The sequence below is a fragment of the Brassica rapa genome, chromosome A09 (assembly GCF_000309985.2).
Source record: "Brassica rapa cultivar Chiifu-401-42 chromosome A09, CAAS_Brap_v3.01, whole genome shotgun sequence".
In the NCBI taxonomy this organism is placed as follows: domain Eukaryota; kingdom Viridiplantae; phylum Streptophyta; class Magnoliopsida; order Brassicales; family Brassicaceae; genus Brassica; species Brassica rapa.
Window position 1 is genome coordinate 26,256,858 of NC_024803.2, and position 122,752 is coordinate 26,379,609.

Here is a 122,752-nt window from a genome sequence, read left to right on the forward strand (position 1 = left end):
TATCATGATCTTAAAATTAAAAAAGTAAAAAAGTAAAAAAAAAATTGTACTAATTGCAAAAAAGAAAAAAAAAAGAATTAAATGTTTTTAACGCTGTCAGCAAAACATTAAACTCTAAACCCTAAATATTAAACCTTAAACCCTTGGATAAACCCTAAACCCTTGGGTAAACCATAAACCTTGGATTAATCCTAAACCGTACATAAATAAAAAAAAACACCAAATCTTAAAAACACTAAGGGGTTATTGGTTGTTGTATTTTAATGGATTTGAAAATCCGAACTAAATTTAGTGTTAGTGGTTCTGTGATTTTCAAATCTGTATTAAAATCAAGTGTTATTGGTTTAATGATTCATAAATTCTATATCAAATCAAGTGTTATTCAATCGTACGGATTTACTAATATATTTGATTTTATAATGGATTTGAATGAATTTGTTTGGATTTTTTAGTTAAAAATAAAAAGACTCAAATCCGAGGGAAAACCTCCAGATTTTCATATTTTACTTGGATTTATAAATACTATATGGATTTGTAAATTAATAAAAATATATAAACCAATAACACCTCGTAAACCCTTAATCCTAGTGTTTTTGATTTAGGGTTTAGAATTTATCCAAAAGGTTATGGTTTATCCAAGGGTTTAGGGTTTATTCAAAGGTTTAGAGTTTATGATTTAGGATTATAGGGTTTAGTGTTTTGGTGACGATGTTAAAAATCTTTTTTTATAAATCTTCTTTTTTGCATCTAGTACAATTTTTTTTTTAATTTTCTTATTTTAAATTCATGTTATAAATTAACAATATTTTGTATCGGTTTTTTAAATATACTAAATATGAAATAATTAATTCTTACTGGTTGGTGAACCAAATAACTCCCATTAAAATATACTACGGATTTTGGAATACGTATATTGTCGATACGTAGCATTTTCCGTAATCCAACTAGACGGTTGTGGCAACTGAGACGCACATAAATTCTTGACATTTATCTTCCCTTACTGAGAGCTATATAGATTTATTGAAGTATGTTGTTTGTTGGTAAAAGTGGTTCATCTAGAGGTCAATTTCAGCAATCGCAACAGAAATCACCTTGTATATTTACAAGTTATATAATCAAATTCAACATCAAACTCGATCGAAAACATACAAGCATAATATATGTACACCAAGTCACCAAGCAGATTTCAAATACTTGGGGCACGGTTTTAGAACTTTACTTTTGGCCAACACGCACGTTGCACGTAGACTTTGTCATGTTAAATAGTACATGACTCGTATCTAAATTCAACCTTTAAATTACATCCTCCCAATAGCATCTACTAAATACCTTATCTACGTTTTTCCTCAAAAATTAAAGGTAATAAACATGTATCTATCTTAAAGGTTGCAGCCGGATAACGCGTTTAGAAAGTCAATATCTATCTAACTTTATCGGGAAAAGCTACAATAATAGAAAGTCATCTTCAAACTAATACCAAGTTTAGGTTATGTGGTCGGTCGACGACCCCTAGATACCGAACTACCGAAGGCGAGATGATCTCGTAGTGTTCGTCTGCAGTACTTACCTGTTGATTTCTCTTCTGATTAAAAAGATTGTCGTGAAGAAAAAGCTACGAAAAAATATCTACCTAAAATACAAAAACTAATTACTTTTTTTTTTCTGAAAAGAAGAGAGATTTGTTAAAACTATCTTCGATGGCTTTTTCTATTTTTCACTCTAAAATAAAATAACTTTATAATAGAGTTTAAGTTTTGTTCCAATAATACTCTATTTTAGAGTAGAGAATGAAATGATGAATAAAAAACAAATTACTATATATTTAGAATAAATCTAGTTTTCACTTTATTATAGAGTAAGAAATAAAATACTATTAAAATATTCTTACTATAAACAGTGGCAGATGTAGAACTACTATTAATCGGGGGCACAAAATTCTAATCAACTCATTTAAAAAAAAATGTTTCATTACTAAAAAAATTCCTTACAAAATTATCTTAGGAAATTTTATATTTTAGATATCCATTTATTATTTTTCTATTTCCAGGATCACTAGATAAATTCTTTAAATCATTTCTAGAGTTTTTCTTTTTTAGATGACAAATCATCTTTAGAGTTTTCAGACGTAAATGCAAAAAAAAAATTTAGGCTTGAAATATTTCCCATTAAAATTTTCTATGAAAAAAAAATTAGTACATTACTATAGTTTCTACGTTCTCACAATTTCTTATTACTTAAATCACATAAATCAAAATTTCATTTAGTTTTACGGTTAAACTTTTACCTTTTAGTTTCTCTCTTGAACCCGTCGATCTTTTTGTCTGCGGTGTTTAAATTTTTGTGATTAGGGAGAAGACATAGAAAAACGTGGGTGTAGTTAGTTCTGGGTGTAGTGTAATTAGGTAGATTTCAACTTCATTATTATTTCCTTTAGCTTTTGATTGAACTTTTTAAAACTGAACTTATATTTATTTTGGGCTACAATAGATTTATGTCATATAATAATGTGTTATAGATTGTTTAAGCTGAAAATATAAAGCTTTGTTTCTTGACCAATTATTACATAACTATATTTAATTAATATACATATAATTTTGTTTTAAGTAGTGGGGGGCACGTGCCCCCGTAGTCACCTATGTACATCCGCCCCTGACTATAAATTATATTTTAAAATAAAAAATAGAGTAGAGTCGGAGATGTTTTCAAAGAGGACGACAGTGAAGCAATTTAATTGAGAGCCACTCAATTGGATGATGATAATAAATGAGAGGAGACGACGACAGTCTTTTGTCTTTGTCACTGACACCAATCAATATTTCATCAATAATCTTTTTTGCATAAATACGTGCTGCTGTCCCATGGAAGGAGCAGCTTTCTACATTTAATGCTTTCAAACATCTTATTTTCTAAGTATAAATAATTCAGACACGTCCAAGTACATGCATGTAGTCTTATCGCTGTATTTTATTATATACACATCGTAGTTCAACAAATACGAACGTAATATACAAATAGTACGTATTTTAAATAGTCAACTATCGTGATGTTTATTCCCTTCATGCAAGAAGACGTTAAATAAAAACAGAAATTGGAATAGAATACTGAACTGTATATTTTCTGAAAAAAAAAGAAAAAAATTAATGTTTACTTTTTTTTGTACCATTATTCGTATTTACCATCACTAAAAAAACATTTTCAAATATATCTTATTCATTAAGTGACAAAATACTCGTATATCCTTATTCTTTATATATATATATATATATAATAATTATTTAAATTAAAAAAAATTAAAAAATTATGTTTTCGAATTTCAAATTCAAACTTTTTTATAAATTCTTTTGGAATTTTTTTCTTCAAAATTTCCTTTTGAAAATCAAAAATTATTTTAAAAATTTTTCATTTTTTTTATTTTTTATTTGTATATTTATTAAAATCTTAAATGTCACATTCCAAAAATCTTACTCATCCCTCAATTCTAAACCCTAAATCTATATTAGTTAATCTATGGTTATAAATATTTTTTACTCATTGTTAAAAATGAGGGTAAAAATTGTTAGTGTAACTATAAACATGAAAATAGTATTATAAATATGATATTTTTGGTAATTTCTCAAAAAGAAATGCAAAAGATGAAGAATTAGTATACACGCGTATTTTGTTTCTTAGAGATTCTTACTTGCGTACTTGCATATTTTGGGTTAGAACAATTAATTTAAGCGGTCAGCGAATATTGCAGCTTGCCATTATAATGTCAAAGGAGGACCACAAAATCTAATTTACACGTTAAATGTCATTCCAATGTCCGAGATTCTAGGTAATACGAAGAAATTCGTGGCCATATCATTTATAAATTCATTCTATATAATTTACACGTTAAATGTTTTATTTCTCGTCGTTCTTTGATCACCATTCATAACCCTAAATGTCATTCCAATGTCAAATTAGGGTATGAATGGTGATCAAAGAACGACGAGAAATAAAACATTTCTTAGCATTCCTAAAAAAAATCACCACTCATAAAGAATATTTTTTTCTTTTTATTTCCTACCATTTTTTTTTGTAGAGAAATAAAAAATAAAGTTATTCCTTGTTAAATATGGTATGAAACAACCATATTTTTTTATTCCTGCAATTTTATTCCTCTACGTTTCTTTTTTTAATCGTTCTTCTTGTTTCCAGAATGGTCACCAATCGGATCCTAGTTTTCCGAAGAGTTAAATATGAAAACAAAGATAAACTAGAACTCTGTAATTATTTAAATGTATTACATGGATGTAAGTATGTGTGAATCTATGATGTGTTTTTCCTACAACATCACCAATAACAATCACAAATGATCCTTTTCAAAAAAAAAATTCACAAAATTGATTATTTTTAATATACACCTAAGTATAATTGTCACGTCTCCCCACCTAAATACTCCCTCCGTTCCTTAAAGTTAAATATTTTAGAGAAAAAAATTGTTTCAAAAAGATCCATTTTTTACATTTTCAATGCATATTTTATTAACTAATTGCAAACTTCAAAAAAATTAATTGCACTAGTTGAATTTTTATTGGCTTAAAATTATGAAAAAAATAAATACAAACATATGTAAATTTAATGTGTTTTATTAAAACGTGTGAAAAATCTAGAATATATAACTTTAAGGAACGAATGTAGTAATATACTACCTTTTTAGTAGTTTTAGTTTTATTCAGTATCACCTCTGATTTGAAAAGTCGTATTATTATACACCCCGTTTTATCAAACAACTTGAATCTATAATTCACGCTTAAACAAAAGTAACTACACACTACAACAGAAAAACATGTAAATCATAGTAATTTGTTACAAATAAAGAAAATGTAAGAAACTTGGTGAGCATAATTTATCTTAAAAAGGAATTAAATAATTTGTTATCGAAATTTGAATTTAAGCTAAAAACAATAGTTTACATTTTTTCGAAGTCATACCAATACCTAACCTCTAGCCAGAAAAGACTAATGCACCGAAAGCTAATTTTTAAGTTATAATAACAAATTTTAATTATTCTAAAAGAAAGAAAAAATCCTTCACCCGATTATTCACGTAAACACGTGTGACATGGCGGCAATCGAAAACGATATAATAACATTAGTATATTCATAGTCCATACTTACTATATAAGAGCATATCCAAAAATATTCTCTATTTTAAAATTTTCAAAATTCTATATCTGAAATTTTAAAATATTAATTTCTAAAAATAAAATTTCAAACTTAACTTCAAAATTATTAGAGCTGTTCAATATGGTAAAACTGAACCGTACCGAACTGAAATAGAAAATATGGTTTAGTTTTGGTATATACCAAATAAACCGAATGGATATAATTTTATAAAAACCCTACGATTTGGATATAGTTGTGTATATAACCGATTAAACCGAATAAACCGAACAAAACCGATTATAAGTAAAAACACATAAATATGTTTCTATTTTATAACAATACATGAAAATCTATTTGTTACATAAGTTAAATTTGTGTTAATAACTATTACCATAATTTTCTAGTAAAAAAGAACCTTAATTTGTAAATCATTTCAACTATAATTAAAAAACAATAGATCGCAATTCAGACATCTTATTTTCTAAGTCTTCTTTTGATCTTTTTGCTTTATTTTAGTCTTCACTAAATTAATATGATGATTATAAATTTGATGGACAATAATTAAAGGAAAATTTTCACAATTGTTTTCTGTAAACAAACAGAGTTTCGTGTTCAATTAAAAAACATGATTTTAATGAACACTAAATAAAAAAGAGTAAAAAAACTTTTCTTTCATATTTATGTTTTGTTTCATATTTTTATTTTCAAAATTTCAAGCTTTTATTTTAGTTATAGATTTGATTATTTTATTTGATGGTAGAAGCATTTTTACTTTTTTGTTTATTTATTTGAACAAGTAATATATTTTTAATAAATGATTGTATTATCCAGTGCAAAAGTCTACTTTCACCCAAAAAGTCTCAAGTACGCTTAACCTTGAAGTTCTAAACGAATAGGTGATAGAAAATGTAAATGCATTTTGGTGATATAGGTAGCCAAATCAATTTTTTTAGGCTTCCAACATATATATCACAAACCGGGATGTTACAGTTTTCTAAAACAAATTTAGGGTAGGGTATATAATATATAATTGAATAATTTTTCAACATATATATCCGAATATTTTTATATAAAAGGGAATTTGAATATATTTTTTAGAATTAAAAAAGGGCAAATCTCCAAAATAACACATTTCTAAGTTTATATCACAAAAATAGCACTCAAAAACTAAAATGACCAAAATAGAATTTTATCTTTTGAAAAATTTAAATTTTATTTATTTTTTAAAATTTGAAATCTTATCCCCAAAATCCCAATTCCCAACTCTAAACCCTAAAACCTAAACTCTAAATCCTAAACTCTAAACTCTAAACCCTAAACCCTAAATCCTAAACCCCATCCATTAACTCTAAACCCTAATGTCTACACTAATTTACCATAGTGGTATAAACATTTATTTATTTCTTTTGATAAAACATTAAGTGCTATTTTTGTGACTTTTGACCTCTTGAGTGCTAGTTTGAGAACAAAAACTTGATTTAGTGCTATTTTTGTCTTTTTCTCATAAAAAATGTATTTAAAAAAAGAAGATTTAATTTTGTATGCATATAGAGTAGGGTATATATGGTATAATTGTCATGTGCTTTAAAATACAAATTATTTTGGTCATTTTGATCCTTGTTTGCTATTTTCTAATAAAAAATTGTTAAGTGTTATCCTAAAATATTTTTATTACATAAATTAGAGAAGTAGTTAAATTGACACAAACAAAACATATAATTACTTTAGCATGCATCGCATATCAAATTAACTTTATATAAATAATTTGTGAGAAAGATTATAATTGATGCACAATAAAGTCCAAAACAAATAATTCATAATTGAGAAGATTGGGTAAAGATGGCTGAATCTGAATCACACACCAAATGGAGCAAACGACACCAATTGGGTGTCAATGTCACTATTTTTTTTCCAAAAGAAGTAAAGAACAAAGAAGTTTCTCTTAAAGGGAAAATTTGTACCTTATTATAAATAAAAATAAATGCTTACCCCAAAAAATAAAAGAGAATTTGCCAAATTTAACCCACAACTTGATTTTAACCCCAAACCTATATCCAAACTTGAATTAAATGCAAAATAAACATAAAAACTTTGTGAAATTACAGCTCAGCCTCTTGTGATTAAAAAAAAAAAAACAGAAGTCATTTTTAGAAATATAGCCCCAATAAGTCGTCTGAGTCGTCTGAGATGTTGGAAGTAATCTTGACGACTTACAAGTAAGTCGTCTGGTACCAGTTTATCTTTAAAATAATTTATAAATTTTGTAAAAAATATTTTGATGAGTGAAAAATAAAAATCATGTAATTATAAACAGTTTTAAGTGATATAAATTAAGATATGATAAAATTGATTTGTTTTCAAAATAGATGAGTGGAAGTAGTGAATCATGATATTCTTTGCTTTAGGGGTTTGACAAACATATGTTGTAGTATTGTATGTATTCTTAGGGTTAGATTTTGGAAAACTGAAATATTTTTTCCAAAATTCAATAGTCAGATAAGATCTTAGACACGTTGACCTGCTTCACGGGATCGCCTATAAGGACCTGATCCACTCATGGCAAAGCTTATTTGGGCGGGGCTTTATTGATCTATTTTCACCTATATGTGTTTATTTATGTGTATAGTAAACACTTTTCAAGTTTGATTTGATTTTGTGAAGTGTTTAATTAGATAATTAAGTTTAGGGGTTATGTTTAGGGTGTGGACGACTTATATTTTAGTCGTCTGGTGAATAATTTTACCCAAACGACTTATATTTCAGTCATCCAAATATTTCCGCCTAAAGTTTTTGAAAAAAATATTTTCCTGCTTAAATAATTTAAACCGGACGACTTACTTGTAAGTCGTCTGGGAAGTCTTCTATTTTAGTTTCCCGCTAAAAATATTTTAGTTTTCCGCTAAAAATATTAAAGTCTTTTGGGTGACTTACAAGTAAATCGTCTAGGAAGTCGTCTGAATCAAAAATATTAACATACTTAGATTTTTTGTCTCCATATATAAAGAAAAAATTACACATTCGCTTTCATTCTCTCAAATGGCTGCAATAAAAATGTAATGTTCATTATTCTAAAACTCTTCAACCTCTCTCTAATCTCTTTGAACTTATAAAAACTAAGCTTTATATCAATTTATTGTTTGTGTTTCATGTCTTTCTCACTAATTTATCTTGTTTTTGCATGTTTTTAATCAGATGGTTCTCATCTTTCACTCATTTAAAGGTAGATTTATCAATTTTAGATATGTATTTTTGTGTGTTCTATAATGGTAGATTTATCTAATCTTCCACTAATTTTCTCTATTTTAAGTCATTCGAACATTTTTGGATATGCAGGTTTTTCAGATCTGGATTTGGATATGCAGGTTTTTCAGATCTGGAAGACGTCTGGAACGACTTACCTGTTAGTCGTCTAAAATATAATGCGTTAGACGACTTCCAGGAGGTTGTCTGGACTTCCTGGAAGTCGTCTGACGGAGTCTTCTCCCATGTCTATCCCTTTCAAAACAGATCTGAGTGTATTGTAAGTTTTTATGTCTGATTTTTCTTCATTTGGTAATTTTCTGTTGTATAAAGTTCTTACTTTTTTTTCCCAAGCTAAACTCTTCAAACCCACTCTAATCTCTTTGACTTGAAAACACCAAACATTATATGAATTTTTCAGTTTTGTCTCATGTCTTTCTCACTAATCTATCTTTTTTTTGCAGGTTTTTAATCATATGGCTCTCATCTTCCATTCATTTAAAGGTAGATCTATTAATTTTAGATGTGTATTTTTGTGTGTTCTATAAAGGTAGATTTATCTAATCTTCCACTCATTTTCTCTGTTTTTAAACCATTTGAACATTTTTTGATATGCAGGTTTTTCAGATCTAGATTTGATATGCAGGTTTTTCAGATCTGGAAGACTTCTGGGACGACTTACCTGTTAGTCGTCTAAAATACAATGTGCTAGACGACTTCCAGGAAGTCTTCCAGACGACTTCCATGAAGTCTTCCAGACGACTTTCAGGAAGTCTTCCAGACGACTTCCAGGAAGTCTTCTTCCATATCAAGTGGAGTCCAACCTTGTCTTTGTAGATAAATGATGTATAATAGTTTTGTTTATGGTATGTCTTGTGATTTGCATGTCTATTCTTTTATTTGTGATTTTTTTTGTAAAATCAGTAATAATGTTTCCGACGATGTAATATATGTGCTAACAATGTGTTTATACATTTACAAATCAATGAAATAATAAACTTCAATAGCCTTTTTCTTATCTTTGGATCTCTCTTATGCAATAATAAACTCCAATGGCCTTCTTCTCATCTTAATAAATAAGAATGTTGGTAGCCTCATATTGTTATAACATTTTAAGAAGTATTTTAGCCCTTCTTCCAACTCATAACAATAATCATCATTGGTGTCTATAACAATAATACTTAAGAGATGAAAACAAACAATAGTAACTAGTCAAAGCATATCACATTTTTTACAAGTTTGTGTTGAAAAACTTAGTCACATTTAATAAAACTTGGTTACCCAAAACGTTTTAGTCCCATGTTTCACACTTGCTCTAACCTTCCATTGACAACCACTAACACGACATGTTGCCACAAAGAGAGTTTCCGTTGACTTGTATATTCCAACATCCATCTTTCAACAACCATTCTCTATACACTGCATGTAACTGACGCATCATCTGAAAAAGTCAAAATAAAACACATTAGCAAACATAGAACAAAGAAAATGAAAGTTTATTAAAGATCGACGCGGACGACTTCAATCTAAATCTTCCATACGACTAAAATATAAGTCGTCTGGTCAACGCAGAGGTTATTTTTGTAATTGACTTTGAAATCTGTTATCTTAGACGATTGAAAAATAAGTCGTCTACATTTGTTTGGTTAAAAAAAACTCTAAAAAATCTAGACGACTTACATTTCAATAGTCATAGGTTAGTTTGCATTTGACTGGATTATTTCAGAAGTTTGACTTTTTTGGACGACTTACATTTCAGTCGTCTGTTGAAAAATTGAAATATCAATATTTTATTAAAACTCGACGACTTACAATGAAGTCATCATAGGTTAGTTTTGCAATTGAAAAAAAAATCAATATTTAATTACATATAGACGACTTACAATTCAGTCGTCCGTCCGACAACTTACATGTAAGTCGTCCAGGATTTAAGAGGTTTGACCAGAATCTCGGAATAAAATTTTGGACGACTGAATTATAAATTGTCTAGGTATAATTAAATATTAAAGTTTTTTTGTTTAATGGCAAAACTAACATACGACAACTTACATGTAAGTAGTCGGGTTTTAATAAAATATTGATATTTCAATTTTCCACCAGACGACTGAAAAATAAGTCATCCAGGAAAGTCAAAATTCCGACAAAATCCAGTCAAATGCAAAACTAACATATGACGACTTACGTGTAAGTCGTCTAGGTTCTTTGGAAATTTTTTTGTAACCAAACAAAAACAGACGACTTAACTTTCAGTCGTCTCAGAAAACAAATTTCAAAGACAATTACAAAAATAACCTCTGCATTGACCATACGACTTCCAGGTAAGTCGTCTACAGCCAGACGACTTACCTGGGAAGTCGTCTGGACGAACATATCTGGAAAAAACTCGATTTCATACCTTAAATTGGTGAGATAACTTCCTTTGCACACATAAGGTTTCTCCAAGCACACAGAATCTCAAACGAAAGTGACCCACCCAGAATCGTTAGCTTCTAGGACTATATGAACCATAAAAAATGTAGATTCAAAATCTTGAGTTTTTTTAGCTGAATGTGGAGAGAAAGTGAGAGAGATGTTGTGTTTTGTTCATAAGAATGGAGAAAGATGAAAGGTAAATCGATTTTGGGAGCATTAAGAGTTTCAAATTGGCCGTTCATGGTGGTTGGAGTATTGATGACAATGACAATCTTGTAATTACTTGAAGATGATGAGGGTGAGAGAGTAAAAATGTCTTTTTTGAAAAAAAGAAAAAAAATTGATGGTATTTTCGGGAATTATATAAACTTATAGAGTGAATATGGCAAAAATAATTTCCAAAAAAATGAAGGTTAGTTTTGTGTTTGACTTTGAGTTCTAGAGCAATTTTGCAGAAAACCCAAAAATAAATGTATACACGTAATTTTGATATGGATCGTTGTATAAACACAAGAAACCGAGAGTATATATGTTTCTAGAGAATTTCACTTCACTCGGTCAGAAACATCGTTCATGGAATTTATTTTCGCCATGTACTCTTCCTTACACGTGTTACTGGATTTAGGGAATGTAAAGTCTTATAAGCCAACAAAATGTTATCCTTGACCAAACCATCGATGAACAAAGGCATTGTTAACAAGTCAACTCCCCTCCCATTATCCAGTATATAAGACTGAATCATTGCTCAAAAAAAAAGATAAGACTGAATATTCGTATCATATATTTTACGTGCTAAATAGACGAAGTGCCATCATACCATGCCGCTCCATATTTGGGATACATAAGATATATTATTCCTTTTGTTCACTTGGAAACAGTCAAACAGTCTTTAGCACAGCCACACCGCGGTTGCTCCGTCGTCTACCCAAAGCCGGCCTTGAAAGTAAGCAGAAGAAGCACATGCTTCCGACCGACAAATAATAAGTAAATATTGCAGCCACATTTTACCATGAATATATGTTTGTTCGCTTGGTTGTGGTTACTTCTATCCGGTTCAGGGGTCATGAGTTCGAAACTCATCTATGCATATTAAAAGATTTTTTTTCTCTTTCAGATGTTTCCATTTATAGCCAAATAAATTATTTAGCTTCTAGCCCATAAAATGCTAAGACCGGTACTGCGTCTACCACATCTGTAACAACTGCTCCTTTGTCAACCATAATTCCACCACCGTACTGTAACAACAGCCACGACCCTGTTACTCCCTCGTCTACCTCAGCTCCACCTCCTATTCACAGTGACGACGGCCACTTTGACGTTGCTCCTGAAAACTCCGGTCATGTTCCAACAGCGAGTTAGCCTCATGAGGCTCCTCAAACACAACCATATGTTCCTCTCCAATCCGAGGATACCATGAAAGAAGAACAAACACCATCCGTTCTATAGGAGCGTGTTCAAAGTCATTTGTTTTAAAGTTATCTCTTCCTTTCACACCATCTGAGCCATCACCGCCTTGAAGCTATGATCCACAGTTGGTGCATAGCCAGATTCAGAATTTTTGGTCTTCAATGGGGGAAAGTACCAACCTTACGAAGAAGAACTCTTTGCTGAAAGTATCTTCTTCACTGAATCTCCCTGTTAAAAAACTGCCACCTACAAAACTAAAGGAAGATGGCTCACTCCATATTCCATAGGCTGCAAGGATGAACCCGGCTACGAGGAACTTGTATTGTGCTTCAAGACCAACTTTCAGGTGTGATGGCAAATCATCATTCCAACTAAGGTACTTCAGCTTGGCTCTGAAAACGTAGGAGAATATATAATTTGGCAATTTCATCGCTGTTTTTCTCCATTGGGTGGTCTTACACATGATGTTGTAAATAGGTTATGCGGTAGAAGATGCAAAATTGATAGTCGATAACTAGGAGAATCCTCTTAACTGTTCTATGTTCAACATAAATAGAGAAGATAGTGGATTATTCAGCATTGCGTTTGGCATGTTGGCGACTGCTTAATTTTTGTGGCTCCATGGAATTCAGAAGGCTCTTTAAAAGTATCTGAAATATCCACTGTACCAGTTTGGGTGACCCTAAAAAATATCCTAACCAGCTGCTACTCTAGACTTGGAATCTCCCACATTGCTTCAGGCTAGGTGAGCCCATGCTTACGCATAAGCCAAGGCTGGATCCCTTAAACATTGGAGAGGCTAAGATCTTGGTGGAAACAGAGCTCGACAAGAGCTTCCCCAAACAGATTACATTAGACGATAAGCTAGGTAACATATTTTTAGTTGTGGGAGTCTAGGTCACAAGGCAAAGAGGTGTCTACTAAAGGAAGAAAAGATTCCACCCACAAATGAAAAAAGATCTGAACACAAGGACATGGTCATCCAGGTAGTTGCTATAGACACTTTCTCGGATAATGATGATTCTTATGTACATCCGAATTGTGTCACTCCTAAGGTGCCAGAGAGTATAAAGGCAAAAAACATTACAAGGGAGCTGTCTGATCTAGCGATAGATTAGATTTTAGGACAAGAGCTTGGTCTTAAAAAAGCTGTCCTCACACCTCAACATGTTCCCTTTCAATTCGGGAAGCCAGGAGAGTCCTTGCCGGACATTTATACTTCACAGGCAACTACAAAATCCATGTCTCTTCAGGTAGCTATTTCTCAAAGGATAGCTCTGTTACTTTCGGTAAATCTCTTCCGGATATGAAGTTTACTCTATTTTCTACACTAGCAGGTACATCATCTGCTCACACTTCTTTACAAGCTATGGACGATGTTCCATCAGAAATTATCATGAATGAGGGTTCCACACTCTCAGAAAATGATCCTTTAAAAATGCCTTTTCTTTCAACCGAGTCAATCCAAGAAGTAAGTAACATGTATTTTTATATTACTGAACAAATGGATGAATTCTGAAGTATGACAAAAGTGGGGTCGGTTGATCAAAACCGACACAAAATTACCAAGATATGAGATGGATGACAGTTTGTGGAAGAGGAAAACAAGGCCTTAGAAGTCGAGGTTTCTATCAAGCACACTAATATCCTTCTTAGTTTGGTTAATCTTAAGAGTAGTACTAAATTTTCTTACGTATTAGCTCTTTCTCTCTGCTTTATGTATCAAACTTTCTCAAACTATATGATCTAACAAATCACATATTGTACTTTGTTTTAATTTTAATGAAAGCTTTTTACAAAAAAAAAATGATATTATAGAATTTATTGTGGAATTAAAATTCATGCCATCATGCTTTATAGTTTTTCTTGTTGCATTACAAATAGATTTGCTTAACCTCTCCAAAACGCAGATCTCGTGTAATCCATTAAATTATAGTTGGGTGAGAGTCATAATTAAAACATACAGTTGTTAAATTACGAGTATATCACAACCTAAACTTTTGTCGTAACCCTTAATCGAAGTTAGCCCAAGCCCAACTTGATTTGGCGGTCCAAGAGTCCTAACACCAACAATAAAGGCTCAACGAATCCCATCACTTATCTAGCTCACACAAACCGTGTGATTGCCTGCGTTGGACAACAAGACAAAGACATACAGCAACATAAGCCAATAATAAAATCCTTAAAAGGGAAGCAGTCCTAGCTACAGCTCACACCACACCAACGGCTAATAGATTTGCTATCCTCAATGATGATGTGGCCTAGCTCATTTAACCTCCTATAAATACACAAGTGATGTAATAGAAAACCTTTTAAGAAGGTTAATCAATAAGAAAGTTACCTCTTCAAGTTTATATTCTCTATGCTTTTATGGTATCATAAAGCCATGGATCTAAAGCCTTACACCCCACCATCTCTAACCGTGGTGAACTCTATCACAGTCAAACTTACAGACCAAAACTTCGTCTTTTAAAAAGTATAGTTCCAGTCGTTTTTGAGTGGACATCGTCTCTGTGGCTTCGTTACTGGCTCCATTCCGCAGCCTGCTCTGAACATTATGACCCCAAACATAGACGGCTCTGTCACACCTGTTCCAAACCCCCGACCACCAGCTCTGTTTCAGACAGACCAAGTTGTCCAATCCTTGCTCCTTGGTTCTTTGTCCGACCGACTTCACAGCATCGTCCTTGACTGCTCTACCTCTTGTGAGATATGGTTCGCTCTTGAGAAGCATTTCAGTAGACCATCAAACTCACATCTGCTTGAACTGCAACACAAGCGTGGTTTGACAATTTCAGCACCTTCCTACTTAAATTTTGCTTTCTGTGCAGCTTTTCCGATCCTTCAATTTTTGTCTGCATAAAGGATAAAAACATCATTATTCTACTCCTTTATGTAGCTGACATGTTGATCACATGAAGCATTTCTGAGCTCCTACAAGACCTTCTACTGGAACTAAACAAAAATTTCAGAATGAAGGACCTTGGACAATCTAAATACTTCCTAGGAATTCAAGCTCAGTTTCATGAAGATGGTTTGTTCCTATCACAACAGAAATATGCAGAGAATCTACTGTCTCTTGCTTTTGTTCTCCAATGCCTACCCCTCTGCCTATGAAACTCAACAGAGACAAAGACAAGCAACATAAAGAGGAATTATTCTCAAACCCTACCTACTTCTGAAGCCTTGCCGGTAAGCTCCAATATCTTACTCTTACCAGGCCTGACATACAATTCCCTGTGAATTTTGTATGTCAGAAGATCCATGCTCCTACGTCACTAACTACACTTACCTAAAGCGGATCCTACGGTACGTTAAGGAACCGTCACAATAGGACTTTCCATCAACAAGAACACCGCTTTAAGCTCACTGCCTACAGTGATAGTGACTGGACTGGCTGTTCTAACACTAGTCGATCTACCGGAGGATTCAATATATTTTTGGGGTCTTGCCTAATCTCTTGGTCATCGAAGAAACAACCTATTACGGAAGCAGAATACATATCTATCTCAGAAACAACTTCGAAATTACCTGGTTGTGTTTGATTAGAAAGGATCTTAGGATTTTCCTACCTTCAATTTTGGTTCTTCTATGCGATAACCTCTTGGCGGTCATGCTCACTGTGAATCCTTCCTTTCACTCGAAGACTAAGAACTTCCTGCGTGATCACCACTGAGTTCATGAAAGGGTAGCTCTGGGTACGCTCGAAGTTCATCACATCTCCAACAAATTCCAGATTGCGGACATTTTTAGAAAGAGTCTTTCTCAAGAGACTTTTTGCTCATTACGAAAAAAATTCGGTGTGCGCCTTCCCCAAACGCCAAGTTTGAGAGAGGCTAATATAAGTTAGCCCAAGCCCAACTTGATTTGGCGTCCCAAGAGTCCTAAAACCAACAATGAAGGCTCAACGAAACCCATCAGTTCTCTAGCTCACACAACCGTGTGACTGCCTGCATTGGACAACAAGACAAAGACAGTCAACAACATAAAGCAACAATGAAGTCCAAAAAAGGGAAAACAGTCCTAGCTACAGCTCACACCACACCAACGGCTAATAGATTTGCTATCCTCAACGATGATGTGGCCTAGCTCATTTAACCTAGAATGCTTTCCTATAAATACACAAGTGATGTAAAAGCAAACTTTGTAAGAGAGTTAATCATTAAGAAAGTTACCTCTTCAAGAGTTTATATTCTCTATGCTTTTAACCCCAACGTAATGTTACGATTTTTTAACGATGAATGGTAACTTTCGTCGTAATGTAGTTGTTACTATCCAACTAATGATGAAATTACGAGTAAAAGTAGATGGTAGGTGAAAACATATTTGTTGTGTGTGTGATTAGTTGTTTAGAAAAAGACATATATATATATATATATATATATATAAGTTATTTGTTATGTCCTTGTAAAATCCATTTCATTGTAAAATTATTGTTACATTTCTATCTGTCAAACACGAAAATTTACTATATAATGTTATTTCTCTTTTTCTAAAGAACCACAAAGAAAATCAAAAATGTTGCAAAGAAAAAATATGACATTGAATAGCAATATATACGAGTTACGAAGTTAGATATTTACACCTAAAGAATTTCTCAACTGAGTAGAGACATTTATATACAAGGCCGAAAATACACCACGCAAGAAACCGATTAAGATGTTATGTCCTTGCGTAAATGCAAGAATACAAAATTTGTTTGTAATGAAACGGAATGAAAACATTTAGTAAATAGATTGGATAGACTTCTCATAATATAGAGCATCTCCAACCCATAACATTATTTTAGTGTCAAAACCACACTATTTTAGTGTAATTTCAGCACTAAAAAAAATTATTCTCCAACCATAACACCAAATTTCATACTAAAAGCTATTTTATAATATTATATATATTTAAGTTTATATTTGTCATTTATTTAATTGTTTATTTTGTTAATAAATTAAGTGAATAGTATTTAGTTGGATGAATAGTGTTTTAGTGTGGTGAATAGTGTGACATCAAATTTGGTGTGAAGTTAGGGCATCTCCAACCACTAACACTATTTTAGTGTCAAAATCATACTATTTTAGTGTAATTTCAACACTAAAACCAATATCTTCTCCAACCATAACACTAAACTTTCCACTAAAACTATTTTGTAATATTATATGTATTAAATTATCTATTTATCATTTATTTAATTGTATGTTTTAGTAATAAAATACGTAAATAGTATTTTAATGGGATGACTCTAGTGTCACACCAAATTTGGTGTCAAATTTCAGTGTTGTACTAAAATAGTGTGATTTTTAGTGTTGAATTGGAGAAGATTTTTGTGTCAAAATCACACTAAAATGGTGTTTTGGAGCTGAGTTGAGTTTGTGATGGCCTAATGAAACACATCTCATATTGTAAGTAATTTGCCTCTTGTAAATATTAAAATATACTTCGAAAGCATCCGAGTCTCTTGCCGCGAGTGATGTTTTTGGTTTTCTCATTAGAAACTCTCAAAAGTCTCAATTTTCTCTTAGTTTTCATTTTATTTTTTTCATTGTTAAAATCTAATTCTGTTATTAGTAGAACTGGAAATGCATGTAAATAAAATATGATTGTTTCTAGAGCAAAGAAACATTGTATATCTTATTTTAGTAACAATAGAATAACATATTGTTTAGTTATTGTCAAACTAGGTTAAACTTTATTATAAAATACCCACTTGTTTCTAATCATATATGATGCTAAAAATGAAAGTACTAGTAATATTTTTCCAGTTAGCTTTATATATTTATTATTGTGACGTTAACACTTTTCCAACTTTGGCCTTTTCGATTTTGATATATGGCTCTCTGCAGTCTGCACACAACTTTTCCCTCTCTTTCATTACAGTTCACGCCTCTCTTGTCTCATTATATCCCAAATAAATAAATGAAGAAAATTAAATATGAAAACACAGAGAGAGAAGCGATACTGAAACGGCCTGCATCAATGGCTACCGCCGCCGCCGCACGATCAACGCCGGCGAAGCAAATCGCCTTAATTGACGGACTTCCCGACCACATATCGGAGATCTGCCTTTCCCTCGTATCCCGTCCGTCGCTACTTGCCGCCGTTTGTACACGGTGGCGCCGCCTCGTATACTCTCCCGAGTTCCCACCGTTCTCGTCTCTCTACGCGCTTTTCGTCGCCTCGAGCTCGGATCCGACTCCGGGTCTCCGTCGGGTTAACTCAGCAATCCGGTTAATGTGTTTCGACCCGGTTTCTTCCAAATGGGATCCGCTCCCTCCTCCTCCGCCTGAACTACCTCTTAACCGGATTATCTACCGTCATCCGTCGTATATCTCCTTTAATTTACCGATTCAGTGCGTTTCCGCCTCCGGAAAACTTGTTATCATCGCCGGGAGTAACCAAGAACTCTCTCCGGCGATCTCTCACCCTCTAATTTTCGATCCGATCTCTTCTGCATGGACCTCCGGGCCGCCGATAGGATCGCCGAGACGGTGGTGCGCAACCGGAGCTTGCGGCGGAGTTATCTACATCGCTAGTGGTGTGAGTTCGCAATTCTCGTCAACCGTCGCGAAATCGATCGAGAAACTCGATCTCACGGATCATAATCGCAGTAACTGGGAGAAACTGAGGGAGATGAGAGACTTACGGTTTAGCCGTGAAGCCATTGACGCAGTTGGATGGAGAAGGAAGCTCTTAATGGTGAATGTAAAAGGCGACGCAGTTAAAGAAGGAGCTATTTACGACGTCGTTAATGACGATTGGGAAGCCATGCCGGAGGAAATGGTGGCGGGATGGAGAGGTCCGGTGGCGGCGATGGAGGAGGAGACGCTTTATTCAGTTGATGAAAAGAAAGGAACAGTGAGGATATACGATGCCGAGAAGACAGAGTGGAGAGAAGTAAGGGTGGTGGAAGGTGGTGAAGAGTTGCTTAAAGGAGCTCAGCAAATAACGGCGGTAGCCGGAAAGCTTTGTATTATTACCGTTGACGGAAGAATTGTAATGGTGGATGTTATGACGGAGCCGGCGAAGATTTGGACCGTGGAAAAACCTCAAGGGCTTGAACCGGTTTCGGTTCATGTATTACCAAGGATGAGCCGACCGGATTTTGCTGACGTATAATGTTTGAAATATACTATAATTTTGTTCTTTTTCTTCTATACGGAACTCTTATTTTTTTATTTGATTATTTCTCTTATTCTGCGAGAAAAAAGTGTTATCTTGTCGTTATTTTACCTGCAAGTCAGATGCTTACTTCAGAAATTTCACATCTATAAAGTACATTAAATATAGTTATTTAAAATAATTTGTTAGAGAAATTAAATGTACTAACGAAAGTATTCTTATAACCGGCGACGTTAGTTTTATTTCATTCACTATCAATTGCTTTTTTGAGTTTAAAAAGTAAACGAGCATGAGATTTCTCGTGATCATTCTACCTTTATTACATGGAGATCGGTGAAGCATACCAGCTTGTTGGCCAAAAAAACAACTGACAATGCTAAAACGTGAAGGAGATTCACCAACTTGCAGGAATACAAGAGCAAGCGGCGTCCAATTTTATCCAACTAAGCAAGATAGATATACACATACAAAATATAAATAAGAATCACATATTCATCACTAAAGCCACCCACAAGGCCACAATGGGGAGCTCTTGATAACAATGGGTAGTTCTTGATTAATTTCTAGTGAGTAAAAAATAAAAATTGAGAAAAGAAAGAGAAAGAATATAATGAATAACTATTTTGAAAAACTATCACAATTTTTTAGCAAAAAAAAGAAAGAAAAACTATCAGAAATTTACAAGAAACTCATTCTACACTTGGCACATTGAATTGTTGATATTAAATCTATTAAAATTATAATACATTCGTAATTATAAGAATGGTTATATTCTAAATATTAAAATATAATTTTGAGGGACTAAGGTAATTTTCACCATGACACCACACTTGGTGTTGAAATTATACCAAATTTGATGTTTTGGCGTCATATATTTTTCATCTTCAACTATAACATCAAATTTTACACAAAAGACAATGTTATATATTATTTAATTTTAAAATTTTAATTATTTAAATTTAGAAATTATTATTTATTACATTTAAATTATATTTTTGTTAAAGTTTTGTAATTTTATGTTTCTAAAAAAATATTTGTTACAATTAAGATTTCATATTGTTAAAAATAAAGGTAGTTGAAAAAAATATAAAAGTATGTAAGATATTTAAATTTTGTTACCATATGATTTAAATGAGAATGTTCATTTAATTTGTTATTAATTGAAAATAAAATAAAATGACAAATAAAAATAAATATAACATGTTATTTTAATTACAAACTAGAGCTTGACCCGCGCACCCGCGCGGGTGTTAGTTTTTTATAAATGAATATTTATTTGTATAAGTGATAATATATATTTTAAAATTTATCCGTTTAATTTTTTTTTAATATGACATTTCTAAACACAATAGTTTTATAGTTTGTATTGAGTAGTTTTATTTTATCATGTAAATCCTAAATTATATCATCTATTTATTTAGAATATGTCGTGTAAAGTCACACAAATGTATTTTTATTTTTTATGGATCAAAATTTTATGATTATATATAATAAAATTGTTGTATAAACTGTTTTTGTGGATCACAATTTTATGACTATATATAATAAAATTGTTGTATACTATTTATTATGTATATGTGGAATTAGTAAAATAATTACCGTATAATGTATGTAATTACGAAATGTATATATGAAATTAATTATTTTCAAACACACATATGTATAATAAAAAAAGAAAAGACAAAGAATATTAAAAGTTAAGTTTATTAATTATTGTTGCCATGATTTTTTAGTTAGAATTTGATTTTAGAAATACATTAATTGAAGAAAAAAGACAAAAATCCTAAAAGGTAGGTTAATTAATAACTTCAGTGGCATGCCATTGTAAATATAGTGGAAAACTAAGGGATAATCTAATTTTGTACTCCTCTTTTAATAGATTAGATTTAGGCTAAATATTAAGATTAATTTAACTATATTATCAAATGAAATATAATAAAATACATTTTTAATATTTTGTGTGACGATTAGTGTTAGACCAAATATATAATATTATTTACAAAACACCAAACTTGGAATGATATTGTTTTTGGTATTTATTAAAGTTGAAATTACATCAAATTTGATATTTTGGTTTCGAAGATGGCTTAAGAAGAGTCTCCGATGGATGACGATGCTTTAATGCATGCATTATAGAAGCTATGCTTAACTTTTTTTTCCTTGTTCCGTTTCATGTTAGACTCAGTTCATGTGTATGGCATAAGTCTTATCACATAAGCGATTGATTAGGACATGAATTAATGCATTACATATTTTCATTGTTTATATATTTTATATATTGGCTTAGTGCCATAATTGATTTGGCAAATTTTTAGGACTGGTGCAGATTATGTTGTGGGTGTTTCTTGAATATAGTATATGGTTTGAATAGTTGATATTAATTGAATTAAGCCACCATTTAGAAAAATATCACACATTAAATTTGAAAATAATAACCAGGCGCTTGCGATCTGGTGATAAATTGCTCACGATTGTGAGTTTCGCCACTTAGATTCGAGTTTCAATCACCGTCGATTAAAATAGGATGAAAAAGGCAGCCCTCTTGGATGCGTTCGACGGGCTCTCTGACTCAGCTTCGGTGGACAGTCATTAGACGTTAATCAGATTTTTTTCCAGGACATCTGGATACTAAGGTCAAGAACTTTTTTTTTGGAAATAACTAATTTATTTTTAAAAAAACTACCTAAAACGCATAAATTTTATGAAAGCCAAATAAACGAAAACATACGATAGGTTTTATTTATGTACACTATTCTTTGTTAAAGCAGAGAACTGAGTAGAGGAGCTTGGGTAGAGTTTAAAATTATCTGATCCATTGGGGGTCATTGAGAGTCTCTTCGTGTTATTGTATAACTGAGATGTACAAGAAATAAAAGCTGTTGTTTTCTGTGCCCATCGTATTAACAGTGAACCATCTTGTAAACATCTACCAAGAAACAAGAAAGTCAGAAGAGTCGGAAGAACAAAAGCGGCATTGCATATTTCTCAAGTCTCAACAAACCAGTATAACACATTTAATTTTCGTTGACCCCAAACAAAGAAATATTTAAGTTGGGGTTTGTGGACGATTAGATTTGTACTTACAAAATTTAAACAAAACACTAATATTAATAGTAGTGGCCTATGCATTAACTTTAGTCGTTTCCGAAAGAAAAGTCATTTTTGTCTTCTATCATATGTCATGGCCGGTCCTGATATGAATTAGAGCAGCCTCATTGCATGGGACGCTCTCTTTGGGTTCTCAAGCATTATAATATTAGTTGTTATGTTATATTACGTCATTTTTCCGCGCTACGCACAGATAATATATTTAAATTTATTATATTTATCATTTTTATTTGTATGTGAATTTTTGTATATTAAATTATATATAAATAATTTTTAAATTTGATTTTTTTTATATATATATTTAGTTTGAAGTAAGTATTTCTATTATATGTAACATAATTAACTAATAAAATATAAAGAATCAAGTCCGAGATTTTAGAGTTATGTAAAAAAAAATATAATTATGTATTAACATAAATTATCTTAGTTTAAAAGATCGGAATCTCATCTCGAATAAATTCACGAAACGAAAAAGTACTCCAATAACCTACTTAAAATATAAAACTCCCTTTTCAAAAAAAAAGCGTACTTAATAATATTTTTTTTACGTGTAATAGTTGGAAACTCACAATTGAATATCGATCTAGAATATTATTTTAATATATCTAATGGTAAAATATTAATTGTAATAAACAAATTTTGAATTTTGTAATATTACATGAATTAGAAGTCTTTAAAATTTAAAATCTATTTTATTAACATAATATATTTTTATTCATTATTATTTTGACGTTACAAAATATTGCTTTAGTTTTATTTGTATATTAAATTTTTGATAATTTAATTTCTTTTTAACTAATTTTAAAATTATCAAGAATATAATATATTTAAAATTATTTATTTAAATATATCCAAATATGATGTCTCATTTTTATGTGTGTTTGCGTTGAGCATATTTAACTCGTAGTTTGTATATTTCATAACACCTTGTTATGTGCCCTTCTATGGTTTTAATAAATGTGTTGTCATTTATTTTTTATTACTACTAAAATGATTTTTTAGTGATCAGCGATAATGTATTTTTAACGTTATGTATTATATTTTATCGTATATTTTCTAACTTTTCATGCTAGCACTTTTTAAAAATCTTTTTAATTAGATAATAAGTTTAAAGATGTAAATAAAACTGTGTATGATGTAAATTTATATTTTTTAGTGTAACTGAGCACTATCAATTATAGAACTTATATTATGGTTTTATTTTACTAAATCTTTCTTGCAGTGTCTATTTTTTTGTTTTATTTTATATTTTTGCAATTTTATGGCCTTATTTTTAATTGGAAAGAATTGCTCTTTCCAATTTTTGTTTCATATACCTTAAAAGTTCTTGGTTAATTTTTTTTTGTTTTCTTTCTCTAATTACAATGTACAGTTCGACCGTTTTTTTTTTGGGATCACACTACTAATATCATGAGATAGAAAATCTTAAACTCCAGGAATGGAGTGAATATTTGTGCTAGAGAAAACTGATTTAGCCACTAATATAATGAGATATTATAATATTAGAAGGTATGAAAACTCTTCTCTGTTATCCTACGGTGGACGTAATTAAGTTGTTGTCAATTGATTCTATATTTGTGATAACTGGAAATACATCTTTATGTCTTCCTTACATCATCTTTAATTGATTTACGGTTCGACCATTTCTAATATACTGATAGTAACTTAATATTAGATGTTGATTATCTCCTTCCAATTATAAATGCACAAAATGAAAGAAATTCAAGGTGAACCACTTTACAACTTTGTCCTCATATTTATATAAAGTTAGTTTATAGATTACTCTATCTGTTTCAAAATGTAATCAGTTTTAATTAAAATCTGTAATATTTAAAAGTTATTACTTTAGAAAACTGTCATTTAATATATAAATTTAATCAATTACACAGTAATTTACATAATTTAATTGACCACACAATATCCAATAAATATAAAGTTACATTGAAGTATAAAAACAATTTATATAGTGAAAAAAAATACTCTTAAACCATTATATTATAAAACAAAGGGAAAATTAGAATTATATGAAACATTAGAATAGTAAGAATCAGAAAAGTTGAAATCTCAACGTCTATCACTTACGTTGGCAATGCCTTAGACCATCTCCAATGTATTCCTCTATTTTTTTTTCTGTAAAATAGAGAAATTTCATAATAAAGATGGATTTGTCTCCGATGTATATTTCTATTTTCTCTCCTAAAAAGGAATATTCTTGATATATTTTTTCTAAGTTTACAAATAATATTATTTATTATTTACTTTAGTATTTTATAAATTTATGATATTATTTACACTAAATATTTCTTTACAAACTATTATGTAAATAAAAAAATATAATTATATTTATATAAATAATATATTTCCCTACGGGCGGGAACACAAATATACAAATCATTTAAATATATTTAAAATGTTTAATTCATTTTTAGCTAAACATTAACTTAATTTTTATATATTTTTCACATAAAATTTGTCTATTTATTTTACAAATCATAAATTTAATTAACTGTTAAAATCATAAAATAGATTTTTTAAAGTTTTTTATAATTTAGCTTATAAGGATATGTGACCTCAATTATTTTTAACAAAAAACATCCTTTTCTTAATTACAACAAAAAACATCTAACAAATAGTTGTAGACTTAATCTAAATATAATGTTAAATTTTCTAAGTTTCCCTTCACTTTTATACACATTCACATACAAAAAGTATTATCGTAAACTAAGTTTGTCATCATCTACCTTTATCGTGGAAAATCATCATCTGTCGACTTAAAAACCATTTCTTTTCCCCCAAAAAATTATTTTATCTTATCTTATGTGTTTGCCTCTTGAAATTTTCCGACAAACAATGATGTTTATTTTGATTTTAATATATATAAAGATATTTATTTATTATATATTATATATTTACTTATTCTTATATACAATATAAGAAACAATAATGTTTAACTTATTCTCTAAATTAACACATATCATTTAATTTTCGATGATCCTGGATTGCTTTTGTTACAATAACAATAATGTGGTAAAGTCCAAACGAATATTATTAAAATTAGTTATATTTTTTTTCGAACTACGATTCATTAAAGTAAAAGCAAGTTTTCCCACCGCAAAAAAATGTCAAGTTTAGAGATAAGAGAGTTGATTTTGCCACTGCATCATCCTTTTCATTACATAATCTAGGGATATGATGGAAAGAGCAAGCTTTAAAGAAGCTGATCATGAGTCTGTAGCTTGGAGTATTCTAACTAACACCTGCAAATTAGTCAATATGGATGCCTTAAAATCGAAACAAAAATATGAACAATATTTTGTCATACACTTGTGCAATAAGTTGATCATGCTAATCGTTATCCCTATAGTCTCAATATACCTGTAGATATTATATATTAAAATTTGTATAAATTTATATATAATTTGATAGTAAATGTGACGATAATGCTTTACAATAATACAATATTTTCTGAATTATATTATTATCCTAAAATGTGTAAATAAGAATTATGATGTTAATATCTTAATGATAAAAATCAACTGATAAAATAAATCTTTATTAGAAAAGAAGAGTAAGCCAAACCCATGGTTACGTTTTTATACATGCAATAAAAACATAAATTATAAAAGAAAAGAAAAACATATTTATGGATATTAATTATTAAGTAATCGATTGAAGTTGAACTTGTGATCACTCTAATGCCATTGTGCTCACTCTAATTATTAATTATTACATTATAAAAGAAAAGAAAAATATATTTATGGATATTAATTATTAAGAAGTGCCATCGTGATCACTCTAATTAAAAGGATGGTATATATTTTACATTCAGAAATGTCTTACTCACCTTTGTGAATAGTAACATATTTTGTAATTATTAGTGGTTGTGATAATGCTTATTAAGACGTCGGCTACTATTCCGGGGAAGTTTTAGTTTTGATTTACTTGCATGTGAAGTAAGGTAGAATATGTGTTTTAATTTTGTAACCATATAATGAACCATATGTAAATAAAATTTTGTAACCATATATGAGAGTAAATAAAATTACATTAGAGAGGATGAGTTTGACATTTTCACCGAAGCAACAAATAAACTATCCCTCCACAGCTTTAAAGTGATTTGTTGTCGTACGCATGATGCTATGTGTCATTCTTGCACTCCTAATGTTTTGTTTTCTATGTATCTTGTGGAATGTCGTTATTATGCAGATTTAATGAATCATATCTTCTCTGTTAAAAGAGAAGTATCATTTTTAACTACTATTTAGAAGTCTACTAGGACCATTTCATTAATTACATAGTATGACATAATAATTAATAAGAATATTAATAATAAATTAATTTTAACTATAGATTTGAATTTTATTTTCAGTTATAACAAAATCTGTTGAGAAAAATCTAACAAAATTCTACTAAATTCTTAAATATTTTTTATTAAATATTGCATTAACTAATTTCGTAATTAAGTAATATAATTTTTTCATTTAAATAAATTATCATCTACCACTAAAACGGGTTCAAATTTGTTAACCATGTCATATTTTTTTATACAAATGAAGTTATTAACATATGTTAAAATTTTATTTTTACAGCTATATATTTTCAAAAATCATATGTTGAAGAATATTTTTTTTTGATTATTTCAAATTATGAAAACTCGAAAACGTAATAAAAAAGATAAAATGTATAAAACAAACCTCTATATTAATAAAGTAATAAGAACCCTAAATAATAAAATTAAAGAGTTATAAAATACATAACACTAATATATAGATTGTATATTTAAATTTATATAATAATATCAATATTAATTATTTATAAAATAAAAATATACCCGCACGATGTGCGGGGAAGCTCTAGTGTAACTTGTTTGAGATGTTAATAATGGTAACGGGAAGTGTGGTGTCGCAGGAGTATATTATTCGTTTAGATATTAATGCCTTCGATGTGCTGACGATTTGAAGTGAAGTGTGGTGCATATTTCTTAACAAATAGAGCCAATGTTTTAAAACCCGACCCGGACACTGAACCGGACGACTTACCGGGTCGCTGGATCATTGGGTCGACCGCAGGTGAACCGCGGGTTAATAAATGAATTAATTTTATTATATAATAATAAATTAGCTATGAAAATAAATATATAAAAACTAAAGTTTAATAGTTTCTAAATGTTTTTTAAAACATAAAATAATAGTTTGGATATATATATACTTTATGTTTAAAAAGTATTTAAGAAATACTTAACTTAAGTTTTTATATTTATATTTTTATTAGACATGAAAAATAAAATAAAAAAAGTTTAGACTATTTAAAATTTTCTGTAACAAAGTAAGAGTTATGACATCTAAAAAAATTAAGATATAAAACGCACAAATATTTAAATATCTAATTTAAATAATAAATTAACTTCAAATTCAAAATAAACTAAAAGTAAAAGATCATTGTAATAAATTGTCAATAATAGAAATAAATTAACACCAAATCACATCAACTAATTTAGTTTTTTTTTTATCATCGTCCACTTCATTTTTTTAGGTGGCATAGTGAAAAATCTTCATCAAATCTAAAAATTACAAATATAAAACTAAAAAAGGAAAACCTAACCTTTTTTTTTGTCAACATCTAACTTTTTAATTGAAAACTTACAATATAAAACATAATCTAAAAACTAAAAAAGAGTAAAAGTTGTTTATTGGTTCAACCGGTATCGGGTTTCGGGGTTTAATGGGTTTTTGCGGGTTTTTACGGTTTTTTTGCGGATTTTTAAATATTGGGTTTTTCATAAAACCCAAACCGGATTTTTTCTGGGTCACCGGGTTTACCGGTTCAACCGCGGGTCTGGGTCGGGTTTCAAAACACTGAATAGAGCTAAAGAAATAGATGTGCTGAAGATTTTAAGTCATATAACTTTGTTGTAATTTGAAATTAAATTAAAAACTATAAGGCGTTGTGAGTGTAAGCGGTAAGGTAAAATGGATAAGGCCAGTCTGGGTGGAAGTGCAAATTTATTAACTTGAAATGTCTGAGCGGTGCAAATTTAGAAAATTTAAAGCAACACAACATAATCTATGAAAGACTTGAAGTGCTATGAATTCGTTAAGCTTGGGAAAAAAATAAAAAACTAATGCAACGGACATGTCCACATGTCTTGCAACTTCAGCTCCCTTTGTTCTTCTAAATACTTATTGTGTTGTTTCTTTCCAGAGGACTCAGCTTCCTTCTCTTGTTATCATCGCTTCTGTTCCTATAAAGACAATGCTTTAATTAGATAACAACTTGCTTTTGAAATCGACGATATCAGACGAACAAAAGATCATAGAATGAGAGAACCACACAAAAATCAATTTCTAGAATGAGAGTTCAGAAGCCTGAAGTTTTTTAAAAGTGACTCTTGGCTACCGAAAAAGTTTTGCAGAGAAGGTGAAAACTAGAAACATCAATCAATTGAGTGGACTCTTGGAAAAGAAAACACTTCAGAAGACGTTTTACAGAGAGAAAACAGAATCGATTAAGCTGAATAAATTTGAAGTTGTTCAGAATGTTAATGTGTTGATCAAAGGAAGCTACTCTAATTTAAAACCATATACACACCACCATGATGGATTTAAAAATGAAGGAAACTACCCAGCATTCTTCTGTTCCTATTAACCAACTAAGGATCATCATTCTTAGGAAAATGCCTTGGTGTAGGCTCAGGAAATAACATAGCTTCATAACTCTGATAATAGCATGGCGACTAATAGTATTGAGGCAAACGAAATCTCCAGTAAGTAAAGAGAAGTTCTTTGTAAAAAAAATGTAAGTGGATATTGATTACCTTCTTGGTCCTTTGTTCAAGCATGCCTTTGAGACCAACTTCCACGATGCTGACCATCTAGCTTCTTGTCACTTTGATCTTCACCTTCAACGTACCTGAGTCTCCTAATAATAAGTTAAGAAAAAAACATTTCGTATGATTTCTTACTGAAGGTGTATGACTTTCTGAAGAGGAACCATGTTAGTCTTAGGGTACCTTAACAATGGCGGAAGAAATCCCCATTTAGCATGACGCTAATCTTTTGCGTCATTCCTCTCCACAATCTGATTACATACAAAACCGCCTTCAAAAGGAGAATTGGAACGGAGATTTAAACTGAGAGTAACGAAGCCATAAATCTGGCTCTTATGCGTTACAGGGGAAGCTAGGAGGATAGTACATATTAATTGGAGCCGAAGACGTTACGGTGAGCTTGACGGTGTGCTTACGGCTGCAACTCTGAAAATATCTAAGGGCATGAGACAACTAAACTTAATCTGTCTGGGCCTCTAATCTCTAAAGCCCACCTAAACGCAAAGAACCAGCAATCTCGGGATTTTGTTTTGGGATGCCACGTGGAGCAATTTGCACACTTTTCTATTGATGATGTCCTTTTATTAGTAGAGATCGGGCCATTCAGATTAACATTTGGGCTAAAAAAAAAAACGAAGCCCAACTCTATCAAAACCGTGTTGACGTGTTAAAAAGAACTCTTCTGATTGGACAATTTTCATGTCCTACGTGGACAGTCTAATTGATGATTATATTCCCTTTTTATTACTTGTTTGATTTTCTGTTTCATAATAAGTATTACTTTACGTATATTTTTTATTTTAAAATCATTCTACAATTACAATATAATTTTGTATCTTAAATTCATTTTTACCTTTTTGGATAACCAATAAGCTTTTATTTATTTAAACTATTTTCATGTAATTAATCATATATTAAATAATAACATATTAGTCTATTATACAATTTTTTTAGTCTCCGTAAAAAATGTCAAAATCACACTTAATATGAAACAGAGAAAATATAATTAAGTTTAAATAGTTATTAAAAATTTGACCACTAATAAAGTTACATCTGTCTACAAAGTATCTAATCAAGTTTTTAGAGCATCATTATGGCATCTCTAACCCAAGTGCATAATTTACTGTAAAATAGTGTGAAAAATTCTATCATCAACAAACAAAAAATCATTACTCTATAAATGGAGTAATTCGTTTTTTTTTTGTTAATGACTGTATTTTCTACTTCATTTTACCGTAAATTATGCAGTTGGGTTGGAGATGCTCTTAATAGGAAAGTATCTACCAAAGAGGAGTACTTGGCGTATTAATTATGCTGATGACCCTATTTTCACGTTGAGGTGGATTCTACCAACCGTTAGAAGTGATCTACTCCTCCTTGAAAATCAGGTTCCATTTTTTGTTCTTCAAGATATCCTTAAGACGTCAAGATTATTTCCTTCATCTAACTTAAACGAGATGATCTTTGCATTCTTTAGCTACTCAATAAGAAGGCCAAAAGAATTTTGGGAAGAAAGAAAGAATCTTGATGCAAGCCATCTTTTAGATCTCATCCGCAAAACTTTTATACCTAATCAAACGCAGCAAACAGAAGAAGAAATATACAACAATATATTTTGTTGTTCAAGTGAAAACACATGTTTCAGTATTGAGTCGTCATACCAAAAAGAATGTTCAAGCGGAGACACCAAGTTTGATTGGCTCAGCTAAAAAACTTCAGCTCCGAGGAATACAATTTAAGCAAAAAGGAAAATTTGAGACACCTCTTGACATAACTTTAAAGAGCGGTGTTCTTGAAATACCAAAACTAACATTTGATGACTTTTTCAGCTCTCTTTTGATCAACTGTGTGGCTTTTGAGCAGTTTAGTATGAGATGCTCAACCGAAATGACAAGCTATGTTACTTTCATGGGATGCATCATAAACACTGAAGAGGATGCAACGTTCTTAAGCGAGAAAGGGATCATAGATAACTACTTTGGGACTGGAGAACAAGTATCTTTGTTCTTCAAGAACACTGGCAAAAACGTTGCATTTTCCATATCAAAGAGTTTTTTGTCAAATGTGTTCGAGGGGGTGAACGAGCACACTTCATAAGGATGCCACGTACAATGGGCAGGATTCAAGTACACATATTTCAAAAGTCCATGGGCATGTCTATCATCTTGTGCTGCTTTGATACTTCTTGTGCTTACCATGTTCCAAGCTTTCTTCACAGCCTATCCTTATTTTCGTCCTCCCAAGTAAAAAGAGGACTTAAGGGATTATATGGCTAGCTCTCGCTAGTGTCGCAGCTTGGGCTTCTTGTCCAAAAACTTACATTTACATTTTTCTTGTCGCTGTTTTCTATTACCAACTTATGTAATAATGCAAACTTGATTTCACTTCTTGACGTAACTTACCAACTCCTCTGTGGGATCGCAACATCATACCCAAAAAACTTAACATATTTTTGTTCACAGTGCCATTCCTCATATGTTTTTTTCCATAATTTCACTTTCACCATTATCACCAATTAAGTTTTATGAAATCGAATGTCGAGATAATAGGGTTTATATATTAATGCGATATAATCGAAAATTCTGGTGAGCTAGAAGAATTCAAAATTTCTTATTAAACGTTCCATCGGATTTTAATGATTTAAGGAACAATAATCTGGATTTTCTATAAAATTGGAGTGAAAGAGAAAGGATAATAAGGTGCGGAGAAAGATATATATACAAATGGTGAAATAATAACTTTTAGTCATTTGCAATATACTTTCAGTTTACATATGATACGAAATTACCATCTGCTTTGGACTTAATTATTTGGCTCCAGCCTATTGAATATGAAAACGGAGCATTTTCAGTATATTGTATTTTGTAAAACAAATTTGCATCATGCTTCGTGAATTTTGTTAGACTAATTGACTGGATATGATAATTGATCCGGTGACATAATTGTAGTTTATTTATAAAAGTTGTCATCACTTGCAAAGAAGAAAAGTCTTGGGTGAAAAGATACTTTTGTTCCTTTGCCGACCTAACGTGGAGACTTGTCAACATTTTAGAAGTGTAAACTTCTCACCTCCTTCGTAAGGATGTCTTTGTTTCACTTAAAAAAAAAACAAAAATTCTACGAAGACGAAATCAGGAAAAGAACATATATTCGAGGTCTTCCACCTAACCAGAAGAGGATCTGAGGTGGGTTTGAACTTTAAAGATTTAGATTAATGGATCCACAGACACAACAGAACGCCGCAGAAAACAGTCATGATCCCATCCCGACATCGGTCGTAGTAGACATACATAGCTTAACTTCAGAAGACACTGATCTTAAGCTTCTGAGAGAAACAGCTGGTTCAGAGTCATGTTGCATCGTGAGAATCCCACACAGCCTCGCGCGGATCAACCCCATAGCATACGAGCCCAAGATTGTCTCCATTGGTCCTTACCACCACGGCAAGGAACATCTCAAAATGGCCCAGCAGCATAAACGGAGGTTCTTGAAGTTCTTGGTGGCTAAAATGCAAGAGAAGGGAACTAATCCTCAAGAATTAATCAACGCTGTATCCACTTTGGAAGGAGATATAAGAGGTTCTTACTCAGAGGATCTTGGTTTGGAATCTGAAGAGTTGGTTGAGATGATGGTTCTTGATGGTTGCTTTATCCTCACGTTGTTCTTAGTAGTATCTGGCAAAGTTGTTTGCACTAATCTCGATGATCCCATTTTCAGAATGCCATGGATCTTGCCGTCGATTCGAGCCGATCTTCTCCTTCTAGAGAACCAGGTTCCTCATGTTCTTCTTCAAGCGCTTTTCGAAACATCGAATTTAGTTACTTCTAGCTGTTTAAACGAGCTAGCGTTCGAGTTCTTGGACTACTCATTACAAAAACCAGAAACGTTTTGGGCAAAACATTATAGTCTCGAAGCCAAACATCTTCTTGACTTGATACGCAAGACATTTGTCCCTGTTACGTGTCAAAGAAGCTAATGGTTTTCTTGGATTCGTTTTATCAGCCAAGAAGCTTCACTTTAGAGGAATCAAATTCAAACCAAGGATGAACACAGACTCAATCTTAGACATAAGATTTAGGAACGGTGTGCTTCATATTCCTCCAGTAGTCATGGATGATTTCACCGCCACGGTGTTCTTAAACTGTGTAGTCTTTGAGCAGTTATATGCAGATTCATCAAACCACATAACGAGCTACGTAGCGTTCATGGCTTGTCTTATAAACGAAGAGAGTGATGCAGCGTTTCTCAGCGAGAGAAGGATTCTTGAGAACTATTTTGGAACAGAGGAAGAAGTGTCTAGGTTTTATAAAAGCATTGGTAAAGATGTTGCTTTGGACTTAGAGAGGAGTTACTTAGCGAAGGTGTTTGAAGGGGTTAATGAGTATAGTTCTAAAGGGTTCCATGTTCATTGCGCAGAGTTTGTTCACACGCATTTTGATAGTCCATGGACATTTGCATCATCGTTTGCAGCTTTGTTGCTTCTTATGTTTGCGGCTTTACAGGTTTTCTTTGCAGCTTATAGTTATTTCAAACCTCCAAAAGATAAGTGAGAGGTAACTGTAATTTACTTGTTATAATAACTCTTTTGAGTCTAATAAAATCTTTGATGTTTTCTTTAAAATTTTGATTTATGATGTTAATAGAGAGAGATGGTTGCATTGGTAACATGCAAACATGCAATTAAATACAGAACAGTTATCTTTTTTATGTTAATACATAACAGCTATCTCTCAAAACACTTTTTCTTCATTTTGCCGTGGCTTTTGCGACTTCACGAAAATCAAAGGTCTTCACTTTGTTGAAATCATTAGTCATTGGTGAAGAAGAGACACCTACATAAAAACCTTCAGACTCGTACTCTTCCATGTTACTGCTACCTACACGTGAGCTACATTCTATAAGGCGGTACACAGGTTCCTTGCATGTCTCTGGTTTTTTCTTCTCCACGCTGTTGTTTGCATCTTTTTCTCCAACCTTTGTCAAACCTTCTGCTTTCAGGGGTTTAATGTCTTCTTTCTTGATGTGTTTCTTCATGAAACATATGACTTTGAAACAATAAAGACATCCTATAGACATTATCTTTATGAAGAGTGAAGTGGTAGATGAATGAAAGTTGAAACTTTTGTTTCAAACAATATGCTTGCGTGCATTGAAGATATTTAGAGAGGAAGAGACGTGTTTCTTTTTGTCTGCTGATTTTGATTAAGCGTTTTTCTTGACTTCTTGAGAGCTACCTTAAGTTGACTCCACGCAGCTTCCACTTACTCCACCATTCACTTGCTAGGAAATTGCCCCAGTAAAAATGAATATTTTTCATAGCATACGAGCGCAGGCAAAGGTAATTAAATGGGATGTGAAGGCGTGAAGCAGACAGAGCTACAGTTATTTCCAACCTCCAAAAGGAAAGTGAGAGATGCTTGTAATGTACTTATTCTGATTCTTGTGAGTCTAAATTTTTTCTTCTTTTTGCTGTTTTCTTAAAAAGATTTACCGCTACGTTCTGCTTTCAGCGCTTTGTCTTCTTTATTGCCCTGCTTTTTCCTGAAACATATGAGTTTGAAACAACTAAGACTACCTCCTATAGACATTTTTATGAGTGAAGTGGTAGATGAGTGCTAGCTATCAAGGGTGTAAATAAGGAGAGTACAATTGGCATAAAAGTTAGAAAACAGTTTAAGGGCATCTTTAACACTATTCCATTTTTTACTCTAAACATTATTTTGGAGTAAAATATGTTTCAACTCCACTTTATTTTCAACGCCAAAATAGAGTAAAAAATAGAATAATGGTTAGGGTTACTCCATTTATGGAGTAATTCTAAATATTAGAGCATCTCTAATGTACAACTCTATTTTTCCTTCAAAATTAAATATGAAGTAAAAATACTTCAATCCTACTTTATTTTTCACTCTATAATGGAGTCATAAACAAAAAAATATGGAGTAAATCTCATTATGGAATGAGAAGTGGAATAGGGTTGGAGTACTAATTACTTCATACTTCCTTTTACTCTATTTTGGAGGAATAAATGGTGTTGAGTTGGATTGAACTTTTTTAATTTATAGAATGGTCTTTTGAATTTTTTTATTTCATACTTAAATAATATTCAAAAATAATATAAAATAAATATAATTTTTCATAAGAGATTATTTAATAATTTTAAATAAAAGTTGCATAAACTAATAAAAATACTAAAACTAAACATTAAAATATAAAATAAATATAACATAAAATAAGTAATTTAATAATCTGGTATACCATTTTTGGAATTGCCATAATCGGTGAAGCATTGCCCAAACAAAGAAAATGTTTGATTTTAAAATTTTCTTGCCCAGTTTAAGAAAATCATGGATAAAGAAACTCATTATTCATTCTGAAATGCACTAGTTGAACATTTGCGAGAAAAAATATTCTAATACTCGTTATTGAAGCAAAATATTTATCTTATGTATATTTTTATGATATATTATATTTTTAATAAAAAATATTTAATTTAAATAAATTACATGTTGTGGATGTTTAATAAACATAAGATATTTAGGGTTAATTGGTAAGTTTTTGTAAGTAGAAAGTGTTAGTAATAATTATTAATTAAAAAAATATTTTTTCTTAAAATATTCATTTTTGGAGTGAAAAATAAAGTAATATACTGGAATAAAATCCTACTCTATTTTGGTGTTATTGAGTAAAATATAGAGTAATCGTTGGAGATGCTCTAAATCAACAACATCGTCTTCTTCTTCAACAGCCTAAACTACTCACTACCAACAAATTTCAAGATGATGTCCCCAAGTAAACTTATCAGTGCTAATGATACACCATAATAAAACCAAAAGGGTAGAGGACAACAAAGGAAAACTTTTTCATACCTAGCCCTGCACATTCATAGTAGCAGAACGTACCAATATGCTATATATTATATATACTCAAAAATAAAATACTTAAAAACAAAAGCATATTAATAAAGTAAATCACTGATGAAGAGATGGAATATAACAATAAGTGATGGTTACTATTGTGTGTTGATTTTATTAGTGTATTTCTAATAATAATAATTTTAAACACTTTTTTTACTGTTTAGTGTGTATTGTTACAAAACCGTTAGCTATTTGATTCATTTGTGGAAATGTGCGGTCCATGACTTAAAAACACTACTCTAAAAACGCAATAGTACTTTTCTTATTTTTTGAAAAACACAAAGTATAAGAAGAAATTTCTAATTGAATAGCTAAAAACATATTAATAAAGTAAATCACTGATGAAGAGATGAAATACAACAATAAAGTAAAAGCATATTAATACAACAATAAAGTAAAAGCATATTAATAAAGTAAATCACTGATGTGCGGTCCATGACTTAAAAAACACTATTCTAAAAATGCAATAGTACTTTTCTTATTTTTTGAACAACGCAAAGTATAAGAAGAAATTTTCTGATTGGTGACCAAATGCGTTTTTAACGTAAATCAAAAACGTGTTTATCAATGTCTCCATTCACACACTATGTCTGATTTTCTTTGTCTCACTACAGTATCAGAATTATTTGCTTTGACTTTGATTGACAGGTTTATGTCCTCATGGCATTTTATTTCTTCATGCATCCTAATGTGGTATAAAACACTTCTAAAATTATTTCCTAATGTGGTATAAAACACTTCTAAAATTACTCCAACACTGTCCTAGATATCGAGTTCTCAGCTCAAAATGGTATGTTCTGTTAGCAGTTTGTTCTCATCTTATTTTTTAACAGTCTAATATAAACATTAATAAATTCAAATATTTCACAGTAAATTAGCCAAGTGTCAGCAAAGCTGTTAGCTAGTTAGTTAAGTATGAATAGATTTACCTAAAATTAGAATTTAACCTTTTAGCACTCTTTTGTGCAAGTTTTATAAAAATCTTAATAGCTATGATAGATTATAGTAAATTTTAGTTTGCATGGGGAAAAACTCTGTTTATATAATAACAATTTTAACAAATAAAAATCTCAACTTTTGGTGCATTACCATTTAGCAAGAAGGAGGACAAAAGGCAATTAAAGTTCATACATGTAATCCAAGTAAGCGTCCTCGTCATAATGAGCAGTTTTTCAATGGTTAAATAGAGTAGCTGGAGAAAGAAACGTGACCAAAAAAAAAAGCTTAGAGGTCTTCCAGTTAGATTACTAAAGACAAGAATAAAAAACGTATTGAGATCTTAAGCAAAAAATTAGTAAACATTGAAACTGATTCTGAGGCACTTGAAGAACAGTACCTCAAAGTCAATTTCATTTACAAGTGATTTCTCTGAAAAAGTCAAATATGATCAATTACAAAAGTAATCTACACAAACTTCTTGCGATGACAGTAAGAAGATTTCATTTGAACATAAGAAAACTTCTATAGAAGTTATGAAAGTTTTCTTAAGAAAAAACAAATATCTGTAGAAATTTAAATTGTAAAACTAACATGTTTTTTTTTAAACCAACATGTTTACCATATAAAATTTCTAGAGAAGTCTTCTTTGGAATTTTCGAAGATTTTTTAAATTCAAAAATAAGCCACTATTTACGAAAGAAGACTAAATATTGGATTTTGTTTGGATCATATGGCCACTTGTATGGAAGTTCGGTTGATTGCTACTCTTTTTTTGTGTCATCATCATCAAGCTTGAGACTTGAGTGAGAGAGGTTGAGGCAGCATCATCACAAGTTCTGAAAAGGACAAAACTTTTTCTGGTTCAACTCACGCTTCTCCTCCACAAGATCCAAAACAGTTTACTTGGGAAACCAAAACTTGAACGAATACAAGAACTAATTTTATATAAGCATAAGACCAAAGCCACTTTTTCTTGTGTCTCCATGCTTTGTATTTGAGTTACTCTTGTTTTGAGAGAGAGAGAGAGAGAGAGAGAGAGAGAGAGAGAGAGAGAGAGAGAGAGAGAGAGAGAGAGAGAGAGAGAGAGAGAGAGAGAGAGAGAGAGAGAGAGAGAGAGAGAGAGAGAGAGAGAGAGAGAGAGAGAGAGAGAGAGAGAGAGAGAGAGAGAGAAACATGTTGCTTGTTTCTGTCTACTGTTCCTGTTCTTCAATGAAGTAAGAACTTTTGCAGACCACATAATCTCAAGTCTAGTTTCAAGAATGAGACTCAAAACATTTATCATAGTGTTTTGTGTGTTGGTTGCTTATCATTGCAGCACCAGTTCTATGGAGAATCAACACCATTTGGTAAGAAGTCGCATAAGACGGCTGAGATATTGGGTTACCTGAACTCTCAGCAGGCGTTGGCTGATTATGCAATCATGATTAGAAGCTTGAAGCAGAATTTATCGTCCGAGGCATCACCTGTGGTTGTATTTGGTGGCTCGTATGGTGGAAGTAAGCTCACACCCACCTCTCTCAATGGAATAACAAATCATTACTCATAAACTATGTTCTGTTGTATGTTATGTCTTAAGACAGTTCTTGGTGCTTGCAGCGTGGTTCAGGCTCAAGTATCCCCACATAGCAATCGGAGCATTAGCATCCTCTGCTCCAATTCTTCAATTCGATAATATTGTGCCATTAACAAGCTTCTATGATGCAATATCTCAGGATTTTAAGGTGTTGTATGCTCTGTTTGCGGGAAATATCATACAAAAGTGATGTTACAATGAACTAATTGTGAATTATTTACAAGCAGGATGCGAGTGTTAAATGTTTCAAAGTCATAAAGAGAAGCTGGGAAGAGCTAGATGCAGTTTCCAACATGAAGCATGGCTTGCCAGAACTCAGTAAAAAGTTGAAGACTTTCTTTTAGATAGCAGAAGACAAGATGAGTATGTTATGAAACTATAAATAACATAATGTTATGTCACTGAGTGGAAACAGGCGTGTACAGAGATGGTGATGACATTGAGCTGCTCAAACAAGAGCATGTTCCCACCGTACGAAAATGACTTTGAGAAAATTGAAGAACAGTTCATGAGTAGATTCGGAGTCAAGCCTCGACCACATTGGATCACCACAGAGTTTGGTGGGAAGGGTTAGTTTTGTATTGTGTCTTCTCTCATTTCCTTCCCATCTATCGGATCAGATTTAACAAAATGAGATTCGTGGTATTGTTTTTGTCATATATTTTCACGGTTGTGGAGAACATCTCGAGCAGTATTTTCGCGCTTGTGACCAAGAAAAGTAACATTTCTTCTGTCAAAATGGTGGTGTTGAGAAAAAAATGAAACTTTACGTTGTTTTGCATCAAACAGGTGCGCACCATGCGTATGGATCTCAGGGCAGCTACGAAAGGCGACCCGGAGTGGTTAAAAGAGCAGAGGAAGCAAGAGGTGGCCATTATAGAAAAGTGGATCAGTGAGTATTACACATATTTGAAAGAAGAAGACTAGGTTTAAGAAGACCAATAGAAAGCCAAAAGGTAATTTTGCACAAGATTAGCAAACAAAGAATTTTTCTGTGTGCGTTTGTCATGTAGTTTGAGATTCAGTTTCAGAGTAAAAAAATCAAAACTTGATGTTTATGAAACTAAACAATTGTGAAGTTTTGAGTGAAAGATATGGAAACTAAAAGAATAACAAGAAAATTTCATTACTTGAATGACAAAGAAATACAAGACCGGTTTGGTTTAAAGAGACACACAAACGACACCGTATAAGCAGAGACATCGTTAAATATTCAAGGCCGGTTTGGTTTAAGTGAAAAAATATAACCGTTAGAAAATGCAGGATGAACGGTTCAATTTTGAAATAATCGAACCAAGTTTTTAAAATATAACCGTTAGAAAACGTGTCTTCAGTAAATGCCTACGTTAATCAAATATAGACGCGTTAAGAATAATCGTGTGCATTGTCAATTTATTTCCACATTGTTCACAGTTCCTCTTTCTGGGAAGGATTCTCTCAGATCGATTCTTCCAAAATTTGCAAAACTGGAACAAAATCCGATTGCAATCTTAGATTAGTAAGTGTTTCGCTCTCTGTAAATCGTGAATTTGTTTGAGGATTTCGAATATTCTTTGATCGTGATTTTGTTTCTGGTTCTCCAAATTTTCTGAATTGTTCATTTTTTTCTTGTTGAAGAGATGTTGATTAGATTTTATTTTGAAGGTTGATTCCGCCTGAAACCCGATGTGAATGTTTGGGCTCCTCTCACTCGTCATCATTGAGGTACGTCTCCGTATATGTTAATTAATTAGGGTTTTGTAAGGTTTGTGTTAATATCTTTTTGTTTAGGGTTCTTTTCCCGTTTTCGTTTAGAAACTGTAGTCATCTTGCGATTAGTTTAGAAACCATCTTATGCATACACTCTTTTAATTCTCTTGTCTCTAAAATGATCCGTGTATCTTCACTACATGCATATACTTTTGTTTTTAAAATCATAGATTTCAGGAATCCCAAATGGTTGGTTTGGCTTAAATAGGAGTGTACAATCTGTCAAATTCATTCTCTCTTGTATAAATCTCTTGTTTAGTGTCTGAACATGGTTTTTGTTTGAACAGATGAAATATTATCGCTTGGAGGAGGAAACCCACCGGCCTTTTAGTTGCTGCTTTACATACCTGGAAGCTTACTCCGCATGAAACCATCCTTACCAAGGTAATTTCTCTGTCTATGAACTAAAAATGCAACTTTTCTTTTAACAAAAAAATTATGTCTTTTGAGGATGGAATTCAAACGAGAACAAAGTCAAACCCCATTAGATCAGTTCTAATTAATCGATGTTATAGCATTCTCAAATCCAAATAAGATCATTGGCAAGCACTAATCTTAATAGTGTTCTGTCAGATTTTTATTTGGGTAACATTGGTCCCGTAAGAAATCTTTTGGTGGGTAGTGCATGCATGTCTAAGGAGGTATGTTATGGGGATGGAAAATAAGACCCGGAATCTATTGGTTGGTAGTGCATGCTTAATAGTCTTAAGACAAAGACTATATGTGGAGGGGATGAGAAAAATATTGACCCACGGCTTAGAAAAAGTCATTAGATGATGTAACAACGACTAATGGCTTTTACATAAGACTCGTTGGATGTGAAATAAACGACCAACATGTCTTAAGACAAAGACTCTGAACCACAAGGCTTAAAGAACTATGTCTTTGCCTCTAAACCACAAAGGCTTAAAAGTACAAAAAGACTATGAGTTGGATGGGTTGGTAGTGCATGAATTAAAAGTCTTACACAAAGACTCTATGGGGATGAGAAAAAAAAGAGACCCACGGCTTAGTAAAAGACACTAGATAAACCACAAGGCGTAAAGAACTATGTCTTTGCCTCTAAACCCACAGTGCTTTAAAGTACAAACACTGAGTTGGATGGGTTGGTAGTGCATGACTTAAGTCTTAAGACAAAGACTCTATGGGGATGAGGAAAAAAGAGACCCACGGCTTAGAAAAAGTCATTAGATGATGAAACAATGACTAATAGCTTAAATAAGACTCGTTGGATGGGAAAAAAATGACCAACATGTCTTAAGACAAAGACTCTGAACCATAGGGCTTAAAGAACTATGTATTTTCCTCTAAACCCACATGGCTCGAAAGTATAAAGTCTATGAGTTGGATGCGTTTGTAGTGCATGACTTAAAAGTCTTAAGACAAAGACTCTATGAGGATGAGAATAAAAAAGACCCACGGCTTAGAAAAAGTCATTAGATGATGAAACAATGACTAATGGCTTAAATAAGACTCGTTGGATTGGATAAAACGACCAACATGTCTTAAAACAAAGAGTCTGAACCACAAGGCTTAAAGAACTATGTCTTTGCCTCTAAACCCACAAGGCTCGAAAGTATAAAGACTATGAGTTGGATGGGTTGGTAGTGCATGACTTAAAAGTCTTACACAAAGACTCTATGGGGATAAGAAAAAAAAAAGAAACCCACGGCTTAGTAAAAGACATTAGATAAACCACAAGTCTTAAAGAACTATGTCTTTGCCTCTAAACCCACAATGCTTGAAAGTACAAAGACTGAGTTGGATGGGTTGGTAGTGCATGACTTAAGTCTTAAGACAAAGACTCTATGGGGATGAGAAAAAAAGAGACCCACTGCTTAGGAAAAGACATTAGATGAACCACAAGGCTTAAAGAACTATGTCTTTGCCTCTAAACCCACAAGGCTTGAAAGTATAAAGACTGAGTTGGATGGGTTTGTAGTGCATGACTTAAAATTCTTAAGACAAAGACTCTAGGGGGATGAGGAAAAAAGAGACCCACGGCTTAGTAAAAGTCATTAGATGATGAAACAATGACTAATAGCTTAAATAAGACTTGTTGGATGGGAAAGAAACGACCAACATGTCTTAAGACAAAGACTCTGAACCACAAGGCTTAAAGAACTATGTCTTGGCCTCTAAACCCACAAGGCTCGAAAGTATAAAGACTATGAGTTGGACGGGTTTGTAGTGCATGACTTAAAAGTCTTAAGAGAGACAAAGACTATATGGGTATGAGGAAAAAAGGGACCCACGGCTTATAAAAAGACATTAGATGAACCACAAGGCTTAAAGAACTATGTCTTTGCCTCTAAACCACAAGGCTTGAAAGTATATAAACTGAGTTGGATGGGTTTGTAGTAGTGCATGACTTAAAAGTCTTAAAACAAAAACTCTATGGGGATGAGAAAAAAACGACCCACGACTTAGAAAAAGTCATTAGATGATGAAACAATGACTAATAGCTTAAATAAGACTCGTTGGATGGGAACGAAACTACCAACATGTCTTAAGACAAAGACTCTGAACCACAAGGCTTAAAGAACTATGTCTTTGCCTCTAAACCCACAAGGCTCGAAAGTATAAAGACTATGAGTTGGAGGGGTTGGTAGTGCATGACTTAAAAGTCTTACACAAAGACTCTATGGGGATAAGAAAAAAAAAGAGACCCACGGCTTAGGAAAAGACATTAGATAGACCACAAGGCTTAAAGAACTATGTCTTTGCCTCTAAACCCACAATGCTTGAAAGTACAAAGACTGAGTTTGATGGGTTGGTAGTGCATGACTTAAGTCTTAAGACAAAGACTCTATGGGGATGAGAAAAAAAGAGACCCACACTACAAGAAAAATGGGTTTTATTAGCGGACGAAAAACGCTATATAACGATAGTATAGCGGTTTTTGAAGCGCTGTATCATCGCCCGTCATAGTAGGTAAAGGACTTTACATAGCGGAATTTAGCGGTGCTATCTTTTCGTCCATTAAGATAGCGCTTTTTATTCTGCAATTAAATATATGTTAATAGCGAGTCATTAATGCTATTACTTCTTTTGCAAGAACTCCATACAAAATGCGAGGCATTCACCAGCAAGATATCCCTCAGCCATACAAGCTTCAGGTCTTGCGAAATTCTTCACATATGCCTTAAGTGTCTTCATATACCTACAAAACAATATAAAAAAATATTATTGACATAATTACTATTTTTTACTTGTAAGCCGTAAGTGAAAACAATAAGAGTATTACCTCTCGAATGGGTACATCCACCTGAAGTGGACAGGGCCACCTAAGCGTGCTTCTCTTGCCAGATGCAGTGGAAGGTGAAACATGATATCAAATAATGCAGGTGGGAAGAATCTCTCTAGCTGGCACATTGTCTCCACGATCTCTGTTTCTAGTGCAAGTAGCATCTCTGGATCAAGAATGCGTTGGCAGATTCTGTTGAAGAAATTGCATATGCGAGTCACTGCTATCCGAGGTCCTTTTGGAAGTAAACCTCTCAACGCTACTGGTAAGAGATTCTGCATAAGAACATGATGATCATGTGACTTCATGCCGCCAATAGAAGGAGGATCCAGTGAGACACAGTTAGCTATATTGGCACAGTATCCATCAGGGCCTCTGAAGTTGGATAACCTTCGGCAGAACTTTCTTTTCTCTTCCTTTGAAAGCCAATACGCAGCTGGAGGCAAGTAAGTTTTCTTCCCCCTAGCTTGTGTATGTAAGTTGCTTCTAATACCCATCTCTTCTAAATCCTTTCTTGCTTTCAGTCCATCCTTAGATTTCGCACTATGCATCAGTATAGACAACAACGCATCAGACACGTTCTTCTCGACGTGCATGACGTCGATGTTATGCCTCACAGGCATATCCTGCAATTTTTCAGAATATAACATTAGCATCTGCAGAAATCTAATACAGTAGTTGTAACTTGTAAAATAAAACATACCTTCCAATAAGGTAAGTCAAAGAAAATAGATTTTTTCTTCCACCGCCACAGATCATCATCTTCCTCACGGTCGTCAGCTGAAAGAACATCATCTTCACCTCCTTCTATCCTTTTCCGCTTACTCTTCTTAGGTAAAGGTTTCCCAAAATCGTTTTTAAAGTCCTTAAGACTGTCAAATATATCGCAGCCACTCTGAATCCTATTTGCAGTACCAACCTCCACTGTATTGTCAAACCATCCTTTCCTTCTTCTATAAGGATGACTAGGCCTGAGCCGCTTCCAGTTCTCCATGTAAACATGTTTGCGACTAAACTTTAGCCACCTATGAGGTGTACCCTTCCCGCAGACATTACACGCTTGCTTCCCTTTCACTTTACACCCAGCTAATGTGCCTAAACCAGGATAGTCGGTGATACTCCACATCAACATAGCTCTAAGTGTAAAACTCTCCTTCTTAAACGAATCATAAACTTCCATACCTTCTGTCCACAAATCATGCAAGTCCTCTATCAATGGCTGTAGATATACATCAATGTTGTTGCTAGGTGCGGTTGGACCAGGTATCAACATTGTCAACATGATGTTCTCGGACCTCATACACTTTGTCGGAGCCATATTGTAGTTGACTAATAGAACAGGCCATGTGCTATGCTTCGTGTTCTGGATAGAGAACGGATTCATGCCATCTGTTGAAATTCCTAGTCTTAGGTTTCTTGCTTCAGCAGCGAACTCTGGCCATTTGTTGTTTATCTGAGCCCAAGTCAATGAATCTACTGGATGACGCATAGTTCCATCTTCAGAAGCATTAGTGGAGTGCCAACACAAGTCCTCTGCCAACCGCTTTGATCTAAACATTCTCCTGAACCTGTCTTTAATCGGAAAATACCTAAGCACCTTAACAGGAATCCCTTTCTTCTCCTCACCAGTCTGCTTATCCTTCTCCCATCTTGATTCACTACATCTTGGACAGCTGACTGCATCCTCAAACTCTTTTCTATACAAAATGCAGTCATTCTTGCATACGTGGATGACATCATACCCAAAACCAAACTGTTTCAGAAATTTCTTCATCTCATCTGTAGACTTAGGTAGAACGTTTTCACCGGGAAGCAGATCATGAACTAGGGACAGAAGCTGATCGAAAAATAGTTCTCAGACATCCCACTCTTCACCTTTATCCTGTAAAGTCCCATGATTGCAGCAACCTTTGTAAATTTCAGACAGTTTGGGTACAACGGAGTTTCTGCATCCTCTAACTTCTTTCTAAACTCAACTTCTTCAGGCGTATCAGTGCCCTCAAACACTCCAGCATTCTCCTCTGCGTATCCTTCGCTGCCTTGACTTCGCATGAAGGTTGTTCTGAACAAGTCGTAAGCCTCATTTTCAGACCAGATCACATTAGCTGACTCATCAGGTCTTGTCTCCCCGTGTTTAGACCAGAACTTACAGCTCTTGTACTTCTCATCCATTCCTCTAATCACCAGGTGCTCGAAAACTTTCTCACTAGATTGGTGGCAGACATTGCGACAATCAACACAAGGGCAGAACATTTCATCTGGATCACCTAAACGTTTTGATGAAGAAGACACGAACTCACTAGCTCCTTTCTCATACTCAAGGCTATTCCTGTATGGTTAAAACAAGTGAGAACTAAACACTGAGACTTAAAAAAATTTAAAAGAACAAGTGAAGTTAATACCTTGGTAACCAGACCCAAGATTTATCCATGATACAGCTCCGACGAAATGAACATACAAGAGTCTCACTTTATCAAGCCAGAACAACAAAACAATAAGGGATTTAAAAGCAAAACAGAATGAGATTTCTCACCTTAAAAAAATCTCTTCGGATTTAAATTAGAGTCTCCTACAAAAGAAGACAATGTTGTTAAGTAAGATACAAGATTTTACAGAAATGAACAAGTAAAAGAGAAACCCAGAAATTGAAAAGAACAAATACCTTAAGCCAAAGCTGTCGGAAAATAAAGGTTCCTGCAAACGAGCATGTAAAACTGATTCAATTAAACATGCAATAACCCTAAATCAGTTATAGAGAAGAGATAAATCGATTTTCAATCGATTAGGATAGAAAAGAGATGAAACCCGAGTTCACCTTCGATGGAATCGGAAAGGATTTCAATCAAAGGGGATTTAAATAAGAGTTAATCCACGTTGAGTAATCGTTGGAGCTGAGGAATTGAGAATGAAAATTCGAGTGAAAGAGATTGAGGTCGAGTGTTTGATGGAGAGTGAAGAACAAAGAGAGAGAGGGAAGAACAAAACCCTACTAGTTTGGGATTAATTTTGGATTCTAATTGGGTTTTAGGAGCCAAATTATTTCTAAGTGTCGCGGTCATTACCGCGTAATCAAGCATAACACTTTTTTTTTTTAATCTGCTATATTAATTAAGCGTCTTCTTTCAAACCATATACGCTTAAATGATTTTTCAACTCGAAACTGTAACATAACGTTTGGAAATATACAACCGCTATCTTTAAAACACGAGTATACCTACCATAGCACAATCGAAAAAAACGCTATTCTGGTATGCTATTAAAACCCATTTTTCTTGTAGTGCCACGGCTTAGGAAAAGACATTAGATGAACCACAAGGCTTAAAGAACTATGTCTTTCCCTCTAAACCCACAAGGCTTGAAAGTATAAAGACTGAGTTGGATAGGTCTGTAGTGCATGACTTAAAATTTTTAAGACAAAGACTCTATGGGGATGAGGAAAAAAAAGACCCACGGCTTAGTAAAAGTCATTAGATGATAAAACAATGACTAATAGCTTAAATAAGACTTGTTGGATGGGAAAGAAACTACCAACATGTCTTAAGACAAAGACTCTGAACCACAAGGCTTAAAGAACTATGTCTTTGCCTCTAAACCCACAAGGCTCGAAAGTATAAAGACTGAGTTGGATGGGTTTGTAGTGCATGACTTAAAAGTCTTAAGACAAAGACTCTATGAAGATGAGGAAAAAAACACCCACGGCTTAGAAAAAGTCATTAGATGATGTAACAACGACTAATGGCTTACATAAGACTCGTTGGATTGGAAAAAACGACCAACATGTCTTAAGACAAAGAGTCTGAACCACAAGGCTTTAAGAACTATGTCGTTGCCTCTCAAACACAAAGGTTTAAAAGTACAAAATTTACAAAAAGACTATGAGTTAGATGGGTTGGTTTATGATTTGTTGGATGGAAAGAAAAATGACCAACAGCAGAAATAAGCTTAAGACAAAGTCTGAAATAAAAGTCTTTTACACAAAGACAATGGTTTGGTTTACGTTTTGTTGGATGGGAAAAAGAAACGACCAACAACTTAAGACAGATTATGAAAAGTTCTTAAGACAAAGACCATGTCTGAAATCAGTCTTAAGACATAGGCTAATAATATATGAAAACAACTCACGGATTTGGAAAGCCACACAGCGACAAAGACTACCAATGGCTTAAAGTTGTCTTAAGACAAAGATACTTAACAAGGATCAAGAGATTCTTAAATAAGGCTTGTTGGATGGGGAAAAAAGCAGCCAGCGGCTTAACGATGTCTTAAGACAGGCTTCGAAAAGTCCTTAGATGGATAATAATTACTAATGACTTAAATTAGACTTTTGTTGGATCGGACAAAAAATGACCAACAGCCTAAAAGAAGCCGTGATACGAAAAGGTTCTGAACTGAGAATTATCTCCGCGATAACCACAAAGATGTCTTAAGATAAATACTCTGAACTTTGAACTGAGAACCATGATTCTGATTTTTTGTTTTTCAGGTATCTGCTTCAGAAGGTGTTCAAAACCAAATTGTTCAAGATTTTGAGGAGATTTCAAGTGTAGCAGACTTTTGTGGCAGGTATGTGCTTTTCCAACTGGCTTGTAATTAGTTTCTGAAATTCAAACATGTGTGAAATCAAAATTAATTTCATTTCCACTAGACACGTGCTTGAATAAGCATCCAAATCTTAACATATTTATGTGTTAGCCTTTATACTTATGTGAGAGCGTGAAGTATATATGCCAATATTGATTTTCTCAGGTATGTGCTTCTCTTATGGATGCCCAAAGAAGATTTTTCTAATGTTTACAATTCTTTGGTGAAGTATGGATTTATCACCCTCTTTATATTGTATAACTTTGGATTTGAATCAATGTTTCAGATAACCACATCTCTGTTTCATGAAGAAAACACTGTCACTTGAAATTCTGCAGGTTGGTGGTTTCCTTTCATGTCTCTGTTAGTCTGTTTTGATTCTCCAAGTTCCAAGTCTGATTTTGGTGTTGGCTTACTCATTTATTTTTATCTTGTAGGTCTATTTTCTTCTGCATCAACCGATTTCAAATCCTAATGTGGTGTGTATCTCAAACCTCCATACATGGGTTCTGCACAATCACTTAAAAATTTCAAAACATACATACATAGGTACAAACATGCATTCATATATACGTACTTTCATACTGTATACATGCATAATTGCTTACATACATCATTGTTTATTTGCTTTCTTGATTTTTTGTTTGATTCTTCTGGTAACTTACTTGCTTCTTTATGTACCCTTTCATTCATACTTCTTCCCTTGCTTGCTTTCTTGATGTTCTGCTTCTTTATTGACTTCCATGATTCATTGTTTCACTTCTTTAGTCTTGATTTTTATTCCTAAAAACTTTATAATGAAGTATCATGACAAGATTAATTCTAATCACCTCCTCTTGAGTTTGTTCGGAGCATGAGAGATTTTATCATTTGTCTAATGTTTGTTTCTCCCTAATATACTATCTAGCTATTATAATTGTAAGAACGAGAGATTTGAACTATTTATTATAAGTTTTCTGGTTTATCATTTAATAAATTAAACATTTCTTAGTTTATACATAGTTTACATATACTAGAAAGGTAAAGTATTATATATATATATATATATTTTTTTTATTATTGGTATATTCTTAAGTAACTAAACCTCAAAAATATAGGTTAATAAAATAAGTAATTTATTTTGGTGTTCTAGAATTAGATGATTTTTAGACCAAAATGGTGAATATATATTAGACAGACATTTATATTTCGAGTGCATTTATATTCTATAACAACTTGATATATTAGATTTTAATACTAACTTGTGAATAGAGTTTGCTGGTGATTTTATTCAAAAAATTGATTATTTGATATGTATATGGAGTGAAACTAATCTTTACAAATGTTCATCTTTTTAAATTGATATTTATGGAGTTCACTAAATTCACATAAGATGTTAAAAAACGAAAACTTATATCAGTGAAACAAAAACGAGAACGAAAGCACAATTTTATAGATGTAGAAAATGAAATAAATTATGGAGAGTCAATAGTAAAAAAAAATCAAGAGCAGAAAACCGAATCATCTTTCGTCATTTTACAACCGATGTTACCAATCTAGTCTTGGTGATTTGTGTTAGCCACACAATTTAGTTTCTTTTTGTGCATATGAAGTCTTACAATAATTAAAATGAGCTGTAATACGTTAATTTTTCAATAACGATGATACATTTAAGAGAACAACATATGTATTCGTCATTTTACAACCAATAAAGATTGTAGTGTTGCAAAATGTTAAAACCAGTTAACAAACAAAAATTAGTATAAAAAACTCACCCCACGCATGTGCCCGTATTTTCATCTAGTTTTTTATTAAAAGTAGAGACTTGAGCCATAATTTCCATTTACCTTTGTCTAAGACCGGTCCAGATAGGAATTAGAGCAGCCCTATTACATGGAATACTCTCTTTCGATTCTTAAGCATTATAATATTAGTTGTTATGTTGTATAATTAAGTTTAAATATTTATTAGAACTTTGACCACTAATAAAAGTTACATCTGTCTACAAAATATCTAATCTAGTTTTAGAGCATCATTAGTGGGAAAGTATCTTCCAAAAGTATATCACTTTATTATAGTATATTATTAAATAATATAATTAAAATTTAAGTAAATAAATAGATAAACCAATCTTGTGATGACAAATGTTATAAAAATATCTCAACATGTGTAAAGAATTTCTTTGGGAGCAATTTTTTCATGCATTTTTTTTGCTCTTTCATCTCTTTTTATTTCTTTTAATATTTTTATTGTGAAGGACTATTTGAGGTACCCTCACTAATCTCTATTATTAAAAAAGAAGTACCATTTAAAATTGCCCCTTATTTTTCATACTTATTTACACTTCTATGCCACTAACTAATTATTAAACTACCTATTTTAATGCTTGTCTTTTTTGTTTTATTAATGCAACTAGTGTCTTGCCCGTAGCAGTCCGCGCTACGCGCGGAGCGGTTGTTTATTGTGTTTTTAAAGATTTTGTTTATGTTGCACATCTTTTTACTATGAAGGTTAGTATTGGTGCTTAGTTTTTCATGAAATCAGCAACCAACATTTTGCTATACACAATGGTGTTAAGTTCGTTCTACATATATTGTTTTAATTGTGCGAATTTTATTTTACAATTATGTTTTATATATATTGTTTTTTTTTTCTTGTAATGTATATGAGATTCATGGTCGAAATGGTGAATAATGTGTATTAGGTTTAGTAGTGAAGATAATGTCTATTTGGTTTAGTAGTGAAAATATATTGGAAGGAAATTGTGAATTGTATGTTATAGCCTCAGCATTTGAAGTTTAAGTTTAGACATTTAGCTTTGTTTTATTTTAAAATGTATTATTTTTTTTTTATTGTTATGAAAAATTAATGGTGGGAATGAAAAATATATGTTTGGGGATAAATTATTAAAAGTAAATTATCTTGTTTTAAAATTTACACAATTGTAGAAAGCAATACATAAATTAAACTGAAATTTAAACATAATTTTGTGTAATCAGGAATCAAATATTACTTTCCCTACATACCGGTTAACTTATGTTTGTACGAAGCCATTGATTAATGCAAGGAAAATGGAAATTATGTTCCAAGAACCTCAGAGGACGCACATCCGCCGTGTTTGAGCAACATTATGCTCTCAAGTTGGTGAGAAGAACATATGAAATCTGAAGGCGTCCGTCGGATTTCTTAAGCTATGAGATATCTCAATGGTGCATATCTTATTTATAGCTCGACCTTGGATCTGTTACTAATGCCGCTTGTTAATGAGAATAAATGAGAGGGAGTGAGAAGAAAGGTGGAGTGAAGCTTAATGATTGAATTAAAGCTTGATTTTAAGTGAAAGCGAAGACGTTACATAAAAACGCAGTCAGAGACGATGGAAAGTGACGACGTCGATCAGCTGAAGATGGCACAACTAACTCTAAATACAAACGGGGCCGCATATATCAAAGTATGGGCTAATAAATAAATAGAAATGTCCAATAAATAATCAGAAAATCCAGGTAATCCACTAGCCATAAACACCAAAGAAAAAAGAAGAAGAAAATCCACGAACTGGAAGAAAAAAAAAGAGGAAGCTTTCTCTTCGCTCGACACGGGTCGCAAAATAGAGATATGATGGATGATGTGGCGCATTGTGGAGAGTTTCTCTTCGACTTTATTATTATAGATTTTCTAAATTGAAGTACAATAAATTAAGTGTCATTTATTTCAGAAATATTTCCTTAACTCTAGCTAAACATTAAATTATATTTAATCAGTTCCAAAAATGTAACAAGATGTCCTTTATTACGGGTTGGGTATTTTTTATTTTGGTATAATTTACTATGTAAAAAAACACAGAAAATGTAATAAAATATACAATATAAAACACAACAAATAAATGATATATTGATTTTTTTATCGTATAAATCAAATATAACCATAGATAACAATTATATTTCACATTAAAATTTTGATCCAACAAAATTACATTTGCACGAACACACGAGTCATATTTGAAAAATAAATGATATACAATATAAAACACAACAAATAAATGATATATTGATTTTTTTATCGTATAAATCAAATATAACCATAGATAACAATTATATTTCACATTAAAATTTTGATCCAACAAAATTACATTTGCACGAACACACGAGTCATATTTGAAAAATATAGACGATACAATTGACAGGTCAAAAAAGTAAAATAAAATAATTCATTATCAATTATAAAATTATTTTGTTTAAAAATGCTATAAATCATTTAGTACAGATAAAATTTTAAAATATATATTTTTTAATTTATATAAGATAAATATATATTCTTTAAAAAAATAAAAAATTAAGTGTCATTTATTTCAGAAATATTTCCTACAATCTAGCTAAACATTAAATTATACTTAATCAATTCCAAAAATGTAACAAGATGTCCATTATTAAGGGCTGGCTTTTTTTGGTATAATTAACTATGTCAAAAACACACAAGAAATAAAATAAAATACATAATATAAAACACAACAAATAAATTATATATTGAATTTTTATCATCGTATAAATCAAATATAACCCATAGATAACAATTATATTTTACATTAAAATTTTGATCCATAAAAAATACATTTGCATGAACACACGGGTTATATTTTAAAAATATAGACGATACAATTGACGGATCAACAAATAAAATAAAATTATTCATTATCAATTATAAAATTATTTTGTTTAAAAATACTAAAAATCATTTAATACAGATAAATTTTTAAAATATATATTTACATTTAAATAAGATAAATATATATATATATATATATATATATATTTTAAAATAAAAACAAATATCCGCGCTGATAGCTCTAGTGGTGTTTATAACTTCTAATTGAAGAACTAATTCTCATGATTTCTTCATCTCTCTTCCACTTTTCAATATTTTTATTTGTTTTAATTAGTGAGATACTTAGCTACAACTTCTCGTTGGAGGTAAACTTATGGCTGCCATGGGAACTATTGAAATTATATATGATGAATTATGATGTTGAATGTTGATGTTTTAAAGGAAATATATTTTCCAGTTTTGTTTAAATAGCGAGAAACTGAAGTATCTATAAACATTATTGAGATTCCTGGTGTATTAAAATATCATATATATTAATTGAGAAATATTTGAAAAGATGTAACCTCAATTCTGTAATAACTAAAAAAGACATATTGCTTATGTGTCAATCAATTATGTAGTTAATTAGTCTTACATGTCAGCCTTACATTTAAATTGAAAAACATATTGATCCAATTCGATTTTATATCTCACTAGAAACATTTAATATCAACTATATGATGTCATATAATATTAACTAAAGAAATGTAGTTATTTATTATATATTATATCCTTAAATAAAACATACAGAATTAACTAATGTGATTATGATTTATATAGTAATTAATGATTTTAAATAATGAAAATTTGCTAATAATATGTATGTTCTCTATCATTTTTGTTTAATTATTTACTATTAAAATAAATTACACAATTACATTAATCATATATTAAAAATTTAGATTTTTTGGTATAGTTGTATTTTGAATTTTTTTAAAACGAGTATAAATTACTAAAACTGTTAAAAGTCTCACATAAACTTTTGTGATCAATTTTTAAATTATTTTCTATAATAAGATACAATGATAATACAATCATATAAATAAATAATTTTATTTTAATATGTGTTTATGTTAATATATATATATATAATTCATATTGTTTAAATTTAATTATATATCATATACGATTGATAAGATTGATTGTTTTGATTTATTTATTCTAAAATGACAACGAATAAACAAGAGCGATCATTTGATTTATATGTGCAACCCAATTTATTACATAATAGTAACTGATTCCTTAGTTATTTAATATATAATTATTATTTTATTATTTCATAATATGCAGAAAATATAAAATAAGTATTTATTCTGCACAAGGCGCAGATCTTAACCTAAGTATGTATCTCTTTAATAATTTTGAATCTTAAACATTTTTTAAATCTTAGGCTAAAATAAAAGAAAGAAATGAGAATAAACTCAAAATTCAATATATATATTGAGCAATAACCAAAATAACACAAAAGTAGAAAATTATCTGAGATAGATAGGATTGGCACGTGAATGTACACTTCTCATCACTATAATTAACTTTTAAATTGCTAAATCATGATATAACACCGAACTGACATAGTTTCATTGTAACCAAATAGTAGGCATGATATTCTTCGACCTAAACGTTAGGTTTTTATGCGATAAATAATTTTTTGACCTAAACTTTTTTTTTTTAAATGAGACCATTTCATTAGTAAACAATTATGTAATTAACAAAAAATGTTTAAAATAATTGTTTAAGAGCCAAATATATTTATTTGATCAATAATATAAATTTTTTTCCATACGATATTTTTTAAATAATTTTCACATAAATTTATCCTACGCAAGGCGTAGGTCTTATCCTAGTTTAAAAGTAATACAAAGAAGTTATAAATTGAATAGAACTATAATAGTGAGATTTATTTCTTCAAATAGATTTATATTTATTTGCATTAGAATGAATAAGCTTATTATTCTAGAGAAGTATTTATTCATCTTAAATTCCAAGCTACTCTTTTTCATAAAACACTTTTATTCACACAAAAAGTAAAAGAGTGAATGATATTTAAGAACCCCACAAAGAAATAAAAATTACCGTTGAGATTCGAACGTTAAGCTTTAAAGACAAACGTTGCGGACCGGACAGCATCGGATTCTTCCAGAGCCTCCCACTGAATAATACATATAAATATATCTGTAATGAAATAGAATCAGACCAAAACCAAGAGTCTAAGAAACAAAAAAAAAAGATTAATCAAAAAGAAGACAGCAGCTTTTTACCAAAAAAAGAAGACAGCAGCTAGATCGATGGGGTTGGTGGTGGTCATATCTCTTCCTCTAATTTTCTTCTGCCTTCTTCTCGGATTCGGCTGCTACTTTCTTGGCAAAACTCGTGGCCGTCGTGAGATCCATACAAATCCCCAGGTGTATGGAGCTCCTGCTCCGCCTCCTGGTGCAATCATCTCCGCAGCCTCCTCTCCGCCCTTGTCTCCTCGCACCAAGCCCGACAACTCCCACAACGTATAATTTTCAATCTCCTTCTCTACTGGAAGATGCTTTTGTTTGATTCATTGTGAATTGCTGTATGATTTTATTTTATTCTTTGCGAATATGTTCCTTTCTTGTTTGGTGGATTTCTTTTATGTAAATTTAGAGCATTTAATGTCATTAAAAAGTTCAAGGAGTTGTATGGTTTCAAGAATTTGTTTCCAACTGATATTTTTACCGCTGAAATTATTTAATACTAACATAGTGTAGTTAAGCAAATGATTATATCGAATTATAGAAATAGGATGTTTCAGCAAACCCAGAGTACCATTTTAGCTCTAGACCAATGAAGCAAAACTTCTAATTTACAAAAGAAAAAAAAAGGGATTCAGAATAATAAATTCAAGTTTAGCTTACAACAAGCAAGCAATTCCAACGAAATAGGGAATTTATAAAAGGGCTTATTTGCTAAATAGCCAAAAAAAAAGTGAAATTAGATTTTTAGAGAGAGAATAGAGAGAAATAGGAAGAGAAAGTAGGAGAGAGAGAAAGTGTTTTTAGTTAGTTAGTGAATTTTGTTTTTTTTTGTGTTTACTGAGTGCAATTTCCCTTTATAAAATGGACGAACTCTAGAGAAACACATGCTCTTCCAATACCAATTATTGATTAATGTGTTCATAAGTTCCAAGTGATCTTATTTAGAGAAATGGTAGAAAAACGGCCGAGATTTGTTCCTGGACTAGGGTCATATCTTCTCTTCGATACCTGAACTATTTGACGGTGCGATCGGATACCTAAACTAACAACAAAATTTGAATCTAATATCTGAATTTAGAATAAAAAGCTTTTAAATGTCTCCAATCGACACACATGTCAAGTAAACGGTAATCTTTGTTGGTGACATGGAATAAACCATTTCAATCAGCGAAGAAATAACTAACACAAATGTGATGGATTGAATCGAGGTCTTTCATAGGTTAATAAAAATTATTAACCACTTGCGCTAGTATAGAATTATTGTTTAAATGTGCAAAGAACGCGATATATATTTTATTACAACAGGAACACTAATTTAATTATAATATATTTCATTTAAATATATATATATATATATATATATATATACTTTAAAAAAATCTTATAAAATATGTTGAATAAAAATTCTACATAATCTTATCAAAAATTATTTTATAAAATAATTAATCAATTTGTATTAATAATAAAATATTATTATAAATCTTTATTGATTAATCCAGTTATTATTTATAATTTTTTAGTAATAAGATTTTATATGTTCTAGACTCATCTAATCTGTTATATTAAAATAAATAAAAAACATTATATGGAAGTACACTTACCAAATTATATTACACTGATTTAAATTTAAAATAAATAATATATAATAGGTTCTCAGAATCTATTAAAACTATTTTACTGTATAAAATATTTATACAAGAGTGACATTTTTAACAATGATTATATGGAATTAATTATACATGACAAACCAATGTCGGATTGTTTATATTGTTGTTTTTTTGTGTAAGAGAATAACAATTCTTCACAACTCACAAGCATAAGTGGTTAATGATCTATTGATGATCGGTCGAATCTGGGTACGAGTTTGACTCAGCCACGAACCAGTCCAGCTCGGTATGATACGATCTTAGTTTTAGATATTTAAAAGTTTTTATTTTAAATTTAGGTATTAATTTCAAGGTTGTTATTAGTTTAGATATCAGATCGCATAGTCAAATCATTTAGATATTAATTAGACAATATGATCCTAGTTTAGTCATTAATCGTTATCCGAGAAATGGTTGTAACAGTTGCATTCTGATTTGTAACTGGAGAAATGGTGGACCGTTTGTAATTCAAATGTTTTAACTTTGGTAATAAATACATAACATTGGTAACGGAACAGAAAACGAAAATACAATTACTAAAATTAGATAAAAGATAAAACCCAGAACCATGATATAATTCAACAATTCGGCTTAATTCTTTGAATTTTAGACATTAATTTCAATTATTATTTTGAGAATATAAATATACTAGATACTAACCCGCCAGTATTTTATCTATTAAAATGTCATTTTTCAATTTTAATATATTTCTAATTAGATAAGGATGTGTTTCAATATCTTATTATCTAATATGATTTTATTTTGATAAATTTTAATTTTAATTAGTGCGAGTATGTGTTTGAATAGTTTATTATCCAATATGGTTTTATTTTTATAAATTGCAATGTAATTTATGTGTTATTAGTAAAATTGTGTTTACACATATAGGACTGCAAATTCGTTGTTTGTTTAATTCTTAAATATATCACATATATTAATTTTTTTATTTCTTAAATGTATAATCTCAACTTAAAAATAAAACAGGTTTTTTATGATTTTAAGTATAGATATTTTACACAAATTGGCATAATGGATTAATATATTTGTTTATCTTTTAAATATATAATCCCTATATAAAAAAATAAAACAATTTTTTTAATGATTTTCACTAAATATATTTTAAACAAAATGGACCTAATGGGTTAACAATGGTTCAATTTGGACCTATCAAATGGGCTTTAAATTTTTGTAGATGATTAAAGATATTAAAAATAGTAATGGTATGTTTTGTAATTTTTTTAAAAAGTCAGGGGCATAATCATAAGAAGGATTCTGCTTTAATAGTATAGACTAGATCTGGACCCGCCCGACCGGGCGGGTGTTTTTTTCTGTTTACGTAATGCAATTAAAAATTTTCACACCTTATATAATGTATCAAATTTTTATACAAATGATGACAAAAATACATCACATAATACAAATATTGTTGTAACATAATTTGATCACACCGTGGCATTTCTAATGTTTTACCTGTTATTTATCTTAGATCATCACTTAATCATCCTGATCTACTTTACTAAAATTCAAAAAAAATACAAAGAGTAGAACTAACAGTTTGATCAGCTAAAACCATTTCTAATGTTTCATCAGCGTAAGGTGGGTTTTGTATCCATGAGTGAATCAATTTTACTTGAACATGCCACACTTCCTTAAAGGGTTTAAGATCGCTGATCAAATGAAATTTTTTGTTAGCAGACATGATTTTTTTGTGAGGTAAGTCGTAAAAGAATGTGTAGAATGAGTTTGTACTCGGATAGAATATATAGTAGAGAGACAATACCCTAGTTGAGAATAAATATCTTTGCTTATTTTGCAAGGCATATTAGGCGAAATAAATGAAAAGAATATTTTGTTGATTCTGTTTCTTGTTTTTGAAATTATGGTAAAATCTTAATGGTTATGATTTGAAATAGGAAATGATAAGATCGTGTGCTTGTTCCGCAAGTGTGTGGGTCAATTTTATTTAACGCAATACAAAACGCTAAAGTTGAGGAAATATCTTAACCACCCTCGCAAGGCATCTCTTGTTTGCATTAGTATGCAGAATATGTTGTTGAAATTCAAATATTATGTTTATTGTTTAGTAGTTATGGATCAAATTTTATATATATATTCCTTGTTCCGAAATTGAAAGGAAAATCTTATTTAGAAACAAATTAGTAAATTCTGCAAATATTTCTATTTTTTTCGAAGATTGTTAGGGAAAAAGATTTTCAATTCACAAATATTAGATTTTAATAAGATAGATAATGATTATTAATTATTTGGACATATGGAAGTCAGTGGAATATTTCAATATAATAAAGTGGTTACAAATATGCTACAGACACCACCGTAAAATTAAGTGAACTGAAATTGTTCAACTCGTGTGAGAATCATTGTTAATTTTTCTTAGTTTAATTACTTATATAATTTGATGTTCGTGCAGGTTACGTGAGCTAAAAATGAGATTCATATAATAAGCAATGTTAGGGTGTCGATATTGCAGGGGAATTATTTATGTTTGTTCATTTATTTAAAAATATGTAGTTTGTTTGAGTTTATTAATAATATGTTTTCTTTTTTTGTGGTTCGTTTGAGTTATTTTAGGAAAACAATGAATAAGTGGAAAAGACAATAATTTTTAATGTAAAACTAATTTAATTTTCAATGGCATTTGACTGTAAATATTATTTAATTTTTAGAGTTATTCTATAAGTGTACTTCTGTTTTAATAAAGTAGATATATAGGTAAGTCGTGTGTACTCCACATATCTTAAAAATGAGATGAGAAAGGTACAAAATCCGCGGGAAAATCTCTTATCCATGACGTGTTAGTTATCCACCATTAAAAACACGCCACATCATCAAGACCAGACCTCTTGTCTTATCTTTCTCTCCCTCCACTAATCCTATTTGTCTTGTAAAGAAATCTAAAGCTCATCTCTTAGCTCCTCTGTACTCCTCCTCCACACTTCCTTCCCTCCAACGAGTTCCAAAACGCGAGTAGCCATGTCGCTCACGATCCCGACGAACCTCGTTCTCAACCCGAGATCCAACAAATCTCTCACTCAATCCTTGCCTAAATCCACCGCGAGATTCGTTTGCTCCGATGACAAATCCGCGACGCAGCAACAGTCCATGAAGGCTTTCTCCGCCGCAGTCGCTCTCTCTTCCATCCTCCTATCAGCTCCGATGCCAGCCGTCGCTGATATCTCGGGGTTGACACCTTGCAAGGAGTCGAAACAGTTCGCCAAGAGGGAGAAGCAACAGATCAAGAAGCTTCAATCATCTCTTAAGCTCTACGCTCCTGAAAGTGCTCCTGCTCTTGCTCTTAACGCTCAGATCGAGAAGACCAAACGCAGGTTCGTCTCCTCTACCAATCATACGCTTGAATTGTTTAGATCTCAGGGATGATGATTCTGCTCCATTTCATCTGCAATTGATCTTTGGTTTTGGAGTAACATATTAGATCCATGATTCAAGGCTAGCTCAACACTTTTATAGGTTATAGGACAAAAAAATATAATTTGAAACTTTGAAATGTACATGTTAAAAAATAACTTTGAAATGTATATTTTGTTAAATAATCAAAAATTTATGTTTTAAAATTTTACTGAATAAATTTTTATAATTTTAAAGAAAACAAAATACATATAAAATATTTTATAAACTCTCTAAAATCTAACCTGTTGAATATTTTAATAAGTTAATATATATCCATATAAATATAAACTATTGATATATAAATAAGATTCGTTATTAGGATAGGGAGGACATGGGTTAGAGCGGTAGCACCTATATTATTATCCTAGAGTAGGCACTGCCATGATTCGGATGTGGTAATGAGATTAAAATTTCAAATGTTTGTTAGGTTCGACAACTACGGCAAGTATGGACTTCTCTGTGGCGCAGACGGTCTACCCCACCTGATAGTGAACGGAGACCAGCGGCATTGGGGAGAGTTCATAACTCCAGGCCTTCTCTTCCTTTACATTGCTGGATGGATCGGGTGGGTTGGACGAAGCTACTTGATAGCAATCAGCGATGAGAAGAAACCAGCAATGAAAGAGATCATCATTGATGTTCCATTGGCTAGTCGCCTCATCTTCCGTGGTTTCATTTGGCCTGTTGCTGCTTACAGAGCGTTACTCAATGGCGATCTCATTGCCAAGGATGTCTAGAAAAACAAAAACAAATCTATATTTGTTGTTTTGGTTTGCTTCTCTCTCTTTCTCTCTATCTCATGTTTTCCAGTGTATGTATTGATATCTCTAATTAACTCTTCCTTTCAAAGAATATCTTTGCATTATGGAAAACTTGTAATTTGGATTAAATGTTAAATGCTGAGAATCCTACATTGGAAATGAGAAGAACCTAAAAGTAGTAGACATGGCCGGTTTAATGGGCATGGCGAACAGTGCATCCGACCAGGGCCCATCTAAAACCCAGCAAATCTTAATAACGTAAGGGTCCATATATTTTAGTTTATCATTATAACAAGGGTCCAGATTTTTATTTTTGATTCTTTAGTGTTAAATTTTGACGATATTTTACTGACATAGAAATCTAAGTTTTTAAAATTTAAAAGTTGAAAACGGAAATAATGGGGGTGATTGGTTGGGTTTTATCTCTCTACTTTAGCTTTATTTATTTTTAAATCACTAAATTTTACCAATCATGTTGTAGCTTTACTTTTAAAAATTAAAGCATACATCAAGTTTTTATTTAGTTTTACCAATCATGTTTTAGCTTTATTTTTAAAGCTACAGCAAAAAAATAAAGCAAAACTTTTTCTTATGTATTTTAGGCAAAAATGCTATATCATCTTTTTATAGGCTGTAGGATCTGTAAAATGAAAAAAATATATCTATAATATCAAATAAATTATATAATCATAATAAAAACTTTTATAAATATTTTAATTTTTAATTTGAGTGTTTTTTAATTATTAAGATATTTAAATAATATAAATATTATTTACATATCACATTTTAAATTACAATAAATTTTGATAATTTATAAAAAAAATATTAATATAAATTATTTTAATTCATATAGAATAATAATTTTATATATACAGCACATATTTCATATATTTTATTTTAAAATATCTACAGCCTATAACTTACAGCTACAACAAATTTAACTACATCAAAAGTCTCTGCAAAAACGTCTACAATAACAACTTTATAGCTACAACCAATTTATCTACAGCTAAACATCTACAACTAAATTTTTAAAACCACAGTCGAACCAATCATCACCAATAAATTTAGTTACTTTGTTTTAAAAAATATTTTAATTATAATATCAAAATTAATTAATTAAAAGACCCAAAAAAATATTTTTGCCCAAGGGTCCTACTTAGCCTTAAGCCTACAACCATTATAACAATAGAGCTTTTGCAGAACAAATTTGTTCTGCAAAAACTCTATTGTTATAATGGTTGTAACCGCCGACCGTCACTTTCCGTCTGTGGGCCCTGTATGCACTCTCCACCCGAAGGCTTACCTTGGTCCGACCGTCGTTATATTTGGAGACTCAAAAGGCTCGTATACTAACCATGTGAGCATCAGGTTTTTCATGTACTTTATCTCCACTCACACGACACTGGATATTATTTTCTCATAAATCACTCATCTTTAAGTTGTTTCAGATTAGGTATGTTTAACTTTGAGTTATTTCTAGACAAGTGTTTAAGAAGATAAATGTATTTTTTAAATTATGTGTATACTAAGTTACAATTATTAAAAAGGGCAATTGTCAATAATATCATCTTTTGAGTTTTTGTCTCAAAAATGACACTAGAAAGGAAAAGTTACAAAAATGACATTTATTAAAGGGTAAAATATTTCTAATACCCTTATTTTAAAATTAACTAAACAAACAAAATAAATAAAAACAAATAAAATAAAAATAAAAAAAATGAAAAAAAAAAGTTTTATAGTTTCAGATTATATGTTTTCAGATTCGAAATTTTTTATAATTTTCTTTTTGAAATTTGTTTTTCAATTTTTTTTTATTTTTTTCAAATTTTCTTTTTATAATTCAAAAATACTTTTTGAAACTGTTTTTCAAATTTTTATTTTTAATTTTTTAGCATTTATTTTTTATTTTATAAAGTTTTAGACCCTAATCCAAAACCCCACCCCTTAACTCTAAACCTTAAGGTTTGAAATAATTAACCGAAGGGGTATAATTGTATATTTACCTCTTTAATGAAACCTAATTTTGTGACTTTGAACCTTGAGTGTTAGTTTGAGAACAAAAACTTGGTTTGGTACTATCCTAGTCCTTTTCTCTATTAAAAATCAGGATGTTGCAACGGTTTTGCACATGCGAAATAATTTGAATCCGTATTGTGACACGAGAAGACATTTGTATTAGGCATGGGACTTTTATCCGAGATCCGGATTCGATCCAAGATTTTGGATATCCGGAGGGGCTGAATCCGGATCCGGATAGTTAAATGTTAGATTCGTTAAAGCCTGATCCGAATATCTTGATTTTTAGTTCAAATATATGGATCCGTAATTTTATTAATAATTAATTCAAAATAGTAATATATATATATATATAATAATTTGATTTATTATATTTTCATTTTTTATAACAGTATATATAAATTTTATGTAAATTTTGTAATATTATACATAGAAATAATTAAAAACATTATATACATTTTTATTTTGAATTATTTTAATATTTAATATATATATTAATATTATTTTTTACTTATTTTAAAGATTCAAATCCGGATCTGGATATCCGCCGGATATTACAATTTTTTTAAGGATATCCGACATCCAGATATCCAAAAACCTCGGATCCGGATAAAAATAGTAAAATCATGGATTCAACGGATAAAGATCTGGATCTGGATACCTTAAAATTCCCTGGATACCGGATCTGTTCTGTGCTTAATTTGTATAAAGGGAATCACACCCTATAAACAAACAAAAACCAAATTAAGAAAGTAACAAAAGCTACTTTCTCTATCTTCATTTCTTTTCCTATCTGCCCTCGTTTTATAAATCTAATTTTGTTTTTTTTTTGTTATTTCACTAATTCTCACTTGTATAAACAACATAGATACCGTCGAGCGTAAATCCCATAGGGCGGCTCAGGTGATGCAATCAGGTGTGAATCCTCATATGACAGGTAGAATTGTCAGCTGTAGAATCGTCATAGTTGTAATAGCATAATTATCCAGTGTTAAAAAAAAACATGGATACTTGCTTGTTTCCTTCGTTTTGCAAGATGTTATTTTTTCGTAACATTGAACTTTTTTATGAGTATATGGAAGGAGCCAAAATAGTCATAAAACCCAAATAATCAAACTTCAAGTTAGAGAACAAATTCCGTTAGTTCCAAATTATATCTAACAATATTAAAAGGAAGATATACTCAACAGAGAAGCATGCCACGTCGACAAATTAATTCGGACCAATCAAATTGTTTTAATGTGCCATGTCACTTAAGCAAAAGAAAATCTAACCGAAGGATGGCTGCCTTCCTCTCTTTTCGTTGTCTTTCCAGTTACTCTCCATCCCACTTCTTCGCTTTTCCAAGTTTTTATTCCATTAACTTCATCCATTATTGCCTTCTTCAAAACAAAAATCATAGATCTTTCTTCGACTTCCCGTTTTCCTTCTATAAAACAGATGCAAAATGAAATAATATCTAAGAAACTATGCGTACCACTGAGAATTACAACAAAATCTTGGCTTCAATCTATAGAGATGAGGCTTTTGCAAAAATACCTTTTTATACAGTTTATTTCGACATTTTTGATTGTCAGTGTCCTTTTTATTTCCCTTGGAGTTATCTCATCTCAGATTCCATGTCGGGCCCGGTTTCCTAAAATCTCATCTCAGATACATAGATCGAACCAGACTCTTTGACTTCGTCGTCAGAGTTTCGGTTCTCTGTAATCGCTGTTACAGCGACACCCTCCTTTCTAGCATTATATAAACTCCTACTCCAAATCTTTCCTCACGCACAATCCTCAATCTCCAAACAAGCACAACAGATGATGACGATGAAATTGGAGTTGAGATCGCCATGAGGGTGTTAGATTCACCAAGGGCTTGAGCACTGTGACGATCTTGAGTTTAGTCCAGAAGGTACATATTCTTCTTCTATTATTTTTTGAATGATTTTATTTTCCCGCTGTTAATCAAAGGTTTGGTGTTCATATCAGCTTCGTAAGGTATGGATTTTGATATGTGTAATAAATTTGAAGCTTCTGGTACGGTTTAAGGTGTGATGGTCCACTTTCTGCAGGAGAAGAACGTCAAACTTTTTCCTTCCTTTGACCACTCTATTTATAGTTTGACAATTCTAATTATAGAGTTTTCACTTTGTTGTAGATCTTCAGGTTGATTAAGGATTAAATTCGATATAATCATTGTTTTATTGAGAATAAGATTTACGTAAATTTTCAGGTATAGAGTATGTTCAAGCTCTGTTTTCTCGCAGCTCTACTATTTCATTGTTTATTCTGCTTAAATGCATACGCAACAACTTAGATCATGTGAATATGTTATGTTCACAGGTATTCGCTTTGGGGAAAAATTGCAAGTAGAGATGATGAAGCTTTTGCATATGTTCATAACTTCATCAAAACCAGTGATCGATATTCTGCTGATAACGACAGTTGGATTTTATATCTCTCTTGATGGAGTCAATCTTCTTGGTCATGGTGCTCATAAATATTTGAACAACGTTGGTTATTACTTAATTTCACTCTTTTTGTTAATAAATCTAATATACCACTCAACTTTAGTTTAGTTTTTCTGTAAAGACAAAAGAGGTCTACTTAGACATCCTGAGAATTGCCACAAATATGGAATGGGTTATGTCTCACTCTGCATGGCCGTAAGTGTTCTTCTCACTTCTTCAAGATTTTATCGCTATATATAATTTTTTTGAATCAGCCATCACGATTACATATATATGTATATATAAATATATCATATAATTATACAAATATAAAATGAAGAAATAATACCTTCTCAAATCATATATCAATACTATTAAAAGGGAAGGAGTCTTAAAAAATCTACCTATAAAGTTGTTTGGACCCTTTCATTTAACTCATTATTTCTTGGCCTTACCTTAAACTTAGACTAACAATATATTACCATGTATTTCTCTAACAATAATTTATTCAATTCATTTATTTATTCAAATATCACTCCTACATCTTAATCATTACTACTACTATATTTACCATTTTGACTTTTAATCATAAAAGCATTGAAACTAATGTTTTACATTATCACTTTTATCATATAATATATGATTTAAAGCAAGAGAAGTTACACGACATATATGTATACATTCTAACTTCCTCTTTCCTTTATAATAACGTAATCATATCATATATAAATTTTTCTACTAAAATCTCATATTATATACTAAACTTTTAACCGTCTATAGTTTGATAGATATTTTCATGTTTATAAATGAGTTTTCTAAAAATATTTCATCAACCATGTTTTTGTACAATAAAATTAAAAATCTATATCAAAAGGTTGTTGGACCCGATATGAACGTAATGGGTCCACATCTGTTCGGGTATTAAGGATCCTAAGAAAATTTGAAATATCTAAAAAATCTGAAAAATATATGAAACACGAAAAAGTACTTGAAACTCCAAACAAATAGCCAAAAAAATTCAGATACCTAAAAATTCAAAATCTTATTCAAAATCTGTCACTGAACTGAAAATACTCAAAATTTTATCCAAATACCCAATTTTTTTTTACTTTAAAAATTTACCTGAAATCAAAAACTATAATCGTAAACCAAAAATCTAAAAAAAATATCCATAATGCTGGAAACATATTCGAAATATCCAAATATCCCTAATAAACACAACATATTTATGATCGGGTCTAGGGTAGAACCCGGACTCAAACAAAGACATACGGGTCCAAAAAAATCCCAAATAGGTTATCTTCTCTGGACCTGAACTAAACATATATTTCCGGGTCGGTTTAGTTTGTTTTTTTGATCCGGATATAATTCTCATACGTAAAAGAAATTTACGTAAAAGTGTACATATAAAATATCAAATAAACTAATTCATAGATTATATAACTGTTAAAAATTATATTTTCGATATAATAAGACTTTGTGTTATAATATAATCCAAAAAACCCGCGCTTGGAAAGCGCGGGTCAAAATCTAGTATTGTTTTAAAAAGGAATTATAGCTATCTTAGTTGAAAACTATGTCTTTGTGGAGTGAAATCTAATCAATACTGCAGCTGCCCAAGAACAATTTTTGTTATATGACTTTTTTTGTTACCTAAAGAAAATAGTTATCGATTTATTGCAAGTAAACAAACGGTTGGTTCGTTTTTGTATGTTTGGTACACAAAAGAGTTGATTCGACATATATATCATCTTAGGCTTACTATGTTGGAAAAGGAATCGTGAATCGCTTGAGAAACAAGGTAACACAACCATTTTCTATAAATTCCAGACTATGCAACACACAAAAAGAATCTAAATATTTGTGCTTTTACAGGGATGAATTGCTATAACAAGCTTTTGCTCGTGTGTAGTCATTTGGCTTCTGGTGAGAAAGGTGACAAGATGAGAAGAAACACAGATGTAGCTGAGATTCTATTTTATACACCATTCCCAAAACACCAAAATCCCTAATTGTTGCGCACCCGAAAGAATCGTTGATCACGAGTATGTTTCCATGAAAATCATAAGCCTTTCTGTCTATACAAGCAAATAAAAACCGAATAAAAACTCTGTTTGGGAATTTGCAGCCGAGTGCTTTGGCTTGGAGATTTAAATTACAGAGTTCCTTTACCTATGAAGAGACATGGGTATTACTAGAAGACAGTGATTTGTGACACACTTCTTGAGAAAGACCAGGTTTTGTAGTATAAATGATCTTAAAAACTCAAATCTTCAAGTTTCATTTTTTCTTTTTGGTTTTTGCAGTTAACCAACTTTTGTGATCTGTGATAATATCAGCTCAACCTGAAAAAAGGGCCATGAAGAGTCTTCTCTTGATTTCAAGAAGTTAAATCATATTTGCTCCAACCTATAAAAAGTCTCGAAACTCAGATGCTTACGTCGGAGAAGCCACTAAGTCTAAGAAAAGAAAACAACTAGGTAGTCATGTTTGGTACTATTGTAAACTCTAGAAACACGTTTTGTGGTGTGTTTGGATTCTTAGAAATCTCTATTTTTTAATTTGGAATATTTTCAAGTGTGATCTGATTCTATGGAGAGGAGAAGGAATATAACTTGCTTATACTCCAGGGGAGTCACGGTTTTCAGATCACAGACCGGTTTGCAATATTTGCAGTAGAAGTTGATGTTAAGAGTCTGAACAAAGATAGATTCAGGAAAGGTTATTCTTGTGCAGCTTCAAGATTGGTTGACGATTCCACTCCACAAAAGCATAGTTTTAACTCAGATTATTACAGTTCTTTTTGAGAAAAAAAAATATGATTTAAGTTTTTTTCTTTCTTCATTGTATAGCTATAAGCATTTTTTTGGCATCAGCCATGATAATACACACACATATATATATATATATATATACTTTAATGGTATCAGATGAGATTAGTTTACATATAGAGTTTATAATCTTATGCGGCTGCTATTGAACTCTCCCATCGACACACAACCTTCCATTGATTCCAACTATGACAGCTGCAAAGTTCCATCGATTTCTTCCAAAGAAGAAGAAGAAGAAGAAGATGACGATGAGGTCTCATCACTTGATCAATAACTATTCGTCCTTATATTAATGAGGAATGACCGTATATTATGAATGTGTAACAGGTTATGAGGTGGAGAAAGTATAAAAAAAAAAGAGTGATTCTACTATCACATAAAGACAATTTATCTTAAGACAACGATTCTAAATGATATAAATTGGAGTAAAGAAGAGAGGAAAAATAAATGACAGGAAAGGGGGAAAAAAATTCGAAGTAAAGTATTCCTTTGTTTTAACTAGAGATAATATTATGCTACAGTTATTATTTTGGAGTAAATAAAGTGAAAATTATTTTTCACTTGATTGGTTGAAAATAATTAATTTAGCAGAAAAAAATATTCTAAACTATTTATTATAGGCATGCTATAAAAAAAAACATTCAATATTTTCTTTTTCAGTGCAAATTAATTTTATTTTAACAAAAATAAATAAATAAATTTATATTATGTTATCCATGCGTAGCGCGGACACGGAACTAGTATATAATGGTTTGATTGGTTGAGTTTTAGAAGGTCACTACACCTTTTTTAATATATATATAAATACCCGCTTAATCGGGAAGATCAGTTCCACTTACAAACTCGTTTTGAACAAAATAGTCCAATTTAATCCTAATACAAACTAATTTCATCCATCCACTAAATCCGGCACATTCCGCTAGCCTTCTTTGGAGTCATTAGGAATCGAAAGCCGTTCTCAACCCTCGGCAAACAAAGACCACAAGGAGACACCGAACCGGTTCATGACCCTCCCGAGAACCGACTCACCAAGTGCCCCTTTAAGAACCAAAGAGAAGAAACCAAACTGCTAAGTCCCAACTCCGGTGTCGACAGAGCGGGCATGAACAATCATAACATGAGACAATCCAAGCAAAAGCCGCAGCCTTTGCAAAAGAACCCGAGCGAGATCCGAGCGGAGAACAACGCACATGAAGGGATTGCATCGAAAAATTCCACAAGAGCCATAGACGTCTGCTTGCTTATAACCCCCCGATTAAGCCACACGAGCCTGAGTTGAGAGGTCGGCCATCTCCGCGTGCACACGACTGCTCGAGATCCGCTTCCGAAGGTAACAACCACCAGAGCACACGTGACTAAGGGGCAGAAGGGGGATCCCACAACGACGCCGCAATGAACCTGATACCTCTCCCCTTAGCCTATTGAACTTCATTCTATACCAGCAACAAGTCATCAAAGTCAAAATAGACAGAAGCCGAGCTCTTCCGGCACGGAGCTAAGACCCGAACAGATCTAAAATTGAAAAGGACCTGCTCAAACCCAAAAATCCAACCCTTCCCCGGAGACACCAGCTTGAGCCTCGCCACGAAGCCACTAACACAGACCACGCCGGAGATGATGTACGTCACGAACTGCACACCTCACCGGAGAGAAATCCTGACGCAGTTTCGAGAGCATATCGACAAGAGGCGGCAGATCCAGAAGAGGAGCAAAGAAAAAACGAGAAAAGGGGGGAGAGAGTATCTCCAGTGCCGATACGTACGCGCACGCGCCGCTGAACGCCGGAGTGAAATCAATATACGCGCTTAGGGTCGAGAGAAGAAGATGGGATGAGAGAGAGAGAGAAAGAGAGAGAGAGAGAGAGAGAGAGAGAGAGAGAGAGAGAGAGAGAGAGAGAGAGAGAGAGAGAGAGAGAGAGAGAGAGAGAGAGAGAGAGAGAGAGAGAGAGAAAGAAGTTCGTAAAACAGCATATTAAAATAGGTCATTGTACTTTTTATCAACTTGTTCGGTTTATTTAATACTAGTAGTGTGTCCGCGCTAAGCGCGGATTGTATATTTTTTTTATTTAGATAAAAATATTTTGGGGTGGTATCTATTTATTAAAACTGAATGTACATTTGTGAATTGGTTTGAAACATGAATAGAAATATAAAACTGAGTATAATGTTATTTGTAAACATAGATAACACATTATATTAAGAAAAAAAGTAATGGACTTACGTTATTAAAACAAATTGGAAATCCATTATATTATAAGAAACTATCTATACTAGCTTTAAAATATACAAAAATAGTTCAATCTAATTATCTAAAAACATCTTTTGTCTAAAATAATCATAAAAAAAAATTAAACTTTATATACATATTTCAATTCAAAATAATAATTTAAAATTGATTTATATCAAAAATTGATTCAAAAATTACATATAGTCAAAATTTTATTTTTACTAAAATATTTCCCAATAACCATTATGAAAAAACGTTTTCAATTGAATAACAAAAATATCCTAATTTCAAACACCAACTTAAATTATGTTTTTATATTTCACATTATGTTTTAAAAATATAATATATGTGATTATTTATATGATGGTACATATAAAATACTACGTATTATATGATTACTTATATGATGGTACGAACAAAATACGATTAATTATATGATATATAATAGTGATATGAAAAAAAATAGCAACATATTTTTGAAAAAATACACATGCGCGGATCAAAGTCTAGTTGTATTTTAATTTGATATTCAACCTGATGTAGAGTAATTTACATGGATGCAGCTGTGTTTTAAAGTGTAATAGTATTGCCTTATGGAAGTTGTAGAAATTTTTCATTTTAGATAGAAATTAATAGTTCACTTTAAGTGTTTAGTAATGTAGTGTTAATATGTATATTATTAAACTATTTACTTGAGAAACTGGACAAATTCAACAGTAAAAACTTTATAAATTATTAATGCTGAGATTATAGAGTTATTAGTTTATAAAAAGTTTCATTTTTCAATAATAATAACCAAACCAAAAAATTATAGACCACATATAACATTAAAACATATAACAATAACTTGAATTTGTCATTTCGATTCCTTGAATTGATGAATTTCACTTTGTTTTTAGGTGATGATTCTTTGCCAACTTCTTAAAAAAAATATTAGAATCATAGATACATTTTTTGTGTACCTAATTTTATATTATAGTTTTAGAATTATAATATATATTTTAGAATTATGGTATATTTCTCAAAAAAATATTTTTTAGAATTATAATAATCATGGTTAATTGAAAAGGTCTATTTAATTGGAAGTTTGAGGTAATTTAAATTAAAATTACTAATTATTTGTTGTTTAAAAATGAATTTTAAAATTTTATTGAATTTTTATTTTATAAACTATTCAACTGTTGTGAAATATTTTGAAATTGTAATTTCTAGTAGGTTTCACTCATTGTAAACTGTTTTTAGTGAAGTTTTTAGTTTAAACTAAAGACTAAATCTTATAATAATAAATAAGATTCTAGAGTAGTTTAACTTAAATCAGTGTATTTCTTAAATCTTCCAAAATCATTTTATAACTTATTAAAAATAAAATCGGTTCTGATTCTAAATTTAATAGATTCCCCTATATATTTCTTTGATTTAAAATTGTTATTTGTTTCAAAAACAAAATTCATATAAATGTCTAAAATTAAATATGTCTTATATATTTTAGCTATGTTTATTAAACAATATCCAGTAAAACAACATAAATCAAACAAAATTAACCACTTGAAAAGTTCAAACTGTAAAGAAAAGAAAATTGATTAATTATGAGGTTATTTAAATTAAAGTGACAAATCATTTGTTATTTACACATAATTTTTAAAGTGTTATTGAACTTGTTTATTTCATAAACTATTTTGAAATTAACTGTTTTAAAACATTTTAAAGTTGTAGTTTTTTTGTATTTTCAGTCATTGTACAGTGTTTTTAGTTTAAAAAGTAAATCTGTTAGTTAGTTGAAATTCTAGAATAATATTTTTAAATCATGTTAATTCCTTATATTTCCAAAACCATTTAAAAACTTACTAAAATCAAATCCCTTTTGCTTCTAAATTTAATACATTCCCCCATGTATTTCTTTCAATTTTTTTTATTTTTTTTCAAGAGAAAAGTATATTTAAATTAAAGATATTTTAAATTATTTCAGCTGTACTTAACCAAAAAGTAACAATATCCAAAAAATAATATAAATAACAACTTGCAAAGTTCAGGAAAAAAACTTGCAACGTTCAGTTTAGACCGTAATAAAAGAAAATTGATTAATTATAGCTTACAAAGAAAAATACTTATTCTTTTCAGGGTATTAAAGTTTGTAAGAAAATAACCAACATAATTAACCTATGAAACAAAAGGAAAACATATGCTTATACAGTATGAACCAGAATTACACAGAGTAAGGATACTTACACTCAAGTCTTTGATACAAAAAGATATACAACAAAGATTGCTTAGCTTCACAAACACAATTTTTGGGTTTAAACATGTGTATGGTCAAAGCGGTAAGGAACTGAAAAGAGTCAAAATCTTTTTTGATCAACGCCTCTTTCTCTGATGTTTTGTCATCACACTCGGAAACTCCATAAAAAGGAAATGGATTCTTTGATACTCAAATTGCAGCAGCTTCTCCTTTGTTGATTCAACATGCTGATTCAGGTTCTCTCATCAGCCTTCTTGGTTCTGAAGATCCTCTTCCTTATGAGCTTGTGGGTTTTGTTTCTCTTTATATTCTATTTCATCTTTCGCTTTAATCTATGGCTCTATATTAAAATCAAAACTGATATCCACCGTGGAAGCCTTGATCTATATAACAAGAACGAACAATTCACTCCCAAACAAAGCTTAATTGCCAAAACCTCCAATTTATAATATATAATATGTTGAATTCATCACTATAAAGATACTTACTCTTCTTTAGTATTTCAGTAACAGTAACAGCGTCTGCATGGAGAGATTATCAGTAGAAAGGCTATTACAATCTCAATATACAGAGAAGAATGTATAGGAGAGAGAGATTAAGAACATACATATCCATCCCAAGGGTAGACAGTCCAACATCATCGTAGTGCTGCATATACCTCTAAAACAAAACCAAGTTACATCAATCTCTGTCAATACCAAATTACAGAGGCTAGAACATAAGTAATAACTACACCAACAAAAGCTAAAACCTTTGGCATGACAGAACTAAAGCATAGAGAAGCATTACAATGGTGGTTTCGCAGACAATTACATCCTAGATAGAGTAAAAATTGAGCTTTTTGAATGGATTAACACAGATTTTCACAAACAATTACGTCCTAGATAGAAGCATATCATGGAGTTCAAATTAATAGGTAAAACAAATTCCTGAAGTGAACCAAAATCTCTGCTTCGTCTAAATAAAACTGACCTTAAGGGCATTCAGAAGGACTGCTCGATCCTCTCGTAAAGAGCTATGAAGCAAACCACAAATAGATTAGCATTTTTCAATAAATCTATATGATAACAAAGGAATCAAGAGTCATACCACTAAGACATACGATCGATTGAACATTGAGATTTTATAATATTGTGGCTGTTCATCGCAGAAAAAGAACAAATTTATAGTCTAGAGCTTCCGGCGGTTACCTTGGAGGATACTGGTGCTGTTTAATTGCAAGAGAGTAAGATGAGTAGTGGGTACGACGTAAATGTGAAGATTAAAAGAGATGTAAGACTAAAACAGAAGACGTTACACAGACAATGGTCGGAGTGTTGAAAGAGGAAGAGTCACGGAGCCAGGGGCAAATTCTTCATGCTCACAATTGACTGAAACCCTAATAGAAAACATGTCATGTATAACCTACAAATAATAAAAGCCCATACGAAAATAGTAATCCACGTGGCAAAATTTGTCCCCTCTTTTTTATAATGTGGCTGCACGAGAAAGGATAAAATACAACTTTATTAGTATAGATAGATAGATAGATAACTCTTGAAAATTCAGTCGGAATTTCTAAAATAGTTTTCCAATCCTCGATCAAACTTGCCCATGTGCTATTAAATAAATGGTGGTCATTTCCGCCTGTCATATTATATTGTATGCATGTTAGAAGAAAGCCCATGGAGTAGTAGCCTTTCTTGAACCATAGGTAACTCCACTATGTCCTAATTTTTGTTGAAGGAATATATTAGGACTGATCATCGAGTATTGGCATAGACCCAAAAAGCTTTTTAAGAAATTATGTATGGCCTTCACGCTATGAATCCCAAAAGTCTATTGAATTAAACTGTTCTAAAATTTGTTTTCACTGGGCCTGCATACTTCCATAAGGAGAATCTGGATGATAAGAGGCCACTTCTGGAAAATAGTCCTATCATCTCGATTAGTCCAGATTCCCCACATATAACTTGGTTTCATAGTAAAAACTCTGTATTTTGGTCTGTACTTTTAAATTTTGTATGCTGCTAAACTGAAAACTCATGTTTGGTTTCGTAATGGAATCTGTATTTTTGCTTTTCTTATATATTGAGAATCTCAATGAACTATTCCTCAATGAGAGTGATCTTTTATCACTCATCAAATATACATAAATATGGCTTTTTTTTAACAACATATACATATATATGGCTATTATATTATTTTGTCGTAAAAAAAATAATCATTTACCTTAGCTACAAAATACAACCTATTGTAAAATTAAAAGCTCAAAAAAGAAACAGTGTAAATTGATTGGTCAAAGCAAATACTTGGGTTGGGGGCCTAGCTGGCTCACTACTAATTACTAGAAAAGGAGACGCCGACGTGGCGACACAGGCTTTTCAGTGTCCTGTCCTTAAAGGACGAGCTAGACATTTGTTTTTCCCGTTTATTTCCCATGTTGTCCTCTCCACTCCACACCTACATCAAATCCATCATTGACTTTAGGGTTGGAATATATTAATACCACCATTCTTCATAGGCTTTTTACTGTAGTTTTTCACTGTCTTGGTCAACTTTAATTTATTCTGAAATATCAAGAACGTCAAGTTTCACATTATTCTTTTTACAGTCACCTATCTCACCTAGGACTAAACAGAATATCAATAAATTTTGATTCGATTCATGATCCGTTTTGATTTGAACCAAAAAATATGAATATATGTAACTCTACAAAGCAAAACAAATGCTAATATGCAATATTTGTAAAAAATGAAACAAATCACAAATACTAATATTGTTAGAAACAAATTTCCGATCTGATATGTTATATGCAAATATATACATATATTTAAAGATATATATATATTTATATATATATATAATTTATTTTATAGAAATTTATTATATTAGTTATTAAAATTTCAAAAAGTAAATAATTTTTTAATAAATATTATAATTTATATTATTTTGGACTTTTAATTTATTTTACGGATCAAATCGGATATTCGCTCAAAATGTAATTTTTTTTTATATACGGAATACCTAATATCCGAATAGCTACGGATTGAATCAGATCGGATAATTGATTATTCGGACAAAACAAATCGGATCACGATTCACAAATATACCTCCAGACCCATATATCAGATTTTTGCCCACCTCTAATCTCACCACTAAACTGTTTTTCCTTGTTTCTTTTGCTAGCCATCGAGTCTCTGTATCCCGCGTGGAGGACATCTAATATTTTGCACCATTTTAAAGCAATATTGATAAATATAGTCAAGTGAAAATTTATAGCAGGCACATGATAAATACTTATTCCGTTTCATTTTAATTGTAATTTTAAACTTGTGCACACAAATTAAAAAATATTTAATTTTGTATATTTACTAAATAAAAACACCATTACCAATACACTTAATCACATTTCAACAAATAGAAAAATAAATTGGAATATAAAGTTGATAAATTTTGCACTGAAATTATAAAACGGAACTTATTTAACGAATATTTTACTTTACAACGACAACTAATAGTGAAACGGAGGGAGTATACCATTATTCTAATATGATATATCATAATACTATGTATCTACTGTATATTCTTTTTTTATACTTATTTGTATGGTCTTGAGTCGGAACTTTTGGAACTTGAACGCCCAACTATCAATTCCATTGCAATTTAGACAGTATATAGACTTTCAATTGCGTTATTTTGAAGTACTTTTAAAAAAGGAACAAAACTAACACCAATAACTTTTTTCTCATAAAAGGCTTATGAGAATACCAATAACTTAGTATAACAACAAAATTATCCATTCTAATTCTTTTTAATGAGTATCCTTCTACCCCAGGGTCTTATTGTTTTGACATAGCTAATTATAGTGTCATGCATGTCAAGTGTCAACCATCAAACAAATATAATAATAAGAGATATAAAGAGAGACTTGGCATTTTAATGATTGCTAATGTTGTGGCGTCGGTCTTGTTATTGATTCATGTATGCTTTTGATACTTCATTGGATTTATATTTTAGAAGTAAATGAACTTTGGAGGTTTCAAGAGATACGATCTTTACAGAAAGGATACGATCCATGCATGCAGAAGTACATATGATTTAATCCACTACCTCCATGCAAGCTTCGATATACAGATCCCTGCTTCCTTAATTTCGTTCAACTTTCATTTTTATTAATTTTACAGATCTATCATCGACTTTGTTACTTCGAAGGTAATACTATAAACTAGATTCTAACACGCGCGGATATTGTTTTCATTTTTATTATAAAATTTAAACTAATAATAATGTAACTGAATTTATTAAAAAAAAATATTATATATAATATAACTAAAATATAGGTGAATTTTTACTTTATGTTACAATAATTTAAACCTTCATCACTATATAGTTTTCATAGTCTATTTTTAAAATTTTCATATGTTCTACTATTCTTATAACAACATTTTCTGTTTCAAAAAAAAACACAGGATCCCAAAATATTATGTATATATTTAGATGCAAAAATTTATGTAGATATGTATACGATAAATATAATATATATATATATACCTAAGATTATGTAAACCAGATATATTTTTCTTTCAAATAAATGTATTTACTATTTAAATATATAATATTTAACAAACTATTGTTAAGATCACGTTCACAATATCTACGATGTAGGAGAATAATATCCTTTCCATTTTTCTTAAATATTAAGTAATACTCCTTCCGTTCCTAAAATATATACTTTTTAGTATTTTCACACATATTAAGAAAACACATTAAACTATCATAATAAATATATTATTTTCTGTAATTTTCAATTTTTAATAACTTTTAACCAATAGCAATTTCATAAAGTCAATTATTTTTTTGAAGTTTACAATTTTTTCATAGAAAACACAAAAAAATACATCTTTCTGAAACAAATGTTTTTTTCTAGAAATTTTATCATTAAGGAACGGAAGGAGTATATATTAAATTTCTAGTGAATTGGTCGAACAACTATTTTACAGTAGATAAAAATAAGACCCTATTTTAATAGAGTAGATATGTAGTTAGATGTTTAAGCAACAAGAATAAAAAAATATGCAGAAGTTGTGCATATATTCTCGTGAAAATCGGCTTGAACTATTTTAAAAAATATTTGAACTCTTTGAAAAAGTATGTTCCGAACATATAATTGTTTTGTTACAATATCAAGAAATCAAAAATAATTAAAAACTTCTTCTAAGAAATCATTTGTTTGAGACTTTTTAAAAAGACTTACACCTCTGTATCGTAGATTTGTAACGTGGGAGCTTGATTGTTTATGTCGTATTCTGCAGACAATGATGAACGGTTTGCCCATATGAGAGCAATAATATCCATCGCCATGCCATGCAAGTTACGTGATGTACACAAATTAGAATCTACATTATCATTCTTTGGCCGAGAAAGTCGCTTTTGAGAATGATACTTTTTTGTTTCTAATTAAAATGTTTACTATATAGAAAAAGATGATAGAGTGCAGTAGCATGCAACACATCGATCGTGTTATCTAATTACTTCGAAAAGCATAGCATATATGTAGTTCTAAAAAAAAACATAAATGTACGATATGTTTTCTGTAAATTTATTTGGATTTTAGAATTTATATATGTCGCTCTACGACCTATAAAATAAAATTTTAACCAACATATGTCATTTTTGGTACTAGAAATTAATAGAAATCGCAGATTAGAAATCAATTTGCATTAGACATATTCTTAATTAATCACTGCAAAATTATGTGATGGCCGCAAGCACCTCAAGATCGGTAGAAAATGAAGATTTTCCATTAGATAAATAACATTAAATTGTTTAGACGATAAACCAAACGATGTATATATGGTTAGAATTGGAGAAATTACATTCTTTTTATGCTCGAACTAGTTATGCGATCTTTCAATACTAGTCTCCAATTCATTTCTATTTTAAAAATCTCTATATAGTACTATATAAAAAATAGGGATGAATATTTTGTCCAATGTGTTTCTCAGAGAAATGCTACTAGTTATGCGATCTTTCTGTACTAGCCATTAATAGCATTTCTACTTCATTTCTATTTCTAAGATTTCTATTATAGAAGAAAAAGTAGTTTCAATTGGTAACCATGAAAATGAACAAAATGTACAGAAAGAAATTGAACAAATTTTCATTTACAGAATTGGATTGGAAAAAAAAATTCAACAGTGAAGAACATTATCAATTTTAGAAGAGGAAAATATTTCTTCATTAATTCATCTATTTATGAGAAACATAGAGAAATGTGGTAGGGTCCATATATAATAATTTGACAAAAAAAATTAACTTGATTGGTAACAATTTTGAGAAATAACAAATTCATCAATATTTTTTTCATAAAAGGTGGTCACCAATTGAAGCCAAAATCTTTGTGTAAAAGAATCTAATCAAAACTATTTCCCTTTGTTTGGAATATAACTAGAGTATTCCAACTATATTAAAATTATGTAAATATGAAAAGTAAGCATTCACGTACTCTATAAGGCTCAAGTGTTGTAGCCATATGACATTAAAAAGGTAAGTAATTTACTTATAGCTTGTGCACGTGAATTAGAGATTCGTAAATCAAAGCTTTTTGAAAAGAAAGTATGAGAAGCAATCATACTATAAGCCAATAGTTTTTCGAAGTTTGAGAAAAGTATATATCCCTTAATTTCTCAATTAAAATGGAAATGAGATCTACATAGGATGCCTCCAAAATCTTCCAATATCTTTTTTTTCTTTTGATTAAAAAAAGACTTATTCTTAGGTCCACCCCCTAGGGTGAACCTCTAGGTTCACCAACCAATAGGATTTTTTTATTTTATATTCGATATCTTTTAAAAAAGGAAACAAAATATTGTCAAATTATATTATGTTTTTAAAATTAAAAAGTAAAAAAAAAATAGTAATAATTACAAAAAAAATATTTTACGTCGTCAGCATAACATTAAACCCTAAACCCTTAATCCTAAACCCTAAACCCTTGGATAAACCCTAAACTCTAGGATAAATCCAAAACTCTAAATCAAAATCACTATACACTAAAACATTCAAGCGTTTAGGGTTTTAGTGTTTTTTATTTAGAGTTTACGATTTATCCAAGGGTTTAGGGTTTACCCAAGGGTTTAGGGTTTACCCAAGGGTTTAGGATTTACCCAAGGGTTTAGGATTTACCCAAGGGTTTAAGGTTTATCCAAGGGTTTAGGGTTTAAGATTTAGGGTTTAGGGATTAGGATTTAGGGTTTAGTATTTTGTTGAGAACATTAAAAATATTTTTTTTTAATTCTTTTTTCTGTAACTATTATCTTTTTTATTTTAAAAACATAATATAATTTGAGAATATTTTGTTTCCTTTTTTAAAAGATATCGAATTTGAAATAATGAAATCCTATTGGTTGGTGAACCTAGAGGTTCACCCTAGGGAGTGAACCCAAGAATGACTCTTAAAAAAATCTTCCAATCTTATTAGTTTTAAAATAGATACATCACTCATGCATTTGTCTTGTTGGTTAAGACTGTTTATGAAATACTATGCGTATGAAATGGATTACATCGTTCCACAAGGAGATTTGATCTATTTGATCGGCTCGAATCGGCTTAGCTCAGCGACTACCGGCACGACGCTCACGATCAGCTAAAGACTAATTTAATCGGCGCCACAAGCTTACTGCACCAGTTCGGCTTGACAGCCCAATTGCTCGGTCCAGTTACTCGGCCCGAGAGAAGGCTCAGCCCATTAGGGCAAGACGACCTAGGCAAAAAAATGGAAATTTGATCTATAAGAAGAGAATAAGATCGATGGGGAGAAGGATCCGCACTTGAACACACACATTTGGCGACTAGAAATTAGAATTTTACTCATTTGTGTTTCTCTCCTACTTGTTATTTACCGGCTAGCTCAAACGAGCACCGGTTACTTTTTCGTTTGTTCTCACATCTTGTAAACCGTTACTCTCACCGATCAATAAAACACCTTTGAAATAATCCACCATCCATCCGTACTGAGTCCGACCAAACTCAGATTCAACACTATGTGGTACTAAACTAATTAAAAACATCGAATTGCATTTTTCTCATTTGTCGTTCTTCGTTCCTAGACATATCGTATTTATAGCTCTAGCTCGGTCTACATAACTTTCTAGTATTTATGCAACAATGGTTATGTGAAAACCTAACGACAAGGAAAAATTTGATATATATTCTCGATTTCAACTAATTTTTTTATTCGTCTTTCTTATCATTTATTTACTGTATATTTTTATCACCATATATTTAAAGAGCATCTCCAATATATTATTCCGTTTTTGCTTTTAAAGTAAAATAATTTTATAATATAATTCAATTTTATTTCATTTTCATTTTAAAGTAAAAAATAGTATAGTGAATGAAAATAAATGCATTATTCTATTTATAGGCTTGGTGGCGACGCCAAGCAGCCGAGGAAGTCGCATCTCCTCTCTCAGCACTTCCATGAGAGCACCACTCACATCTCCATAACAAATCCTATCCGATAATACGAACCACCTACACCACTTCTACTGTGGATCCTCTCAGATTCCCGCGGGTTGGGTTTTCTCCTGGTAGTCATCGTGTCACAGAGCTAGGATAGAACAAGCTAAGAGAAGAATGCAACTAAAGGTATATATCGCTGCAAGTTTTACAGTCTTTCTTTAGAAAGATCGCGATAAGGAAAAATCATACCTGAATGACATAGATAATATCCCACGGAAATTGACAGAAGATCTTGGAAGCTTATCTCAGCGGGAAAAAAATATTCAAAGAGATCTCGTTCTTAACGAGGTTATCATCAAAACCCATCAAGCACTGAGGGACAAATGTTAGACCCAATTCATGGCCCAGTGACAGGACGGACCCATTTTTTGAGAGACCATGATTTCGACCTCGAGCCTGGTTGAGGAAATTCTGAACCTCGCATGTATTACCTTTAATATCAACGTAGACTTCACCTTTTGTTCATCAGCTTTAGTTAATTCTTTCTTGTATTCGATCAATCCTTGTAACCCTTATTGTTTCAACTTTGATTTATAATTCTATTTTTATCGACTTGAATCTGATTACATCATTGTGTTTGAAGATATTAATGTGCATATGGTTCTTTTTCCCTAATCTTTTACTTACAAACATTACCAATTACCTAGTTTAAGTTTTATGATTTACACTAGTCAGAATTTACAGTAAAAATATATGATACAAATACGATACTGAAAAAAAGAAACAAAAGGTGTAAATTTTATGAAACATGACCCATTTGCTCTCTATTTGAATATGCTACATATTTAGAAATGCTAGATTCACATAAGATTTCCTGTCCCCAGAGAGAAATAAATGAATGAATAATTGAAAATTTTATATGAAAAAAAGAAGAAGAAAAAGGGCAAATTTTATTTAATGAATGAATGGGATAGCTACTTAGATTTTCTATTTTCCCTTTTCACTTGGCTCCCAATTTTGCAAGAATTGTCCTTTTATTGCACTTGGTGACAATCTTAGTACGTACAAAGATTTTGACCAGTCTTCTCACTCACATGAAAATAAATCAAATCAAATCAAATAAAAGTATCCCTAAAACTTAAACACTCACTAACAACACTACACCTATCCCCACTCCAAAACAATCCCTTTCTTCTCCCCTTTCTCCAACACCTACTACCAAAAGCCTCAATTTCTCTCTAAAACTAATCTCTCTCTCTAGTTCTTGAACTTTCAAGATTTCAAGATTCACATGGCTGGCAAAAGTGGGGGGCTGGCTATGATGAGAGAGTACAGAAAAGGGAACTGGACACTGAATGAGACAATGGTGCTCATTGAAGCCAAGAAGATGGATGATGAGAGGCGGATGCGGCGGTCCATCGGCCTCCCGGCGGCGGAGCAGTCACATGATAGCCGGAGTAGTAGTGGTAATAAACCGGCGGAGCTACGGTGGAAATGGATAGAAGATTATTGCTGGAGGAAAGGTTGTATGAGGAGTCAGAATCAGTGTAATGACAAGTGGGACAACCTCATGAGAGATTACAAAAAGGTAAGAGAGTATGAGAGACGAAGGGTAGAATCGTCTTTTGCCGCCGAGTCTTCATCTTCAGCTGCTGCGGAAACGGGGACGTATTGGACGATGGAGAAGAGTGAGAGGAAAGAGAGGAACTTACCGAGTAACATGTCGCCTCAAACATACCAAGCGCTGTTTGATGTGGTGGAGAGTAAAACGCACCCTTCTTCGACCGCCGCAACCAATGTAACCGCAGCAGTCGCTGCTGCAGCAGCAAGTGGAAATGGTTCAGGCGGTGGACTACAAATCCAAAAAATGATACAACAACAACAAGAACAAGGTTTAGGATTTGTTCAGAAACATCAAATGATTCAGCCTCACGTTTTATTACCTCTTCATCCCCCGCCACCACCCCCACTTCCACCGTCTCAAGCACTGCAACCACGACCACTACTTTTGTCACCGCCTCCACCGCCTTCCTTTCATGCGCAGCCAATACTGCCCACAGTAGGTACCTTCTTTCTTTCTCTTCTTAACTTCTAGCAATATTATATTGCAAGTTCAAAAAGAAAAAAACTTTTAGCAATATTGCTCTAGTTAAGTTTGCATTTTCTTAAATTAGACAACATTAAAACGTCGACATGTAATTTACCATTAGTATTTGGATGGACCTTAAATTTATCAGTATACAATCAAATTCATTTCTTTTGAATTTATAAAGTTAATGTTCTTCTTTTATTTTACACAAGTCATAAATAATCACTTTATTATTTTCGATGTGAAGAATATTTCATTACATTATTAATAACTGATATTGACAAGTATGTATTTTGGTTGGGATTATATTGGAAATATAAATATTTTTGAAGAAGGATACTAGCTCAGATTCTGATACGAGTGAACATCCAGACACATCTCCGGCGAAGCGAAGAAGGACAATTCCGACAACAACCGCCGGTCCAAGCGGCGCCGGCAGAGGTAACGCAGAAACGGAGGAAGGTGAGACTGTAGTGGCTGCTGCGTTTTCCAGAAGTGCGTCTGTGATCGCAAACGCGATAAGGGAGAGTGAGGAGAGACAAGATCGGAGACATAAAGAAGTCATGAGCTTAGAAGAGAGGAGATTGATGATCGAAGAATCAAATGTTCAGATTAACAGAGAAGGGATGAATGGATTAGTGGAAGCCATTAATAAGCTCGCGAGCTCCATTTTCGCTTTCGCTTCTTCTTCTCACCATAATAATCAGCATCAAGGAGGTCCATCATAATATCATAAATTTGATTAGGGAAGCGATTTAAGTACGTAAATTGGTATTTAAGTCTTACTCTTTAAATGAATTTGTGAATCCATGCAATATTAATTGAAATATGATTGTTGATTACTACTTTTTTTATCAACTGTTGATTACTACTATACCTGGTTAAAATTACAACTCTCATATCATAAGAATGTGATATGTTCTGAGATAAGTTTTGATTTGATTCGTAAAATATGATTATGACATGATATTTTATGTTTCTACTGAATAAATACACCAAGTTAAGGTGCTTAGTAAATTTCTTGTTTAAGTAGGTCAAGAAGACATTTCTTGTTTAATTAGGTCAAGACCCTATCTTAATTTTATTAATCGTTAGTTAACTACATTTTATTCGTGCATGATAAGAGGTTATACAAATTAAAGTATCTGTGATTTGGACCGTTTGATAGGTTGTCCAAAAAAATTGCACTGACCACTCAACTTAGCATTGGTTTAAACCTAAAAGACTTAGATCGGAGTACGTGAATATCTAATTATGGACCTAATCATGCAATTAAAAAGAAAAGCTACGTGTATGAGAGCTTTTGGGAATGGAGAGCGTGAGAGTGAACGCGCATAAAGAGGATCGCGTAGGGAAAGCATTTAAGTGAGAGAGAAAGTAGTCAAAGTGTGCAGAGAGAGCAGTCAAAGGAAGGGGAAGAGTGTGGAGGCCATTCTTGCGAGTATTATTGGTTCCCTTTCTCATTCTTCTCTCTCTCTTCAATGCATCAAAGCATAGTGTCATGAGTTGTGACAAAAACTTCTATTTTAATACAGTTTTTTTTGTTTGCAAAAACTGTTTTTGAACGAACGTGGTGTATTGTCGATGATAAACGACGTGAATAGTTAATTTTAGCTTTATAACAAAGTTCAGAAGACCTACATTTCCGCGTACTCTCTTAACATTATAAAACTCAGAAGCCATCCTATTGTACTTTGAAAAAATGAAGAAATTGGACACAAACCACATACATACTCCAACCACTGCACAGTTAAAATTTCATATCTTAGTGGGTTTTGGTAGGGTTTGAAATTAGTTCTCTTAATTATACTTTCAAAATCTAAATTGTACTTAATGGAAAACAATAAGTCTAAAGTCAGACTTGAATAACCATGTTTCATTTACATATAGAGTCAATGCAGATCCTATAAACACACGTAAGGTCCATCCTTTGAATATGATAGTTCAATATTTTATTTGTTAGTGAAAAGAGGAAATAGAAAGCACCCATGAGGGGTCACGACAATAAATCACGATGGGCCAATTTCAGAAGCAATATAAATATATAAAATATAATTAGAAAGAAAATGAAGTATACTGTTGTAATCTATGGCCAAAAGTGCTTCTCTTTTTCTCCCCCACACCCTTCAGATGCAGCTTTTCTACAGTGAAAGTGAGCTGTGTTGAAATAATGATCATACTATTAAATAAAAAACATTTTAGATTTTTACCAAAAAAAACATTTTAGATAGAGACCTGTCCGTTACGATACACCAAATTGTACCTGAAATCAAATCTATAAGAATCTTATTATGTGATTTAAAAGTGATTATTGAGACTGATATACAGAAAAGGACAAAATCTATGTTGTTAGGACTAGAGTGTTAGGGTATCATTTGGAGTTTAGATCGGATATTTGAGTTTTTGGGTATTTCAATATAAGATCTAAAACCTGTTTGGATATTTTTATATATCAAATCAGATTCAAATACATTTACTCCGCGTTCAATTATTCTGAATATAACTGAATATCCAAACTTTGTGATGACCTTGTGAAAAAACAAGAACAAACTTCTTTTGATCTACCTGATTCACGTGTTTTTTCTTCGGATCTACGCGATTCACTTGTCTTTTCTCTGATCTGAATTTCAGTTAAAGTAACTAATTGCCATTCTTTAGTTGTTCCCTGCAAATTTTATGTTTGGAAGAAGGAACATGAATCTGTTTCTTTTGTTGCTCCAACTCCAACAAGTCACATAATCATTTTAATTAACATATTATATATCAGTGAGTCATCTGTTTTTTTAACCCTAATTTATGGGGTCTATGTGCAGTAGTACAGTTTATATATATATATATATATATATATATATATATATATATATATATATATTTGGTTAGTTTGGATATTCATCGGTATATATTTGGTTAGTTTGGATATTCATCGGATATTCAAATTTCTCTAGTTCAATACATGGTCGGATATTTTTTTATCGGGGTTCGGGTTCGGGTTCAGATTTTAGACTGGATATTATGTTCTCTCCTAGTTACGACTATTAATTCCAGTGTAGACATCTATACTATTAAAGCAGAATCTCAATGAGAAAAAATTAAACTCAAACAAATTAGGCTCAGTTTCGAGTAAGCTCATGTGTTTTTAAAGCCAATCAGAATGGATGTTCAACCCATCCAAAGCATCTTGATAATCAATAATCTCGAAGACAAATAAAGGATGGTATGTATAACAACAAAACAAACCGTTAACAACATACTAATATTTTCTTTCAGACAAAAAATTTAAAATAAAAAGATAATTTAAAATAAAGAATTTTTAAAAAAGTAAATAGATTCTTGACTACAAACCTCTAGAGTTTTGGTATATTTAAGTCTTTCGATCGTGGAACATCATTTGAATGTTTTTTCCAGAGCTTTTCTCAATCGATTTCTCAAGGCTTTTCAGTGCTTCAGTTATTATTTGAACAATTCGAATCGTTATAATCTCAAAAGATTTCACATGAAAAATAAATGAGAGAAAAATAAATTTCAATAGTTAATTCTTGAAAAAAAATCAGATTTGACGGTTAACTATTAATCAAAAAAGAAGACATAAGATTAGATTTACCATTTTGTTGTCTTCTGAAAATTCTTATGACTTTGTTGTATAGATCGGAAAGGTGAAGCCAATAGATAACCTTCTCCCACTAATCGTTTTTAACACAAATGGCTTCAGATTCGACATGCAAACATTACTGAAATGAAAATGTTTGATATGTATCGATGACAGAGATTTGTAAACATAGAACTAAGTCTATATAATCAATCATAAAGAAAAACAAGAGAAGATTACTTAGTAGAGATTGGAGAATGTGGGTTGTCGATGGATCTAGAACTCTCAGTCGTCTTTTTAAGTTTTGCAGAGAGACTTTTGTTTTTTTTCTTCATCGAAGCATTTTAATTGTGTTTACAAAAATCGATATGCTCATGTTGTCAGTAAACAAAAACTCCATCTTGACCCAAATGGACCCATCGTTTATCCACTAGGTTTATTTTGTATATAATATATTTTTCAAAATCCATTAAAAAGCCTGCTTTCTTTTTCAAGTATAGATGTTACATTGAAGAATTTAAAAATTAATATAATAAATATTACGAATAACAAATAAATTACATTACAATTTATAAGAATAAAATTTTGATATTTTAAAGCTCATAACACAATTTCTAAGAGTATACATACTTCTTTTAATATCATGTCCAACATATATGTATATCATTAAAACATAAAAATCAACAAAATTGGAAATATATTAGATTATCTTATATAAAAATACATAATCTTATAATTAACAAAATTTGACGAAAATTTATTTTAAAAGAAACAAATCCTTAATCAACTTTATATTAAGCATTTTTCTTACCCAAACATTTACATAATTGTATCACGTTTGTCTTCTGATTTATTAGTAGTTTAATTTTAGTAAGAAACACTTTCTTTTGGTGAAAAGAATGATACGAAGACTATTCCTTTTTGCTTTAAATAAACAAAAGAAAATAAATATATAACAAAATAAAAACACGCAATAATGTATTTCTGATTAAATATTTACAATCAGCTACGTAGCTTTGTTTCTATCTGTACATTGCCCTAGTTTTTGTTTAAAAAGATAATTCAAATGTCGACATACGAATAGCATTTGTTGTGAGATAAGTTTTCATTGTGATAATATATTATGAGCATTTTACTCTAGCGGTTTATGCACCACCCGTAATATTTTTTTTTAAATGAATTATTAGGGAAACATAGAGTAAATGTTCTTTCAGAAAAAAAAAACATAGAGTAAATGTTCGTCCTTTGGAAAAATGGGTAGTAGTTTACGGGAAGGACTTGAGTTTTGAGGTTAATTTACACATAATGAAAGGGTCTCAAAAGCCAACATGACTACATGATGAACACACAAAATTTTTCTCCCGCAACTCGTTACCTAGCGTAATGCTTTGATAGTTATATAGAAAATTAAGTGAGGAGACACATCTAGAGATCGGAACTCCTATTTGGAATGAATGTTTGTGTCAGATTAAGAACTCAGAAGAAATGAGGTTGAAACTCTCTTTACAGAATCTTTGGTTATGACTTATGACCAGTGTGAGTGGTTTACAAATTGCTTTGGATGACAAAAGAGGTACTATATCCATTGTAAATGTAGACTCCCATGGATTCTAACAAAGTGCTGTAAATGTGGTCAGTTGGACCATAAAGAATCTAGAAGCCTCTAACAAAATGTTTCACATTCTGGAAAATCTCAAGCTGTTGGAGATCAAGTCGAATGTACTCTTCTTTCTACAAAAGTGTCTAAATCTGCTGTTGTCTCTTCAAATATGTTTATCTCAATTTCTGGCTCAACCACAGATGCAAGCGTTTTCCCAACTGTCTGAACCGCAGAACATGTTCCTTCTGTAGACACTGCTCCACGCGACACAACTACTCATGCTTATTCATCCAGAAAGCAGGTACTTCCTCTAACAGTCACAACATCTATTTTGGACATTGCTTTCTTCAATGTGTCAGCCACAACAGTTTCAGACTCTATTATCTTTCATACCTTAGAAGCAGCAACAATAACTACCTCAGACACTATTATACTCGTTTCCAAAATCACTAGCACAAGCCTCTGCCCATCCAGAATCATTTGTGGTGCTCCCATCTATTCCAATAGCCAATGACACCAAATCAACTACTCTACCCGCCAAAGAAGCATCGACTGAGATTGCTTCTAGCAGTTTAGCCATGACTGAAATTGCACCTATTACCACAGAGCTGATAGCTCCAGAGGCTGCCATTCCAGCTACATAAAAGTCATGTTCTCTTGAAAACCTCCTATCACAACTTTGAATGAGGTTTCTTGGTTTGGAGATTTCTCTTATATTCCTTTTATTGGTGATTGCACAGGTTTTCAAAATTAATATGAATCAGGTCAGCGATCAGGAGGTGGAAGGCAACTCAGACCATCTCAGAAAGTTCATGAGCGATCTGGAGGTGGAAGGCAACTCAGACCATCTCAGAAAGTTCATGATATGCAATGAGCTGCCCTAGCTTGTTTTTATAACACTTTATTTGGTCTGTATATATATGAATGATAGCTTGTTTTTTTAACAATAATTTTAATATGAAAGTTTTTTTCAACAAAAAGAATCTACTAATAAGGACTTTTTGACCACTTATCGTTCGGTCCCAACAAGTTCATATCTAGTAGACAAGTTAAATAATTTCTTTTTTGCGTTGAATTCTTTGATGGGCCTATAAGCCGATCACTACATCTAGTAATGTAATGGGTCTCACTAACAGCGTTAAAATAATGATATTCCAGCGAACTATCTATACTATTACTAGAGTGATTTTTCCACGGATATAAATATTTATAAAAATAAATAAATTATAATAATTGATTGCTATTTATTTTTAATATTAAATTAATTTATAATTTGTATGCATTATTTCTATTAATAATATTATATTACTTTAATTATATATATGATTTTTATATATCTTATATCTAATTGTTTTTTTTTGTTTTTATAGTTGATTTAGTTATAATTTGGGTAAATTGAATTGCATTTCTGAATTCAACTGTAGTAGTTTTTTATTCTATATATTAAAGTTTTGATTAATTTCTTATTTTCATTTAGGTGGTTGTTGTCTTAGATATGTAAATATATTTTATGAAGGTTACGTATAACTTAAGATATACTGTGCTTAGAATGAAATAAAAAATAAACTAAAGTGTCTGATTCCAAATTACATAAATTAATATAACAACAATATTCTGAAGTCTCATGCATATATATAAATATTACAAAAGAACTAAATTGTAACAATTGGTTAATATTTTACTTTCATTTTTAATATCTTTTGAGCTTTCCTATGATTTATATTTATAAAATAAATTACTATTATTATAAAATTATATATTCTTATCATAGTTAAATCTATGACTTTAGAGATAAGTTGGATAAGTCAATTCGTGTTGTGAGTATGAGTTACATATATTCTTTTAAATTCAAAAGTGAAGTATATTTATTTTATTATAATTAAGTCAAATATATTTAATTTTATTTATCATTTAAATATGCATGTATTTTCGTAATATTTATCAAATTATGTGTTGATGTTTTAAAAAGTATTAGAAAATAAAGCGATGATCAATAGGAAGTTACATGCATAAGTAACCAATACATTTTTGGAAGCTCATGAACACATATCTATATTTACAATAATTAAAATATTTTATAAATTATATAATAACTTTATGCCTTTGATTTATTGAATAAAAACTAAAATTTATTTTAAATAATCTTAAAAATGAGAATTCGGATTTGCTTTGTTATTTTGATCATGGTTCTATTAAGTTCCACAAACATAAAAATATAAGATTTAAAAGCAAATTTAATATTAAGAAAATAAATAACTTTAATAATGAGAAAATTAATATATCTACCTGGTTAAACTATTTTGTAACTATTTGATCAAACGATGTTTAAAAATTTTTTTTTTTTAGTTTTCTTAAAAATAAGCAGCAAACAAAATTGTGATTGTATTTGAAAATAAAATTATATAAGTAAAATATAATTTATCGATATTTTTTGCTGTAATTGAAATATATTATAGTCAACAAAATATATGAAAAATAAATAAAAGACTTCAATAATACTAAATATAAACTATTTTTAGTCAATTAAACATACATCAGTTCATGTTACTTACTTATTTTATGTAATTATCTAAGAAGAAAGATAGATATATACAAATATTTCTATTACTTTGAATTTTTTGTATTGGTTAAAATTATGTTTTAAAAGAAATAATATTTATTTGTCTAATATCAAGACTATATGTATAAATTGTTTTTAATGGAATCACATTATATACAAATTTAAATTTTTCATCTAAGAAAATATAGATATAAAGGAAGTATTTTATTACTTAAAAAGTATATCTTATGTTATCTAAAAATATTTTTAAAATGTAATATTACTATTTTGAGAACTTTTTTTTTTTTATGAAATCAGAAAATACATACAAATATTTTTCGTTTTTCCAATTCGTTTTTTTTACTTTATAAAATATTTCATTTTTATTATATGTATATAATATTTTAATTCATTAAGAGTATCATTGTAATCAACTATCGTGAGAATTAATATGAGAGCGATACGTAAGAAAATGACTTCTCAAATAATATTGTAGAGATGAGAAGGATTTTTAAAAAAAATCTACTTTTGCAAAGTTGTTGGATCTTTTCACTAAATTTTTTTTTTTTTTTTGGTCTTACCTTTATTTTCTCTAACTATACAACATTATTATTAATCTATAAGATTCTCCTAAGTTTTTTATAAGACGTAATAAAATAGTAACTAACAACTAATCATAGACGGTTAATAGGCCCGTTAATACGTATCAAAGTCCATGAGGCTTAGACGTCACGTTGCTGCTGTGCGACTTACACCTTTTAAAAAAAAATGTTAATATTTATTCAACAAAACATCTACAATTTTTGGTATCTTTTGTGCATTTTAAAATTTTAATTACATGAAAAAATCAAAGTGTGACAATTTTTTTACAACATATGCCGCTTTTATTTTTATATCTAACAGTATTTATTATCTTCAACCGTATTACTATAAATTTGTCTAAGCCATAAATATTCCAATATTTATTTAACAATTATTTTGAAATCTCCAAAAATAACTATAATATTAATATGATTAACTAAATTTTGATAGACTTTTTTTTTATTAACACTTTCTACGTTACGTATGTCTCTAAAGTGGGTGAGAGTCCTTGAAATCTTAAGAAACCAAAAATTCTAATTCAAAAATAAAGATTAATTTTTGTCAGTAAACTTAAAACCAAAAACCTAAGCATCTAACTGAAAATAACACTTTGAATTAATACATTCTCATTTTTAAATATTTAAGTTACAAATTCTCATAGTAGCTGATGTATCCTTTATCCTACTATATAAAAGGAGCTAAATCCTAGCTTTTCTAGAGGTGCCACATGGGCAAAATAATCTCCACCTATCAAACTGCCATGTCACTAGCGGATTGGACTTCAAATTAAAATTGCAATAAAAGATTTGGGCTTCGTTGTCGCTTACAAAAATCTCGGTTTGTCTACGATTTGCCGGTGGGCCAAGTAAAGAAAAATCTCGCAGCCCAGCCCATTAACCCAAATCGCCGTCTTGGTAAAACTATTTCCTTCGGACAATTACTTATTTCAACTGTCAAACTATTTTCTTTTGAATTTTCTATTTTTTCAGACAATTTATTATTTCTGCTGTTTTCCTTAACAATGTGTGAACCGGTTAAGTTCCCTTTCATCTTAAAATTGTCCGCCCAAGATAACACAACCCTCTCATTTTACACACAGTCACTATAAATTTCTAAAAAAAACCTAAATTCTACTATCAAACCCACCCAACAAATTTACAACTACCAGTTCCAATTACTCATGCTTCAACCTCATTCAAATAATTATGGGCCGGCCTACTTTAATTTTTAAATAACCATGTCAATAATTTAAAAAAAAAACAAACAAACCATAACTATGTTCACTTCAAAAGAAATATGAAATTAATAAAAAAAATGGGCAATACAAAATAATTCTCATTCTTATATGTGCATAACATGCAGCAGAAGATCAAAACAATTGGGACGACACCCTCGGACCGCATCCAATAATCGTTATGATCATTAGGATGTGGCCCATCACAAATCACAAAAATAAAAATGCTTTTCTAGGAACAACTTTTATTTGTCTTGACATCCAGGTTTGTCTTAAAAATACTTACTTTTAATTATTCCAACTACATTTCAAATGATGGCTTTTAACCACTAAACATGAACAAATAATGGAAGGGAGGGTGTCTATTTCTACGTCTGACACAATCTACCAACGCTTCGAGGAAGGAAAAATTTATCACATTAGATATTTTAATCTTCTTCTCAATAACCAACAGTACATGCTCACCGTTCAACCATACATAATCAATATCAATGAGACAACAATTATTACACTGATTCAAGAAAACATTCCACCGATCCCTTCATACATATTCCGGCCCCAACATTACCACCAGTTGATCAGCTTAGCAAATGCAACCAACTTCCTCCCAAGTAAAAAAAAAACCAATAACTCTCTCACATACAAATAAATACTACATTTTTGTCCCTAAAACCAAATTATTCCTACAGATGTTGTTGGCCGCATATGCCTCATCCAAGGAAGTGATTTATATAACCACTACACAGATTCAAAAATCATCATTGGATTGCGTTTAGACAGGTACTAACTTTTTATTAAATAACAATTGGTTTACAACTAAACAAAATATAATACAATAATTATTTATAGATTGAAATTGGTACGTCTAACTTTATGGGACAAGGAGGCGTCTAATTTCAGGGAGTTAAATCGCATATATACCAGGAAAAACCAAATTGTAATCATCACAAGTATCATTCCACGGTTACATGAAGGTAATAAACTAAACATAAAGTTTATGTCAAAATAAATGCTTACAAATATTTGACTTTTTCAGGACAACTATCACTCACAACCACACCTGGATCGTGTTTCTACTTTGACAACGATATTAGTATCATACAGCGCTTCCAAAAGAGGAATAAACTGCTATCCTAAGCCTCATAGCAAACGACACCAGCCAACTTTTAAAAAATTTACGTTACCGCTTCCTACGTCAATTAAATAGACACACTCAAATACTATTTTCTCTTACGAATATTGAATTCCTTAAAACAATTTATTATTCAAACTTACTGTTGTTTTTTTTTAAAAAAAATGATCACCTCTTCCAACGTCTTCGCATTATAAAATAAACAAAATATAACTTACCCTTTCAGAAACTTCAAAACTCCCAATTTTAATTGAACTGGACTTTTATTAAACATATAATCTGCGCAAAGCGCGGATACCGACTCTAGTGTCTTTAGTATCCAAATATTAGAAACTCTTAGATGAATATAAATTGATGATACCATGTGGTCTGAGTTGGTTTAGTTCAAATATCTATAAAATACTTTTAATTTTTGGATACGTAGCAGGTTTGGATATCGGAAAATCGGAAAATATTTAAAACCCGAACAAATATCCAAAATCTAGAAAATTCTATAAAATTTAAATATCTGAAAAGCCCCTAAATTTTACTCCAAATCTAACCATATGAACCAAAAATACCCAATAATTTATTCAAATATTTGAAATATATCTTAAAATTTTGAAATTTATTTGAAACTCGAAACTCTAACGGAAAATTAAGATCTTGAAATTTAAAAGAATATTTATGATACCAAAAACATATATGAACTAACCAAATTTACCTAATACACACAAAATATCTCAGGTATTTTGAGTGTACTAATCGAGTCTCGGTATAATTCTGACCCGAACCGAGATCCACATGTCAAAAAATATCCAATAGATACTTTGCGCTGGATCGAAACCCAAATCAAATCTATATTTTTGGATTGGTTTTGGTCCATGTTCTAAAATACGGGCGCGTAGCCGCTTTTACGTCCGCGTTTACGTGACACGGGTGTGGGCCGTGGCGAATAAGACCGACTCGTCTCCATTACACGGCTGTCCGATTTAAGCCCGAGTGGAGCGTGAAAATGTATTAAACGGCCGTTTAATAAGTAAAACGTTGGGTCCAAAAACTTTTTCTTACGCGGATTAATACGTTTTTGGGCCAAAATTGTTTCGGCCCATTCCATTAAAAATCTTAATTGTCCCAGTAACATATATTTGGATTATGTAGAAACTGAAACCTGAACTTTATTGTCTTTACTCAACTGAAGCTTACGGTTGGTTGGGCATTATACTTGTTATCAGTCTTCTTTGTGGATTGGCAAGGCTTTATAGTGGCTAAAGTTTACTGTCTTGCCTATGAAAAAAGAAACAACAATGATGATATATGATCTAGTTTGATATTTGATGAATCTTTACATATTTTAAACTTATACCTTACTAAAAACTAGTCTCCGCGTACTCCCCGAATTTATCATAATTTTCAAGTAACTCGATAGGTCCGGAGTTGCCGTACGGATAGCGTCTAGCGCGATTCCGAACATGGGTTTTGGTTGATTTTATTGGATCCGGATACAAAATCTCAAACAAGCTACTTCATAAATTATATAAATTTTAAACAAATTCCCTGCTTCACTTTATAATTTAATAATATATAATCTTAAAATACTAATTTATATCAATTTTGTTTTTTGAACAACTTCAAATTTTTTTATAATCCAAAAAATTAAATCGCGGATCAAAATCTAGTGTTTATATTACGAAGAAAGTTAAATTTGTAAAAGAAAAAAAATACTTTATTAAAACAAATTACTAAATCGTTTAAAGCTCCAAAATCTTGCATCTCACAAAACTGGTTTCCACAATTTTCTTCTAGTTATCACCCACCACTCCGTGTAAACGTAAACCAGAATTGTTCATCATCTTGGTACTTACTGTATCGATTTTTCTGATTAAACAACTTATGTATGAGACATTAAACCCTAGGGAGAAATCTACTAGAATGAAAACAGAGTACTTCGTATAATGAAAAACGTAAAGAGATCATTAACAGAGACGTCAGAGGATCGTTTTCATTTTTGTTTATCTCCATCAGACAAAAACTACTTACAACTAGAGAGAAGAGACATATGTCAGAAGGAAAGAAGTAGAAGAAAATGATGAGTGGTCTGATGGTACAACATTGTTGAGGTGGACTCTTGCCAATCTCAGCATTCACATCTCTTTGCTAATGTTTTCTTCACCCCTCTCACAATCTTACCGAACCATATCAAGTTCATGATACCTAGTGCAGCGGGTACCCCAAACACCAGAGCGTATCCGAAGATGTGCATCCTCATGACCTATACCCCAAAACAAAGTGGATCCAATCAGATTAAACAAGCAAAGTAAACCTGGAAATTTGACAGCATTGTGATGTGTCAGGTAGTGAAGTGACAGCCGAGAATGGGATTATGAGTACTACCTGGTTGTAGTGGAGATACACATGATAAAACATGTATATGAATAGTAGAATTCTAGCAACCTGACAAGAGAAAGTGTTTAAGACTGATAAGTAGACACCAAATTGCTGTGCATCAAAATGAGTCCAGTGTTGATTATTTCTTATAATGTACCAGCCAAGCCAAGAAGATGAAAACGCCATTCACAACATATGCCATTGACTTCTTCATACCAGCTGTGTCCAGGTACCATCTCAAGTTGATCTCTGGGGTAGTAATCTCGGAAATGAGGACCATGTAGGTATACAACTGCCCTTCCCCGGAAAACAAGGAGTAGGCCACTGCTACCCCAGATAGGGAGTGATGCACAATCTGAAATCAAATGCAAATTCTCTCTATCTTAGTTTTATAGATTCATAATAAAGTGTTTTGGTTGAGAACAATTTACTTACATACTCAAGTCCACCCAAAGCAGGATATTTCCAGAAGATCATCCCAAGATCAGCAATAAAGTAACCAATAGATAACTGCAAATCATATCTATGTCAATTCTTGTCTCAAAGAGTGAAGATAAGTTGAAAAATGATGATTACCCCTAAACCAAGAGAGGAAAGACGTGAGCTCCGGAAAACAACAAGATCATTATGCCACCTATCGGAAAAGAGATCGGAGCAGAAGACAAAGTAGAGAGACAGAGCAGAGATAAAAAGGGCATGAACTGTTGAGATACCACTGCCAAAATACAAGGAGACAACATCAACAACCGACAAATTGAAAGAGTAAAGAATGTGGATCAACAAGAAAGACAAACCGGTTGTTCCATTCGATTCTCTGAATTTTGGTGAGGATGATATAGGTCTTGGAATGGGAGTTGCTGATAAAGTGACAAAGATCATAGACCTGCCAAGAGAAGAAGAATCACACAAAGGATCTAGCTTTGTCCTATATAGAGAAAAAGGGAAAGTATAATACCACTTTGCAAAGGAAAATGCCGGTTAGAACAGAAGTGTAGGGAATGAAGGGATCAGCCAAGAGATAGCTATTAACCAAATGCTGTGCTTGATGATGATAAGACTTGATCGTTTGCAAAGAAGGCGACGACATTGCAGAGAGCGAGAATCAACAACTCTGCATTAAAGAGATTAAAATCTTCAATATTACTTTGATCAACGATATATGAACCCTAATCTATGATAAACCCCCAACAAGGCTCGCAATCTAAGAAGAACATCATCATCATCTTGTATGAAACCTAATCTCAAATCTTCAAACTAAACAAAATGCAGATTCAAATTGGGCAATACCTACCTAGACGGGGACGATCCTAGACAATGATTAAAATCAGCGAAACTCGGATTCGATCCAAGTCAAATCAGATTCAGGAATCGCCAAGTAAACCTCTCTCTTCTAGGGGGGAACAATCTGAATTAAAATCTCTGGGAGAAATGGACGCAAAGAAAGGAGTTTAGAAACGGCGAGAAAAGTGAGAGTGAGAGAAAGGAAGGGTGAATGAGAAGTAGCATCAATGAAGGCTTTAGCTTTAATCAACGTGATTGTGAAGGAGGAGGAGGAGGAGGAGACGACACAGGAAACACTCCTTCCTTCTCAACAAAAATTATTATATGAGTATTAAATAATAATAAAAAAAAAAACTACAGCTGGTGCACGATAACAAAAGAAACAAAAAACAACAACAATTATGTGCCCGAAACAGAGAGAGGGAAGTTTAAGCATATAGCACGACCAAAAATTATAATTAAGTCCATGCACATTACAATTCAATGGTTACTATATAGCCTTTCATTAATTCCATATTATCCCTACATCCAGACATGTTTAGGATTTTTTTTTCTTGTCATTTCTTACAATCATGTTTTTCCTTGCATTTTAAATAGCTTTTCGTTTTTTTTAGTTAATACAATTATTTAGTTTTGTATTTTGCATATTAAAAACTTGGTTTTTTTCTACATTTACCATGTTTTAATAATTTTAAAACAGACATATATTTTTATAAATTTTATTTAGATTACATAAACTAAGTTTTTAATCTATAATATATCGTTTATTTTTAATAGTATAGTTTAATTTCTTCTTCAAATTAGATATTACTTTGGTGTGTTTTATTTTATTTGGTAAATATATAATATAACTCTCTTTCTCTATACTATTATTTTTGAAGTGATTTTTCGCTTTCGAGATTTCACATTAAAAATTAAAGTGGTTAATATCGTTTATACCCTTAATGAATAAAATATATAAATTAGCAACAAAATAAAAATGAATGTAACATTTTAGATTAGATAAATGATTGAAATTAATAACTCGTCCATGGATGAAAACTTCTACGTTTGTTTGCGTTGCCATGTCCTTTGTTTCTGTCAGAGTTTCATTTATCTACAAGGATTTGGAAATAAAAAACGAGAGTAGAAGTTGAATAAACGGTTATTGATCTCATTTAGTAATTGATAATCATTAGATAATTTATAATTGGTTATTCTCTTTTTCCTTTTTAAATGTGTTTTGTAAAAAACTCATCCACTATTATCAATGATTAGGAAATATCTATACTATTATTTGCGAAGTAATTTTCCTCATTCGAGATTTCACGTTAAAAGTTAGAATGATTAATATTGTTTATATCTTTAATGAATAAAATATATAAATTAGCAACAAAATAAAAATAATTCAGACGGGAAAAAAAAATATTACACTAATTAACCAAAAAACAACTATGTAAAAAAGTGGCAATTAAATATTTATTTTAAAATTAAAAGGCTAGAATTGGGCATTTAATTTGATACTTCCAAAAATGTATGTTTATAAATATATTTACCTTTTTGGGGTAAAATGCTAAGACAGATGAAAAATTTGTCAAACTTATGTTAATGGGTGAGAAAAACAAAATTTGTCAAACATAAATGAAAGTAATAATGTATGTAACTGGTAAAATGACATGAACCAGACACTAACGAACCGAATGAAAATAAAATAAGCATAAAAATATTATTATACATAATTCGATTCGTGTGAATCACTTCGACTACCATGTCTTTTTCATTTTCTTGGTGCATCTTTCTTGAAAAGATTTGGTTCCATATTTTTCTATATAATATACGAAGATAGGAAGCTTATAAGTTATAACAAAATAAAGAAAAGCTGGTATTGGTATGTTATTAGATAATAAACTGAATTACACCCAAAAAAATGATTTTCGTTATATATATATATATATATATATATATATATATATATATATATATATATATATATATATACATATATACATATATATATTTTTTGGCAACGATTTTCGTTAGAGACAATGTGTTGAATACCTCCAATTAAGGTCGTAGCTAAATGCCCATAATTATGGATAATCCAAAAATGAGTAATATTTTACACTGTGCTGATGAAAATAACCTTATGCTTTATCGAAAACAAGTAACTCTAGATCTATCAGCTAAATATTTACATAGCAGGTAACAATCTACATACCAACTAACATATCAACTAATAATTTTAGTATCAACTAACAATCTATGTATCAAACAAATATATCGACTAACAAATCATATATCAATTAATGAAACTATTAACAATTAATTAGTTATCTATCAAATAGCTCAGAATCTATTTGTAACAGCTAACACTCCATGTATCGATTAAGAATTCATTAAAATCTAAATAATAGCAGGTAATTAATAAAATATCTACTAACGTATATATTATCTAAAAATTGATTGTGAGTCGAAATTGGAAACATTGGAATTGGGGTGAGATAATAAGATTAGCATTATGGGTGCTAAAAAGAATCAAAATATAAAAAAAAAAAATTTGTGTTGAATTAGAAGATGATTTAAAGAATCTGTACGAGAAATAAAGTGATAAGAACACATAAAAGAAAAAAAAATAGAAATAAAAGTATTATAATCATAAAAAATATTAAAAAGAAACAAGAGTATATGACAAATTATATGGACTTCTAGATTATCCACACCAATTTCTCTTTTCGTTATATAGCGAGTGAAAAACGGCATGTGACACTTCTTATAACATACAAAAAAGCATATGACGAATCTTACTGAAAATATAACATGTTTTTTTTTGAAAAAGGGCATGAAGTATAAGACCATGTCCAACGGTGGATTTCACCCGGTCCATAAGAGAAATCCTTAAGCATAATTGTAATTAAATACTATTATTAGCGTTAAATCGACGAAGGATTGGTCCGTCGCAGCGGACTTAAGGATTCAATCCTTAGCCACGCGTCACGTGGTGAGTGGATCGAATTTGTGTTTGGTTTGTGTAGGGTCGAAAAAAAAAATCATTCTCGAGCCAAACCGAAAAAAAAAAACTCCTCTTCGACATAAGGCGATTTCGAGACGATTCTGCTCGATCTCTCATCCTCAGCTCGTGTAAGGTAAATCAAAGCTTTAACTCGTAGATTTATCGATTATAGATCACTCTCCATCTTGTTTGTTCTGTATTAAGGGTTTGGTTCTCGGATTCCGACAGATTTGAGAAAATTTTCAAATTAGGGTTTCATAAATATTTGGGGCAAAATCGATTTACGGATTCTTTGGGGGTTTAGATAGGGTTTCCAAACGTTTATGGTTTGTATCGGTCTCGGATCTCCTCTCTTGTTGATTACAGAGAGCTGCTCTTTAACGATTTTGGGGACCGTGTTGCTCAGCTCTTACATGTCAAATCTATTGTTCCTTTTCCGCTTAATGAGAATCAAGATTTTTAGCAAGAGGTCCTTATTGTCAACACTCATCTCTTGTTCCCACATGATTCTCGTTCATGTGCTTTTGATTATTTAACATTGATTGCTGTTGTTCTTTAACATACGTAATTGATTAACGTTGTTCTTACTCGTTATTTGCTGTTGATTTTATTGGTCCTTAACATAAGTGTTTACTTGTTTTGGTTGCAGATAAACGATAATGGGACGATACAGTTACAGCCAGCCTTCTTCCTCCTCACACTCTCCAGACTTAACCTCCCTCCTTGAAGCCGAATGTGAGATGTACGCGGCTGAAGCTGAGATTACTCGGTGGAATGCAGAAGCCAGTGACTGGGAACCATCAGCAGAGGGTGATGATGGCATCCCAAGGACATGCTACTGTGGTTCAGAGCCAGTTCACGGATACTCCCAAACGCCAAAAGATCCATACCGACGTTACATAACGTGCTCCAATGCCGATGATAGAGACTGCCACGTCTGGAAATGGTGGGACGTGGCGGTGGAGGAGGAGCTGAGAGAGTTTCAGAGGGAGCTTAATGCGGTTAAGGGTGAAGCGAATCAACGTGAGCAGAAGTTACTCCGTCTTGAGAAGCAAGTTTCCGAGTTCACAAAGAAGAAATCAGGAGCTAAGCTAATGGTCTTCAGCTTAGTGTTAGGGTTGGTGTTGCTTATTGTGCTAGGTGAGTTACTTCCTTTTATTTTTTCATCTCTCATATGTATTATAAATATTGAAAGTGTGTGAAAGTTGATTGTTTACTCATTTATTTTTCAGGAATACTTGGAAAGGATTCAGAGGATTGGGGCGTACGTGCTTTGTTTCTTTAACGAGGTAATTATATTATTAGTAGTTGTAGTAATTTAGTTTCGAAACCGGAAGGAAAATTAAATGTGCTTTTAGGTTTTGATTTGCTTGGAAAGAAAGTAGTTGTAGTTATTTAGATTCGAAACCGGAAGGAAAGAAAGTGGTTGTAGTAATTTAGGTTTGATTTGATGTGCTTTTAATTAGTCGAGTAGTTAATGAACTCATTTGCTTTCCACCTTCTCAACTGCTCTGATCTGATTGCTATTAATCGAGTAGAAGGCTTACTTAAGCCCTCTGTGTCACTAGTAGAGTGTCACAGAGAAACAATTAAAACAATGGCTAATGGAAAAAATTTTAGTAATCTTCTCTTTAGTCAAATTCCAGTTGACCTTGATTCACCTGAACCTTTTTGGTTCGGTAGTCAAGGTCCTGATGACTCTCCTTTCATGAGTGCTCCCGACGTTCCTGCTAAGTCTCCTGTGAGCTCTTCTCCGGACGTTCGGGCAAAGTCTGGTGTGAATCCAAATGCCTCATGTCCTGAGAGGAGAAAATGGACTCCCAGAGATGATAAAATCCTTATTGGTGCTTGGCTAAACACCAGTAAGGACCCTGTGATGAGCAACGAGCAGAAGTCCACTTCTTTCTGGAAGCGTATAGTAGAGTACTACAACGCAAGTCCTCTCCTCGCTGGGACAGTACCGAGAGAGATCACCTCTTGCAAGCAGAGGTGGTCTAGGATTAACGGCGATGTATCCAAGTTCTGTGGCTGCTACGATGCGGCTCTGAGGGAGCAGAGAAGTGGGCAAAACGATGATGATGTGATGAAAACCGCCTTGGACATTTTCTTCAACACGGTCGGCTACAAGTTCGCCATGGATCACTGCTGGAGGGAGCTGAGATACGACCAGAAATGGTGCTCCCACTATCCTGCTAAGGACGCTGGAAAGGAGAAGCGCAAACAAGCTGTGGAGGTGGATACAGAAGTGGCCGAAGGTGTCGATCCAGAAGTTAGACCTCGCGGGGTTAAAGCGGCCAAAGCTAGTACCAAGAAGAAGAAGAGTGGCAGGGAGGAGGAGTTGTCGAGGCTACATGGGGTTTTAGAAATTAAAGAGAAACTGTCTAAACAAAAGCTTCTTGATCGTTTACTAGCTAAGAAAGAACCTCTCTCAGATATGGAAAACAGTCTCATGCTCAAACTAATGTCCGAAATGATATGATCTATTTTCAATCTTGCTTTTGAGGTAGAACTGTTTGTGTACTGATTGTTTTTTAATGGTTATGACACGGTACTAACTCTTGTCACTCTGTTTTGACAGGTTCGCATGTGGGAAGGAGTCACGGGTCTTTATCTGATGGAGTAGGAATCACGGGTGATGGAGTAGGATTCACGGGTGATGGAGTAGGAATCACGGGTGTAGTTGTATGAGTCACGGGTCACTCTCTCTAGCATATGTATTATAAGTAGTAGTTGTAGTCTTTGCAGTGTAGTCTCATTGTTTTCCTCTTGAGAGTCAAGTTCATGTTTTCAGAGAGTTTCTAAAGTACTCTCATTGTTTTCCTCGGATCATATGTAACATTTCACGGATCATATGTAAGCTTCACTTTGTATCAAAACTTATGTAACATTATATTCTTCTTTGTATCAAAACTTATGTAACATTATCTTCTTCTTTGCTTACATAATCTTGTTTACATAATCTTCTCTTTGTATCAAAACCGCTGCACATAATCTTGTTTACATAATCTTGTTTACATAATCGGCTGATAGAATATAACTGTTAATAATCATGCTAACATAATTTTGTAAACAATCTTGTTAGTAATCTTGTTATTAATCTTGTTTACATATCTCTTTGATCCATCTTTGTTAATAATCTTGTTATTAATCTTGTTTTAGATATGCACATTTGATTCCTCTTTCAACATTCCACGTGAAGGTTACATCGTACAATACAGTGAGACACTTGTTCTTTTGGTGCTGAGATCTTCATCGTCAAACCGGTTAGTAAAATCACAAACGGTTTGTAAAATCACAAACCATCAAATTTTTTTTTTTTTTGTAATATGACTAGTATTTTAAATAACAGCTCAAAACTAAAGTTCTATAATAATCGTAATATGACTATTTAAAAAAAAAAATGTGCATATCTAAAACAAAATAAAATTTTATTTATCTTTAAAGTTCAATAATATTCCTAATATGAGAATGTTCAAAATTAAAGTTTTATAATATTGTTAATATGATAAACTTTATTTTAAAAAGTTCAGAATTAAAGTTCAATAATATTCCTAATATGAGAAGGTTCAAAATTAAAGTTTTATAATATTGTTAATATGATAAAAATTTGTTGATGAAAGGTTCAAACTTAAAGTTTTATAATATTGTAAATATGATAAACTCTATTTAAAAAAGTTCAAAATTAAAGTTTTCTATGATTAACATATTAGGACTTCTTAAAATGTCAACATCTTCATCCGATGGTCTAGACGAAAGAATAGACGAACTTGTTGATGAAATAGTTGAAGATTACTACAACGACATAGTGGAGGACCAACCCGATGATGAGGCGAACCGTGCTTATATTGAACGAGACCGTGAAGGAGGAGATGATCAGTTATGGAATGACTACTTCAGTGAAGACCCGACATACTCGGCACAAATATTTAGAAGACGTTTCCGCATGAACAAGAATTTATTCCTGCGTATTGTCAGAGCCCTCAAGCAGAACTTTATATTCTTTCAGCAGAGAAAAGATGCAACCGGTAGGTGGGGTCTATCATCACTTCAAAAGTGTACGGCGGCGATTCGTCTGCTTGCTTATGGTACAGCGGCTGACTCGGTTGACGAATATCTCCGACTTGCGGACACTACAGCACACTCTTGTTTACATCATTTCACTGACGCAGTTATACACTTATTTGGTAATGAGTATCTACGACGACCCACAAAGGAGGATCTTCAACGACTACTCTATATTGGAGAGCAACGCGGTTTTCCAGGGATGGTCGGGAGCATTGACTGTATGCATTGGGAGTGGAAAAACTGCCCAACCGCTTGGAAAGGACAATACACACGTGGATCCGGAAAACCGACGATTGTTTTAGAGGCTGTAGCTTCACAAGATCTTTGGATATGGCACGCTTTCTTCGGTCTTCCAGGTACCTTAAACGATATTAATGTCCTCGATCGGTCTCCGGTTTTTGACGATATCTTAGAAGGTCGAGCTCCGAGGGTAAGGTACATGGTCAACGGACACATGTATAAGTTGGCATACTATCTCACGGACGGTATATATCCAAAGTGGTCAACATTTATCCAATCTATCACACTCCCTCAATGTCCCAAACAAGCGTCATTTGCTAAATGGCAAGAAGCAGCCCGAAAAGATGTCGAGCGGGCATTTGGAGTATTGCAAGCTCGGTTTGCGATAGTGAAAAACCCGGTTCGTACATTGGACAGAGAGAAGATAGGGAAGATTATGAGAGCATGTATCATACTACACAATATGATAGTTGAAGATGAACGAGATGGTTATACAAACCGGGTTAATATTTCAGATTTTCAAGAAGGAGAATCTTCGAGAACCTCGGAGGTCCTAAACGAAATTCCTACATTGTTCAATGATACATTTCCCGACCGCAATGATCTTCGTGATAGGCAAACTCATGATCGATTGAAGAATGATTTGATCGAAAACATTTGGAATAAATTTGGTAATCAAGATTAATAATTAGTTCTCTTTGGAATATTATTAAATCATTGTATCTTTTTTTTTAATAATGCAATTAATAAAATTTCAATTTTAATTTTTTTAAAAAAATAATATTATTTTATTCCTAAGGACTCATTTTTCAGGATCACCATTGGACGAGTATTTTAGATCCGAATCCTTAACTAATGAAAAAAAAAAAAAAAAAATTTATGCTTAAAATATTGTTAAGGACTCAAGTGGGAGTATCACCATTGGATATGGTCTAACATGTTAAGAAGAATAAAAAGTTAGTGTACACTGATGATGGGATTTGGATGTAGTAAATGACATTTGCGCAAAGCAACAAACCAACCAATCAATGAGATTCTTTTTAGCCCCATTCTAAATTTTCAGTAATAAAACTTATGGGATAGTCCAAAACCACCATCAATCATGTATATGAAGTCAACATCTACCTCATGGTTCATGGTCCCATGGAATATCAGAAAAAACAGAGCCCATAACTGAATAAAATCTATGGCAAATGTGTTATTTTGTGTGCATGTCTCTCATAGACTCATCCTCAATGTGATAAGACATTGCATGATCAAACGAATGATCATAACCACAAGCAAATTCTAGCAGAAGTTGCAATTTAGAAAATGCAGAAAGCCAATCAGTATTCAGACACAAACAAACATGCAACAGCCTTCGTCCATCTCCCAGACTCTAAAGCTTAAGCAAAACTCATAAACAGAAATGCGAGGGATGATTGCACAATATGAACTAATTACGAAACTCAGATTCTTGATTATAATAAAACACCATGACATAAGTAGTGTCCGCTCAAAAGAGTAATACAATACCAAACACAAAGTGCTTTCAACACAACGACCGAAACAAAGAGAAAGAAAAGAAACACACTGCAAGAAACGAAAAAAACCCAATTAGATTCACGCACAAACTCCTTGAGATAAAAGGAGTAAAACTGCGTTATTGGGACTATTCCGATATATTCAATAATAGCAATTTTAAAGTTCAGCTTAGGGACCCAAAACACAAATATATAACCCAAACCTTTTGTTCACACGAAGAACATGACGTTCTCCAGCTCTTTGTGCAGCTTGAAAATCGCGTTGTCGTCCACAGTCAGAGAAGAGAACGAAGAAGCAAGTGAGGAAGAAGACGCTCCCCGTGGCTGCTGCCTAATGTTCTTCTCTCTTGAACTCGCCTCGTGGTACATCCTTCCTCTATACGCGACCATGTCAGCATAATAAACCGGAGGAACGAGAGACACAGGTTTGGTGCAACGAGTAAAAGTAAAGCACATCTCGAAGATGAGCTTCTGAACCTGATCGGAAGTGAATCCAAGTTCATCCCACAGAGTATAGTAATGCGTCGGCTTGCTCGTCCCAATGCCTCCATGGTGACTGCAAAGGTAGAAATCATACTCAAAGGGGTGAATCACTTTAGTATCAACCACCGTACCCGAAGGCACGTTTCCCTTGTCGCTCCCATCATTGTCTGTAGCAGGGAAGAAACGAGTCTGGTGACGTTTCTGCGCCACGATAACAGTTATCTTCGGATTGTAACCATTCTTCTCAAAAGTGAGCTTCACGTCAAGCAGCTCCACATTGAGAACCATATCGAACTGACCATCACTGACACCATCACGGAAGATCACAATCTTGTTAGGCCGTTTCCCAGTGGACTGAACATGAGCTTTAACAAGCTCCAAGCACGTTTCACCAAATCCTTGTATCTCCTCTTTCCGGTGCGGCTGGGCAATGACCCTAGCTGCGTAACGGTTAGCTTCAGGCCAGTTTAGTGTACCCACTACAGCAACGATGGACGGGCTCATCTTGTCGCGAGAAGCTGGATGGTTGACGTCAGCGCCGATGAACATGACCTGATCATCTTTTCTGAAGAAAGAGAAAGTATCCATCAGCTCAACGTTGCTTCCACCCACCTTTGCATTGATCTTGAGCGCAAGGTTTGCCCGGTACTGATCACCTCCTTTAGTCGCCGAACCGGTTAAGAAACACTGAGTCACCAGACCAAGTTTGGTCTCAGCTATCCATTTCAGAGTCTTGTACCCATCGACTCTCCCAGTCATTGCACAGAGAATAAGAGTCGGACGAGCACCACCATGGTTACGATGAGCCTCTTCAATCACGCTTCGAAGCAGCTCCTCGAGAGCATTAGCATTAGAAAGCGTATCCATTCTCGACGATTTGTAAACGATGGGAGGCTCCAGCTGCATCCCAAGCGTCCAGCAACGGTTGATAAGGTTGTTCACAAAGTCATTAGGCATCTTGTTGAACCTCTCAGACGCAGTGAAGTCAAGCACAGCCCAGTGTTTGACTACCGAACCCCTCGTGACTCCTTTCCTCATGAGGTTCCACTGATTGTTCTGCCTCGGGTTAGGTTCCTCCCGGAGAGCTCTGCCTCTCTCTGCCAACTTCAACGCCGGTGCCTTGAGAACCCGACCTTCTACACGTGTCATGTTTGTGTCAACTTTCATTCCAAAGTTCCCAGTGATTTCTCCACTGCCATAGAAACAAATACATAATCAAATTTATAAAACAAAAATTAGTTAATCTTTAATAAATAGTCTATAGGATATACGCAAAAACTATAGGATATAAACAAGTACACATACCCGCTTGGTCCTTCTTTAGACTTAATCATCTTGAGTATATTATCCTTCCTTTGTCGTGGATTGACAAGTGACAACTTCTTCAACCACAAGGCAGAATTTTTATCCAAGTCGTCCTTTGGATAAATCTGTCCTTCGACCAAAGCGCAGAACTCCATGGGAACAAGATTTTGCCGACCGTTTTTCCCCAAATCCAAGCAAGGGATGTCCTTGTGAACAATGTCTCTTCCGTACTTGATCCTGAAATACTCAACGATGGACGTTCTCCTCGGCGGCTCGTTACCCTCCGGATCTATAATATCGAACTTGATATCCTTTGTGTCTTCTCTACTCAGTCCTACGATAGTGAGCTTCTGCTTGTTCTTTCTATGAGTGACGGTGACTTTCAACCCAGTCAGTTCCTTCTCCACGTTACGTCTAGCATTCCTAAACTGACGCAAATCAGGCCAGTCAAAGTAGAGTTTCAGATACTCGATGACTGACATTGACTTCCGGAACGCCAACACTGAGTAGTCCAAGCACAATGATAAGCCTTGTTGTGTCGGCTTTAGAGTGTGTCTGTACCCTTTGGCAGCTGCAATACCATACCCAAGTTCCTCATCCCGCTCAGTTTCACGAGTGAAGAAGCTTTTACCGACGGTTATCATACACTTGGAAGGGTGCTCCTTCATCACAACATCCATCCCTTGCAAGACATCGCGAGGGTTGAAAGAAGAACCTCCCGACATGTACTCTTTCAAGTCACGGAGCTTAAGCTCATTCACCCGGTTGATGGTGAACGTATAGCTCCGAGCTCTAGTCTCATCCGTTTTAGGGAAGTCCACCTTGAATGACCCGGTAGGCAACTCAGCTGCACTGAAGATGTTCTTCTGACCATCGTATGCTGTCATGGCAAAGGGAAACTCGTGGGGGTTGTCGGTGAACAGCTTGTCCCTGACCATAGATAGCTCGAATCTTGATATCTTCTTGGTGGGGTTCTCTCCTTTTATCTCAACATCGTAATGTCTTATGACAGTTTGGGGATTGATGTTCACTTGGAAATGGTTGACAAGGAGGTTTACACGTCGCACAGCTACAACACCGCCTTTGTCAGGACGTTTCATCGGTTCTTTTCTAGCAGAAGAAGAAGAAACAACTTGAACTTTCTTGTCAGAAGAAGAAGAAGAAGCAACCTGAGATGGCCTTGGATTCGTAATTTCAGAGCCTGTCAGATTAAAAAAAAAGATAAACTCGCTTGAAAAAAATATATTCAAAGAAACATTCCTCAACGGAACAAAAGCTATGGACTGATTCATATAAATATAATGAATCATAACAAGTTCCAATGTGTATCATAATGAATCAGCTAACTCTTGAAATAATAATAATTAAAATTTAGGTTTAATGTGCATACATACCACGAGCCGTTTCAGAAACCGCGACGGTTGACGATGCAGAAGGTGGAACCGCCGCCGTATCAGGAGAAACCTGCAGCTTACGACCCCACGCGCCTCTACCTACGCCTCCTCCCGCAACGGATTGACTCACTTGAGCCTGTGGCGGCTGTTGAACCACATGTGGTCGAGGTTGCTGCTGCAACTGCGTCCCAAGGCCAACTTGACCCGGAGGTGGTCCCCACTGACTCTGGCTTCGGAAATCCTGTTGATCCCCACCACGGCCACCGCCTCGCTCAGAGGCACGACCTCCATAACCACGACCTCGATCTGCGCCGCCGACGCCGAAACCACGACCCCGGTCACCACCGCCGCGGCCATAACTACGGCCTCCACCATCCCCGTCACCGCGACCTCGGCCGCCTCTGCCGCGGCCGTCAGCACGACCTCCTCGGTAACCACCTCTCTCCATTCGATTTGTTGATTGGATCTGATCGGGAAAACACTATCGTACGATAATTAGAGGAAACTTGTCAGATCACTTTTAACTTGTGAAGTAACGAATCAGAGTGTTTAAATAAAAGGAAGAAGACAAAGGTGTGTGAGAGAAGCTTATTAGCGTACAAGAGGAGAAAAGTAAGACTTCGTAACGTTTCTCGAATGTTCCTTGAAATACCCAATAAGTCAGGGTAGTACAACCGTCTTTTAACTTTTGTTTTAAGCAAAAAATAATTTTACAGATAAACACGATTAAATACTGTATTTAAAATTTATTAATATGACTTTTGTAAGATTAATAGTAAGTATTTCTCCCAAAGTACTTTGGAAAGTGTTTGTTGTGTGAGCTCAAAGACAGATTAAGCTAATTACGTTGGAGTTTGAATTACTAAGGAACATGAAAATCTTACTTATCCGCATTTATATTTTGCTTTTAATATTAATCCTTGCCAGCATAGTAAAATATAATCACCATAATAGTGAAAATCAGCTAAGAGCAACATTATTGGGGTTTTTGGATTGGTCCTTTAAGGGGAGGAGACCCATAAAAACACCAAAACCGAGGAGAAAAATCCCTAAATAAGAGGCGTTTTAGTTTGGTCCTTGTAATGTTCGCGGACTCCACTGATATGTGGCGGTCCGCGATTGGTTCGTTTTTAATTTTTTTAATCGGACAAAAAAAAATATTAAAGATTCCTACCGATAATGTTGCTCTAATACCACAATACAAGGACTTTTGAAGGTCTCTCTCTTCTCTCCTCAAAATCTTTGAGAGAAGAGACTGGTTTTTTTTTTACGGTGGCTCGTTCACGTCAAGCCTCTCATCGGCTTACTCCGTCGTTGTCTATGTCTTCATCGACAGACAACTTTTGCCTCCACGTTCTCACCTTCCTCTCTGGAAAATAATGGTTGGCTTTTTTCTCCTCGCCATACTCTGTATTTGGTGTTGACGGCGGTTTCACAAAGTTTTTCTGATTTAGGTTTCGGTCTACGGTTCATATGGCTCAGTCCAATCGACTCTCCTTCCTTTCCACCATAAGTTTCTTTCCTCTCTTCGTCTGAGGCTATTTCATCTTCGAGCTCTTCCTTTATCATTAAAGGTGACTGGATTGCATGCCGGAAAGGTAATAGTTAGTTGATCGATTGATGTTGATTGGTTTCTTTCCGAATCATAGGTGTAATGGGTGACATGGATTCAGTGAAGACTGTTCGGGTTGGGCAGTTCTTCTCCATTAAAACTCCGCTATCGGTGAAGGTTCATCTTGCCACTTTTTTTCGCCGGCAGAAGCATGTTTGCCGTCATCTTGACGCGTGTTCATTGGTTGTTGGGCAACCAGACATGTGGTTGACTATGTCGACTTGCTTCCACTACGGTTTTCTTATATTGGGCTGAAGGCCCAAAGAATTTTGTATAGTTGACCCGTTATTTAGGCATTTTGCTTTGTTTTTATTGTGTTGGATTTTGTCGTTAGTTGGATCTTTGTCCCATTAATAAATTTCAGTTGAAAGAAAAAAAACTAGTAACACAACAACATAGTACATCCAATATGAATCTTCGATTCATGTGTGTTAGTAAAAACATACACTTTGTAAATGAAAACTATAAACTAACACTATCTTTAGAGGTGGGCACAAACCGAAAACTTGGTATTTTGGTATACTTGTTACTCAGTTTGATTTGTATGAATAGTAAAATTTTGGATTCGTATTTGGTTTCTTAAAAACAAGTATTTGCAGTTTCAAGTATTTACTAAAAATGACAGATTTACAAGTTACTTGTCTTGTTTATTACATATTACTTGTAAATTGCTTGCAAGTTACTTGATAACTAGGTGATTCTTCCGTGTTAATGCACGAGTATAAATATTTAAAAAGTTAATATAGTTAGAATTAATTGATATTTACTTTTGGTTTTAAATCAATTTATAATTTATATTATTAATATTATCTTATTTTAGTTAGACATATGATTTTGGATATGTTATATCTAGTTGGTTTGGTTGTCTCTTGGGTCAACAATCGATTTGTTTATCTCTTGGATATATTGGATTGCATCTATTTCTACGAATTCAACTATAATATTTTTATTCCAAATATAGTTAATTTTGATTAAATACTTATTTTCATTTAGATTGGTTATTTTCTTAGATATGTAAATATATTTTTAGTAAGATTATGTATAATGTAATATATATTGTGCTTAGAATTAAACAAAAAATAAACTGAAATGTTTGATTCAAAATTACATTAATGAATATAACGATAATATTCTGAAGTCTCATGCATATATATAAAATTATATTGTAACAATTAGTTAATATTTTATTTTTAGTTATTAATATGTTTTGGGTCATCCTGTAATTTCTATGTATAAAAATAAATAGATTCTTATTATACAAGTATATTTTCTTATTGTAGTTAGATATCTTTGATTTTGGATATAAGTTGGATTAGTCGAGTTAGTCATGTTGTGAATATATTGAGGTACATATATTATTTCAAATTAAAACTCAATTATAATATATTTTATTTTAATTATGTTAAATCAAATTAGTTTTATTTCTCGGTTAAATGTGCATGTATTTTCATAATATTTATCAAAATTATATGTTGATTTTTGATAATTATAAATATATAAACACACGAGATGGTGTTACATAAGTAATATCTAATGACGGCAACTTACTTGATAATTATTGGTAAGATATTTGATGACTCATTAGAATTCAAAGCTAAATAACTTTATTATTTATAAAAAAAATATCTCATTTATTTTTCCTATTGTTTAGTCATTACGGGGAAAAAAATTATAAAAAGAGAAAACTTCAAGATGCTTATATAAATATATCACTTATGGAAATGAAGTATAAATGAGTTATTTTACTATGGTTTAGGAAAATGTATATTTGTTTATTAAAAACAAAAATGAGTAACAAGCCAAACAACGCTAAATAGTTACTTTTATTTCAATACATGATACTTATCATGTACTTGCTAATTCAAATAGATTACTTGATACTCGATCTAGTCAAACCAAATACCCGACTATTCGGACCAAATACCGACCAAGTAGTAAATATAATTCTCACTCTTAAATATCTTCAATAGTTTAAGAGGAGTATCTTAAGTAAGTATCTTAAAAAATAAAATAGAAGATATACTCCTATTAATATCATTTTAAAAATTTCAGATATCTGAGTATTTATAGTAATATCTTCAGATAATATTTTTAATTTCTATTTAAAATAAGACATCTATTTTTAGATTTTGTATTTAAAACCTTCTCCAATGGTTATTTCATTATATTTTACGATAAAAATGAAATATTCTAAAAGAAAATGTTTGCTAATAATTATCTCTGTTTTTTTCTTTGGATGAACTTTCAAATTTATTGGTCAGAGAAAATAATAGGTAAAACATTTACAAGCTATATGGATATCTAACTAAACACGGAGGATCGTAGTAAAAAAATAATAAGGCTGAAAAAAATCTGTAAAAGCCGACTAGCATCATAGATTATCCTCCAGTTCAGTTTGTGATGTTTTCAGGTATGTATAACAAGTCAGTCACCATGAAAGGAATCATATAATAATGATTAAATTTCTCTCTCTAATGATAATTCTCTCGATCCTGAATAAGCTTCTCAATGAGCCTAAGTTGGAAGGAAAGTCTTAGCTAGTATCTGAAATGCTATTAATTTCTTTGTAACATCACTTGATAACTTTCAATGGAAAAATGCAATAGCATTTATGTTGGTGGATATGAAGTTGTGAATCATTCACTCAAGACTTACGGACAATGATAAAACTCGTACGAAACCTGTAATGAAATGTCACACATGCTCAAAGCCAAAACTTCGACCCTCCAAATTCATCACAAACAGATGCCATCAAATTTGTTAATGCTCTCTCAAACGTACGTCCATCTTGTTAAAGGTGGGCTCTAGTGAGGTTGGTGTGCAGTATGTTTCGTAATCCAATAAGATCTCTAAAATTCAGGCCTGTCTCATTGATTTAGTAGACTCTTAAATTTTCATTTATAAGAACAAATTAAAGCAATTTTTCAAAAAGAGTTTATATTTCTATAACAATTAAATAATTTTCCAAAAGGTCTTAAATTTCCAAATATACTCTAAGTTCTAAGGTCATCTCCAATCTAACTGCAAAACATTATTTTAGTATGATTTTTACACCAAATCATGTTCAATGGAACTGCAAAAATCACACAATTTTATCACAACACTAAAATTTGACACCAAATTTGATATGACACTATTCACCACACTAAAACACTATTCATCCCACTAAAATATTATTCACTTATTTTATTATTAAAACATACAATTAGATAAATGATAAATAAAAAACTTAATACATATAATATTATAAAATAGTTTTAGTGTGAAGTTTAGTGTTATGGTTGGAGAAAACCTTGGTTTTAGTGTTGAAATTACAGTAAAATAGTGTGATTTTGACACTAAAAATGGTATTAGTGGTTGGAGATGCCTTTTAAAAATTACAACAATTTTGGTTCCTTTGCAAATACACTTGTTTCACATGGTAAAAGACTAGCCTACTAAAAGTGTAAAACAGTGAAAAGTTAATTTTGATTTCAACATGTTGGAGAATATATCTTTTTAGAGGAAGTAGAAAACCTAAAACAATTTATGATTACAACAATTTTGAGCCCTCTGCAAACACACTTCTTTCACATGGTAAAAGACTGGCTTACTAAAATTGTAAAACAGTGGAAAGTTTATTTTGATTTCAAGACGTTGGAGAATATATATTTTTAGAGGAAGTAGTAAACATAAAGTAATTTATGTGTAAATCTCATCCACAAAAATAATTACTCTCGTAGCATTCACTTTAGCAACGACAATAATTAATCAATTTATGTGTGAACGAATTGATTATCCTTTAAATTTTTTTAAAGTTCTTCATATATTTTTTTTGGTTTTATAAATTAGGAAAGATGATAACATAACCAAAATAAAAGACAACAAAAAGCCCACAATAAAAATACATATAGGCCTAATTAACAACAATCCAATAGATAAGAGCCCATAACCCAGTTTCAAAAGAAATAAATAAGAGCCCATAACCCTGAATCACTATAAAAGGAAAAACCCTAGCACCACTACGCTATACTCTAGCCAACCGAGCTGAAGCAGCCATCAAGACATGAGGGAAGCCACCAACGGAGCAGCTAGGAACCTAGAGCCCGATCGATGAGAACACCACCTTGAAAAAGAGAGAACTAACTACAGACGAAGCACAAAGGGGGAGGACCGCTTAAAGGAGCACGCGAATGAAGATAGAGCTAGACACTGATTGTTCATGGATCGTCCCCATAATCAGCCGCCATCGAGCCTCTATTCAAGAGCCCCGCCGGACCCAAAATGGGGGATTCAGAATGAGGTTCATGCAACCAAAAAACCTTAGCACACCATCGCCATTTCCATGTTGGCGAGACGGGAAAGATCCAACTACCACCGACTAACGGGCCAACCCATTGACACTGATAGAAAGCCAACCCACCAAAACATAATGATCTACCCAAAGCAAAAGAGAGAAGCCCAGAAAACCAGATCACATATTTGAAGAATCTGAGCTACCAAAGGACCACAACAACTAACCTCCGAAAGACCCAAAGCGTCCACACCAAGAAGGAAAAAGGCCACTACCAAATATGCTACCGAAGCTTCAAGAGAACCAATGGAAGAAATGTTTGTGCGAGAAGAAACAAAAAATAAAGACCCGACACCCCTCTGATAAAGGAAAACGATGGTCGGAGGGGTGAGAGAATGTTGGAACAGCGGAGGAAACGAGAGAAAATTGAACGATTGGCCATCAACAATTATCCTTTAAATTCGATATATTCATATTTTGTCTATATTCAATTGTGCATAAAGCTTCAAATTCACTGTTTTTATAAGAAATTTCCCCTGAAAAATAATAAAAATGATAAAGTAATAATGAAAAGAAATAATTCCCCATCTGAAAACCCTTTTTTTTTAAACAATGCAAACTCTTAAGAATATTAAAACCTACTAGTAGAACCTCTATAAATTATTAATATTGAGAATTTAAATTTTTATTAATTTATAAAGATTTTAATTTACAAAAATTCTTTATTTAGATTTATTATTTTAATATATATGTATTCTAAGATAATAAAAATATTCGATTTTAGTGTATAGAAATTAATTATTATTTTTTGAAATTTGACATTTATATTAATTTTATTATATTATTTTCTGTGTGTAATATATATTGCATAGAACTTAAATGTGATTTTAGATATAATATTACTAAATCTCATCAAAAATATATTAAGTGTTAAAGAAATATAAAGATAGTTCCATGGTGAATATAAAACATATAATATAATAATATGTTCTTACCTATATAAATTATGTATACATATAAATTATTAATTTATAATTTAATGGGACCATATATTTACATAGAATTTTCTAAAAAATATTATTTTATTATTTTATCGATTTATGTCAAATTTTGAACCGGTCCAAGTTGAGACCGATAAAATTTAATAATTTATAGAGATTGTTAATTTATCGAATATTAATTTATAAAGGTTCTACTGTATATCATTTGTCTATAAATTACCTAATAATAACGCCCTCCAACTTTGTATTAACAATTAATATTGACATCAACATAGCTAAGTTAAATTATTATTATTTATTTCTAAACTGTGTTAGTTGTAATGAATTTTTATATTAATCAATAATGACTCGTTTACTATATATGTACCTACTAGAAAAATCTACAATATCCCCATCTTGTCTCTCAATAATTCCATTGACTTTTTTTGTTTAATATGATTTTCAGCCATATCTCATAATTAATTCTTCATCTTCCTTTTGGGATAATTTTGACCTGAAATCCCAAAAACTACGGTATATGTACTACTGACCCGTACATAGGCGTAGTGTGTATGTTCCTAAATCTAGTATTGTAACTTCATTTCATGCAAGGCCACTTGACTTATCACATTCGTTTTTTTTTTGACAACAACATTTAGAACTATTAAGCTGATCCAACTGGTTCAGCAAGCCAAATCGGTTGAATAGAATACATAAAGCATAGATGAAGGAGAATTCTTCGCATCACATGCAAATTTGTCCGCCAAGGTATTTTGTGTTCTTGAAATATGTCTGATCCGGAAGTCAGGGAAGAAAGTCTTAATGCGGCTGAATTCTTCCATGTGTGTAGAGAAAGCTGGTAATTCTTCAAGTGTCGACACCATCTTCACCAATTGAGAACAATCCGTCGCAAAAACTACATCAGAAAATTGGAGGGTTTTCATGCACTCCATTGCCAAAATTAGTGCTTCACACTCAGCATGCAGGGGTGACAGGCTTCTACGAAGATACATCGCCCCATCATAACATCTGTCGAGCCACTCTTTCGGCAGAACCACCCTTGTCCCGTAAATATGTCATCCTCTTTCCAGGCTCCATCAATATAAAAAACTCTGGTATTTTCCAAGGATAGATAATCCGGCTGTTGTAAGTTCCCATGCTGGGAATTTTCAAAAGATCGGTTCACTATTAATTGAGCCTCCGTCCAAACCGTACATTCCACATCAGCCAGCCGAAGAATCTCCAGCGGGTTTCCATTCTTGTTTGAGTAGATCTTATCATTTCTTGCCTTCCAAATATACCATAATATCCAAGGGAAATAACTAAAGTCATCCTCCTTCGGCAGTCTCCAAAATAGATAATCAATACTGGTGAAAACCGAAGACGATGGAAAAATTGTCGGAGAGGAAGGGATCCTGGAAAGTGCCCATGTTTGTAGTGCTGGTGGACATTCAAAAAGCACATGGTTAGTGGACTCATCATCTGCCCCACACATGCTATAGCGTGTGTCACAATCGATTCCTGAGCCTTAAGGTTTTTTGAAACTGGTAGCGTACCATATAATATTTGCCACACAAAATGTCTCGACTTTGGAGGACACTTCAGTTTCCAAGAAAACGCCAACAAAGGTTTTACACTTGGTCCAAAATATAGAGTTCTTTGAACTCTATTTGGATATAATATTCAACCATGAACCCTGATTTAACTGAATATTTACCATACTCTGTAGAACTCCATCCAATTGTGTCTTTTTTGGGGGATCTACTGACAGCCAGACCCCTAATTAGTTTCACGTCATCAGGATATATATAAGCATTGAGCGAATCCACATTCCATAAACGATCAACCGGATTGATGAGATGTTCCACCCTTAAAAAAGGATTTAAGAATTGAGTAGTATTTCTTGGTAGTGCTGACCTCGGGAAAGGAGCGGCGATCCACGGATCTATCCATACAAAGATAGATTGTCATTTTCCCACTCTTTTGATTAGCCCTTTTTTAACCAGAGATCTAGCTGAGCAGATACTTCTCCACCCATAAGAGGGTGAGTAAGATCTGTGTTCGTCCAGAGGATCGATATTCCGAAAATATCGTCCTTTGAAAACCTTTGAGAACAAACATTCTGGTTTGTCTAATAGACGCCAGAATTGTTTAGCCAACAAGGCTGTATTGAAATCTTGAAGATCTCTAAAACTCACCCCCCCCCCCCCCCCTCCTTCGTATGGACACATACTTTGTCCCATGAAAGCCAATGAATTCCTTTTTTGTTTCCACTACACCGCCCCACCAAAAATGGGAAAGACTACTAAAGACTACTTGTTATTTTCTTCGTTACCCCTTTAGGAAGTCTGAAACATGACATGCCATGTGTTGGCATCGGTGAGGCCACTGATTTAATTAATACTTCCTTTCCTCCTCTTGTTAGAAAACGAATTGTCCAATCATTCACTTTATTATTTACTCGTTCATTTAGAAAACTAAATATTTGTACTTTTGTTCCCTCTAGACTCTCCGGTATGCCCAAATAATTCCCCATGCCTCCCAAATTAGTAATACCAAAGATATTGTGAATATCCAATCTTATATTATATGGAACCTTGTGACCGAATTGCAGAGACGATTTCTGGAAATTAATTTGTTGTCTAAACACTGCCTCATAGTCTTTAAGGAGTTGTAATATAACACCACATTCTTCCGTAGTAGCCTTACAGAAGAATAAATTATCATCCGCAAATAGGAGATGAGAAATAAATGGGCTTCCTCGTGTAATTCTTAAACCCGTTAGTCGTTTCTCTCGTTCATGTTTCCTAGTATTAGCTATAAGGGCTTCAGTACAAAGAATAAATAAGTATGGTGATAATGAATCACCTTGCCTTAAGCCTCTCTCCGGGAGAATATGCTCTTTTGGTTGTCCATTTAGAAGGACCTTATAATTAACTTAAGAAATACATTGCATCATCAGGGCCACCCAATCAATATAGAAACCCATCTTCAACCGTAACCGCTTGACAAAAGACCACTCCGCTCTGTCATAAGCCTTACTCATGTCTGTCTTAATTGCCAGAAATTTATCCTTGCATGAATTGTTTGTATGGAGTCCATGAAACATCTCATGAGCAATGAGGATATTAAACCTTTGAGCCGCTGACATAGTATCTTTGAAAGAATTTTATATCCAATGTTGCATAAACTGATAGGTCTCAGCTCAGTCATCCTATTTGGTCTAGCCGTTTTTCAGATAAGACAGATATTTGTCATGTTTAGTTTGACATAAAAAAACTCCCGACGTAAGGAAATTATTAACTATATCCACCAAATCTATTATATAATAGGAGAGTTTCTCTCCTCCTGATGCGACACGTCAGCGGTTTGTGGGTCCCACTTTTTAAAAGTATGAAAAAATGTCAAATATGTGGCTCGAACCCGGGTTATTGAGATATAAGCACCCACAACTATACTATTGCACTAAAGGATACTTTGTACATTGACGGTCGAAACTAATATATATTAGAAAGGTGGAAAACTAATATAACATTGTGGTCTCCACCTCTTTTTTTTTTTTTTAAGTGATGGGTAACGAATGGACTTCGACAAAAAGTGGGCTTTGGGCTTATTGATTTTCTGTTTATTAGGCTTTGTATCTGCACAAAGTGGTGATACGGACAAAGCTAAGAAGATTAGGGAAGTCGCCATCTTCACCATCTCCTTCGTCGCTTGCGATTCCCCTTCCGGCAATCAACTATTATGGTCAATCTTTAAGGCTCTACGCACGTTTTGCGCCTACCAAACGCTTAATTTCTCCTCTAACGCCTTCAGAGCTCTCATATATATAGAATCGCTCGAGGTAAAAGCTCCATCTTGTCTCAAACTTTTCTTTCTCAGTTTTCCGATCGCTTTACTTTCTCACATCTGTCACGAAAATGACTTATCCAGCTGTTCCAGCCGCTTCAGCCGTCGTTCCCTACTCCACCTTCAACTCCCTCCGGCGTTAGTGTTGGTCGGCTCATCCGATTCTAGGATTTCAGGAACATTAACAAGAATGGAGAGTTTATGGGCATCACCATTCTCCTCCTTGATGAACTGGTGATGATTGTTTCTAACTTATTTTTTATCACTTTAACTCTTCTTTGCTTATTCTTTGTTCATATATGAAACATGTCTTCATCTTTTTGTTTTGGTTTTGTCTATAAGTTTTTTTATGAACAACTAATGATTTTTCTCTGTTTTTCTTACAGGATTTTGTGATCTACGGTTTCATCTCTGCAATCTCCAAACAAAACAGGAAAACTGAATGAATTATGTTTTTAGCAACCGAATCTAAAAGAAATAAAAGACATCTTACTTAACAAATTAAAACCTTTTCTTTTGCAGATTCCGACGACGACGACGAAGCACCCGAGGACTGACGACAATGGAATGATGCGGACGAAGCCTAACTGATGTAAGTAAACTCCTCTTCAATAACACATCACACTATTATCGCTCCCCAATCTCACAAACTTAAGCTCTAATCATGCCAGGGATCCCACAGGTCATGCTGTCCCGACGACGGAGAAAAAAAAAAGAAAGATAACCTAACGTTTTTTTTATTTTTAGTTTTTAAGTTCAAATCATGTTTTAGACATAAAGCCCAACATAATTTGAGCCCAAACATTTTAAACTCACAATTACTTTTTCATAATATAAAAACGTCAACTTTCGTTTATGTTTTGTTAAACTATTTTAATCTTTATGTTTTGTTAAACTATTTCACACAAGGGCAGATCTCCTTAGAAGGGGAGCCACTCGCCACGATGCTTCCAGTTTCCCCATTCTTGAAACTCTTATAAACCACAAAGCCAATATAAGAGCTCTGTTTCAATCCAATGGCTGGATTTTGTCACAAACCACCCCTAAGCCTAAAGAGGGAAGAGAAGTGGAGTGCTGCGTTTTGGAAGATGGTTACTTGGAGTTTACAAGATGAAGATGGAACCCGTGACGAGGAAGACGAGGAGAAGTGTTACTTGGAATATCCTAAGTCCTAACGTTGAGGATGTAGACAATGTGTGATCTTAGCGATGAAAATTAGTGTAGCTTTAAAATATGCTACTACGGTCCTTGAGCTCCCTAACAAGTACTAGCAAACAATGTGTATTTTGAAAAAATAAAATAATTTTGTAATGCAAGTAGTTTGAAACTTTGAGTATTTATTCAAACACGGATATATACAAAGTTGATAACTTGATATGGATCCCCAAATAAGTTGGTGCTGCGCTGTCATAATATCTGTCTTTTTAAGCTTCTTCATCTTCTTCTTTTTCTCTTTCCGTTGTTCCACGCTCTCTGTTTCATGTTTAGCTCTCTGTTTCATGTTTAGGGCTTTTTTATATTCTCTATATTTCACCTTAATTATACTTTTTGAATTTTCCTTCCGTTTTGGGAGATGTCTCTAACTTGAGTTAATCGTCAAAAGCTAGGATCAATTTTGTTGTCTTACTTCCGATAAATTTTATTCTTTAATTTGCACAAATCTTAAACAACACCAACATCCCGTAAATCATACCGCCCCACCAATATCCAAAGTAACCAGCCCCGCGCTTGCGCGGGGTCTCAGCACCTAGTCCTTTTTAATGATTGACCAAGATTGATGATAAAAAGTGCAGTTATTCCATCCAGACCAGGGGCTTTCTTCGGGTGCATCATAAAAAGTGATGTTTTCACCTCGTCCTCCGTTGCCTTAGCCATTAGTTTTTTTGATTTTAAGCTTCCATTATCGAAGTCGGAACTTCCTCCAGGAAGCTATCAAACTTTTCTGGAGAAGACGTACGAAACAGATCAGTAAAATACTTAACTGCTACTTCCTCTACCTTAGATTCCAAATTTACCTAGTTACCATCTTCATTATATAAACCAATAATTCTATTCTGAATCCGCCTTTTTTTAGTGAGAGCATGGTAACATTTTGTGTTCCGAACACCGCAAGTATGCCATTTCGTCATACTCTTATGTTCCCAATATTGTTCCTCGTCCTGGTATGCTTCCTGTAATTTTCGAGAGACCTCCAGAACCTCCTCATTTGTCTTTGAGAAATCATTTTGAGTTTCCTCAAGTGCCCTTTGTAATGTATTTATTTTTTTCCTTTCCGGATGGCGGATAAGCCTTTCTCCAAACCGAAATCTCATGTCAACAATTATGAATATTTTCAGCGACCCCTACTTCCCCCTTCAACTCCTCAAGTTCCAACCTCTTGTGATAGATTCAATAAGACCTTTTTCCCCTATCCATCGCTTATCGAACCGAAATCGCCGACGAAATTTGAGTATTTTGTTATCAATAGAGGCCACAATAGGTATATGGTCTGAACCAATCATCCCCAAATATTCTAG

The 122,752-nt window shown here is 32.3% G+C and overlaps 11 protein-coding genes and 3 pseudogenes across 23 annotated transcripts; 10 read left to right on the top strand and 4 right to left on the bottom strand.

The window, feature by feature from the left end:
• Positions 1-10,065: 10,065 nt before the first annotated feature.
• Positions 10,066-19,479, top strand: LOC103840246 (F-box/kelch-repeat protein SKIP25). The gene has a single exon (XM_033279778.1). It carries the CDS (start codon positions 18,099-18,101, stop codon positions 19,296-19,298), a length of 1,200 nt encoding a protein of 399 aa, XP_033135669.1. The 5' UTR covers positions 10,066-18,098; the 3' UTR covers positions 19,299-19,479.
• A 9,940-nt stretch (positions 19,480-29,419) lies between these two features.
• Positions 29,420-32,152, top strand: LOC103840353 (annotated as a pseudogene).
• A 14-nt stretch (positions 32,153-32,166) lies between these two features.
• On the top strand, positions 32,167-33,856 carry LOC103840249 (annotated as a pseudogene).
• Positions 33,857-33,981: 125 nt separating this feature from the next.
• Positions 33,982-34,311, bottom strand: LOC117127789. The gene has a single exon (XM_033278455.1). The coding sequence runs from the start codon at positions 34,309-34,311 to the stop codon at positions 33,982-33,984; it is 330 nt and encodes a 109-aa protein (XP_033134346.1).
• Positions 34,312-34,772: 461 nt separating this feature from the next.
• LOC103840250 (lysosomal Pro-X carboxypeptidase) lies at positions 34,773-52,351 on the top strand. Of its 11 annotated transcripts, XR_004451283.1 has the most exons (11): positions 34,775-38,305; positions 38,407-38,587; positions 38,688-38,812; positions 38,892-39,620; positions 40,078-40,162; positions 40,309-40,368; positions 40,701-40,797; positions 48,144-48,223; positions 48,353-48,406; positions 48,528-48,579; positions 48,679-52,351. XR_004451283.1 is itself a non-coding variant. In XM_033279787.1 (5 exons), the coding sequence occupies exons 2-5, from the start codon at positions 38,512-38,514 to the stop codon at positions 39,145-39,147; spliced, it is 360 nt and encodes a 119-aa protein (XP_033135678.1). In that variant the 5' UTR covers positions 34,782-38,305; positions 38,407-38,511; the 3' UTR covers positions 39,148-39,806. The 11 variants fall into 11 exon arrangements, 1 of the variants encoding a protein (XP_033135678.1); XR_004451279.1 differs by having other exon boundaries at positions 34,773-38,305; positions 38,892-39,382; positions 39,454-39,620; positions 48,144-48,579; XR_004451282.1 differs by having other exon boundaries at positions 34,774-38,305; positions 48,144-48,406.
• Positions 40,798-45,481, bottom strand: LOC103840354. The gene is made up of 2 exons (XM_018654392.2): positions 44,364-45,481; positions 40,798-44,286 (listed from the first exon to the last, which is right to left on the bottom strand). Exons 1-2 carry the CDS (start codon positions 45,432-45,434, stop codon positions 43,657-43,659), a joined length of 1,701 nt encoding a protein of 566 aa, XP_018509908.2. The 5' UTR covers positions 45,435-45,481; the 3' UTR covers positions 40,798-43,656.
• A 2,191-nt stretch (positions 52,352-54,542) lies between the features above and the next one.
• LOC103840251 lies at positions 54,543-55,572 on the top strand. Its single transcript, XM_009116743.3, has one exon. It carries the CDS (start codon positions 55,147-55,149, stop codon positions 55,363-55,365), a length of 219 nt encoding a protein of 72 aa, XP_009114991.1. The 5' UTR covers positions 54,543-55,146; the 3' UTR covers positions 55,366-55,572.
• A 4,060-nt stretch (positions 55,573-59,632) lies between these two features.
• Positions 59,633-61,075, top strand: LOC103840252 (photosystem I reaction center subunit III, chloroplastic). The gene is made up of 2 exons (XM_009116744.2): positions 59,633-60,073; positions 60,583-61,075. The coding sequence occupies exons 1-2, from the start codon at positions 59,721-59,723 to the stop codon at positions 60,890-60,892; spliced, it is 663 nt and encodes a 220-aa protein (XP_009114992.1). The 5' UTR covers positions 59,633-59,720; the 3' UTR covers positions 60,893-61,075.
• A 3,370-nt stretch (positions 61,076-64,445) lies between these two features.
• LOC103840356 lies at positions 64,446-68,835 on the top strand (annotated as a pseudogene).
• Positions 68,836-80,576: 11,741 nt separating this feature from the next.
• Positions 80,577-84,050, top strand: LOC103840254. 2 transcript variants are annotated; one of them, XM_009116747.3, is made up of 2 exons: positions 80,577-83,176; positions 83,575-84,050. In XM_009116747.3, exons 1-2 carry the CDS (start codon positions 82,405-82,407, stop codon positions 83,928-83,930), a joined length of 1,128 nt encoding a protein of 375 aa, XP_009114995.1. In that variant the 5' UTR covers positions 80,577-82,404; the 3' UTR covers positions 83,931-84,050. The 2 variants fall into 2 exon arrangements, with proteins under 2 accessions (XP_009114995.1, XP_009114993.1); XM_009116745.3 differs by having other exon boundaries at positions 80,579-83,172; positions 83,535-84,050.
• Positions 84,051-95,782: 11,732 nt separating this feature from the next.
• On the bottom strand, positions 95,783-97,813 carry LOC103840255 (TLC domain-containing protein 4-B). 2 transcript variants are annotated; one of them, XM_009116752.3, is made up of 8 exons: positions 97,534-97,813; positions 97,198-97,353; positions 97,037-97,125; positions 96,819-96,957; positions 96,678-96,752; positions 96,400-96,597; positions 96,249-96,308; positions 95,783-96,126 (listed from the first exon to the last, which is right to left on the bottom strand). In XM_009116752.3, the coding sequence occupies exons 2-8, from the start codon at positions 97,327-97,329 to the stop codon at positions 95,992-95,994; spliced, it is 828 nt and encodes a 275-aa protein (XP_009115000.1). In that variant the 5' UTR covers positions 97,330-97,353; positions 97,534-97,813; the 3' UTR covers positions 95,783-95,991. The 2 variants fall into 2 exon arrangements, with proteins under 2 accessions (XP_009115000.1, XP_009115001.1); XM_009116753.3 differs by having other exon boundaries at positions 97,530-97,812.
• A 369-nt stretch (positions 97,814-98,182) lies between these two features.
• Positions 98,183-105,502, top strand: LOC103851378 (putative nuclease HARBI1). Its single transcript, XM_033278456.1, has 3 exons — positions 98,183-101,652; positions 101,745-101,801; positions 103,672-105,502. The coding sequence occupies exon 3, from the start codon at positions 104,207-104,209 to the stop codon at positions 105,500-105,502; it is 1,296 nt and encodes a 431-aa protein (XP_033134347.1). The 5' UTR covers positions 98,183-101,652; positions 101,745-101,801; positions 103,672-104,206.
• Positions 101,809-103,440, top strand: LOC117128106 (glutathione S-transferase T3-like). Its single transcript, XM_033279785.1, has one exon. The coding sequence runs from the start codon at positions 101,990-101,992 to the stop codon at positions 102,989-102,991; it is 1,002 nt and encodes a 333-aa protein (XP_033135676.1). The 5' UTR covers positions 101,809-101,989; the 3' UTR covers positions 102,992-103,440.
• Positions 105,503-106,253: 751 nt separating the features above from the next.
• LOC103840257 (protein argonaute 2) lies at positions 106,254-110,131 on the bottom strand. Its single transcript, XM_009116755.3, has 3 exons — positions 109,523-110,131; positions 108,129-109,329; positions 106,254-108,015 (listed from the first exon to the last, which is right to left on the bottom strand). The coding sequence occupies exons 1-3, from the start codon at positions 109,968-109,970 to the stop codon at positions 106,551-106,553; spliced, it is 3,114 nt and encodes a 1,037-aa protein (XP_009115003.1). The 5' UTR covers positions 109,971-110,131; the 3' UTR covers positions 106,254-106,550.
• Positions 110,132-122,752: the final 12,621 nt, after the last annotated feature.

Coding starts and splice junctions, on each gene's coding strand:
- LOC103840246 (XM_033279778.1), top strand. CDS start 18,099: ATGAAGAAAATTAAATATGAAAACACAGAGAGAGAAGCGATACTGAAA.
- LOC117127789 (XM_033278455.1), bottom strand. CDS start 34,311: ATGTCTATAGGATGTCTTTATTGTTTCAAAGTCATATGTTTCATGAAG.
- LOC103840250 (XM_033279787.1), top strand. CDS start 38,512: ATGATTAGAAGCTTGAAGCAGAATTTATCGTCCGAGGCATCACCTGTG. Junction 38,813..38,891: donor CAATATCTCAGGATTTTAAG/GTGTTGTATGCT, acceptor ATTTACAAGCAG/GATGCGAGTGTTAAATGTTT. Junction 38,983..39,079: donor GCATGGCTTGCCAGAACTCA/GTAAAAAGTTGA, acceptor GAGTGGAAACAG/GCGTGTACAGAGATGGTGAT.
- LOC103840354 (XM_018654392.2), bottom strand. CDS start 45,434: ATGAAGAAATTTCTGAAACAGTTTGGTTTTGGGTATGATGTCATCCAC. Junction 44,287..44,363: donor TTGACTTACCTTATTGGAAG/GTATGTTTTATT, acceptor GAAAAATTGCAG/GATATGCCTGTGAGGCATAA.
- LOC103840251 (XM_009116743.3), top strand. CDS start 55,147: ATGGGGTTGGTGGTGGTCATATCTCTTCCTCTAATTTTCTTCTGCCTT.
- LOC103840252 (XM_009116744.2), top strand. CDS start 59,721: ATGTCGCTCACGATCCCGACGAACCTCGTTCTCAACCCGAGATCCAAC. Junction 60,074..60,582: donor ATCGAGAAGACCAAACGCAG/GTTCGTCTCCTC, acceptor AATGTTTGTTAG/GTTCGACAACTACGGCAAGT.
- LOC103840254 (XM_009116745.3), top strand. CDS start 82,405: ATGGCTGGCAAAAGTGGGGGGCTGGCTATGATGAGAGAGTACAGAAAA. Junction 83,173..83,534: donor CGCAGCCAATACTGCCCACA/GTAGGTACCTTC, acceptor ATATTTTTGAAG/AAGGATACTAGCTCAGATTC.
- LOC103840255 (XM_009116752.3), bottom strand. CDS start 97,329: ATGTCGTCGCCTTCTTTGCAAACGATCAAGTCTTATCATCATCAAGCA. Junction 97,126..97,197: donor GCATTTTCCTTTGCAAAGTG/GTATTATACTTT, acceptor TTCTCTTGGCAG/GTCTATGATCTTTGTCACTT. Junction 96,598..96,677: donor CTTTGGGTGGACTTGAGTAT/GTAAGTAAATTG, acceptor ATTTGATTTCAG/ATTGTGCATCACTCCCTATC.
- LOC117128106 (XM_033279785.1), top strand. CDS start 101,990: ATGAACTCATTTGCTTTCCACCTTCTCAACTGCTCTGATCTGATTGCT.
- LOC103851378 (XM_033278456.1), top strand. CDS start 104,207: ATGATTAACATATTAGGACTTCTTAAAATGTCAACATCTTCATCCGAT.
- LOC103840257 (XM_009116755.3), bottom strand. CDS start 109,970: ATGGAGAGAGGTGGTTACCGAGGAGGTCGTGCTGACGGCCGCGGCAGA. Junction 109,330..109,522: donor GGTTTCTGAAACGGCTCGTG/GTATGTATGCAC, acceptor TTAATCTGACAG/GCTCTGAAATTACGAATCCA. Junction 108,016..108,128: donor TCTAAAGAAGGACCAAGCGG/GTATGTGTACTT, acceptor TTTCTATGGCAG/TGGAGAAATCACTGGGAACT.